The 144,179-nt window shown below is 39.3% G+C and overlaps 3 protein-coding genes and 1 pseudogene across 5 annotated transcripts; 2 read left to right on the top strand and 2 right to left on the bottom strand.

Moving 5' to 3' along the window:
* Window positions 1-42,218: 42,218 nt before the first annotated feature.
* On the bottom strand, window positions 42,219-45,615 carry LOC306855673 (lathosterol oxidase-like). Of its 2 annotated transcripts, none has more exons than XM_079394477.1 (5): window positions 45,512-45,615; window positions 45,016-45,233; window positions 44,786-44,918; window positions 44,449-44,549; window positions 42,219-43,483 (listed from the first exon to the last, which is right to left on the bottom strand). In XM_079394477.1, exons 2-5 carry the CDS (start codon window positions 45,223-45,225, stop codon window positions 43,028-43,030), a joined length of 900 nt encoding a protein of 299 aa, XP_079250603.1. In that variant the 5' UTR covers window positions 45,226-45,233; window positions 45,512-45,615; the 3' UTR covers window positions 42,219-43,027. The 2 variants fall into 2 exon arrangements, with proteins under 2 accessions (XP_079250603.1, XP_079250602.1); XM_079394476.1 differs by having other exon boundaries at window positions 42,495-43,483; window positions 45,016-45,264; window positions 45,512-45,609.
* An 804-nt stretch (window positions 45,616-46,419) lies between these two features.
* Window positions 46,420-46,902, top strand: LOC306855923 (anaphase-promoting complex subunit 13-like; annotated as a pseudogene). The gene is made up of 2 exons: window positions 46,420-46,501; window positions 46,783-46,902. The product of its transcript is annotated as an anaphase-promoting complex subunit 13-like (transcript).
* An 898-nt stretch (window positions 46,903-47,800) lies between these two features.
* Window positions 47,801-137,700, bottom strand: LOC306855828 (rho GTPase-activating protein 32-like; the record flags this gene model as incomplete). Its single annotated transcript, XM_079394723.1, has 24 exons — window positions 47,801-52,070; window positions 52,438-53,039; window positions 53,564-54,316; window positions 54,410-54,484; window positions 54,831-54,976; window positions 55,099-55,300; window positions 55,383-55,528; window positions 61,740-61,847; window positions 62,142-62,224; window positions 62,784-62,928; window positions 63,843-63,945; window positions 66,197-66,346; window positions 71,274-71,348; window positions 72,713-72,763; window positions 74,293-74,374; window positions 78,757-78,834; window positions 78,953-79,075; window positions 79,209-79,301; window positions 85,800-85,937; window positions 88,653-88,739; window positions 112,793-112,877; window positions 113,009-113,100; window positions 120,304-120,412; window positions 137,612-137,700. 24 exons carry the CDS (start codon window positions 137,698-137,700, stop codon window positions 49,851-49,853), a joined length of 5,835 nt encoding a protein of 1,944 aa, XP_079250849.1. The 3' UTR covers window positions 47,801-49,850.
* Window positions 125,469-127,878, top strand: LOC306855515 (uncharacterized protein; the record flags this gene model as incomplete). The annotated part of the gene is made up of 5 exons (XM_079394273.1): window positions 125,469-126,569; window positions 126,675-126,830; window positions 126,943-127,035; window positions 127,183-127,428; window positions 127,798-127,878. The coding sequence occupies 5 exons, from the start codon at window positions 125,469-125,471 to the stop codon at window positions 127,876-127,878; spliced, it is 1,677 nt and encodes a 558-aa protein (XP_079250399.1).
* Window positions 137,701-144,179: the final 6,479 nt, after the last annotated feature.

Genomic DNA, 144,179 nt, shown 5'->3' with positions numbered 1-144,179 from the left:
GTATGCATTACTGTAAATTGAATAGTCAGATCTGTAACTAGTTTACTTCAAACCATTTGTCCAGCTCAAAGATGTTTGGATCATTAGCTTTCAGACGGTTCGGCTACAGTAAACATGCAGTTATTACTTTTGGCCCATGGTTTTGGTGGCGTCTCTCTGTTGACAGTCAGCCCAACTTGGACCTTGATAGATCTCGCAATTAAGCACGTCCTCAGGAGTGAAATTAATTTGATTTGACTGGCTTCTCTCTTGTGCTTCAGCCCGCATGAGGCTGCTGACATTCTTTTTGTGCTTTGATTAATGTCGAGCCCGGCACCCAGCACAACAACGCTGGACTAAGAAAAATAGTCCCATGGATAAAGAAGGGCATGATCCATCCATCCCAATTTAGCTCCTTCGCTTTAAAGCCCCACAAACAGACAGTGGTGCAATTAGCATGTGGTATTTCTCATTTCTTTATTGAACATGCTGTCCGTGTCCCTTCACAAAGCAGAGGAGGATGATGGGATTTACCAGCCTTTTTCTGACCTTTCACTGTTCTGGTTTGGAGACCGAGAAGTACTGATGGTTTAGAGGTAAAAGAGGCTCTGCTGGGCTCGGGGGGGGGGGGGGGGGGGGTGTCTGCATTGCAAAGAGAGGTGTGGGTTCTTGGTGAGACCGCTCCACTTCATCTATCACCTCCCGGTCCCTATGGCTCCTGCAGCGTTCACATTCTCACAGGGGACCAGAGCGTCCCCGCTAAGCGAGATGAGCTCTATTTTTCAATTATTCCAGCAGCCGTTGGCAAGCTCCACAAAGGCATCAGGCAAAAGCCGGCATGTTGTTGGACATCTGGTTAAGTGGCTGGCACTGAGATGAAAAAGAGGAACTGTTGAATCGCATCCAGGTTCTGACTTAACTCTCCAAATTCTCTGCATCTTTTGCATTTAAAATGACTTGCATGGGTAATTTGCGCCCTCCTTTGTTTTGACAATGACCCCCACCGCCTAGACCGTGGCAGGCCGGTTAACTCCAGACTCCTTGATCTGCACTGCCTTCATGTCTGCCCAGACAGCTCTGGCATCTGAAGGGCATCTGAGAGCTGTTATTCATGTGGAATTCCAGCGTGATAATATGGTAATAATATGACGATGGTGTAACCTTGAACTCTATAAACCACATCTTGACATTTTCTGGGCATAAGAGAAGATGCTGAGTTCTGATGGCCAGTGCACTGAAACGCTAAATCTGCACTTAACATTTCCAACTTAAATTAATAGAGTCCTTGTCTGGGCTCCTGCAGACTGTTGAAATCTGAGCGATCTTTTCAATCAATTCTTATAGTGCATCATTTTTATCTTGTTTTATGTTAGGCCTTAGTTGTTTGCAACCAATTTAATTGGCTCCACGATCCTTGTTCATAGCTGTTCTTTCTCTGTTTTTGTTTTCAGACTTTGTAATTGTAAACAATAAAAAGTATTTTAAACACAATATTTTCTGTTTGTTTGTCTGTTTTTCCTCTGCCAATAAAATAGTTACAAACAATGTTATTTTAGTATTATTTAGACACTACTGCAGTTTTGGTTTCACTTTATTTTTCAGTGTTCTTTTTACAGTATAATTATACATTTAAGTATTATTTTTAGTAAAATTAATTAACTACTTGTACTTACTATATGGTTAGGGCTAAGATAAGGGTTTGGTTTAAGGCTAGTTGCATGTAATTATGCATAATATATGGTTACTATCGTAGGTACATGCAATTTGTAACAAGGACACCATAAAATAAAGTGTTACCATACTTTTAATTAATATTATGAATTTGCATTTATTTGTATATTTTCAGTTTTCATTTAAATTTTTATTTTAGTTAGTAATGTTGTTGTTGTTTGTCATTTTTAGTATTTTTTATTAACTATGTTTTTAGTTCAGTTTAAGCTTTTATTTTTTATAATTTAGTCAATTAAAACTTATTCCAGCTAGTTGCAAATGAAACATCTCAATTTCCGTTTAGTTTAAGTTTTTTGTCTAATATTTATAGTTTATATTAGCTTTATTTCAACAACAACAACAAAAAAATAGTTTTAGTTTTAATTTTAGCTAACGCCAGCCATCCATTGCCCGTCCCGGGCAACATGTACCCAGTAGTGGTGTTTCAGTCCTGAATGAATCTGTGATTTGAACGAATAAGCTGGATGAATTACCGACTCATAAGGACAGTCACTGGTCACTGCCTACAATACCATGTCCATGTCCATCCATTCTAAAAAAAAAAAAACACACAAAAAAATCTCCCCCATTAATCCACACACTGACAGTCTGTCTGGAAAGCACAAACAGAGACAAGCGGAGTTATATAAACAGCGAAAGGTCCCAGAGCTGCTGGACTGTTACATCAGCCCTCGTTTGTTTCAGAACTAGATCGTATGAGGACTGGAACGGTTGATGATGATGCTTTTGCCAACGTGTAATTATGAAGCAGTTGTGCTCTACGGTCAAGAGATATATCTGAGTATTGATAATTAAACAGAGTTCTTCAGATGCTCAGACTTTGAGAGGATGAATAACAGCATTTACTTGCTTCCCTGTGCATTTAATGCTCCGAAATGACCAAGCAGGGGATGTTTTAATAAACTACAAGAGATATTTACTCTTGAAATGTACTTAGGGTAATTAGAAGAACCATTTTGTAAATCTGTCTAGTGAGAGTTGACAGTTTTTCGGGAAGGATTCCAAAAATTAACTTTTTTTTGTGAGAGGAGGGAGTCATATTTTTGCGTTTCTGTCAATTTAAGCTTCGCAAAGGTTTGGTCCAAGACCATGTCAGATTAAAGCCTTGACAAGCGACAGAGCCACAGGCCTGCCAGCCAAGGAGGTGGATAGAGAGAAAGAAAGAGAGAAGGTGGGGCTTCAGCAGAAAAGATGCACTAAACACATCTGTTGTTTGAAACCACTTCATATGCTGTATCAAAGCATATTAAATGCAAAGTTGACTGGAAGGAAGAAATTGGGTAGGAAAATGTGCACAAGCAACAAGGATGACCGCAAGCTTGAGAATATTGTCAAGCAAAGCTGATTCAAACACTTGGGAGAGCTTCACAAGGAGTGGACTGAAGCTGGAGTCAGTGCATCAAGAGGTCACCACGCTCAGACATCTTCAGGAAAAGGGCTACCAAGTCACTTCTGAAAAAGAAACATAGTCAGAAGCGTCTTACCTGAGCTATGGAGAAAAATAACTGCACTGTTCAAAAGTCCTCTTTTCAAATAAAAGTAAATTTTGCTTTTCATTTAGAAATCAAGGTCTGAAGTCTGGAGGAAGACTGGAGAAGCACAGAATCCAAGCTGCTTGAAGTCCAGTGTGAAGTTTCTGAAGTCTGTGATGATTTGGGGTGCCGTGACGTCTGCTGCTGTTGGTCTGTTGTGTTTTATCAAGTCCAAAGTCAATGCAGCCGTCTACCAGGAGATTTTAGAGCACTTTATGCTTCCATCTGCTGACAAGCTTTATGGAGATGCTGATTTCCTTTTCCAGCAGGACTTTAGCACCTGCCCACAGTGCCAAAACCACTTCCAAGTGTTTTGTGCTTGATTGGCCAGCTAACATGTCTGACCTAGATTCTATATGGAATCTGTGGGATATTTTAAAGAGAAAGATGAGAAAGTCAATCCAACAATCCAGACGAGCTGAAGGCTCAATAGTGCCTCAGCAGAGCCACAGGCTGATCGCTTCCATGCCACACCTCACTGATGCTGGAGTTTGTGCTAAAGGAGCCCTGACCAAGTATTGAGTGCATAAATGAACATATTTTAAAGAACTTGAACTTTTCTGTTTTGCAAATCCTTTTTTTGATTGATCTTAGGAAATATTCTAATATTTTGAGATACTGATTTTTGACTTTCATTAGCTGTAAGCTGTAATCATCAAAATTAAAACAAACAAAAAAAACTTTTGAAGTGTTTTACTTTACATGTAATGAATCTAAAATATATGAAAGTTTCACTTTTTGAAATAAGTTACAAGAAAAAAATAACTTTTTCACCATATTCTAATTTTCTGAGATGCACCTGTAAATTGCCTGTTCAATTAAAAATTGAAATGCAAAATTAATGGGCAATCAGTATATGGGCATAATAATCATGCTGCTAGCTTAGCAAAATGTTAAATGCAAAGATTATTAATTGATTAAAAATGTTGTTAGCATAGCAAATTGCTAACAAACTGCATACATAAGTATTGATTAAGAATTGGTGAAATATGAGCTATTTCACCTAGTATTTGTGTACTTTGTGTAATTTATGTGTTTTAATATATAATAAAAATATTAGTGGGGAATAGTGAAAATCTGATTAATAAGCAATGTGAAAATGTTTGCTTGTCATGTTTGCAGCCACTCTGCAAACAGGCCTGAATGAGTTAGACTGGTGGGAATGGAAGGGCTAATTACAAACAACTCGCTCGCACAGACATTATCACTTTCTGTCATCTCTGAATCAAAATGAATTTGAAATGATAATCTGTGGGTGAGAATATTTATAGCAAAACTCTAGTTAGTTGCTTACATTAGGCTACTATTGATCCAAAAAGGAGACTATTAATAATAACAATAATAATATTAAAATGTACCAAAGTATGTGCCTGGGACAGATTTTTCCTACATTGTGTAGCAAAACAAATATGCATATGTAAAAGGATTTTAGGTAAGCGTATCATAGAGACATTCCTCTGGTGTTCCTCTTCAGCCTTAAAGAACAGAAGCAAGGTCTGTGCCCAATTTCTACCCAGCATCAGTGCAGTGTGTGTGTGTGTGTGTGTGTGTTTGTGCTCACATTTCACTGGCTTCACAATCCGCCGAGGCAAGATAGTGAGCATTAAAAGATCTCCAAACTTCTGTATCAAAAGCAGTAGGAGTTTGTAAAGCAAATTACACTTTTCTTTTTCGAATGGTGGAACAGTATGCAGCTTTGTGGGCGATCACTTATCAAAAGTTTGAACTGACGTTAAGTGAGATAAATTTGACATTTTATATTTGCTTCAAAGTTAAACAAAGCACTTTAAACAGGCTGCATTAATTTTAATTGGATGTGATCATGCTGACTATGGTCCAATTATGTTTAATATTTGTGCATGTAGGCCTACTCTTTAGCTCCCCGGGCGCCGTAGCATAGCTGCCCACTGCTCCGGGTATGTGTTCACGGTGTGTGTGTGTTCATGGTGTGTGTGTGTTCACTGCTGTGTGTGTGCACTTTGGATGGGATAAATGTAGAGAACAAATCCTGAGTATGGATTACCATACTTGGCCGCATGTCACGTCAATTTCACTTTAAAAGTGACAGCTTAATTATAGATTTTTACCAGAACCAGAACCAAAAGTGAAAGATACGGTATATATGGATACAAAAGAGTTTATTAGATATACATGCCTAGTTATACAAAAATAAGGGTTCATGTTGGGAACATGTTGACACCAAAACTCTGAAATCATAAGCCGCACAAATTTTCCAGCTTAGGGCAATATGATTAAACACAATTAGCTCAGGCAGAACAAAAACTTTCTGATAAGAAGCCTCCAGTGCTGTTTTTTTTTTTTGGGGGGGGGGTTCTGTTGTTGTTGTAAATCTTCATTGACTGAGCATCTAGGGTGCATAGAGATTAAACTCACTACGCCACAGTGAGTATTAGCAGCCGAAGCTTAAGCAACCGGTTGGTAGTGAAGTGTTTATCACTCGCCAGATTTAATTAAATAAAGATAGCACGGCTCTCACGACCTGCGCGACATAATTGGATGAGCGCTTTCCATGCTCTGAGGTTACCAACTTGTGACTATCTCACAAATAAGATGACACGATGCAGAGCTAGTTTAGGCCATTTCCCTCTCCGAGCATCAGGGGTCCCTTCTTACCTCTTGTTTCATCAGCCAGCTCTGCTGCAGTAGACCTGGGCAGCCCTCAGTGGCTCCATCTGTGACATGCCTGTCAGTCTAACCTCGAATCAATGCAAGTCACCAGCCAACCAGAGGCAGCCGCTGATAATTTAAAACCGCGATGTGCTGTCACCAAGACAACCATGCAAAAAAAAAAAAAGGCCTAAATATGATATGGGACGGCAAACTCTGGCACTGTCTGTCACTGTCGAGGTGTATAGAATGGTGAAAATTGGCATCTTTGAAACACGATTGAATGAATGCACAACAGGGAACCATTAGAGAAAGTCGTGCCCTGTTAAAATTCTAAAATATTAGACACTCTCTGCTCGGCGGAGCAAAGAAAAACAGTCTTATATGGTTATGGAAATTTTGTGAAATTGGAGGGAAACAAGCCTGCCTCACCATAAGCTGAGGATTGATTCGGCTTTGTGCTCTTCATCTCGAGCAGTCCTGAGTCTCATGCAAAGTTGAAGCCAAATAGCGGTAAGAAATGAAGGTAATAACCACTGCGCTTCAAAAAGCACTTTCCATTTTAGTGAGTTTTGAGGAGCTTATGGTGAAATTCGTAATCAGCCTCAAATCTACCTTGAAGAGAAAAAGAAATCTAATTTGATAAGGAGGTAATGAAGCCTCACGGTAATTATCCAAGATAACCTATTTGTGGCACTGGTTGAGCAGTGATGAAAATTCTATTTAACATAGTTGGCTGATTTCTCTATTTTGATCAGTGCGAATCAAGTGACGGTGTGCTTTATAACCCTTGCCAATTTACTTTGAACTCCCCAAGATGCCAGGGATCATTACTTTAAGGATCCTCAAACACCCTCCTGTTACTAGGTAATTCAAAGCAAGAGGTTTGAAGTCTTGGCTGATAACTTGGGCATTGTAGCCAAGGTGCTGAAGCATTGTTGTTGAGCATGCATATGAAATAGGCACTTCAGAGTGGACAGTGGCGCAAAAGGCTGTTATTTTCCTCTGATTTCACCTTGCTTGCTTCAAAAAAAAGCTGTTGAATCACAAGAAAAGAAGTATATTTTCTGTCTGTAAAGCCAAAATTGAAATACATCAGCATTTCTGCTTTTGCTTGACTTCTGTGAATGAAAATAATAACAAGCATCTACTTTAATTTGATAACGCACACATTAAGGGCTCAAGTTCAATGAACGTTTAGTGATTGTGGAAGTGTTGCCATAGAGGTACACTACCACCTTCGCCACCAATAAACCTGCACAATCTCTGTTGTTAAATGAACAGAGCTGGTTATTAGAAGTGACATGATTAATTAAACAGACATAAATTAAAACATTACGAATCCATCAGATGAAAGCGATGGCATGTAATTAACTGTAGAAGTTAGTCAAGTCAAGTCAAGTCAAGTTTATTTATATAGCACATTTCATACACAGTGGTAATTCAAAGTGCTTTACATAAAAGAAAGTGAAATAGACATTAAAATCAATAAAAACATGGAAATAAAAATAATAAAAACAAAGAATTTTAAATGATATAGAAAATGATTTAAAATAAATTTAAAGAAAATGATTATACATAAAATGTATTGCAGTCAGTTCGGACATATAGCACAGTGCTCATTCAACAAATGCACAGTTAAACAGATGAGTTTTGAGTCTTGATTTAAATGTGGCTAATGTTTTAGCACATCTGATCTCTTCTGGAAGCTGGTTCCAACTGCGGGCCGCATAATAGCTAAAAGCAGACTCCCCTTGTTTTGTGTGAACCCTTGGTATTTCTAACTGACTCGATCCTAATGATCTGAGTGGTCTGTTTGGTTTATATTCAGTGAGCATATCAGCAGTATATTTAGGTCCTAGGCCATTGAGTGACTTATAAACGAGTAAAAGTACTTTAAAATCAATCCTAAATGTAACTGGAAGCCAGTGTAAGGACTTGAGGACTGGTGTGATATGCTCAGATTTTCTGGTTCTAGTCAGAATCCTGGCAGCAGCGTTCTGGATGAGCTGCAGTTGTCTAATGGTCTTCTTGGGAAGGCCGGTGAGGAGACCATTACAGTAATCCACCCTGCTGGTGATAAAGGCATGAACAAGTTTCTCCAAGTCTTGATTGGAAACAAAACATCTAATTTGTGCAATATTTTTGAGATGATAGTATGCTGATTTAGTTATTGCTTTGACATGACTACTGAAACTAAGGTCTGTCTCCAGAATCACCCCAAGATTTCTGACTTGATTTTTAGTTGTTTGACCCCTAGAGTCAAGGTATGCATTCACCTTGAGAACTTCATCTTTGTTTCCAAATGCAATGATTTCAGTTTTCTCCTTGTTTAACTGAAGAAAGTTCTGGCACATCCAACTGTTAATTTCATCAATGCATTGGCAGAGGGAGTCAATGGGGCTGTAGTCATTTGGAGATAAGGCTAGGTAAATCTGGGTATCATCAGCATAGCTGTGATAGGCAATTTGGTTCTTCCTCATTATCTGACTTAGTGGGAGCATATACAGGTTAAACAAGAGCGGTGCAAGAATTGAGCCTTGTGGGACTCCACATGTCATGGCCGTCCACTTAGACTTATGCTCTCCTATACTCACATAATAACCTCTCCCTTCTAAGTATGATCTGAACCATTTGAGTGCCATCCCAGAAAGCCCGACCCAGTTTTCCAGTCTCTCTAAAAGTATGTTATGATCGACAGTGTCAAACGCAGCACTAAGATCTAGTAGTACCAGCACTGATATTTTGCCAGAATCAGAATTGACGCGAATATCATTTATTATCTTAACGAGTGCTGTCTCTGTGCTGTGATGTGCTCGGAAACCAGATTGAAAATTGTCCAGGTATCCATTTGACTTTAAGTAGTTGTTCAGCTGATTAGAAACTACCTTTTCAATTATCTTACCTATGAAAGGAAGATTTGATATGGGTCTATAGTTGCTCAACATGGTGTAATCAAGATTGCTCTTTTTCAGAAGGGGCTTAACAACTGCAGTTTTAAGGGAGTTTGGAAAAGTCCCAGAAAGAAGTGAGGCGTTCACCACTTCTAAGAGATCAGCTTCTAAACAGTTAAGCACATTTTTGAAAAAGGATGTGGGAAGTGTGTCAAGATAGCAGGTTGACGATTTAAGGTGCTGTACTATTTCTTCCAAAATTTTGTTATCAATTTCTTTAAAAACACACATAGTCACTTCTTTTTGAAATTGCGGTCGAATCTGTGTGACCTCTGCATAACTTGAGGATGTGCCAATCTCCTTCCTGATATTATTGATCTTCTCAGAAAAGAAGGAAGCAAACTCATTGCATTTGCTGTCGGAGAGCATTTCACTGGGAATCTGACTTGGGGGGTTTGTCAGTCTCTCAACAGTCGCAAAAAGAGTGCGGGTGTTGTTTAAGTTACTGTTTATAAGGTTTGAAAAGAAAGTCTGTCTAGCTGTGGCTAGTTCCACATTGAAAGCATGAAGGCTGTCTTTATAGATGCTATAGTGAATTTCGAGTTTCGTCTTCCGCCACATCCGCTCAGCTTTTCTGCATTGTCTTTTCATGCTCTGAACTGCTGTTGATTTTCTTCAAATTGATTTCTGTTTCCCCGTCTTCTTGCTGACCTTTATCGGGGCAATATCATCAATAACATTCTTAATTTTTGAGTTAAAAGACTCCAGGAGAAGATCAACAGAGTCTGCAGAAATGCTTGGTGTTAATGATATTGCCTTCATAAATAGCGCACTAGTGTTGTCGTTAATGCATCTCTTTCTGATAGAGACAGATCTAGATTCAGTGGTGACCGAGATCAATATATCAAAGAAAATACAGAAGTGATCAGATAGTGCTACATCCTTAATTACAATGGATGAGATGTTTAGACCTCTACTGATGAGTAAATCTAGAGTGTGTCCACGATTGTGTGTTGGTCCGTGCACATGCTGACTCAGGTCAAAAGTGTTTAAAACAGTTATAATTTCTTTTGTAGTTTTGATTTCTGCATTATCTATGTGAATATTAAAATCCCCTGCAATAGCAAAACAGTCAAACTCTGAGGAAATCATTGATAACAGTTCAGTGAAATCATCAACAAAGGCTGGAGAATATTTTGGAGGCCTGTAAATAATGATAAACAGGGTGTGTGGAGCACCTTTCAGCACAATACCTAGGTATTCAAAAGATGAATATTGACCAAATGACATTTGCTTGCACTGATAAACATCTTTAAACAGAGCAGCTACACCTCCACCTCTCCTAACAGTCCTGCAGACACTTATAAAATTAAAGTTAGGAGGGGCTGTTTCAGTGAGGACTGTTGAACTGCAGCTGTCTTCTAACCATGTTTCATTTAAAAACATAAAATCCAGGTTGTAGTTTTGTAGTTTTGATTTCTGCATTATCTATGTGAATATTAAAATCCCCTGCAATAGCAAAACAGTCAAACTCTGAGGAAATCATTGATAACAGTTCAGTGAAATCATCAACAAAGGCTGGAGAATATTTTGGAGGCCTGTAAATAATGATAAACAGGGTGTGTGGAGCACCTTTCAGCACAATACCTAGGTATTCAAAAGATGAATATTGACCAAATGACATTTGCTTGCACTGATAAACATCTTTAAACAGAGCAGCTACACCTCCACCTCTCCTAACAGTCCTGCAGACACTTATAAAATTAAAGTTAGGAGGGGCTGTTTCAGTGAGGACTGTTGAACTGCAGCTGTCTTCTAACCATGTTTCATTTAAAAACATAAAATCCAGGTTGTTTGTGGTTATTAAATCGTTGATCAGAAATGATTTATTTTTAAGTGAGCGAATGTTTAAAAATGCTAAATTGATGGAATTACATTTTGTCTCTACAGCAATCTTAGATTGATGCATTATAGGCCGCAGGTTAGATGGGTCAGCCGTACAGCTTGAGAAGGCCTTAGACTTTCTATTGCTTAATAAAACAGAAATAGAGGAGGCTACAGGCACACTGGGTTCCCGCTTGTTCTGTAAACATTTGTGAATGTTGCTGCTAATATAGCGGGGACCCGACACACATCACTGAGAGCTGTTATCAGTTGTTTTTGGTTCACCTACACCAGATGGAGAGGGGTTTGGGCCCTGACGTTGTGGCAGCGGCCGGAGAGCTCTCGCAGGAGGAGGAGGGTGAGCTGGGCCTGCAGTCTTTGGTGGTTGTGGGGCCCGCCGTTTTTTAGTTGATATCTGGGGACTTGAAGCGAAAGAGTGGGAGAGTTTGGTCCCAGCATACACCAGTTCCTCCATTTTCTGTGAGAAGCTTAGAAGTGGAGATTCTGGGGAGAGTGATAGTGTATCTGGTGAGCAGGGCTCTGGCTCTGGTGTTTCCGCTGGCTGTGAGATGTCGTTCTGGCTTCCCTGGCTGTTTTCCAGAAAGTCGTCCTTGGGTGCTGAGTCTTGGAGCTGTTGTAGTACGTCACAGTCTGCATGTGATGAGCTCTGTGGGCAGGGCTCAGCTGGGATGTCCATGAGCAGTGCTTGTTGTGGCTGCGTGGTGTTATCAGTGTCCTTGTGGGATGTGTCAACCACATGTTGACTCAGAAGCTGACATGAAGTCCTGTGGTCACTCATATACTGTCCAGGTGTGTGTGTGCCATTCAGGCCGAGTAGATTGGCACACACCGCTGAAGGATGACGGAGGGAGAAATAGATATTGTCCTTAAGCACTCTTGCACCGAGTCTGTTTGGGTGGAGGCCATCTAGTTTAAACAGTTGTCTGTGGCCCCAGAAAAGATTGAAGTTGTCGATGAAGTTGACTCCTTTTATACTGCAGGTTCTTTGTAGCCATGTATTCAGCCCAAGCAACCGTGAAAACATGTTAGTTCCCCTTGCTGGGAGTGGTCCACTGATGAACGACTGAACTTCAAGACTTTGAAGCGTTTCAAAGAGTTCACTGATATCCTTCTTAAGGAGTTCTGACTGCTCCTTCCGAATATCATTCTTCCCCACATGGATGATGACTCGATTTGCAGTCTTGTGCTTCATCAGAATGTTCCGAAGTTCTTTGTTCACATCAGAGACATTTGCTTGAGGACGGCAGTATGTAGTTGTAGTCCTGCAACTGATGTTTCTGATAATAGAGTCGCCCACTATCAGAGTCCTGGGCTCGGCTGCGCTCTGAGCTGAAAGCCGCTGTCTGCTCGACCTTGAGCGCCTGTTAGTAGCGATGTTAGCTGCTGGCTGATTCGATCCGTGTTTAGTCACATTTGCGGATTCCTCACCCACATTCATTAATGGTTCAAATCTGTTCTCAAGATGTATTGGGGGTGGTAGAATGCCAGTGTTTACAAGTCTTGTCATAGCCGTATCTGGGGTAGAGGATGCTTCGGCAGCAATACGAGATACTCGTGATAATCTGATGTCTCGATTGCCTTTGGGTCTCGCTCCCTGTTTGTGCCATCGATTTGTCTGTCGATCTGTTTCGGCTTTTTCCTCTACACTTTGTATAAACTTTTGAGATTCAGAGGACTCACCAGCTGTATGCTGAGGGGGTCCGTGATGACCGTCTGCTGTGTGTTCCGCCTGTTTTGGAAGTCCAGTAAGTAACTTTGTTTCAAGAACCGCAATCCTTTGTAGAAGTTTGTGGCAGTTCATGCAGCAAGTAGATTCCACGAGAGGCATTTTCTCTAGTCTGTTTGAATGTAGACAGCTGTATTTTTCCGTCTTTGGAATGTAAACTGCTGGGAGAAAGTCTTAAGTTTCCCCCCAAAAAAATGTGTTGTCTGAGCACTGTGCTGATCTGCTGAAGTTAAAATCTTGGAGAGATATGAGAAAAATGCAAAAATAGGGAGCAAAGCGGAGAGCAATAAGCAAGAGCGTCCGAACAGTAGCAAAGCCGGAAGAGGAAGTTAAGTTGCATACTGGGTGCCGTGTATTCGGTTGGCAGGGAAACTTGTATAATATTGTATTGGAAAGACACATACTGTGCTCTGGAACTGTCCAACACTCAGTGTTCTCTAAAGACTGAATTACCATCTCAAATATGAGCAGCAAAAAGAACCTTGACTGTTGTATTATCTCACTACATAAACCCTTAATCCTCATCATTGGAGAATTAATTTAGTTGTAAAATAAAGAGCATCTTTTCCACTAAGCAGGGATTTGATATTTGACAGTTTCGGAATGGCTCTTAGTTAAAAACCTTGCATTCGGTTACAACCGATTCCTCCTCATTTACCTGCCCCAGTTATTTTGCCCCAGAACAAATGTATTCACTACTGAGTCCATTTAAATACTATAAGGCTACCAAATATCCTCAGTATTCTCAGGCATGCCAGGCTGGGGAAGCTGTTTTGCCAAGCTACATGTACTCTTTTGAAAAAGTAGCTAATCTTTTGAAAAAGTAGCTAATGAATATATCTAAGGGGCTTTAACTTTTAAATGTATATCTGTCAGACTGCATACACACTTATACACTGGCGTTCAAAGGTTTGAGGTCAGAGAGTTGAATAAGAAAGGGAAGTGGTGTGTGGCCAAGTATGGTGACCCATACTTGGAATTTGTGCTCTGCATTTAACCCATCCAAGTGTACACACAGTAGTGAACATACACCCGGAGCAGTGGGCAGCCAATGCTGCGGTACCCGGGGAGCAGTTGGGGGTTCGGTGCCTTGCTCAAGGGTCTCACCTCAGTCGTGGTATTGAGGGTGGAGAGAGTGTTGGTTATTCACTCCCCCATCTACAATCCCTGCCAGACCTGAGACTCGAACCCACGACCTTCGGGTTACAAGTCCAACTCTCTATCCATTAGGCCACAACTGCCCCACACGAAATGAATACTGTTGCTCATCAAGGACGAATTAAATGAATCCAAAGTGACTTTTGCATTTTAAATACATGTTGTCCTTTTGAACTTTCTATTTGTAAAATAATACTGAAAAAGATTAAGTTTAATTTAAGTTTCAAATCAGCATTTTAGAATGATTTCTGAAGGCTCATGTGATAATGAAGACTGGAGTTATGGCAGCCTTGACATCACAGGAATAAATGGCATTTTAAAATATACCAAAAAATATATACACACACACACACACACACACACACAAGTATAATAGAATATAAAAATAGAAAAGTGTTATGTTATAATATTTCACACTATTTCAGTTTTTACCAAACAAATTCTGAACATAAAAAACATAAAAAAATCTTAATATAATAATATAATCTATAATATAAAATAAAATTGTTGCTGTAAAAACTGCACTATTTATAAAGCATCTGAGTTACTGTCACACTACTGACAACTTTGCATGGCTACTTTTAGATGAACACTGAAGACACCCTTAACTCGTTTCCACCCCGTGAAACATATCAGTCCTAGGAATTTAGCCCAAATATTACTTTCTAGGTGTTAAAATGTAAAAGCGTGTCCCGTTTCAACAGAGTATATTAGAGATCGTCGGTAAAAGAGGCAGCATTTCCCCCCTAAGGATTTTCTTTTTAATCCATTTCTCTTTTGTAAATGGCCTGATGAATTGGAGTCCCTCCACCTGTCAGTGTGTCATGACTGACTAGTCATGTGTCACAGTTAGAGCCAGCTCAAACACACTCACAAGCAGCATATCTCTAATAGCAACCAGCTGTCTGCTCTGTGCAAAGAGAAATATTGACAGAAGTGTCTGCTGGAAAAGTATGCCCGTCGTATTATCTGCCCGTTGGCAGGAGCCGAAGAGTCTTGTGGCTCGAGGAAAGCTTCATTGCCCATATTTGTTGAGCTAACAAATCTGGAAGCTCAGTTAGGGCAGGATTCAGTGGAGCCACTATTGTCTGTCATATTTCTGTGGCTAGCCCTGATAGCATACAGCTAGGCTGGCTAGGGAGCAGAGAGGAGATTGGATCACAACAGAAAGCCAAGTCCCTTCACAAACCTGGATCCCCCTGGCATAAAATGCTCAACGAATAGTCCAGTATGTGTTTATTTGTTTGCATTTAATCATTCAAATGAAAGCTCCACGGGCAACGTGACTGAAATACCAAGACTAGCTTTCAAAGTGGCCACACTTTAGCGTAGCCGTATGCCTCCTTACCTTTTGATTTGGGTTCGAGGCTGTTAGCGCTTGCCAAATTTAGCTCGGCCGGGTTGTTTGGTTGTTAAATGAATGCACGAACATGCGCCGTCTTCGTGCGTGATGTGGAGTGTGCCATTCTGACATGGAGCAGGAGTCTACCTGTTATTTTCACTATATTAATATTCAGCACAGCTTGTTGCTCTAGTGCAGGCAGCCAGTCAGAATGACAATGTAATTGGGGAAATATGGGGATTTTGGAAAGCGGCTAGAACAAAGTAATTCCGAACTGACAACTTTGAGGAAGATCAAGGTGTGTTTCCTTGTTTTGGCAAGGTTCAAAAAACAATTGCGCATTTAGAGTTTCCATTTTATATCAGTTTAGTGAGAATTATAGTGCTTGCCTGACTAAACATCTCAGACAAGGGGGTGTTTTGTCACAGCTGTTTGAGAAACTGATCTGAACCTCTTGACAAGACAAACAAATATCAAAACAGGGTTTTGTGCTGTGCGTGACAGACACGTTTGCGCGAGACAACAAATGACAGCGCGCTCGTTCTCGGCGTCTCGAAGCGAGACTGTGATTGTGCATGACAATGTGAGGAAAAGGAATCTTAATAAAGAGGTGAGTTAACGCTGGAGAAGATGAAAGAAAGAGACCGCTCGTTTAATGTCAACTGACGGAGAGGCAGACGTATGGATGATTGAATTCTGCCATTACTGCATCTTGTCATGCTTGATTTCAAATAATGACAGCAGGTGCTTGGATATCAGCAGGATATATCTGCTGTTTGCAGTGTCAGTAGACGAAGGAGGAAGACGGTGACGAGAGCCAAAGCTGGACGACAGGCTGCTGTCCACGGTCAATCCATTTACACATGACAGTCAGGGCAATGACATGTGGCAGAGTATGTTCAAACGGCCAATATACCGAGAAAAAAAATATAGCCCACTTTCTTTTCATACATGGAAACTTTGTAGGAATCTCTTGAATGATATCCATGCATATAATGTAAAATATAATAATTCCCACCTGTACAGTATATTCTATAAAAACCTTTAAAAAAAATGCTAACTGAGATCTGAGAAAGTCAACATACTTCCTAAATGCTAATGTGATTTTAATTTGATATTAATATTATATGCGTTTTCAAATATTAAAACATATACATAAAATATGATACAAAACATATTTACCTCTAATGAACTTGAGAAATGATGAAACTGATAATGCGATTAGCTTTTTAAAGCAGTACAAGTCTGTAAAAAGTGTGGCTTTTTAAAATTCTGTACTTCACTTTCATAAACTTGGCGATTACACAACCAAGAGGTTTATCTGACATATTTCCCATATGTCAAATGCAGCTGATTTTATAAATAATTTAATATAAAGACAGATCTAATGGGGCTTACTGGTAATACAAGCTGATAGTCAGGGATATTGGACTGCTTTCCCTCTCTGTGATTTGAGTCGCTCTGGGGACTGTTTTTCCGTGAAGCGTTTAAGACAGCTGACAGTGTCCTGTTTATAACACACTAATCACATTCCCTTCACAACTTCATAACTTCATTGTAAACAAATACCAAAGCAACCCAAACAACCACTCTCAGAAGTTAGACACTAGAAGTGCTAAAAGTACATTAAATACAAATGATTTAGAAAATTTCATGTGCATACCTACACTTTTATTACAAAAAAAAAAAATAATTCCACTCCAGCCGCCAAGGCGGCCAATAGATTGAGAAAAGCTCCGAACTCGCCTCGCTCGACACCACCGTCGTCTCCACGAGCATCGGGTCGCGCCTTCAACGAGCCTGGGCCGCACCCCAGTTCTGTCAGGGATCTGCAAGAAATGGGACCCAGATGCAAATGATCGGACAATGGTAGTTTATTGACAAGATGTTGACTAGAAACAGCAGGGAGTGTGAGAAGTGAATCAGTCCAAACTGAGAGGCAGGGCATATAACACAATAAAGGCAGGAGGGATGACCACTGAGCCTGTCCAAGGCAGCAGACTCAAGCACGGAGGCAGCAGCTCCAGAGGAAGGCAGGAAGACAGGGACCCCGTAGCTTGAAGTGAATCTCAGAAGTCATACCAGTCTAGCCGCCAGGTAGTGACTCACAGAACCAAAGACCTGACTCGTGAGAGTGGAGAGCTGCTTCCAGGTAGTAGGGGTCAGAGGCCAGGGAATCTGGGTAAAGGGCAGGACAGGGTAAAACACGATAACAAACAAGACAAGACTCAAGACAACACAACGACACAAGACAGACAAAAGAAAATCTAAATCAAAAGAGAAAACAAAACTAGATAAGAATGCACAATCTAATAAACAAGAACTAGACAGAACTAGAGAAAACAAAAAGGAACCGAGGATATAAAATAACAAGATCAAAGGATAACTTTAGGACCAAGAAACAGGTAAACACCAAAGTTATCCTTTGATCTTGCTCAAGTGATTTTTTGATCTACAGCAGCAGAAGCAAGCACGAGGCTGCATCCGCTTGCAACACAAGCCCACACATCTCAGTCTTTTTTTCTCCCGCTACTAATAACCCCCTTTTTTCTTTTTCAGTGGCCTCCAGCTCCCGGGCATGGTCCCCTCATCCAAGGCCATCACTAATGTGCAATTGGGTAACCGATGCATTGCAGGCCACAATAGGCCATAATAATCGTTTCGAATTAAGTATCAAAAGTAAATAACTTATGGGTCCGTTGAACAAACTTAATAAAATGTATCAAACAATATAACATTCATATGCATTACATCAAAGCCTACAGAGGACTCCAATGACCCGACAATCATCTACTTGTCACTTGTGCGATCTAATCCCCATTCGGCTAAACAACTCTTAATTCAAATGTCCACTTAATCTTTAATAATTGGCCATTTCTTTATGATAGAAATGCTGCAACAATCGTAAGTCATTGAACATGAACAAAAGTTGCCATTTTTCATTACGTTCAGCTGTTTCACCGTTATAATCTGTTCAGCTTTTCCCCTATAGGCGGCGCAATTAAACAAGGGTTCATGATCAGCCGTTTTTAAGGACAGCCTTCTCAGCATTAGTCCATTGGAGTGGCTGCTAGGAAAATTTCCGGGGTAAATAATGCATTCTAATCGATCTATCAGCTCTGCATAACTCCCCATTTCGAACATAAACGCCTCGATTTCCTCTCGACAAATTCTCTCACAATAGTAGGACATTGATCAGGCAATCCATTTGATAAAATCATGGGTCTCAGCACCTTGCTGTGAAAAGTCGACATCACCTCCTCTTCCAAAGCCATGCCTATCCATCCAGATTCATGGCATTTATTTGGGCTACGTTAGCGCAGGAAATCCTATTTTGTCGTATGCTTAACATTCAAACGCAAGCAGCACCAAGATTTTTGACGTGTTATCAGAAGCAGCTTATTAGATTTGTCTACATTTGCGCAAGTAATTCTCATAAAATTCTTTTAGCCGACTCAAACTATCCTGATATTGAGCTCGCCATCAGATGCTCCAAGAGCGCTCCCGGGGGAGCAAATAAATTTCTCTGTCGACTACCGGCGAGGCTCACCCATCCGATGCTTTGATTATTGAATTCCTATCGAATGCCGGCGAGAGCCTCCCGGCCGAGCAAACCTTGGCCTTTCCCGCCCGACTACCAGCTAAGCTTATCCGTCCGATGCTGCGTGTATTGAACTCTCATCGAACACGGCAAGAGCCTTCCGAATATGTTTTTCTTTCAACAACCGGTGATGCCTACCTGCTCGTGCCTTGAGTATTGAACTCCCATCAAACGTGGCAAGAACCTTCCGGTCAAGCAATCTTGGCCTTTCAGTCCGTCTACCGGCGAGGCCTACCAGTCCGACGCCGCGAGTATTGATCTCCCTTCGGATGCCGGCAAGAGCCTCCAGGCCGAGCAAACCTCGCCTTTGTCACCTGACTACCAGCTAAGCTTATCCGTCCGATGCCGCGAGTATTGAACTCCCGTCGAACGTGGCAAGAACCTTCCGAATATGTTTTTCTTTCAACAACCGGTGATGCCTACACGCTTGTGCCATGAGTATTGAACTCCCGTCAAACACTTCAACAGCCTCTAGGTCAAGCAACCTTGGCCCTTTAGTCGGACTACTGGCGAGGCTCAACCATCCGACGCAGTGAGTATTGATCTCCCGTCGGATGCCGCAAGAACCTCCCGGCCAGACAACCCCAACCTTTTCCATCCCACGGTCGGTGTGGCTTACCCGTCCGACGCCGTGACCTCCCGTCGAATGCCTCCCAGTCAAGCAACCTTGCTTCTCCGGCCGACTACCAGCTAACCTTATTCATCCATTGCCGCGAGTATTGAACTCCTGTCGAAAGCGTCAAGAACCTTCCGAAGATGGTTTTCTTTCAACGACCGGCAAGGCTTACCTGTCCGACGCCGTGAGTATTGACCTCCCGTCGGATGCTGGCGAGAGCCTCCCGGTCGAGCAAACCTGTCCGGCGCCACGAGTATCGAACCCCCGTCGAACGCTTCAACAGCCATCCGGTCAAGCAATCTTGGCTTTACAGTCTGCCTACCGGCGAGGCTTAACCATCCGATGCAGCGAGTATTGATCACCCGTCGAATGCGACAAGAGCCTTCAGAATACGTTTGTCTTTCAACTACTGGTGATTCCTACCCGCTCGCGCTGCGAGTATCGAACCACCGTTGAACGCTACATCAGCCATCCGGTTAAGCAATCTTGGCTTTCAGTCTGCTACCAGCGAGACTTAACCATCCGATGCAGCGAGCATTGATCTCCCATCGGATGCCGCGAAAGCCTCCCGGCCAGACAACCTTACCTTTTCCATCCTACAGCTGGCGAGGCTTACACATCCAACGCTGTGAGCATCGATCTCCAGTCAGATGTCGGCGAGAGCCTCCCAGCCAGACAACCTTATCTTTTCAAGTCCCACACTTGGCGAGGCTTACCCGTCCGACACGGCGAGTCTTGATCTCCCGTCGGATGTCGGCGAGAGCCTCCCAGCCAGACTAAACTACCCTATCCATTTTACGCTCGGCGAGACTTACCCGTCCGACACAGCGAGTCTTGATCTCCCATTGGACGTCGGCGAGAGTCTCCCGGCCAACCAACCTTACCTTCCATCCGATGGTCAGCGAGGCCCAGCCGTTTGACGCCATGGGTCTCGTCCCCCCCGCCGAACGCTGTCTGAAACCTCTCAGCCAAACCTCACATCTTTTTTTCCCCCGCCTGGCGAGGCTTACGCATCTGATGCAAGTTCAAGTTGAGCTTTATTTGTCATTCCACTACATGTGGGGACATAGAGTGGAACGAAATGTCATGCCTCACAGGACCACGGTGCTACATAAATACAGACGTACAACAATGAAATAAAAAAAACACTTTAAACCTATAAACCTATAAAAATCACTATAAACCTATACACTATAAACCTATACACAACTAACCTATTGACAGATTTTAACTATAAGTATACTATACATAAATATTTACCCTATACAAACCCCAAAAAATTTAAAGATAAAAACTACAAACTATATGAATACTTCACATAAATACTGTACATGTGCAAAGAGAAACATTTTGAGTCAGGCAGCTAGTTGGGGAACAGTGCAGGATGATTTGTAGTGCATGAGCATGTAAACATATATATATTTCTGAGTCTTTTGTGGGATTGTGTACACGCAGCAGTGTGTGTAAAGTGTCTAGTGCACATAGAGGAGAGTGTGTTACTACAGGTGGTTTGTACAGGCCCATTCACCTGTGTGTAGCACACTTCAAATTGCACAAAAAAGTTCCATACAGTTTTTTCTTTGGTGTGGTAAGGTTTGGGGTGGGGGGTGGTCCATGTTTCAGGAGGTAGGGGTTTGCATGAGGTTTCAGAGGGGGGCGTGGTGGTTTGAGTTCAGGGCTCTCACAGCCTGGGGGAAAAAGCTGTTGAGCAGTCTGGCGGAGCGGGCTCTGATGCTCCGGTACCGTCTTCCTGATGGTAGGAGCTGGAAGAGACTGTGGGAGGGATGGGTGGAGTCCTTCAGGATGCTGTTGGTTTTGCTGGAGCATCGTGTAAGGAAAATATCCAGGATAGAGGGGAGAGGGGCACCGATGATCTTTCCAGCTGTGTTCACTGTCCGCTGGAGTGTCTTGCGGTCAGCAGAACTGCAGTTCACGTACCAGACAGTGATGCAGCTGGTCAGCACACTCTCGATGGTGCCCCTGTAGAATGTGGTGAGGATGGGTGGAGGGAGACTTGCTCTTTTCAGCCGGCGGAGAAAGTGTAGGCGCTGTTGTGCCTTTTGGGAGAGTGACATGGTGTTGGTGGTCCAGGTGAGATCCTCTGTGATGTGCACCCCCCAGGAATTTAGTGCTGCTGACTCTCTCCACAGTCGAGCTATCGATGGTCAGTGGGGAGTGGTCAACGGAGTTTCTCCTGACGTCCATCACAACCTCCTTTGTCTTTCCCACATTGAGGGACAGATTGTTAGTGCCACACCATTCAGCCAGCTGTGCCACTTCCTCTCTGTAGTGCGTTTCATCGTTGTTGCTGATGAGACCTACCACTGTTGTGTCATCAGCAAACTTGATGATGTGGTTGGAGCTGAACTTGGCAGTGCAGTCATGGTTCAGCAGTGTGAAGAGCAGCGGGCTGAGCACACAGCCTTGTGGGGCACCTGTGCTCAGTGTGGTAGTGCTCGAGGTGTTGTGGCCGACATGGACTGACTGAGGTCTTCCGGTTAGAAAGTCCAGAATCCAGTTACATAGGGAATTGTTAAGGCCCAGCAGGTTTAGTTTATTTATGAGCTGTTGTGGGATTATTTTGTTGAATGCCGAGCTGAAGTCAATGAACAGCATTCTAACATAGGAGTCTTTATTTTCTAGGTGGGTAAGAGCCAGGTGGAGGGTGGAGGAAATTGTATCGTCCGTAGAGCGGTTTGGACGGTATGCAAACTGGAGCGGGCCGAGTGTGTTGGGGAGGCTGGTTTTGTTGTTGTGCATGACTAACCTCTCAAAGCACTTCATCATGATTGGAGTCAGTGCTATGGAACGGTAGTCATTTAGACAGGACACAGGTGATTTCTTTGGTACCGGTATGATTGTTGTGGATTTGAGACATGTGGGGACGACTGCCTGGCTCAGCGAGGTGTTGAAGATATCTATAAGCACATCTGTCAGCTGTGCAGCACAGTCTCTCAGAACATGGCCAGGTATGTTGTCAGGACCCGCAGCCTTGCGTGGGTTAATCCTAGATAGGGTCTTCCTTACGTCGACTGGAGACAGACAGAGCGCCCGGTCGTTAGGAGGTGTGGACAGTTTTTGTGCAGGTGTCATTCTGCATTTCAAACCGTGAATAAAAGTGGTTGAGTGCATCGGGGAGGGATGTGTCATCATCACAGGCCTGTGGCGGGGGCTTGTAGTCAGTGATGGTCTGAATGGCTTGCCACAGGCTCCGTGTGTCTCTGCTGTCTGTGAGGTGATTGTTGATTTTTTGAGCAAATAACCGGTTTGCATTTTTAATGCCACAGGACAGATTGGCTCTTGCCATTTTGAGGGCTGCTTTATCTCCTGATCTGTATGCTTCATCTCTGGTTCCAACGCAGTGAGCACACTGTTGAGCATTGGTTCGAGCCCTCCCGGCCGGGCGCCCAACCACGCATTCCACCAGTGGCCGGTCGGGCCTACCCATCCTATGCCAAGCCGCTCCCACGGAGCATGCAAGCTTCGGCCTACCATACAAGCAACTTACCAAAACCAGCTCCCGCCAGATCTCTGTGCGCATTAGGGGGGTTCTTAGTCTGGCGGCTGACCAACTCGATTGCCTTTTGGGGGTACTCTGGGTTCGGGCTATTTCTGAGCCCGGAGCCCTTCCCCAGGACAGCACGCCAACTACGCATTACTATACTCGCCAAATACGCATTACCTTACCCGTGCTAAATATATGTAGGTGTGAACTTGTGAATATATGATTAAATTTACTGGCATTCTAAGTGTGTTTATTTATTCCAACAAGTGCACTATTTAGTTCTCAGAGATGCCTACTGTTGGTTCTGTTTTGGCTTTAGTTGAAACTACTTTTGTTTAGCAAAAATACACAAGGTAACAGGCAATACTGTGTCTAAAAAAGTTATGAAATAGTCACCCAAAAATGTAAAGTTTGCTGAAAATTTACTCACCCTCAGGATGTCCAAGGCAAATGAGTTCGTTGGATGAGTAGATGAGTTTGTTTCTTCAGAACAGATTTGGAGAAATGTATCCTTACATCGCTTGCTCACTAATGGATTCTCTTCAGTGAATGGGTGCCGTCAGAATAAGAGTTCAAACAGCTGATAAAAAATTTCACAATAATTCACAAGTAATCCACACAACTCCAGTCAATTAATTAACATCTTGTGAAGTGAAAAGCTATGTTTGTAAGAAGCAAATTCATCAGGGAATTTAAATTTTAAACAAAATATGAGTCCATAATCAACATTGAAGCTTCTAGTGGAAAAAGTCAGTTCCCGGTTGACTTCTAACAGCAAAACCCACCGACATATTTTTAAAACCGTTTTGGGCTTGTAAACTGTGCTTGAGCTGTACATATTTTTTTATATTTTTTTGGATGGCCTGAGGGTGAGTACATTTTCAGCAAATTTTCATTTTTGGGTAAACTATTTCTTTAACTTCTTGTTTTAAAGCAATATCAATAGTCAGCTTGCTTGAATGGTATTGCCTTAAATACGTCGTACAAACCTTTTAATTTAGTACATTTTTGAGCTATTCACATATTCCTCAACCTTGACGATATTTTAAGAATTCTGTCTCAATCCAGGTCCTCTTAGGTTATCATTTTTGAGCACTTCACTGACAGCACTCAGGTATATAACCACTGACACCCTGGTCAGTTTAGATAAACCAAAATGAAGTCCATTGAGGAATATTATCAAACTTCAGCAGCTGCGCTCTCTAAAAGAGATACCCACACATATCACTCCATTTAATTGCTGGTGTAAGAGACCTTTTCCATGCCACCTTCTGTAATTTCCAATGTAGCAGTGCCAGTGTAATCTGATGACCCCCAAAGCAGATATTGCGTAATGTATAGTAATCTGTAGAGTGGGCAGGATGTGATTTCTTGAGGTGTGCGATTGACAGCTCTGGCATTCATTCAGAACAGCTCTGACTCTGCACTGGCACTCAATGCAACTCTGACTGCTAATGATTTACAGAAGACAGCATGTATTCATCCGGCTATGAAAGAGGCATCAGGATATATGACATGACAGAGACTTGAGTATTCTCGCTTAATGAACACACTCCTTCTTCTTTTTCGTCGCGGTTTATCTTTTCACGAATGGTTCCATGTGAAGTCATAAAAATAACAGGGTATCTATCCCCCCCCCATTGCATCATCCAAAAATATCTGGGAAAATTTCCATTTGAAAGATATTTTTCTCAGGGATTGGTGCCACTGAGTGTTTTTCAAGTGACAAATAGATGAGACCTAGATGAAACATGTAGACTATCTCATCCCATCACACATCTCTGTCAGGGTCGAGAGAGGAAAATTCCATTATGAAGAAAACTCGACTTAAACTACAATAAAGTAAAGCTGCGCTATAATGACAAAAATAATTGTTGGTTATTTTCCTTAAATGCCACTTTTTCATTTCAATTATTCATTTCAATTAAATACATTTTATTTTATAATATTTATACTTGCAGTGCCCTCCATAAGTATTGGAACAGTAAAGACAAAATTGCTCTGTTGGCCGTGGAGTCAAGACATTTGCAAATATGATTAAAAGATGAATATGAGACAAAACTACAGAATGTCACATTTTATTATTAGCCATTTCAACACATATGTTTTACCAAATAAAAAGAACGGCACTTTTAGAGTTCATCCCACTCATTGATGTGAGCATAAGTATTGGGACAGTTGAACATAAGGCAGATATAAAAGATTAAAAGCTATTATTTACTTGCACACAATCACAGCAGTGAGTTTGTGACCCATAGACATCACCAGACTCTTGGTCTCATCTTTTGAAATGCTTTTCCCAGCCTTGTTTTGGGGAGTTTCTGCCTTTCCTCTCCTCTACAGCTGGTGAAATTAATGTTCAATCGAATTTAAATCTGGAGATTGACTTGGGTAATCTAAGACTTTCCATTTCTTTGCCCTTATAAATTCCTTGACTGAACTGGCAGGGTGTTTTGGGTCATTGTCCTGATGCAATATGAAGCCCTTCCCAATGAATCTGGTGGCATTTTCTTGAATATCGGTAGGCAAGATGGTTTTGTACCCTTCCAAATTCATTCTGCTACTGTCATCATACATTAAGACATCAGTAAATTTGAGAGGGCATGTTCCAGAGGCAGCCATGACACCACCTCCACCATGCTTTACCGATGAGGCTGTATGCTTGGGATCATTGCGGTTCCCTTTTTTCTCCACATTTTTGCTTTCCCATCACTTAGATAAAGGTTCATCTTTGTCTCATAACACAATTCCAAAACTCTTCTCACCTTTGTGCTTTTTTGCAAACTCTAATCTTGCCTTTCTATTTTTGGTGCTGGTCAGAGGTTTGCATCTTGCTGTGTAGCATCTGTAATTCTGTGTCAAAGTCTCCTGAGGACAGTAAATTGTCAGAGCATCACCCCAGCTTTCTGGAAGTGGTTGGTGATTTTACAGACTCCGTCTTTTAGGGTTCATTTTCACAGCTTTTATGATTTGTCGGTCATCAACTACTGTTGTTTTCTCAGCCGATCAGGTCGTTGTTGGTTGCTGGTGTCACTGGTGGTTTCCAAACTCTTTATTTCTCCATGCCCTTTGTTTTTGCTAGAGCTCTAACTGACTTCCTCTTTTCTTTTAGCATCCAAATTGCTTGCTTTTCTCTCAAAGTCAGCTCCCTCGTCTTCATCCTGGTTTGTGTGTCATCATCAAATGCAAGATTCAGAATACAGAAGTAATGGATATAACTGATACGACACATTCCCTGCTTTTAATATCTGAAGAATTAAGGCAACAGGACACAGCTGATCATTTAGAAAGACCTGTGAGCCAACTGTTCCAATACTTATGCTCACATCAGATAGAGGGATGAAACTCTAAAAGTGCTGAACTTCTTAGCTGGTAAAACATCTATGTGTTGAATCACTCAATAATAAAATGTGACATTCTGTAGTTTTGTCTCATATTCATCTTTTAATCATATTTGTAAATGTCTTGACTCCACAGCCAACAGAGCAATTAAAAATAAAACTATTCATGGAACTAGTTCTTTTAGGTTTTGAATGTTGAGTGATGTTTCTTCAGCATTTATTTTTATGTGTCACTGTGAACAGAAGTAAAACATACAGTAAAACTAATCTGTGAATTGCTTTAAACTCATTGCAACAGCTGTAGATACTGAATAATTTGAAGTAGTAGTTTGAAGTACCAATGTAATGCTGTAATCAACCATTTGTACAATTACAAATCACAGCACCAATAATTTGATTAATTGTGCATCTCTTTACCATGTTTTTGACATGCTTTAATTTAAAGACGTCTACTACATCAATTAATTTCATAGAATGATCAATTCTTAACTGGTCAAGTCTGGCACTTAATTTTCATTTTATCTTCCATCTGAAGATATTTGAGAGTCACTCCAGACCTCACTTGTTTCCTTTTAAAATTAAATATCACTCCCACATAAAGCTATCCTGGCATGCTCACCCTTAAAAAAAAAAAAAAAAAAGTTTTTAGAGAATATTTTGTTGAATTGTTGGAGGCTGAGAACCAAAAAATGCAGCACTGCACTCGTCTCTCTGAAATTATCAGGGGTGCTGAAGACTTCTGCTCTTTGCTGTGCTCTTCCTCCTTTATATATCGTTAAACACAAGTCTTGTTGTGGGAAGTGTTTAGCACTGGCACAGAATTCAAGGCAACTGGATGTCCTGGAGCTAGACTTGCATCCACAGAGAAGCTGAATCATTTTCCATACAGAGCATGTGAGCTTTCAGATGTGCAGGATCTAATTAGAATCACCTCCTCTGCCTTGTCAAGATTGGTTTGTGTTTGGGTGTTCAAAAGAGGTCTTTTCACAGTTTGCCAGGTCTGAGAAGCCAGCAGTTCAGGAGCCATTGCATATTCAAAGATTTTCTCTTTACTGAAGCCAAGGAGGTCTATCCGATCATCTCAAAGGCAGTTGCTCAGCTGGCACAGGACTCCCAGAAGTATGTGGCTTGAAATCTGCCGTCTTTGCTCACGGATGTTTGGTTCTACTGTCAGGTTGTTTTGAGCCAATCAGCTGAGGCGAATGATGAAAAAAAGCGGGGTTATTATAGTTTTACATTTTTAATTTATTTCTATTTCTTGTTTTGCTTTTCAGTTGAGAGCTGTAGTTAAATTCAAATTTTAGTTTTAGTATTTAATGAATGGCAGTGTCAAACATGACCATGTTTAAGGCAGACAGGTTTTAAATGTTTTAAGTTTAAAAGATTGGCGTTAGTAAGATTTATTTATTTATTTTTTAAAGGAATTAAAGATTTATTTCAAATGAATGCACTTGTTTTGAGCTTTATATTAATCAAATAATCATGCGAAATGGTATCACAAACATATTAAGTTGAATATATTAACTGTTTTCCACATTTATAATAATAAGAAATGTTTCTTGAGCACCAAATCAGCATATTTATTTATTTATTTAAGACTGGAATAATGTATGCTGAAAATTTTGGTTTTGACATAACAGAAATACATTTTAAAATATATTGAAATAGAAAAGTCATTTTAAATTGGTATTATATTTCACAATATTACAATTTGTATTGCATTCTCAAATAAATCAATTAACAGTAAATTATCAAATAAATAATCAAATTATTAATTAATAAATAATCAAATACATACAGCCTTGATGAGTGTAAGAGACCAAAAAAAAAGTTGTCAAAAAATCTAACATTTGAATGGTAGTGTACCACATATCAGAAACTAGAACTTGAATTTATTCAGTTTTGGCATGATGAAAATGTATTTTTGTTTCAGTATTTTCCACATATGTAAGTTCTTATTTTATTATTGATAAAAATACTACATCAAAGGAGGGGGAAAACAATTGAATTCTTTTAAGAGCCCTCTAAAAGCGAACCAGATACAATTTCTACCATAACATAGGTAATGAAATATTTCTTATTTAAAAAAATAAAATAATGCATACCATTCAATGGTTGCAACTGGAGAAACAGGCTTATTGCAGCCAAATGGTGTCGTTGCAGTATCTACTAATAGTGCCATGATAATTAGCCAAACTTTGACCTCTTGGCTGTGAGTAACATGTCATGGATCTGCAGCCTAGCATCTATGAAGCAACATGTGCAAAAATAACAGAATTATACATTTGCTTATTCTCTGATTTATTGCTTAGGCAAACGTATGAGCTACGTATCAGCGGGGATTAGATTGCAAGACATGTCTGACATGTCTGTCTTTCTCATTCCTGATTATTGCATGTCCTTTATTCAGCCTTGAGCTCGCAGTCATGGTAGGACTTGTACATCACTCTTTTCTGATTTTTTAATGGAGGCACCGAAACACTAAAGAATCCGTTTGATACACCATGGACAGGGCACATATGAGTAGCAAAAGCGAAGAGAGACAGGGTGCATTTTAATGAGAACTGAGCAGTGTCTCAGCTAGAAATTCAGAGAGACGGGGCCTGTTTGGCTCACTCTCCTCAGCAGTGCATTGCTCTGACAAGCTCCCAGTTTTACTGAAGTGTGCACTTGTAATAACAAAGCCCCATTTCTATCCAGTCACTTGGTGGCATGAGATACAGACTTGATGTGTCGCTGCCTTCACCTTTTTTCCTTTCTTTTTCCTTTTTTCTTGTTGCTCTGTGTGCGCGATATGACGTCTGCCGGCATCTCTGGCTATGCTTCATGTTTCTCCTATGTCTGTGCTGTCAAGTCGACGCTGACAAACAGGATTTGACAAACAAGCGATACGTGAATACTAAAATCTGTGAAAACTACTTCATGTGCCAATGAGCGGCACTTCAACTCAAAGCGGTGGAGAAAAAAGATGTCATTTGCTGCACAAAGTGATTAGAAGCCCATATAAAGTAACAAAAAGGACAGCAATCGAGTGACAGATTGAATACCATAAGTCATAATTTCACAGAACATTACAGCACAGAGAGATGCGAAAATGTCTGTAATTTCTGATATTTATTCATTGGCGGGAGATGACTTCCTAAAGAGACCAGGAAATTGGAATTCTTCATGTCCTCACTTACATTAAATATGGATTGCGGAAGCGTATGATAGGGCCACTATTTAAGTGGCTGGGGTTAAAGTAGGCAGTGATTGACCACCTCCTGTTCCTGCCTGACAAAACTCCATTTACATGCCACATCTAAAGACACACTGATGACTTGACGGAGACACTAATTCTCCACTTTAACACCAGAAAATGAGAGTAACATAAGAGATAAATGTTGTGAGCGGCATCTTGTAGATGTTCCTTCATGGTATTTTGTGCACATGGATTAAGTCTTTCAGACTTTCTTAACCGTTTGTTAGAGCTTACTGGGTTGATAACACTCATGGGCAAAACTAAATATTGGAGAATCAACTAAGATGGAATTGTGTACTAACAGCAGGGAGTAAAAGCGATTGAACCGATGGCAGAGGAAGACAGACAGTGAGAGATCAAATGAGACATCTGAAGATCCAAGGCCAACAATCTCTGATTTCTACCCCCGAGCGACTGATGATTTGCCAAGTCAAAGCAAACCTTCTCATCTGTGAGCTTAGTTAGCTTCCAAACCAATCCCTCATTTGTACGTCCTCAAGCCTCCGAAAAGCCTATGTAGGCTGCCATTTACTGAAAAAAAAACAGAGAAGGATGCTGGTTGATACACGGTTTGAGACTTGTAGTTTTGCTCCTGCTTTTGGCCAAGTCAAAGAGACAAAAGCAAGAGAAATACCAGAGCATTTTCTTGAAGACTATATTGGTATAAATGAGGAAAAAAAGGTGCGTTCACATTCTTATAGAACATGAAATTACAACTTGTAAACTTGTACAGTAAAATGTAGTTAGGTAAGGATTTATTAATTCATACAATGTCTCAATACTACAAAAATAATCTGAAAATAAACATAATAAAGACACACAATACAGTTTAATGTAACTAGCACAGTCGAATAACTATTACCTATTACCTGTTGTATTGTGGTTCTGCCTATTGATTACTGAAATTATACAATCATTTTGGCTTTCTCATGTTGGTGACCAGATGTGTTTGGCAATTTGATAAACACAAATGTCTGACACCTTTATTTCAAACTGACATCTTGCCAACTTGTTACAGAGTGCACCGGTTCACCTCAAAGGGTAACACCATGCAGTTGTGCTCTAGAGCTGCTGGGGGCAGCAGAGAGAGTAATCCTGTTGTATTGGTTGCTTAGGAAGATGAATAAGAGCCATGAGACATAAGCATAAAAATGTATTTTAAATATGAAATCTCCAAATCTGCAGCTCTAAATATTAAACATTTCAAATGTATGTACTGAACATGAACAAATTTTTAAGACAACCAAAAAAAAGTACTGCAGATAACATTGTTGCACTTCAGCAGTCATTGTTTATCGATATAGTGAGGCAGATCATTGAAGCCGATGCATTCCTTGCACTGCTTTTTCTCATTTTGCATCATGCAGAGCAATCCTGGCCGAGCTTTCGGTCAGTCTGACAGTAATTTCCACAGTGGATGTGAATGATTGCACAATTGAGCACTATGGTGTCATTCTCTGATATGGTGTCATTCCTATTGTATGTCATAAACTTCAGGCTGCTCCAAAGATACAAAACAAATTCTTTGTATTTTAAAGCAGATTCTGTCTCGTGTTGGAGTGAGAGAAGGAGCTTTTCAAACAGACACGAACATTATCCTCATCACCACATTTCATTGTGTCAATCACAGTAAATGTGAGCTCGCAGACAAAGCTACAGAATATTTTAGTCATGGTGCAATGCTGAGAAACCATTTAAGGACACCTTTTGTGTGCTATTAAGTCTCATTGAAATCACACACAGTGGACTTCAGAAGTCAGTGTACAGAAGGAAATGTGTGACAGAATCTAATTTCAAACTGAAAAGAGCTTTTAGGATTTGAAAAGAAAGATATTATGGTATAAAATAAATCAGAAATATTTAAGATTCTGCTCTATGGTTATATGAATACTACCATTTGTTATAAAAAAAAATTTAATTTTAGTATAGGACCAATTCTCACTATTAACTAGTTGCTTATTAGCATGCATATTATTAACATATTGTCTGTTTATACTTATAAAGCACATATTCTGCATGACCATATTCTACATCCCTAATCCTACCCAATCCTAAACTTAAAAACTATGTTACTAACTATTATTCAGCAGCAAATTAGAAGTTTATTGAGTCATAGTTAATGGTTTGTTAAAATAAAGTGTGGCCATAAATTGCAGATGGACCCCTTTGTATGTTACACACCTGGTCATGTGATTGAGGAAACATACAATGTGACATTTATATCACAAGCAAACATTGTCTTCTTAGTGTCTGATCCATAAGGGATGTCCTTCACCACTATAAAAACAAATATTATCTGAAAATCTCTGGCATGCATAGGTCAGAGAGTCAGTCAAAGAAGCTTTAGCTGACATTTAGTTGCACTGATAAATACCATGACATTTTACAAGATGGCCTTGCCTTAAAAGAGGACCACCAATAAGGGAGTGTATCAGTCAATCCATCACACTATGCTCAGCATGTAACTGATTTAAGTGTGTTTACACTGTATCCTGTTATTTACAAGCTCAGCACAGTGTTCCCTCCAATTACGGACAAATCAGCCAATATGCATCGCCTTGAAAGTGACGTTTTACCCCTAACTCGCTTCCCTCGATCAGAGAACAGCTCAGCTTTTATCCACTTTGGATTCACAAACAATATGCAAACCGCAGTTGCACATAAAAGCAGCGCGGCATCTTTGTTCCGTCACTTCTTAATGTTTTCCATAAAGGCTTCTCTTATTCATTAAGCAGGTTATCTCCCCCGCAGCAGAATTCCCTCAGATTGAGACTGCCACCCCTGCTGCGAGGAAGCGCACAACTGGTGGTCTGGATAGATCATTTTAGAGTGGATATTAGAGAATGATGTGTGCCTCACAGGTTTCAGTGTTGACTGCAGGAAATACCCAGAATTCCCAGGCTGATCACGCACACCTCTAAGCTAATTTACTTCAGTTTTATCCTACGCTAACTCAAAATGCTGTCAGAAAATGCTCAGAATGATCACTGAATATGAATGTAGATATTGATTATTATTGGTTCAGTTCACCTGTTTGAATGGGTACAAATCAGTAATTTTTTATTGTTTTATTATGTTAATGTTATACATGAAACAGGTACAATTTCTGCACTCAAAAAATCATGAGTTTATTTTATAACTATTTGCAATTATTTGATTTTATTTAAATAATCGTTTTCAAAAATGCATTCAAACTGCTTTGAATCAACATAAATCTGTTAACTGTGAAAACAATTACATGTATTCAGTTAAAAAGCGATATTCAGTTAGTTAAAATGTATGCAATACATTTGAGCGATTGATAAAATATATAAACATTGCATTGCATATTTAAAACATTTTCAGCTTATTAGTACTATTACAGAAATCTTACCTGTTTGTGTGACTGATAAATATTGTAGTGAACAGCACATTTCATGGCCCAGTTTTATCACAGGTCAAACCTCTTTCCAGAGACCTTGGCATTGTTGTATATTATCAGTATGTAATTTATATATATATTTTATATAGCTGATGTCAGTTAATAACGAATAACTTCTCGTGATTAGTTTCAGAGAAGCAACCATTTATCTTTTCATAAGATAACTTAACTCTGCCATGGGAACACCCAACTTAATCACTTATTTATAGATTTTATGCATCTTGTGCACTTTTTCTCCTTTATTATTATTCATGGCATTCATTTAGTAGTTGTCAATTAATCTTTTATCTTTTTTTATCTTTTTCCTTTATCTTTTGTTAATAAAATTCATTTTATTACACTTGTGTTTTCCTTCCTTTCCTTGGCTCTACAACTTAACAATACACCACCAGTCCTTTTGGATAAATCATTTGACCAACTCTCTCGTTTACATTAATTTTAATTCTATTCTAATACTAAATTGATTCTAAATTATCGAACAGCCCCTGTTGGCAGTGTTCTCATGCCAGGGTAAAAGTCCTTGACTGGTGCCCCGAACTAAGAACGGGGGGGAGTGATCATCTGATATGCTGATAACCGCACCTTAAGTGATGTGTGATCCAAAAATCACAATGTCAACAGTCCAATCCCTACATAATTGGCATCCCTGTTCTTGGAATGCGCCTTCTGTTTTATCAACACAAGTCAATACACTGGAAGATAACAATGGAGGTAACTTTGGTATCAAAGGCCATAGACAAAATATCCCATGCCCATGACCAGGAAAACGATAGGGATTTAAAGTTTCAGGAACTCAAAAATGAGCTGGCTGATCTGCGAAGAGACAACTTAAAGTTAGGAACTAAAATATGTAGATTGTCTTCAGAGACTAAAAACTTGCAATCCTGTTGAAAAAGCTGAAAACTGATGTGGTCCACTCTGCAAAAATTGTTGCCCAATTCCCATAATGACATGTCAGTACAGATGGAGAGGTTAAGTGCGGTAAGTGCCAATCTGAATAAGACTAAAGCTGAGTTAGGGTCAGCTTTACTGGAAATTTCTCACGTAAACAATAACAGAACTAAAAAAGAAAATGGAACACAGACTTGTGAAATGCTCAAATGACAGCTCTCCAACTTAAATGTTACCTAAATCCAGCTTAGGGAACAGTTGGGTAGAGTACAAACTGAGGTTACAGCTAGAACTTCAGTGTTGGTAAATAAAGATGGTGTTGCTTTGGGGTGTTGATCGACTACATATACCTTTTGATTATCATTCTGAATTAAATTCATAATCTTTTCCAGCTTTTTGTTCAAAATGTTGTTTATTTCTTTATTTTTTATTTATGAAACTTACCCACATTCAAGTGTTTTAAAAAAGAATCCATGAAGCTAGAATAAAATGTTTTTGTTTACAAGCAAATACCCTGTTCTTTCTTTTGATGTTTTGTATGTTCAGATATTCATATAACAAAATATATACAAATTAATACCTAAATAGGGACATAGTAGTATACTTCAAGTATGATGAAAAGTTCACTTACAGAAAACGTACGAGTATACTTGCAGTATAAAACTACTAAACTAGTAGTTTATTGAGACTATAATTGAAAGTGTACTAAACATGCTACTACAAGTATTTAATTAGTAAATTATCAGTATACCTATAAGTTTACTTTTAGTATAGTTGCAGTACAAGCTAAAAACTTTGATGTAAACTAGTTGTGCACACAATGTTTACTACTGTTAAGGTATACTTAAGTATGCTTTTATATACTAGAAAATTCCCAAGAATTATTGAAATAGTACACTTGCAAGTATACTACTAGTACACAGATATTTGAATACTTACTAAATATACTTGAACTTTACTTAAGTATACTTAATAAAATAAACTTGAAGTATACTACTTTTTGGTAAGGGACAACCTGAACCACAGAGGATGCACACCTACTCCACTGGTTAGGTGTAAGGGATCCTCTGATGAATATCTTTCACACATGTGAAGGACATGTTACCAGCAAAATGGTAATGGTTCACTCACTCCTATAACACTGCTTCTTATTCTTCCATAGACTAGAAAACTAGCTGCTCCTTACCTGAGTCTCCAGGCACACAGCCATCTAGAGACCTGCACATCTAGAGAGTTGCCTGCATATTCTTAGAGAATAGGCATGTTACATGGATCTTTTTAAGCCTGAGACTTCTGGTAACAATATATAGTTGTATTTAAAGGATGTAAATGCAGCTTTGACATACTTTCTTAAGGCTAGTCTGAGAAAGAACAATGCACAGACCGTCTATGGTTTCATAGACAGAGCCAGGTTATCACTAACATTTATGACGAACTGTGTAATCCCCTCTATCAGAGAACACTTTGTATCAAAACCCATCTGCCTCTCGTCTCTCAGCTTTCCTAATTAAGGCCATTATGAATCTTCCAGAGAGCACTATGAGTGCTTATGGAATATGTATTTTGCTGGCAAAGATGACCCTATAGAGCAGAAGAGAATGTCATGTTTAAGAGTCTCTTTGTGATCAACCTATACCCCACTGTTAGGAAACCACTCATACTCCTGGTAGATGTTGACTGTATGTCCACAGTAGTTCTGAGGCAGCTTGCAGTGCAAAACCGGGACAGCGAGAGGGTAGGCACAAATAAGACAGAGTATGATATGCGTCTTTTCTTGAAACTGGGAATAACAGTAAGACACCCCATCAAATGGAAGGGTCAGAACTAGCCAGAAGTTTTGTCCATTGCAGCAATCTCCAGCAGAGCACCCACAGTCCTAGGTTCTGAGCATAGGTGGAGTTTAGGGGGGGGCTGGGTATGGGGGTGCGAGATGAGAGCCAATCATGATTTTGTCTGAGCTATGAATAAAATATCATATATAAAATCATTTATATTTTTTTATTTTATTTGTATTATCTTATTATTTTAGTGGATAGAATAAGTTTGTTTTGGGCTAAAATAATTTCTTTGCTATTTAAGCCCCATCATCGCGTATCGCGACTCATCATGATTCTTAACCTGTCGCTATAGGCTAACATGAAAGGACTCTCTTTTCATTATTTTCCTGCTTTAGCAAGTTAACTGAATAATGGAAATTAGTTGTATTTTTTAATAAACCCGCGAATAAAAATGTGGTGGACTGAGTCACTGCTGGCTGAATTGGACAGGCGATTTTCACATGAAGCAATGGCCTTGAGTGTGGGGTGTAGTCCAGCATTCAGTTGTGAGTAAAACGGCATCAGTCCTCTACTAAGCATGTACGCAAGCCTTACGATTCACCCTCAGCTTGTGACAGCTGAAATGGATCTTGTGAAATGTGTGATCGCATCACCGATCAATCTTGAGAAACTTAAAGATGAAGTACAGAAGGACAAATATCCAAACTTTTCAGACTAATGTTACTGCATCTTGCACCCACGCTGCTCATTGGTTCGGCTACATCAGAAATAAGTTTCTCAATTATGAGGAGAATATGAAACTGGCTTCGATCTAGCACACAGAGAACGATTTGACTAAATTTATCAGAAGAGATGAAAGAAAGATAGTGGCCATCTACGCAATTCTGAAAAAAAATTCTGCATTAGGTATGTTTTTTTATACTCTTTGTACAGCAGTCATTGTTAGTTTTAAATGTATTTTTAATGTAGAATATGTGTTACATAAATACATGAAATGTAGAACATATGAAAAAGTGCTCGTGGCTCGTCTGCCAGTGGGTGCCCCCCACGTATAAAAGTGAAACTCCGCCTATGGTTCTGGGGTTACAGTGGACACAACAATCACTGGCATGACCCCAGAAAGGAGAGCAGGAAGTGGAAGAACAGAGGTCAAAGACTGAGATAGCACTGAGAGAGAATAGCTGTAAACAGGATAGTCATAATAGAAGTAGGAAATCTAAAGGAACTGAAAGTAAGGATGCTGAAACTTTAGCAGAGACCACAAATAACATACATACTTCACATACTTCTTAAAGCCCTCAAAGATCTCAAGTCAGAGGAAAACACTTCCAATGATAGAGACTTGGTTTTCTTAGCATAACCAGGTCAGGGCCTCTCCACAGCATCTGAGTGTGGACATAAGTCAGGTTAAAGGGCGGTATCCCTTAACTGAATCCCTTAACTCCTTGTTCTGAGTCTTTGCCTCATGAGGAGGAGACATTAACAGATACAACCAGGTTCTGAGTCCCTGGCCTGTGAGTGAAGGGACATTAATAGATCGACAAGTTCTGAGTCTCTGGTCTGTGAGGCAATGAGACAGTAACATACGCACCACTGACCAGTCTCTGGTCCGTCCAGTGAGACATAACAGATACAACCAAGCTCTGAGTACCCAGCTTTTTAGGCAGAAACAGATACAACCACTTTCTGAGCTTCCGACCTGTGAGGAAAGAGACATTAACCCTACGTTCAGAGTCCAGCGAGACAACAACAAATGCAGCATATCCTAAATTTCCATCCTAGAGAAGCAAAATGGGATTGACTGTGTTCTGAGTCTCTGTCTCAGAAAGGCTGCAGACATATAGACATTTGTAACAAAGTTAAGCTCCAGCAGGCAAACATTCACTTCAAGGTATACGTTCTTCTGCTTGTTCCAGATTAAGGACCTTCTGCACCTACTTCAGGCCTCATTTACATGTTCCAAAGTTTAGGAAATTTTGGTGCTCCAGGAGATCAGCATTTCACAGCGCTTCGAGTTCAAGGCTGCTGAAGTGGATTCCTGCTTCATTATTTACTGCATTGTTACCCACATACAAGCAGTGGAAAAAGTCATCACTACCAGACTGCTTATTCGCAGTCAGCTAATAGAAACATCACTTAACCAAACATCTTTCCATAGACCTTGGCACTGTTGTATATTATTAGTGAATGATGTTCTAATTTACATGAGATGTTATATATAATCTTTTGTCTTGTTTGATGCATAATGAGTTTCTTCACCTTCTTAGTTTGAGAGAAGCAAAAGTTTATCTTTCCAAAAGATAACGTAACTATGCCACGGCAACACCCAATCTAATCACTTGCATTTTATGCATCTTGTGCACGTTATTCCTTTATCATTCATGGTATTAATTTAGTAATTGTTAATTACTCTTGTTTATCTTTAGTATAAGGCTGTAAATGTTAACAGTATCTCACCATCCTTTAGACAAATCAGTTGACCAGCCCCCTCCAGTTTGCATTAGTTCTAAATTATCGAACAGCCTCTGTTGGCAGTGTTCTCATTCCAAGGTAAAAGTCCTTGACTGGTGGCCAAACTAAGAAAGGGGGACGTGATCATCTGACATGCTCATAACTGCACCTAAGTGACATGTGATCTAAAAATCACACCAGTGTTGATGTGAGTACCAATCACTGAAATATCCATTACATTATGTTTAATATCTATTACATTATATTTAAAACTGTGTAATCCAAATGGATGGACATTTTATGTGCAATTAAAAAACATAAATTATAAATTAAGGATTAAACATGTAATTGAGTCTGTGCACAATATTCTATTCCAGTTTTATTCAATGAACATGCCTTATAATCTTCATAATTTTTTTGAAATTGGTCACTACTCTTTTATGTGAAAACAATCCCTTATCAGTCTAGCAGCACTGTTCTGTCTGGGTAGCACAGCACGGGCCACAGAATTGATTTTTATAGGGAGGGAAAGAATTAACTGAACTATTAACTGAATTATGGTTTAAACATTTTAGGAAAATGCAAATCTGCACTTTTAATTATGAATCCACAAGTAACATGCACCCTCAGGGATATCATGATAGTGAATGTTGCCCTCTTTATCAGTAGTTCAGCCCTGTGCTAGCAATAAACAAGCATGGCAGTTAATTTCTAGTATCATTAGCTGCTCACCGACTGAATCAGAAATAAAAGTATACTACTGCGCACGCAAACAAACAAACAAGCCCCCAAAAGAGGACATTCCGTTTCAGTTTGATGCTCATAATAAATTCAAAATGACATCTCCAATTTCTCCACATTATAAGAGTGGTGCTAAAAAAAAAGAAAGAGGAATTGTTCTTCATCTAAGTGGAACTGATAGACAACCTCAGGTGTTTGCGCTAGGCCTTTCATTTTTGATGAAGCAGGCAGAGCTAAAAGAGCTTTTTACACAATCCACTAGGGAAGGAGGCAGTCTTTTACATACAGTAACAACATGATCATAATCCTCAGGGATGAATGCCATCAGCACTTGTCACATTGTGACTACAGTAATCGTTATTTTAAAAGGCACCATTGTCTTTATATTGCCTTTGAAATGTTAAATTAATACTAGTTTGCTTTTAGCTTAGTATTTATAGAACTGTTTGCCGCAACAAAAATGTTTAACCTTTTTTTTTTTTTTTTTTTTTTTTTAAAGACAACATCTTGTTGACAAAAAACAAATCCTGAACAGACGCTATTATTTCCTCTGTATTGATGGCATTATGGAACCACACAGTGTAACAGATTAGTTTTATTATCAACAATAATAAGGACAAGATGAAAAAATGCACATGATGAAGATAAGTTAATTAAACATACTATTGACGAACACATGACAAGAATTTTTTTTTAAAGTAGTAAGATACTAATACTGCAATAACAATGTTTTCCAAAAAAAAAAAAAAAAAAAAATGCAGAATGAGCATACTTGTTTCAAATGGTATGATCATACTCAAAATTACGCCAATACACAGGTGAACTTGAACAAAGATATGTGTAAAATAATTAAAATAGTCCATGTGACATCTGTGGTTCAACCTTAATTTTATGATGCTATGAGAATACCTTTTGTGTGCGAAGAAAACAAAAATAACGACTTTATTCAACAATTTCTTCTCTTCCGTATCAGGCTTTGACGCATATTCACAAGAGTACCACAACGCATATGTGCATTCCTCTGCTTGCAAACAAGGTGCACGCATGCATTGTGATATGCTTGTGAACGTGTCATTATTTTGTTTTCTTTGTGCACAGAAAGTTTTCTTATAGCTTCATACAATTAAGGTTGAACCACTGTCCAATGTCACACAGACAATTTTAACAATGTACTTACTACCTTTCTGGGCCTTTGAACATTATAATTGTGTTGTTGTCTATGGAGGGTCAGAGAGCTCTCGGATTTCATCAAAAATATCTTAATTTGTGTTCCGAAGATGAATGAAGATGATGTCTTACGGGTTTGGAATGACATGATGGTGAATAATTAATGACAGAATTAAAATTTTTGGGTGAACTATCCCTTTAATATATAAAACGTTTGAATATTTATTTTAATTTCTCACCAATTACAATCAGGCCTATATATTTGTCAACTACAATTAATGAATAGGACATGCATTTTCACTAAAAATAATAATAAAAGCAAAGCACAAAACAATTTTCCCCCAAAACAAAAACAAATCAGCATCAACCACCGTACAAGGGGATTTCATACCTTTTAAATGAAAAGATTTCCTAAAGGTGTTACTTGGTCTTATTAATTTGTGTGGAAATACATTATGTAGAAGGGACATTTGTAAACAGCCTGCAGATATCATTAGAAGCCCATTGGTCTACGCTGTAATTGAAAGATAGTGGCCGCAGCTGCAGTACAGCAATCTCCATTCAGCACGCAATGATACCGATTCAAATAAAGGGTGGAGATTATTCTAGGTAGACAGAAATGTAATGATTAATTTCCTCTTTGGGTTTCTCGCGATCATAAAAATGGGTAAGAAAATGTGGCTTTGTTGTGCACAAAGCAATAGTGCTTCTGGTGGTACTCACAGTGTGAACTTTGAAATGATGTGTTCCTGTACCTCAGTTAGCTGCCAGGATACAAATGAGTCACCCAGCATCCCACGCCTGCATGCACATCCACCGTATAATAAAGCCATTTCACCCAGCATGAAATAAAAGACCATTTTCAAGTTCAGTGATTGGGTTCATAAACTCCCTCACTGCCTAAAACACACACACACACACACACACACACGATTGTGCGCAACAGTTTGCATATACACAAGAGCACGGCTGCAAACTTACATACTGTGACACCAAGCCATGTCGTTTTCTGACATAGTGAGTAGCTCAAATCATCAGGCATGCAAAATAAACAAGACTTGCTAAATAAAGGAAACAAAACAGATATAATTCAACATTGTTATTACAAAAGTGCACCCAAAAATGAACATTTGCTAAAAATGAATCCTCAGACCATCCAAGGTATAGATGAGTTTGTTTCTTCATCAATACAGATTTGGAGAAATTTTGCATCACTTGCTCAATGGATCCTCTGCAGTGAATGGGTGCCGTCAGAACGAGAGCCCAAACAGCTGATAAAAACCTCAAACTCCAACTCAAACTCCAGTCCATCAGTTAATGTCTTATGAAGTGTTTGTAATAAACAAATCCATCAAGATGATTTTAACTTCAAACCATTGCTTTTGGCTAAAATACGAATCTATAATATCCATAATATTGTTTTCACAAGTGAAACATTTCATGTGAATCAGGAGAGAAATATGCATAGATCAAGCAAGTGAAAAAATATGTCTGTGGATTTTGATGTGAGAGGACAACATGGGACAGACTTTTTCACTGCAGGAAGCATTATTATGGATTATGTATTTTGGCCAGAAGCAATGGTTTAAAGTTAAAATGCTTTAATGATGGATTTGTTTCTTACAAACTTTCAGCTTTTATTATCAGATATTAACGGACACACTGGAGTTGTGGTGTGGATTACTGTGGTTTTTATCAGCTGGTTGAACTCTCATTCTGACGGCACCCATTCACTGCAGAGGGATTCATTGGTGAGCAAGCGATTTAATGCAAAATTTTTCCAAATCTGTTCTGATGAAGAAACAAACTAATCTACATCTTTGTTATCCTGAGGGTGAGAAAACTTTTAGCAAATTAGATTTTTGGGTGAACTATTTCTTTAAAGAAATCATTAAAAAATGAGAAGTAAAAGCATAATGCCATTTGATTTTCACAGCATTCAGCCTGAATGAACCCTGCTAGCCCACCCACTTAAAAAACAATAAAGCTGCCAACTTCAACTATTATCCTGATTGTAAGATAATTTTTATTCCATAAAGCATTGAATGCAATGTCACATGTTTTTCATGTGTGGTCATTTGCATCAAATGATCTGTGCTATTGTTTAACACTGCACTGCACTAAAACTGTTTCCCCTTGAAAACACATATTTTAATCAAAGTTGCGTACATCTTTAACAAGTGATTCAATGGCCGTTACATCTTAGTTCCAATGTTAATCCCTTGTCATTTTCTTTGTGGCAATGCATTAGTCATACAAATCATAAACTGTTGCCATTGACACTAATTAGCTTGCCAGGATGATTTTAACAGGAGCATGAATTAAATTTGCCTAACAATGCATTGCCTAGAGGTTTCTCACCTCATTTAAATAATGAAGAACAAATATGGTTAATTTGAGTTTGTTTGTTTGTTTTACGGCAATAAAGTTGTATGATTATTCCTTCCCACACTTTATTAAGAAAAAAAAAAGTCTTTGTGTGATGTAATTGTGATGCAAACAAGAATTATTTTCTGTTCTTTTCACTGATTTGGTTTGTCAATAAAACTACTAGAATCTACATTTCTTCTGCACCTTTCCATCCTTTAATCACAAATACCTGAATAATGTGTGGTTCAACAGCACCCTCTAGTGTGTGCCATGGTGGTTCGATGATTGTTGCTATGCTGCAAAGGACAATGAAATGTCAGTGTATCAAAGCTACAATGTTTGCTATTAACAATCGTGTTACTTGAGCAATCTGGCTCTCTTCTCCACAATCAAGGTGTGTCAATCTGAAGAATAAGTGCAGAATTACATAACCTGTCTTGACCTCAGATTTCCATGCACAATATAACAACACCACTGAAATATACAGAGATTTATTATTATTATTAATGGGAAAGAATGTGTATTTCATATCAAAAGCAAACCACAGAATCTCTTTTAAAACAAGATGACCGTAGATCAGCAAAACGCTTCACCAGGTCTCCGAACCATTTATTAGTTCATAGATAGATAACCAAGGCTATGGAAGAAAGTCAGTCTTGTGTACTTTAACAACTGCTACTGGAAAGGTGAACTGAGGTGAAGTGAAGGGATAGTCTGTCAATCTTCATACATTCTTTCAATGTTTTTGACAGTGAAATTATAGACGTTTACTTGACAGAAGCCTGTTAATTAAAATTATTCATATTAAGTTACACAAAAGCAAGAAGCCAAAAGGGTAGCCATAGCGAAGGTTTCTATTTGGCAAATATATACACATTTTATCCTTGCTTCTTTTTGGCAATTTTATGCATAACTGATTATTTAGTGCTAAGAGTCTCTTGTGAATAAGACCTTATTTTAAGAGCAAACATCTTACCTTGAAACTCATTCATGATGCTTATTCTCCCTACTACTCTTTCTTGACATGAACACCTTTTTTATTATTATTAGTCTGGCCATTTACGCCGTTTGAGTTCAGCTTCCCTTCTGCCATGAGTTTTTTTATGTGGTCGTGCGGTCCCTTCCCCATCAAAGCTGAAGGATAGCGGTAGGAGCCTCCGATGCGGTCCCACAGGGTGAAGTACTGCCCGTAGTTGTAGTCGAAGAAGAGGTGGTGGTCTGTGTGGTGAGCTGAACCGTTGATGATGTGTTCCATCAGGTTGGGCACGCGGTAGTCTCCGTCGTGGATGGAGATGGTCCATATGTTGACGAACACGTACAGGACTAAGTAGAGAATCTTGTGTAAGGGGAAGAGGAAGGGGTAAATGTGGTATGGCAGGCCCTGAAGAAATCCGTCCACGGGGTGGAAAGCATGGCTGGCGAACGGAGAGGGGATCTTCCACACATGATGAGGTTTGTGAAAATACTGTATATGAGGGAAAAGATTTAAAAGAGCAAATTAAATGGAGCTGAGAGTACTACACTTTTATTGATAGCTGAAAGCATGTTTTGAACCATGTGTGTCATTATTACTATGTACCTATCATCATACAGATGTTAATATGGTGGATAAAATATTAAATTCAAATTTTTTATAAAGATGAAAACATATTAGTTAATTTTCACCTTTTTATTCAATATCACAAAGTGAATTAGGTGCACAGTGGTGAATTTAAAATCATTTCACTAATTGGGATTAAGCTTATATTGTCATTTTTAAAACAGTGTGGTTACTGTTAACTGAAACCAAAATTATTACTAAATAGTGATAGAATAAAATATATTATATGAAAAAAAAAACTTTAAAAATGTGACTGAATTGTTTAAGTTGAAGTTTTAAAACGACAAACTGAACCCAAAATAAAAGACATTAAAGGATTAGAAAATGACAATGGTGCATAAGATCACAAAAAAAAGAAAAAAGGAAAACTGAAAATAAAAGCTAATTCAAATGTTAATATCATCATAGTATATAAATAATTCTAAAATAATATTTAATTACATAGAACCAACATAAAATAACAAAATTAGATTTTCTCTTTATTATTAACTTTCTCATTTTCAAAGCATGTTTTTGGAAACTTGTTTCAATTGATTAAAATTTCTTGTGTCCTCAATAATATCACCCTATTAATATTTTGTAATTACTCTTTATTCCCATCTTATTCATTTTCTTGCTCATTGTTAATTAATAAACTATAAGTAACTGAGCTTGACCAGGGCATATTTACTGTCTCCAACATGCTTTAATAGAAAAACTACCTTAAATCACAACTCAAGCATATTCATTTTATAAAAATAAAAAAAGACACTACATAAGAGGAATTTACCCATCTTCGCTCATATTTACCTAAACGTCAATGCAAGGCAGTTCTTACATATCTTAAATACCTTATATGTCAACTTGTGATGAAGGAATCTGTGAACCCAGTAAATGCACATGTCAGTGAAAAGCAGGAAAGAGACCATGCTGAAAATCAGTCCTGACCATCCTGAAAATCAAGCAGAAATAGCATGAGATAGTTATGCCCATAGCAACACGATTATCTAAAGCACATCTGACAGGCAGCATCACTGGCGCTTTCTAAAATTAGGGCTGTCAGTTTGTTGAATCTAGATTGAATCATTTTTAATGTTTCTGGCCTAGCTTTCCTTAAAGTTTAAAAACTGGTGGTTTCCAACAAATCCAGCCCTTTATATACCCATTTGATAAAGCAAAGGATCTCACCAAGTGGCGATTCATCGACACTGTCGTATAGTTTGCTGTATCCTCTGACCTCGGTGAAAAACAATGCTACTGTTGGTACGCTGATCCAGGGCAAAGACCACAGAGCATACTTTATTTCACGTTGCACCTGGTTCTGTGGACAAAAATATAACAAAAAACATACACACATTATATACGTATATAAATACACTCCTTTTAAAGACTGTAGGTTGTTAGATGAATAAACAAACCTCCAAAAATTGAGGGTGTTGCATTAATTTGTGGTCAAAAATGAAGAAGTAGCTCAAAGCACCCAGGCCTAGATATAAGATTGCAGCACCCAGGTTGGTGACCACCATCAAGCCGATGATCTGCCGCAGAGGCTCGTCCTCCGGCCATGATGAGGGATACACATATGGAGTGAAGAAGTAATCATCTGCAACGTTGAGCACAAGGTCCATCTTTGACCCTAGGAGTTGGACAGAAGTGTTCTTAGCTGTCTAAAATGTGAATGAACAAGAAGGCCTTTAAATAAATCAGTTTATCATCATTGCCATATTCTAACAAACACTGAAAATGCTAAAATCACTCCAGTGCACTTTAATATTGTAAATGATCATTTTGTACTTTTCTTAGACAAAATGAATCAGAAAAAGAACAAACAGAATGAATGCTGAGTATTATTGTTGATAATACATGTTCATGTCGGAAACCAAATGCTGTAATTGTAGGAAACTATCAGCTCACCTGTAAAGGTGCTTTTGAAGACACACCAGAAGAGATAATACGTGTGGTTAAAAGCCTCATAGAAGCAGTCCTTCTGCTCTCACTGTAGAAACACAAACGGACGCAGCCAATAGCGGCACACTTCCTCAAAGCGCGAGCCAGTTTCTTGACATCTCATTGGACAGATGCGAGATATGGCCATGGCGTTGGTGAAAAGAAGTCCAACTCCTTTCTTCGACTCGGTTCTTTTGAACAGTTCGTTTAGAAGAATCGGTTGAAAACAGATTCAATGATTCTTTGACGTCGTTACGTAATTGTATCACCACGAAGCACACATCTTGCTCTTTGTGACTTTCTGGCTTTTATTATTAATTATTATTGTATTTAAATCTGCCCCAGTTCAGTTTGTTATAGACATGATTCAGTCATTTAGAAAATAAATATAATTTATATTTCTAGACTAAACAATTCTAAATCAATTTCCATCTGAAATGTTTTTGTTCGTTTTAGTAAAACCAGCTCTGCATAGAACTGTTACACACATATTTTATACGTGTTATACGTTAAACATAATTCCGTTACAATTTTAACAATTCGTGAACCGACTTCAATGAAAAGGTCCGTTCACAAACCGTGCACCGCTATATGGCGTTAGCTCACAGATGAATCATAGTCTATTAAAGAAACATTGTGATTACTCAGTTTCATTAATGTAATAGTTGGCACATATGTAGGCAGAAATGGTCATCAGAGAGCGGCAGCGCTGGGCAGAAGACTGCGGGTCTGTATTATTACTCTTACTAAGATAATTTAATAGCTTTCATAATAATAGTACTTTCATGAGATCCATGTACTGCATAACGTAAGATAGATACAGTGTTTCAACGTAGTTTGATCTTTTGATTGTGTAACGTTACCGAAGTCTGATCATGGTCAGTGAAGTGCAGAGAGATCTCACAGATGATGCCTGGAGAGAAGACAGACTGCCAAATGAGGATGTCAGTCCCACTGGTAAAACTTCACATCTACAGTGTTGATATGTGCATTTCGTTAAAATGTATACTCTGAAGTAGTCTTCGCAATGCTGGCGAGTACTGTTAATACTTCAGTCAGCAGTGGAATGTGCACAACACATGATTTTATTTACCTAAACTTTTCATTTTCATTAGAGAGACTGCAACATATTTTGCACGTGGAAATATTTGAGGATGAATACTTTACATTATATGATATCACGTTTGCCATAATTCCACTATAGGATTTAACTTTATATATATATTTTTTTCTGGCAGAGTGAACTTCCAGAAGCAGAGCAAGACAATGATGGATCGACAGTCAAAGAGCAAGAGATGAATTGGTCAGATCTCGCACTTCAGAGTTTGCATGAAAACACTCCAAACATTGGCACTTAGATGCTCTGTCCATGTATCTGTCTGCTATGTGGGTCACTGATACAAAATTTATGATGCAAAATACTTATTTCTTGATTATGAGCCACTGTGGTTTGCATTAAAAGTGTTTCATTGTTTTGATATTTAAAAAATAAAATGTTTAACATTGACAGTGCTGTATTCATTTAAATGGTGTTGTGCTAGTTGTTTAAATTCTTGATGGCACACAGTTAGCATTCTTACAATTCATACAATGGTCAAGATTTTAAACTGGTATCTAAAATGCACAATAATTCTTGTATAGGTCACACCAATGCTAACATTCAAAAGTTTGGGGTCAGTAAGGTGTTTTTTTTTAGGAAACACTTATTCAGAAAGGATGCATTCATTTGATCAAAGGTGACAGTAATATTTTACTATCACATAAGATTTATATTGTATAAAAGCTGTGTTCTTTGAACATTCTATTCATCAACGAATCTTGAAAAAATATATATCATGGGGTTCACAAAAATATGCACTATTTTAAGTAGTTTTTAACTTTGATAAATGTTTCTTGAGCACCAAATCATCGTATTATAACGAGTCTGGAAGGATCATATAACACTACAGTAGAATAATGGCTGCTGAATGTTCAGCTTTGACTCGAATAAATTACATTTTAGGATATATTAAAATTGTAAAAAAATTCTAGTTATTCAAAATTGTATCAAAGAAATGCAGTGCAAAAAGATGCAGTGATTGCTTTTTTTAAAAGTACTGTATTTGGATAAGAAACAAGAATTAGACTAAACAAAATCTTTATATTTTGTGATATTTTGATTGTACTAAAGTAAAAATACAACATAAGCAAGTGTAAAATAGCCGAATAAACGGAATTAAATGCACAAGCAGTAAAAAATGGAATCAATTAATCATTCCTTCTTTCAGGCTAAGCTGAATTTTATTTGGGTTCAAAGGTGACAACTGCTCCATTTGTTATCACAAATATATCTGAAACATGGCTAACTGAGCATATTATGTTTTAGTCATAGCTAACATGTACATACTTTCTTGGTATTACAGAAAGATGTTCAGCTAGGTGGCTCCTTCGGCAAATGTGTAGAGGTTTGGTGGAATGTGATCAAATAGCTATGGATTCATAGTATAATGGCTTGAGATTAACATATCAAATGCTATCTTAAAGGTCTTTATAACAACAATCCAGCCAAATTAAATCAAATAACAGCAGCTGTATTATATTACAGATTTAAGATGAAAAAGTATTTGTTTTAAGGAAATATACTGGTAATGTTCAGCCTATCATTTGTTTGCTATCCTAAAAAAAATGTTCCCCAAAAATGTGCATTAGAGTAAATGTTATTTGAGGCTAAATGAAATCAGACCGCAGGTTCATACAAGCTTGATTAAATTAGGCTCTGAGGCTTTAATGCTATAGTTTTCAGGGTCAAATCCTCATGAGAAGAATGCAAGTATGGAGATGCTGCATTAAAATTTCAGTTTGGTCCCATAAAATAGAGGTTACATATGAGTGCCTTTATTTTTTTTCCACGCTAGCCACCCAACCATTTTTTTTCACAGTCTAAAACAAATAAACAAAACCAAGAAAACAGCATATTAAATGTCAATCATAAAAAAGCTGGAAAATGAACTTCATAAGACTTGGCAAAACACAAAAACAGATGTTATTAGGGAATCAACCACAAACATATGGATTATGCCATTGTGGGCTCATTTGAATACTCTTAACACAAATTTTAAAGGCATCGTAATGCAATAATAATTACTGTCTGACAGAACGGTAACATGCAACGACTTTGCAAAACAACAAAAAACGGGTCCCCTAATCATAAACTGTCCTTTTAAATAACTAAAATATTGCTTCATCTCCCCTGACAGATTCATTTTGAGGGCAATGTACATTGTACTCATTGTAAATGCACAAATTGTTCAGCATTATGAAATTAATGGTCTTTTCAGGTAAGTGGTTCCCCTTTTATAAAGTTTATGGATCTATGTGAAATTTAGTAATGCAGCTCGGTACAAAAATGTAAGTAAGGTGATGGTCTAAAATCAGTCAGAAACATATTTTAATCACTAAATGTATCAAAAACTCGGTCAATAACACAATTCCCTGAAAGTGGGACGAGAAATGTGTCACTTCACACTGGCACTCGCACCTTCAGGCATTCTCCAATATCTTAATGAATATTTCTACCATCACAATCTGCATTCATTGTTTGGTCCCTCCAACAACAAACAGCAGCCAGTCTAGTTCAGTCAAATCATGTTAAGTTTTCGAATTGAAGAAAGAAATCCAGTTGCTTGTGATGAAACCCTATCATACATAATGATGGCACAGTTTGGACAAAATGGAAAAAAATTCATATTTTGGGCCCCCAACCTGAAGGCAGAATATTAAGAATTTCATGAACCACCTAGTTGTGTAAAATGAAGGTAGGATGACTTAAAAAGGGCTTCCCTTCCACTGTTACTGTAACATCCAGAAAGTACACAATACATATATACTGTATATCAAGGTACACAGAACTGTTCTGTAAAATGTAGATTACATGCATTTCTAAAATGCAAACCTTTACACTTCATTTATACCCAGTCCCAGACCTTTTCAAAGTAATAAAACAGAACAAAAAGAATACCTTATGTCCAGTAGTACTTCTCAGATACCCATAACTCATCTGGTTATGATTCATGTATCATTTGTCAATATCACAGAATATCTACAGCATATAACAAGTTATATTTCTGTCACAATGTTTAAACAACTGATGAAACTATGGTACATTCAGTTCAGTAAAAAGTCTTTTTTTTTTTTTTTAAATGTACAAAGAAATGTAAAAGGAAACAATGCAAACAGTCAGAAGGCAGTCCACTGTCCCGCAGAGGCTGCTAAACTACAACTGAATTATTGACACCTACAATAATCTTATTTGTCATTAAATGCCTGTTTACTCAGCATTAATCTCAGTCTCTGGCCTCTGCACTGAAAGCTCAGCCTGTATGAAGGCGCCCTGTCCCAAGGCAGTGGAGTATGTGTGATTACTCTGTGGAGTTGAGAAACCAGGGCTGTGAAAGGAGCTGGAATCACCCCGATTTGATAGTGAGGTTTGGGACTGAGGTACCGGATGGTAGTCATCCAGGTTGTCATAGTGTGACTGTAAAGTAATGGCACTTTGCCCCTGTGACTGATGAGGGTAGGATCCACTATGGTCTGAATTGTCTGGTAGATGTGCGGGAAGACTGGATTGGTTGTAATGCTGTCGCTCTCTAACGCTATGGGATCTCTCTGGCTTGGGTGGAGGAGCTGGCTTCGCTGGAACTGCTTGTTCATCTTCACTGGCGCTGCTCGTGGCTTTAACCCTGCATATGTGGCGATCCAAATCTGACCTTTCATAACGAGGTTGGGTGGTCCTGCTCTCCGAGTGTTCGTGCCAATGTTTACTGCTCGGTTGCTTTTCCCCAGGTTCAAACTTCGGGTCATTATGGCCACCCTCTGGTAAGTGCTGCAGGCTTCGTGGTGGAAGTTGCGATTGATGTGAATGGATGGACGAGTAGGTCCTGGAGCTGCCTTGTTTGGTGGTCTTATCCCCCATCCCATTTCCTTGGCAGTGTTTCTCTGTTTCCATATACATCAGGACATCTGGATCGGAGATCAAGTGCCTGGGAGCATGCTGTGATCCAGGAACGATATTATATCTAGCCTCTTTGCTCTCGGCAGCCATCAGTACAGTTTTGCTGGGATCTGATTTGCTGCGCAAGTGTAACATGTCTATATCCATTGGCATGTAGGGTCCTATGTTGTCATACTGAGACATAACAGAACCCTTCACCTTTTGTCTCGCTCTGCTTTCCCTGCGGATAGAGTGTATGCGAAGCCTCTCTGCTTCATCTGGATCCCATGCAAAGTAAACACTCCCTTTTGAACCACCGTAAGGTGGCATGTCTCTGCTTACGAAGCTATGCTCCTTTAAAGGAATGAAATGCCTTGAAAGGTAGTGGTAGCCTCCAGATTTAGCTCCAGGCCGAAGGAGAGGGGCACTGTCCCGACCACTGAAGGAATGGACGTGCCGTAAGCGTATCGTACTGTAATGGTCCACATCGTAGAAAGGGGCATCCAGAACGTGAGAGCCAGAGTAGGGGCTGTAGCGGTACTGAACTCTTCCGTTCTCAAAATAAGGCTGCAGTTGTGTGACGTGGTAGTCAGTTTGAGAGGCCGGTTGGTGAGACTTGCAGTGGTAGACTGGGCGCTGGTAGTAAAATAACTCATCATCTGGTGGCACCTCGGTTCTGTTGACCGGCATTGAGCGGATAGCGGTGGGGGGCACATGTAGGGAGTGGACCCTGCGGATTGTTGGGTACACGGTAGGTCCATCTACTTGGCTGTAGCCATGGGAGTGGTGCAGTGAGCCTGGAGAAATATATTCACTTCTCAATGAGCCACGAGATTTGATGGACTGGTGGTAGGACCTAGGTCCAATTGTATTGTATCGGCCATCACCGTGGCCTCTATAGGAAATCTGTGGCTCTGATTTCGACACATAAGAAATATGTGGTGGAACACACTCTGGTCTGTAATGGTATGCCATCGTAGCCTGACCTGAAGGAGATACCCGCTGATGGTAATACGCCTCTGTGGTGGGCTCCAGTTGGGCAGAATCCCCTTTTGAGTGGTAAATGTAACCTGACTGATGAGTGGAAGCCCTACGGTGAGATGGATGAGATTGCGGGGGAGTCTCCTCCACTGAGCCTCTCATGGATGTTTCTAAGATGGCATGAAAGTTGGTGGGGTTTGCAGCCTCAGTGTTGCAGAGAGCAGCCATCGCTAGTTTACTTTCAATAGAACGAACTGGGAGCATTGGCGGCATCACTCCCTGAGTATGGTGTTGAGGAGCACTATCTGCTTTTGGATGGACTGGCTTTATTGCTTCCCATGGTTTTTCCACAGGATCAAGAGGTGCTGCGGGGGTTGGTGCAACTCTAGCATTGGGCTGCGATTTGGGCTGAAACTGCGGCTGTGCTTGTGACTGAGAATGAAGCTGAACTTGAGGTTGAGACCGAATCGCTGCATGAGGGTGAGTCTGTATTTGTGGCTGAGGCTGGAGAATTGCGACTGGCTGATCTGGCATCTTTGTGGGTTTTGGTGGCATAACCATTTCAGTCAAATGGATCTAGGGATTAAGCCCAAACAATCACTATTAGGTGTCTTGCATATTTCCCTTTTTGTATTTACATGTGCTGTAATTTTAGTTATATCAATACCAGATTAATGACTGAATAATTTAAAGGTGAAATAGTTACACAACATGCAAAAACATGTACACTAAAGGTTCACATAAACACTAACAAATTAAATAAAAACAATGGCAGGCAGCTTTTGATCTAACAACTAGCAGCACTAATGCTTAACATGCTTTTCTAATTTTGAATTTACAATGGTGAAGGTCTGAATCATGAATATTTATAACATTACATAATGTTCAGCCTTGGCACTGAAGTACTAGTGCTAATGACATTCCTGCATGTGCCACTGCTTACCTCAGAGCTGGGTTGTTGAATGACAGTCTCCTTGCTGCTGATAGCTGGTGTGGTGATTGTAGAAGTGGTTTTGTCTGTGCTCACAGGTGTCTGGCCCACAGCTGGCTGCTGCCTTTCTGGGCTTTTTTGTGTTTGGGAAACTTGAAAAGGTTGACTAGAAGGCATAGCACTCTGGCTTGAGGTCTCTGGTGAGATAACATCCTGGCTATTGCAAGAAATGCTGGATGGCTTCCTACTCTCAGCTGTGTTGAGGTGCAGACTGACAGAGCGAGTTAACTTTTCAGTTGGGATGGAGGGTGGTGAAGACATAGGAACGGATCTCTTTGATGCTTCGACTGCAGCTTCCTCCAGGGATGGCTGTGATGGCAAGGAAGGAGGAGGAGGCCAGTCCATGGTCTCCAGAAACTCTTGTGGCTTAACGGGTGACACTGGTGTAGGGGGTCCAGAGGATTGCCTCTGAGAGAGAATAGTGGCCTGCTGGGCAGATTCAGCTAGAGCTAGCGCAAGCATGCGGGCAGCGTTCTTTGGTGGGGGAGGGGGAGGTATGAGGGACACAGAGCTGACAGGGACATTGCCCTTTGGAGAGTCCAGAGCTACGGCTCCTACGGATGGACAAAACAGAGGGAACTCAAAAAAGGAGAAGGCAGGCTAATAATCATGAGAAGGTAAGATAGGGAAATATTAAATTTCTACAGATTGTGGACAGATTTCTCTACATTGAGGGTGTTCGTGCAAAGCGCTACTGGTAAAAGCCTGGTGAACTAAACGTGAAAAAGCAAATAATTCTCTTATGAAACCCAGCATACCTTGGAGGTTCATATCACAGTGGCATCAGGGTTAATTATGGTGTTTACAATAAAATAAAATAAAATAAAAACAACTTTCAAAAATCTATTGTCCAAGTTCTTAATGTAATCTCTATATTAGTGTTCGTTTAAAATAATTTTGAAAATCTTTTATAAAATGATATCATGACAGCTGTTTCATCCTGACAATTTGAAAATTAATTTTAATACAGCAATTAAAAACATTCAACTAATTTATGATAAAAATGTCAATGACTCCTCAACAAACATTATGGATTTAAGCAGCCATATCCTTATATTTCAGTTCAGCTTAAGCTTACCTGGCTGCTCTTGAGAGCAGGTGACCTGTGGTGGCTGTGAACATTCAATGCTTGATATGTCTTTACTCTCAAAGGTAGCAGCTTTAGAAAGAAGCTCTTGTTGAATGGCTTCACTCAGGGGCAGATCGGTGGTTCTTGACAGAGAGCTCAATTTTGCAGGAGAGTCGAGTGGAGATGGAGGGGAAGAGGGCTGAAACACAGTGCTCTCTGGTGCTTTCCTTATCATGGAGGCAGCCGATTCAGAGACGCTTAGAGGAGTCACAACAGCTGACTTCTCACTACTCTCAAGGGATTGAACTGGAGTTTTCTCTGAGAAAGATGCAGGCGGCAGTTTATTTCTGTCTTTTAAGGCTGGACTGTGGCCTGGAGACACAGAATGACTCGTAACTTTAGCTTTGACTGGCTCTGAGCCACTGGCACTGCCCGGGCTCCTCTTCAGACTGCTTTCATCTGTGTCAAGTGAGAAAATGGAAGTCTCTGCCAGAGGAAGGCTACACTGGAAAGACATGGGGTCAAAGTCTAAAGAGGCCATGCCAATATCAGGGGGGCTCAGGTCCACATCGTCAGTGGAACGTGGCGGGGAGATGAGAGCAGGCACACGGATTGGTCCATCATCCCCATCACTGTCCCCTTGGCCCAGGTTGTCATATGAGTTACAGTGTTGTCTGCTATCCAGCAGGTCACCATTGAAGGAAGCAGAGAGAGCATCGCTGCTGGAGCGAGGTCTGCGTGGCCTGTACACTTTAGATTCTCCTGTGTTAAAGGAAAAGCAGAAAAGTCAGAATTTCACAATGGCTGGCTTATAAATTGAGGCTGAGCGTTTTTAGAGCTTTAAGAGTCTGTTACCTTCAACGTTATGTAAAGAGGTGAGAGACTCCTCACTTTTGGCAGACCGAAGAGTACCGGTGTCTCCTCTTCCTCCTGAGCAAATAAAGTGGGAACAGAGATGTTATAATAAATTGCTTATACATAACTAAACAGAGTTCTAGAATACTTGACTCTGATTGGTCAATCTGTGGTCAGATGATGTTGTTGTCTCTCGTAAATACTCTGCAGTCTCTCTGCTCTCACATAATAAAATCCTTTACACTAAAAATCAATATTTCATGTAAATAGCCGAGTAATTAGCAGGGTAATATACAATCAGCCGGTCATTACTGCAAAATAAACCACTTCCACATGATACAAGACCTGATTAACCTCTGGGTTTATTTTGTGTTAATGACTAATCTATCATTTAGAGATGACAAAATCGCTCAACACTAACCAGCCAATGCCATGGCCTTGAGTTCGTTTGGTTCACTGGGATTGCGGTGTAGTTTTCGTTTAGACATCGAGGAAGACTTGCCCAAGTTGAAAAAAGACCGCCAACTGCCAACTGGAGACTTTTTAGACTTTATGGGCTGTCTTTTCCTAGGAGGAAAAAAAAAGATAAAATGTACAAAAAAGTATCACTTTGAGAATAACAGGCACATAATTGGCTTCTTTATGACAGCATAAAAAAAAATTACAATATTTTAAAGCTCGCTTTATACCTCTCAGTAGGGAATTCAATGACCGTGTGGAATTTTCCCTGTAAGGCTGCAGGACCCTCTCCCACCTCTATGTACTTGCTGTCTGCAGTGATGGGTGAGTTGATCTGGGCCTGGGTACGTGCCTGTGCCTCTTCTAGTGTTAGGAGCTTTGTGGACGGAGAGGGTACCAGCAAAGATTTAGGCCGAGACAAAGAGTTGTGTCCTACAAAGACAAAAAATGTATGATGAATATAATAGCAGTGCAACATTTTTTAAATATGTTGAAATCTGTACATATTGCATACCTGTTCCCTCTCGTATGAGTGAGCTCAGTTTGGGGCTGAAGAGAACATCCACATGGTTGAGGATGAACTCCACCACAACCGACTGTATTCGCACCTCCATGAAAGCTGCTGTGCCGCTGAAGCAAGCTGATTCTATTTGCTTTGACCTTTTAAGTTGGGAATAAAAATCAAAGATTAGTTATGAATCCTAGGTTTATATATTCAGTAACAAAATAACAGAACTGGGTAGTAACTGATTACATGTAATCTGGATTACACAATCAGATTCCAAACATTGAGTACTTCTTGTAATTAGATAAAATTATATTTTTAAATACTCGGAATGAGGCTACAGTTACTTTTTTATTAATTACATGATTGCATATTGTTCACTCAATGGCAATACATTATTCATAATTTACTGAATAATGTAAGCTAATTCTTTTTCATCTTTTAAATGTTCTTTTCTAAAATAGCCTACATCTTATATACATTCAGAAAGTCAAGTTCCAGTTTAGCTGACATTTTTCAGTCAGGTGGATACAGTTACACAGAAATTTGAGAGACCACATAGCATTTGGCCACTGGATTTACAACAATCATTTCAGTTTTAAGAAGTGTTTTCTTAGCATTTCAACATCAACTATTGATGAACGCATTCATCTTTATCTGAATTATCACTCAGAGGGTTATTTAATCATGTATTACTTTGTCTTTAGAAGGCTTTTGTCTTTTAAAGGGGTCATCGGATGCAAAATTCACTTTTCAAGTTGTTTGAACATAAATGTGTGTTGGAAGTGTGTACATATCCATCCTATAATGATAAAAATCCACCCAGTGTTTTTTTATTATTTTTTTTATCCGTTTTAAAATCCCCTTTCTCAAATCAGGCTGTTCTGAGAGCCCTGTCAGAATGACGTAGTTCTGTACAGGCCCCCTCCCACGAGAGTTGATTGGTCACTTTGTGAAAATCTAAATCTAAATGGTTAATTATAGATCTAGTAAGACAGAAACTCACCTGTTCCCCTCTCATATTGGTCTGAAAAGGTAAAGAGGTGTTTCAGGTCTCGGGAGACTAGCGTAAATTGACCAACAGCGCCATCTGCTGTTTTGGAAAAGAAAGTTGCTCAATTGCACATGTGAGAAAATCTGCCCGCACTCGTGTGAGAAAATCAGCCTGTCGCATTTGTGAGAAAATCAAGCCAAGTTTCCCCATAAAAAGGCAAATGAGTCTCACAGTTGTAACACACAATACATATATTTGTCCATACCTCTGCATTTTCTCTCAAAGAGTTTTGTATTTGAAAATCACTTTGCGTTTATTTGAAAGTCGAGTTTTTCTATGCAAAGCAGATTGTGTTTATTTGCAAAACACTGGATTTGTTTGATAAATATTGGCACAAAAATCGCTTCATACACCATACACTCTTACCTTAGACCCGCCCTGAGTGAGCTGGAACTGTCTGCAATTGTGTCAGCTCCAGTGAAGGGGCAATTCAGATTAAGCAATTGAAGTGTTTAGTTGTTGGATGTAATAATGAATATAGCAGTTGTCATTTGCTCCTGACATCTGAGCCGCTGAAGACGTAGAGGATTAACGTTAATGTACTTTCGCTTTGAAGTGAATGCGCCGATCACTGATCTGCATAAATGCGTCTATGTTCTAGGCTTGCTGCAATAGACTGTGTTGGCGGTGATACCGATGTTAAGCAATGCAGCATACCGAACTAACGACAGTCGTGCATCACAGATCAGATTTCATTGAACATGTGAGGAGACTGACTGACAAGAAGAGTGAGGTGAGACAGACAAGACGATGGCAGAAGAGTTTCAAAACGAAATGTAAAAGCACCCGTTTTAAAAATATCTTGGATTTTGAAAAGCCTGTTGACCTGCCATTTATCTAAGGTGATATTGGAAGGTTTTTTTTTTTTACATTTGTTTCTCATTTATTTGGTTCCACAAAATTTGACTATTTTTATTTTATTTAAACTGTGTGATTTTTTCCCCCCATTATTTTACATCAAGGTGTATGCAGTCCGTGCCTCCAAACTTTCTTAATCGTTTTGCTAATGTTCTATGTTTTATAATTATTTGTTCCTCAGTCTTTACCGATATTCAGCTTTGTATATCTATCTAAAATTTGTAAGTTATTTGTTATTTTATATTAGGCATATAACATGGTGTATTTTTTTTTTTTTTTATAAAAGTTGTATGTTGTATTTTGTTGTTGCTTGAATTGAATTCAAGCAAAATGTACACGGTGCTTTTACAAGCTATTTAAAAGTGGAGGAAAGTGAGGCTAAGAGTGAAAACTCAAGCGACCAAAAAACAAACTGCTTGACACTAATTTGAAAGTGAAAGTAAAACGCGCACGGAGCTTTTACAAGCTATTTAAAACCGAAGCGAGGAATAGAGGGAAAACTCAAACAACCCCCCACCACAGTGATACAGGTATTAATAATGTGCTAGTTAGCCAGTTTCACAGCTGAAGTATTCATGGGCATTTAAAAGGAACATGGACTAAAAAACGGCTTGATGAAAATGAAAACAGAGCTGATTTTGACAGGGTAAAGGAGGTGTTTTTTACATTACCATTGAGAAATTTTAACCAAAGTATGTTATAGACTTTTTATTAAGATCCTAAAGAATCATATAAACTTATATATATGTTTTTTTATATGGGGAAAGCCGATTTGTCACCAGAAGAGACGGACTACATCTGCGTAAGTGTTTTTGAATAACTTGGTTGCAGTTCTGCTGTTTAAATAGTTTACTTGCTACTAGGAAGGAATAGTTCGTTTCCTACCTATTTCTACTCTGCCTTTTCGCTGTTTTTTCTGTTAATTGCACTTACTGGAAATTAGAATAATTTGCGCCTCAGGTGAGAACGAGCCTTTGTGTTTGTGCAAAGTGTTAGTTTCGTCTTGAGCTATTTAGCAGTCCTTTAACCTCATTGGCTGGGCTGATCAGAAGATCCTATAAGACTTCAGATTGTGGTAATCTATCGTCCGCCGGGCCAAATACCACCAACCTTCCTAGACGAGCTGGACGGACTGCTGTCGTCTTTCATGGAGGATGGCACTCCACTCTTAGTCTTCGGCGATTTCAACATTCACCTAGACAGGCCTTATGCTACAGACTTCAAGTCACTCCTAGCTTCATTTGATCTCAAACGCCTCACCACTACTAGCACGCACAAATCTGGTAACCAACTCGACTTAATTTATACACGCAATTGTTCTACAGATAACATTCTGGTACAACCACTCCATATATCTGACCATTTCTTCATTACATTTATGTTACATTTTGCAACTCAGGTGCCACCATCTCCCTTACCGGTTACTTTCAGACGCAACCTACGCTCCCTTTCCCCCTCCCTTCTTTCCTCTGTAGTATCCTCCTCTCTTCCCTCGCCTACCCATTTCTCTTCTCTGGATGTAAATGCAGCCACTGACACTTTATGCTCTACCTTAACCTCTTGTCTAGACGACATCTGTCCTCTCTCCTCTAGGCCAGCACGGGCTGCTCCTTCTAACCCCTGGTTATCCGATGTTCTTCGTGAGAATCGGACCAAACTCAGAGCGGCAGAGAGAAAATGGCGCAAATCAAACAATCCGTCGGACCTGAGTAGGTATCAGTCTTTGCTTTCATCTTTCTCTACTGAAGTCCACACTGCCAAATCCTCACATTTCCACAACAAGATCACCAGCGCTCCAGCCATGCGTAATCTCTTCAGAACATTTAATTCTCTCCTCTGTCCCCCTCCTCCACCTCCCACCACTTTGATAACCGCTGATGACTTTGCCTCTTTTTTCACAGACAAAACTAGAACAATCAACAACCAGTTCTCAACTCCGCAGGACCTCCGATCAACCACATCCACATCCACCGCTCCAGCTCCCATCTTCTCCTTCTGTCCCCTCACCGAGGCAGAAGTATCCAAACTTCTCCTCTCCAGCCATCCTACAACATGTCCTCTCGACCCGATCCCCTCACATCTTCTTCAAACAATCTCTCCCACACTCTTACCGGCACTCACACACATTATCAACACATCTCTCCTCACAGGCGTCTTCCCCACAGCATTCAAGCAGGCTCGGGTAACCCCACTGATCAAAAAACCTACATTAAATGCTTCTCTTTTAGATAACTACAGACCTGTCTCTCTCCTTCCATTCATAGGGAAAACACTCGAACGAGCTGTCTTCAACCAGCTCTCGCGGTTTCTTTCACAGTACAACAAGCTGGATGCTAAACAGTCAGGTTTCAGGAGTGGCCATTCAACAGAGACTGCGCTACTCTCAGTCACTGAAGCCCTGCGAACTGCAAAGGCTGATTCCAAATCGTCAGTCCTCATTCTGCTGGATCTCTCTGCTGCTTTTGACACTGTCAATCATCAGATTCTCCTGTCTACACTCTCTTCACTGGGCATCACTGGAATTCCACTTCGCTGGTTTGAATCCTATCTCACCGGTAGATCCTTCAGGGTGACCTGGGGAGGGGAGGTATCCAAACCACATCATCTGATCACTGGAGTTCCTCAGGGATCGGTTCTTGGACCCCTCCTCTTCTCCACGTACACTACATCGCTGGGTCCCATCATACATGCACATGGCTTCTCCTATCACTGCTATGCCGATGACACGCAGCTCTATCTCTCTTTTCAACCAGATGACCCAACGGTAGCTGCACGGATCTCAGGCTGCCTGGCGGACATCTCGGCATGGATGAAAGAACATCACCTACAGCTCAACCTGGCAAAGACGGAACTTCTGGTCTTCCCTGCCACTCCGACTCTATGGCATGACTTCACGATTCAGTTCGGCTCATCAATGATTACCCCATCAACTTCGGTCAGAAATCTTGGTGTAATCTTTGATGACCAGCTGACCTTCAAAGAGCACATTGCAAAGACTGCTCGTTCCTGCAGGTTTGCACTACACAACATCAGAAAGATCAGGCCCTTTCTGACAGAGCATGCTGCGCAACTTCTTGTCCAGGCCCTGGTTGTTTCTAGACTGGACTACTGCAATGCTCTTCTGGCTGGTCTGCCATCAAACGCAATCAAACCTCTACAAATGATTCAGAATGCAGCGGCACGACTGATCTTCAACGAGCCCAAAAGAGCGCATGTTACACCTCTCTTCATCTCTTTGCACTGGCTACCAGTGGCAGCTCGCATCCAGTTCAAGTCACTGATGCTTGCGTACAGATCTACCACAGGCTCTGCACCCTCCTACTTCCACTCACTATTACGAACCTACATCCCCTCCAGAAGTTTGAGATCTGCTAGTGAGCGACGCCTTGTGGTACCATCACAGAGAGGCTCAAAATCACTCTCCAGAACATTCTCGTTCACCATTCCTGGCTGGTGGAATAATCTTCCCACTCCTATTCGGAACGCCGGATCTCTGGCAACCTTCAAGCAACAACTGAAAACTCATCTCTTTCGGCAGTACTTGACTTCATCCTAAACTCAAAAAAAAAAAAAAAAAAAAAAAAACTTTCCCTCTATCTTTCTCTCCACCTACTAGTTTGTACTTATTTGAACAATGACTGAGACTTGGTGTTACGAGCACTTCCTCTGTCTGACTGCCTCTTCAAGATGAATCGCTTTTTGTATTCCCCAATTGTAAGTCGCTTTGGATAAAAGCGTCTGCCAAATGACTAAATGTTATATCAAATGGGCATCCAATGACCCCTTTAAACATATTAAAAATGCACAAATTCACATTATTTCTCATTTACATGTAATGCAGGAATTAAACTCTTTCATCTAATATATTTACTTAAAATACGGTTATTGGTCACATGACATGCAGGCCACAAGGTCACAAACAAACAAAACATTAAAATTTTTAGTTAGGGTTTTATTTTGATTGATGTTATTTTAAAATGATTTGTTTCACTTTTACATCTTTTATGATTTAGTTAATTATTTGCAATTCCTTAAACTCACAAGCCCCCTGCAGTTCCTTGACAAACTTCAGTTTAGGAAACCTTACATTAATGTGCATTAAATAATTAATGTAATGTAATGTTTAATGCACTTAATTTTGTCAATAACAATGAATGGAATATATTTTCTTTATCTTTGCATTTTTATTTCATTATGGTACAAGATTGTCCTATTTAAATCAATGTGATAAACGAGTTAGGTCAAAAGTAATCTAAAAGTAATCAAAAAGTAGTCTGATTATTTTACCTAAAATGTGTAATGTAATCGATTACGTTACTAACTACCGTTTTTACCATGAAATTTGGAATTGGTAACGGATTACAATTTGTAAGTAATCTACCCAGCTCTGTAAAATTGTATCCATGAGTATGTGTTTTCACATACATTACAGCTGCATCATGCAGAGATCTTACCTCAGTAAGTTGGGGGCCCAAACGATGGCCAAATTCTTCGTATGCATGTTTGTTACATAGCTGAAGGTTGCTAAGTGTGAAAGATGTCTCATAAGAAACTCAAGGGTTCTACAAGAAAAAGCATGAATATTGAACGTTAAAACTACAGATGCATTAAAATTCAATGCCAAGTAAAATTAGCATAATGGATTAGAATCACACTCATTTAAGTGAACAATGTTGTAATAACAGCCTCTATTTTCCTCAGTCATAACATACTTGGACTGCATTAGTAATGTGAATAGTATGCTTAATGCAGTAGATTAATAAAAAGGCTGTTACGTATGAAAAATATGGCTGTGTTGAAAAGAGAACTGCAAGTCCTCTAGAAACCAGCAGAGGGCACTGTAGTCATTTACAAACCTATAATGTGGAGGCGGCAGCTGCTGAATGACATCATGTATTTTGATCAGCCTCTCCTCATCCGTGGCTGCTGACACAGCCTCCTAAAAAAGAGAAGAGAAGAGCGGGTGTAAATCAGGGTCACTGCATCTAGAGCAGCTCTAACCAACAAAAATACTCTCAAACCCATGTTCACACTACACCACTGAGTGGACAAAAGCACATGGTCAATCGCATTTCCTGTGCATTATACTGCTTCCATAGCAACCTGAAAACATAGATGCACTCTTTACTCTAGCCGTTTTCATTTGCAGCGACTTATCTCCAGATGCTGTAAATGTCACTACTTTGTTTGGCATGCAGATGAACTCCTTGTGAAGCAGGGCTCTTAAGAGACAAGCAATTCATTTTGTGTACTCATTAAAAGCAATCAATAGAACGAATAGCCTCAAGCCTTCAATGACTCCTGCACTGTTTTACCATTCTCAGATAAGAGACCCACGCATATTATCACACCAAGAACTAAAAAGGTTTTGATATCATAAGTATGGGCTGCTTGTTCTAATATAATAGGTGCCCTCAGCTGGAGCTATTTGTATGACAGAGTGTTTGAGTTTGAAAATAGCCTCTTTAAAGGCTTGTCATTCTGGGATAAATGCTTACCGAGAATTTCTCATATAACTGGTAGGTGAGAAGTGGGTTGGGAAGCTCTCGAAAGTAAAGCTTGCACAGGGAACCCACGCAGTGTATGTCTTGAATGTAAACATCTTTTGTCAGATCTGGGATCTGTTCAGAGTCAAATTCATGCCTAAAGTGAGAGAGAAAGAAAGTGTTAGACAATTTGGTGTGCTTAAAACCTAAATTTAAGTGAATTCTGATTAAATAACATTAGCTTTTAATATCAACATTTGAAGGAATTGACAACAAGTATCGGTTTCCAATGGTCGATGCTGGAGAAGAAGTTAATTCTTTTATTTAGCAAGGATGCATTAAACTGATCAAAGTCACAGTAAATACATTTATAATGTTACAAATAAAAGCTATTCTTTTGAACTTCCTATTCATCAAATAATCCTGAAAAAAAATTAAGCAGAGCATGCTTTTAACAATAAAATAGGAAATGTTTTTTGAGTGCCAAATCAGCATATTAGAATGATTTCTAAAGGATCAAGTGACAATGAATCAATTGCTGCTGAAAATTCAGATCTTCCATAATAGCAATACATTATATTTTAACATAAAAATGGAAAATAATATTTCGCAATATTACGGTTTCTACTGTATTTTTGATCAAATGAATGCAGCCTTGGAGAGTATTAGAAAATTCTTTCAAAAACTTAAAAATAAAAAACAGACTGGAATGATAGTGTAATATTTAACAATTTACACAAGTAAAAAATTAAATTGCAAAAAATATATTATTATAGCTTTATAGTTTTAAACTCATCCACTGACAAAACTACATGTAGGAATTCAAAAGGGAGAGAAAACTTGTTAATCGGCCAAGCAGACAAGTCTATTTGTCCTGGACCTGGTAATAAACCCCCATCTAATCACTCTGGTGTACTCATTTCCTCCTGTATTCAAGAATACAAACATTCCCATTATGAAATGTAATTAGCAGCAGCTTAATATTCAGCCACTGCATTCAGAGTTTCTCAAGCAGTATGATAAATCCCTATCTCTGCTACTTGCAATTAGGGGAGTGTGTTTATGTCCTACCGCAGCTTCTGAATGTTGGAGGCAATCCCAGATAGACGGTACATTCCATCAACCACTCCATGCTTCTCAATGAACTCAGTGCAGCTCTTGAGTACCTGGGGGACTATAGGTTTAGACAAAATGTTACTGGAGCATCCTTTTTGGTACGTAAAGTGTGAGATTTGTCAAAATGCCAATGGAAAAGAATGCCAGATTCTTTGTGCAGTAAATTTCATATTTTGTAAGCTATAAATAACTTCAACTGCGGGAGACAGGCCTGATCGTCAGATAACAAGTCCATGCTCTCCTGTATAAGCAGAGTTTATAGCTTCACATTTTCTCCAGTGGCATTAGAAAAACTCCAGACCTCCAACGAGACCTTGCAATGTTTCACCCAGAGGAATCATAGTCACAGACAACCCTGACTGGCCTCTAGTCTTGACAAACTTTATCCAGCAGATGAGTGAGTCCAAGTCTCTCAAAGGCAGCTGTTCATCTACATTCCTGACATAGCTGTCTGAAGCACAAAATCCTCAAAAATGCAAGAAAGTTTTGTCTCTAAGCAATCTCAAAAATCATCCAATCAGCGCTTCACAATGAGTTGTCACTTTGCTCTATAAAGCCAGTAATACATTCTTTATGTCTTCAAGCTAAAGCTGTTTAGCTGGGAAACATAGATAAATTGTCAAAACTGAGAATGATTCGTGACATTCTTGGAAGCATGGTTTGAAAATGACAAACAAATCACAATATTTGTTTCCTGCAAAAGTGTTTATAAATTTACAGCTATCATTGGGGTAAAATATAGCTGAATAATTTCCAGCTGTTTATGCAAAACCTAATAATTAGCAGAAAAGACAAGAAAAATAAAACAAATACAGTCCCATTCAAATGTTTGGGGTCAGTAAGCTTTTTAAAGTTAAAAAAAAAAAAAAAAGTATCTTGGGCCCACCAAAGTTGCAATTATTTCATAAAAAAAAAAATACAGCAGGAATAGTAATATTGTAAAACATTATTACAATTTCAACAGTTTCCTATTTTAATATATTTTAAAATTCAACATTCTCCTGTGATGGCAAAGCTGAATTTTTAGTAGCCATTACTCCAGTCTTCAGTGTCACATTTGTTTTTGTTGAAGTTTAAATTAGTTGTGCTGCTTAACATTTTTTTCCAGGATTAATAGTTAATATAAAGTTCAAAAGCACAGAATTTAAAATATTGAAATATTATTATTCAATAACTGTTTACATCATAAATGTCTTTACTGTCACTTCTGATCCAATTTAATACATCCTAGCTGACTAAAAGGATTATTTTCTTAAAATCTTAATGACCCCCTACTTTTGAATGGAAAGATTTTTTTGCCAACCCCCCCCAAAAAAAACAAAAAGGCAGTGGAGCCAGTGGAAACATCAACAGGGCAACAATAAAACTACTGGCTCAATTTGGTCAGAATTTTTTGGAGCCCTTTCAATACTTTGAAAAATACAGAAAATTACTTCAGAGGTCAACATCCTTATGGCACCAACTGAGAAAGAGAAAAATTGGATTAATGCCTTTTGCTCCCAAGCGAAATACTGTCCAAGAGTGTAATAAGTGCATTGCAGGGAGGTCTGCAGAGCTTTATGTTAATACGACTGAGCCATACTAATGACTCTCTACTTGAAAAAAGTGTTTAGCCATGTCGTCTCACGTTCATCTGAGATCAGAGTGTCTGAGACGGAGAGTACACATACTGTCATTACCCGTTTTACAAACACATTAAAGCTGAGTGGGCTCATGGGTGGGAGAGGACAGTGAAGAGAGAGAAAGGTTCAGATCTAGGTAGTAAACCTAAACTTTATCATCTAACCAACTACAATGGATGACCTTTTGTAGGAAGACATTTTTAAAGAATACCAGAAATTTCTGCTTTGAGGATACTTGCTCCTGAGGGAAAGAATGTCCATTCTGAAACATTTAATAAAAGAAATGTTTTTTTTTTCCCCCTCCTTCTAAATGTAATGGTCGAGCAGTCATATCAAGTTGCGTGGATCCCCTTTGAAAAGGACAAGGCTTAGATTTTAAGGGCATGCAATGGCTCAGGGAGGATTTGAAATCAAACAAATGGAGCAAATGCTGAAGGCTGCCAGGGAGCTTTGAATTAATGGCCAAGAAATCTCCAGACATGGGCCCCTAACCATTCCTCCTGACCTTTAGACCGCTTTAAGCCAATCAGATGCCATGACAACCTATGCAGTTAGATCCAAGGGTGATTCTAGAGGAGGGGGGTTAGCTATGCTTTCCAGCCCACCCACACTGTCTCACATTAATGTCAAGCACTGTCTGGAGCATGTGTGAGAGTTTGAGTAGGACCAGAAGGGGGCAAATCTCACCATCATGTCCGGAGTTGAGGAGATGTTCTCCTAGGTCACAGCCAAACACCCTCTCTCTGAGGATACCTCTTTGCTTCAGCTTCTGCTTGGTTGGTCTGGACTTCATGAATGTGCGCAGAAAAGTGATCAGTTTCCCGTGTTTTTTGGACACTGGAAGATAAAAATATAGACATGCAAATTTAAATAATATTTTCACATCAGGGAAAACTGCACTGTGAATGACAAGCAGCGCAACAGTAAATGACCCCAAGAAAATCCAGTTTTACAACAGGACAGTGCCAGCCACATCATGTCAGTGAGCCAAGATCTTATGAAATAAAAAAGCAAAGGGACTAGGTTGTGTAAGAATAATGGGTTCAGACATTAACCCTGTTCCTTTACTGAAGGAATTTCCCAAAATCCTCCATTGGAAGTGTTGCTTGAATAACCTAAATCACAAAGGGCTGTTTCGTCAACGGAGCAGAATTATTAATTAACCCAAATTCCTCTGAGTGAAGTACATCCTGCATCTTTGGGTGTTTGTTCTACTTTTGGTAGAGCAAAATCAAACCACTTTATTCTCTGCAGATCAATGCAAGATGCACAAGTACAGTAAACTTTACAAGTTTAATCTAATCTCAGCATTGGAAGAAAAAAGCCTGAAGATGAGTTGCTGACACAACATCTGTGAAAGTCTTCTCATGAAAGTAATAAATGTTTCCTTTCATTTCATTTTTGAAGGAGGCAAAGCAGGAAGGACATCTCAAGCTGTTCGGTCTCTGGAGCAGCTTGTGTTGTTATTATACCCTGACACTAACCACCATGCCCCCCCCCAAAAAATGAAATAAAAACAAAAACACACAATCAGCAGCCTGACCTAGAATTTGCATGAGAAACTCTTGGACGATTCAGGGGAAAAGTATCAAGAGAGAAATTCCAAGGATTTGACAGGAATACACAAATGAACCAAAATAATTCCACTGGATTTGCTAGAAAACCCTGAGTCCTGTAATTGCTCATTTAACTTCTGATGTTCCTCATAAAATATTAGCAAGCTTAAATATTACAAACCAAATAACTGTTTGCATAATGAAGCTGTATGAATCAGCAAACAATCTGTTGGCGGAAACAATTTCAGAGCTATTATAAATGCAGCTGGGATTCCTGAAAACCACAAACTCGTCCATCTGTGTTTATGTTTGTGGGCACATGTGGTGGATTTAGCAGGAGACGGAGTAAAAATGATTAGCAAAATAATTGCAAATATTACACTGTTGTTTAACAGTTTAACTCCCTGGTGATTTTAAGGATGTGTGATTCTTTGCACGCTGAAACCACAGTGGACGTGGCAAGGGGACATCTGCCAGCTGTGATCTCATCTGTTCCTTTGTATCTCTTTACCTTTTAAAAAGGCACATTATTCACAATTTTTCATCATAAAAGTTATACATTTTTCCAACAAGCAGTTGCAGCTGGTCTCGATGCAATTAATCCTCTCATATCCAGTCGAGGTTAATAATAAAAAGAGCCGTTGCAGGAATTTCCTGTTCTACTTTTCAAGAGCCAATAAAGTAACTAGCACACATTTCACAGATCCTCTTATTCTGAACTCCACAACAAACCAAACACAGGGCATGTGCTGAACTTCACAGAAGCTGCAAGAAGACTTACTGAAGAATGAGTGTTTCCTCCAGGCTGCACTTTACCTCGGCTGAGGAGACACTGATGACGTTACAGCACAACGTGACTGACACATTATACGTTTTTCTTTTATTCCCTCCAAATCAACACTCAGAACGTGACTTCCGATGACTTGCTAAAAATGTATTTTTAAGAAAACACAAATGATTTTGCTACACACATCAGCATACACAAAATCTACCGAGAAAGGTAGAACAGTGGTCTTAATGAGTTTAACAAAGTCAATAAAACGCATTTATTGCAAATTAACACCAGTGCACACATTTAAAATGCTATCGTTTTCAGCACTACAAATGAATAAACCACACACAAACCTGGCTATAGAAAGCACTTCAGTCGCATCTACAAGTCTGAGATAGTTTAGCAATCTTATTAGCACTAAAACTGCAGCTTCATAACTTACCTCAATGTGAAATATCCATGAAACAAAGGACAGATAAACAGTACTTGAGTATTCTTAAGTTTGCCAGGCTGCAGCTGCGGTAGAGAGCTTGAGACACAACGGTGAAGGATCATCACAGACCACACTCTCTCTCTCACTCTCCCTGCCAGCCGGTAAAAGCTAATAGTCAGCATGCATTCTTTCCTCTTTGCTTTTTCCCTCCTCTCTTTCCTCTCGGAGTTTACCCAGCCCCTAATATCAACTTTCAACAGCGCTGGCTTCTAACTGCATAGATCGGGGCGTGAGCAGCCAGGCAGCCCAAAGAGCGACAGTTTCAGCCTGCAGGCTGTTGTATTTATCAGATATCCACTATCGAGTGATGAATGTGCTCTTAAAGACAATGGCAATACAACACCGCTGTCTCCTGTGATGTTCTATTTAGGCTACAGCTTAAATACGACTTGGTAAAACTACAACAAGAAGCCAGACGAACATTAATATAACTCATTTGACTACACAACCAGGGCAACAACAATGCACTCTTTCTAAAGAAACACATTTATAGCCAAGCCCATGTTCCATTCAGCTTTTACAACCCAGACTGACATGGTACAGCAATAAGGAACTGACAAAGACAAGCTTGTCTGCACTCTAAAGCAACAGGTTTGTGGCCAAACGGTCAAACACACAGATACATGTTTTGCAAGGTAACGCTGGTGTTAAATGGACAATAAGTGTCAAAACATTATTAATTAAAAATTTGTAACTTTATAAATGTCTTTACTGTCACTTTTAAACATTAACAAATTGTTGCTAAATTACAGCATTAATCATACTGACACCAAACCTTTTAAAGGTAGTGTCTATACATAATGATAATACTACTAATAATGATAAAACAAAAACACTAAAACCATTATGAGAGTTAACAGGAATGTGCACGAGTACAACAAACACCAATAAACTGGTCTCCCAACCCAACAGCTAACAGAAGTTCGCATAAAAGTGTCTGTTTTCAGAAAAGACCAGTAAGGAAGTACACAATCCCCTGTAGGACAAACGGACACATATTGCCATGTAAACCTAATACAGTTTGTCTCTCATTCTCACACAGATCCTTCCAGCTGTCTTGGCTTGTTCACAGAGGCAGCTGCCCTTTACTCCTCTGAGAGGAAGACATTGTTTCCCCACAAGGAAGTTAGGAAGTGAGAGGGAGCTAAGGGAGCTACATCTGGAGCAGCACCTGCTACAGCTGAGAATAAGGGAATGAAACAAATGCAATTTAGTCTGCGAATGTGACCGTGTCTGCACAAGAAATTATTATACTTCAGGCATTTTCATAAGATTCAATATGCCCCATTCATGCATGAAAACCTTGGTAAATAAAATATTATAGCAACCTTTATCACCGTTACACCACCTGCATGATAGGACATTATGTGGTTAACCATTTACATGGGGCATTTGCTTAATGAGGTGAATGATTCATAAGGTATTTTGTAGTCTTGATAGGTGCTTGCTGCTCGGCTAAAGCTCTGCAGGGGAGCAGAGAGGTATGTTGTATTTGAGCTTGTACAAAGGCAGTACACAAGAATGTGTTTGAGTCACCATGGAGAGACTGTAGTTCATATTGTCAGTGGACAAAGATGGGATTATTTTATAGCCTTTCTTAACCAGGGTCATGTAAATCAGCCCAGGAGTGTGTTTCAAAATAACATGACAATAAGGCTTTCTGATGCACCTGAAAGAGCGGTGGAACGGTGCCATAAACTGACGTCACAAGCTTAATTTCAAATACAGACACATTAAGTGTTGGCACAGTCAAATAAGTATAGATGCAATGATATTAAAACAATTATCAGTATCGACTAGAATTTTCATGTTACGGATGACAAGGAATAAATAAAAGACATTCAATTCTATTTTGTCTACATAAATTAAAAATTAAACACTAAAAACTAAAATCAATCAATTTAATTGATTAATTTAAGTGCCTGTTTATTGATGGCAAAGATCATCTAAATGTAACAATAGGGATATAACAAGTATGCACAATGAAATATACAACAATGGCCAATATTTCCATATTATGGCTGATAACTGATAAATGGCATTACAATTATATACTATTTAAATATAAAATATTCTCATAAATTAATTAAATTAGCATTTTTAAAGATGAACTTTAAGTGAACATTTAATGATGGCAAAGGTAATCTAAACATAATAGGGGAAATAAGTATGTAGAACTTATGACTGCGTCTTACGTCTGCTAAATGACAAAAGTAAAAAAGTAAAGAGTGTAAAGACCATCGACTCTACCGTGCGACTCCACCGGGCAGAGACACCGGCAAGGGATAGTAGTAGCTTTTGATTTAATTTTTTCATTGATATGTTTATTATTGAAATGTTGTTGTTATATGCATGTGTTAATTTTATTTAATTTCTTTATTTTCTTAAATATGTGGGTAGATAGTATTTATAGAGTTGTAACTTTTTAGTTTTAGTTACTTTTTCTTATTTGTAAGTTGCTTTGGACAAAAGCGTCTGCTAAATGACAAAAGTAAAGTAAGTAAGTAAGAACTAAATATTGTTTGTCAGCCAAAATAGTCTCTACACATCATGCATCTCTTCAAAAAGAGACAATCCGGCAGTATTACAGTAAAATAAAATGCAAAAACATTGTTAAACAGTAACATGCATTCAAATGCAGGTCAAAAGAGAAAGTGCTATCAGGGTGCTATCTAGAAGACAAGGGTCAAAGTCACACACTACTAGAGACACCAGAAGAGTGTTAAGTGAAAAACAAGACTCTATATTTGTAGTGCTTGCATCAAATCTTCATATAGTTAACAAGTGGTATTAGGAAAGACCAGTGAAACTACATTCTAAAGATACAGAGTGCCAGTAGTGTTCAGAGCACCCGTGAGTGGCAGGCGACTGTGCGGAGATGCACAGGAGGGTTCAGGGTTAGTCCGTGTTAGACGTAGTACATGGATAAACGGTTTGGTCTACCTGAGCTCAGCCTGTAGGGGTTTAATGGGTCGGGTGCCCATGCACTGTCCTGCTTTACACTCTCCATCTCCAAATCTGTATGCCGGGAGGAGAGAAGGGGAGAGGGAGGGAGGGACCTAGTTAAAGAACATGAGAACAACAGCTGCACATGCAGCTCTATTAGCTTAGCAGTCCTTCAGGAGAGTTTCCCCCCTCACTCCACATTTCCTGGCCATTGGGAACGTTTCACAACAGTTCTGAAGCTGCTATAAATGATAATAAACAAGGCGGTGCAGTAAAATGCACATGAAGAAAAACACTAGACTAACATGGATAAGAGTGCTCTTAGCTGCAATGCAAGAGTAACACAGTTTTATGATACTGCCATAAAACAACTTATGCATGCAGGGAGAAAGTGTGATAAAAGAATGACAAAATGTGTGTGTGTGTGTGTGTGTGTGCGTGAGAAAAAGAGAGCAGGAGATGGAGGGTGTGCGACTATATGTTTGTGTTTAAAGGGATAGCTGACAATACCAAAATGAAATGGTCAGCATTTACTTGGCCGTATGTCATTCCACACCGGTACGCTACACTCTTTAAAAAAAAAATAAAAAAATAAAAATGGTGCTATATAGCACTAAAAGTGGTTATTTGGTTCGTATTCATAGGGGAAACACTTTTGGTGCTGTATAGCACCAAATCTTGGTGCTTCAGTGGTTCTTCACTGGTTCTTTGGCATGACTGCTGGGCTATATAGCACCGCTACCATATATAGAACCCGTTAAGCTCCTGTGCGGTTCTTCAGTGGTTCTTTGGGGTGATTAAGGTGCTATATAGCACCACTGCTGTACAAAGAACCTGTTAAGCCCCTTTAAAGGTTCTTTAAGAGCCAAAGAACCACTGTTGGTGCTGTTTAGCACAATTTTTGTTTAACACAATATGGCACCTCTTATGGTTCTACATAGCACCATTTGATAAAGGTGCTGTATTGCACCTTTAAAGATATGGTGCTACATAGCACCAAAAGTGGTTCCCCTATGATTACGAGCCAAGAACCACTTTTAGTGCTATATAGCACCATTTATTTTTTATTTTTTTTAGAGTGTAAGCAGTCTCTTTCCAGCTCACACAAAACAAAAACAAATAAATAAATAAAACACGGTCCAAAAAACAAACAAAAATAAAATAATATATAAACAAGACACTAACGAAAAAGAAAACAAACAAACAATAAAATAAACAAGATAACCACAAATAAAATGAAGGAAAAAATAAAAAATACAACAAAACAAAATAATACAATAATAATAATAATAAAAAAGGCCATGCTCCATGGAGAAAAAAGTAATGAGTTTGGAACAACATAAAGGTGAGCACATGTTGATAGATTATTTATTTCTGAGTGAACTAGCCCTTTAAGGCAAAAAGAGAGGTGTTGGGAAGGGTATACCAGCACGCACAGGGTGGGAACAGACTCCAGGAGGCCGGCCGCAGACCAGAGCAGGGGGACGCTGGGGGAGCAGTGGAGGAAGCATGGTCAAATAACACATCACACATGCATGCAATAAGTGCAAAGCAATGCAACATACATTCCAAATACAGCGTCAGAGTCAGTACATGTACAAGCAATGAAAAATAGAGTAAACCCCAGCAAAAAGCTTCTGTATAGTCAAATATATTAATGTACCTCATTTGTTTCTTGCATTGGCCTTAATAATGAAACTGTAAAAAGCATTGCTGTAATTACGCCCAAGAGCCCCGTGGCTCTTTTTTTCGGGCTGATTACACTGTGCTGTGCCACATCATTGCATCTATGCGATGATATTACTCCTACAAGAAGATGTGTACCACAGAGCCCTACCACCCACCCACTGCAAGCCAGCATTCTGATTGGTGAGTCATGATGATGATGATTCACCCCTCTGCGGATGCCAATAAGCATTGTTTTGATACACACAAAATGGCTAAAACCAAACAGAAACGGCTGCAGGTGATGAATAAGTCTCTGGACGGCTTGGCAGGCCAGTTAGTCCAAGTTATGATGTAAGCTGACCTCTCTTAAAGCAATCCGCATGGTCCACAGCCACTCCAAATATGACTAAATGTATTGCTCTTGTTAGGATTGTGAAAGCTAGCAACAGTCCATTTGAGATTCTATTAATCAAGTTGTTTCTTTTGACGTTTCAGTGCTTGGCCAGTGAGATATTCTGTAAATAGAGGGAATAAATTGTACCATTCTGTGCCACAGTGTGTGATGTACATTAAAGGCACATACACACTCTCCAACAAACCATTAGGAGTGAAATGAGGGAAAGCAAACAATTGTGCAACACAGATTCAACTATGAATGTAATAAATGAAAAGGGTCAAAGGTTTCTTTCGTGAGGAGGGAGGGAAAAAAAAGAAAAAGAACGTAGACTGGGTGTGAACTACATATTTCCAATGCAGTGTTGACAACATGCTCTGAAATCTGAAGACATTGCATGTCTCACACTCAATTTGTTGAAATCTGAAGTGCTTTCTTAAAAAAGCAGCTGAGCCCTTTCCAAGGACGACAGGCTCTAAAACATCAAATAGCAGCTTGCAGTCTTTCTCTTCATGGAGGTTTGAAGATCTGTGATTCAAGCAACAGGACTTAGAGGCTCCAGTCAGCACCTGTCCCAGTTCACTCAAATACACACACATCACACAGACTCGATCCATGGCTGATTCAACACGTCACTTCTTATACACTTTGCTCCAATCCACTCTCTCTCCAATATGATTAATATCTCACTGCAACACATGAGTAACAAGCTAGCCTTCCAAAACCTGCATCTTTTCAAAGGCCCAGCAGCCTCAGGAGGAATCTGAATGCGTATGAACAGCAAGTGTGACCCTGCGTTCGCTTTCCTGATGATGTTTGCTGGGTCGCTGTGGTTTATAATGCCCTGCAGTAGAAGTAAGCTGTTATGGGATGGTTAATACAGACGTGAGAAGAGGAACTAATGAGTTGTCCCAGCAGGATTTGAGGTATGTGTGTGTGTGTGTTTTGTGGTACCTGGTTTTGGCACTGAGTTGGTAACAGACTGTGGGACCTTGTCGTTTATCAGCTCCACACACTCGCTGGGAAAGAAGCCAACCTGTGAAGAGCAGAGAAGGTTTGAAAAGCTTCTTCTCTCTCTGGAGACATACCAATGCTCATCATATCACTCTACATTCTGCACTTAGTTACATTCAGAAAATAACATGTTACTGTGTCATAACAAAATATAACTATGTTAATATATAATAATTCTTAAAGAGACAAACTAATAAGCTAAAATAATGAAAATAGTGAATTCTGAACATTTTTATGCACAGTCGTGTGATAATATCTGCCAGATTATATTAATACTGTTTTATTTTTTTATCACAACTAGAGGTTTCTAAAAATGCAGCCCTATCTCATTTAATTAATGATCATATTTTGAGCCCCTGGAGTGATGCAGTGTACAGCACAGTAAAAAAAATGCTGTCATGCTGCATCAGCAAATCTAGAATGATTTGTAACTCATTTAGAAGAGCTGGGAAAATAATAATTAACAGAACAGTATAAAATTTTGGGGTCTTTTTGGGGCATTTTTAAAGAGTTTCTTAATCTCATCAGGGGTACATTTATTTGATCAATACAGTAAAATGCGGTAAAATAGCAGTAATTTCAATTAAGATTTAAATTTCCACTTTTCAATTTTAATTCTATTTAAAAAAAAAAAATGTAATTTATTTTTTGCAACAACAAAGCTACATTTTCAGCAGCTGTTACAGAAGTTGGAGTCAGTGCTATATTTGCTATATTGCCACTGAAAATATTACGTTAACATCTATTTGCATGATTGCAAATGCTTGCAATTTTCTGTTATACATTCCACACTGTTCTTGTTAATTATTATGATTTAATGCCAGGATGATGAGGGATGCCAGGACAAAGTTTAAGTAATTTTGTATTGTGTGGAGGGGGGGAATACTTCATTGTGACATTCCAGTTTCATATCAAAGAAAAAAAATCTCTGAAAACAATAACATAAGGCTTATATATATTGGGGAAGTCGTGGCCTAATGGTTAGAGAGTCGGACTCGTAATCGAAAGGTTGCGGGTTTGAGTCCCCGGCCGGCAGGGATTGTAGGTGGGGGGAGTGAATGTACAGCGCTCTCTCCACCCTCAATACCACGACTGAGGTGCCCTTGAGCAAGGCACCGAACCCCCAATTGCTCCCCGGGCGCCGCAGCATGGCTGCCCACTGCTCCGTGTGTGTGTGTGTGTGCATTTGTTCACTACTCACTGCTGTGTGTGTGCACTTGGATGGGTTAAACGCAGAGCACCAATTTCGAGTATGGGTCACCATACTTGACAATACGTCACGACGACGACGACTATATTTCAAGGCCGCCTAACTTATAAACCTTAAAGGACCTGAAAGAAGATTCAAAGTTCATCAGTGTCTCATGCACCAACATGAACTAACTAAATGGGCACTTGTAGCCAATTGTACACGCTTGCCATATTTTACAACCTAAAGTTTGATTTTATCATTCTATCACCTACTAATCAACTGCAGATTTATGAATCTGAGTCTAGGGCTGCACGATTCTTCCTAAAATGTGAATCACGATTTTTCTCCATGGGAATTGAGATCACGATTCTTACACGATTCTCATTTTTTCAACCAAAATGTATTGCACTCAAGTACAAAAAAAAACAAAAAAAAAAACACAGGACATTCAGTATAATAAAGTGCTGGAGTAACAAAAAATTGTCTCTTTTCTTTATTTTAGACCCCTTAAATTTAATAATTTTAAAGCTTTAAGTTGTTGAACATAAGAGAACATTAACAATAATAAATAAAAATATTCACATTCACACAGGCGTCGGCGTCAACGCCTCTCGTTTACTTTGAATGGAGTGACGTCAAGCGTTGCCGAACTGAATTGTGGGTCCCTCGTGTCGCTTCACTGGCGTTGCACGCGGCAGAAGTTGAAAACTTTTCAACTTTTCAAGCGCCAACGCAGGCGTCAGCCAATCAGATCGCCTTATGCAAATAGCCAATCCCGTTCATGCAGCACCAGAAAAGTATGTGATTGGCTGTTATCACTATGACGGCGCGTCAACACCATGGTCAGCACCAGAGCTATTGAGAAACAGAGTTGCGACACTCCCATAGGCTTCCATAGGAACTTAGGAATGCGGAAGTAAAGCGTGTCATGGAGCAGCCAATAGTTCCAAACAACCGATAGTTTCAGCATTAAAGCCCATTCATTTCAGTGCTTCTCAAACACAGTCGTCAGAAATTTGAGGAAATTACAGCATTTTTAGCCATTATAACGCATTAGTTTACCTCTCGGAAATCTGACCAGTAGTTGTATTTTATGAAACACGTTATAGTTAATGTTTATTTTTAGATAATAGGCAGTATATGCTATATTTGCAGTTAGATAACGTGGATATATTATATAATAAAATATTTTGATGAATACAGTCGGTTGCCTTTTTTATTTTGAAGTATTTGCAAAACTTAAATTTACATTTTTTTCATTTACATTTAGTCATTTAGCACACGCTTTTATCCAAAGCGACTTACAATGTAGAAGCAAACAGACCAACGAAAGAGCAACAAAATACAAGTCTCAGTTAGTATAGCACAGTTCACATAGCATGATTTTTTTTAAATAAATATAAATAAATAGAATAGGCAAGTGCTAGTATTAATTGGTCAGACTGTGGCGAAAAATATGTCTTTAGATGTTGTTTTTTTTTAAATGGCTAAAACCATTTCTAGCATTTTTCTAGCATTTATTGATATTCACTTGTGTATGCATATTGTATCTTAATATATTGTATTAAAATGTGAATAATAGATGACCATAGATGAAGAAATATATATAAATACAATAACACATTTTACATACTAATTAGATTTCTTATACTCTTTAAATAAGCATTATTTATTTCATCATTAGTCTGCACATCCACAGGAATAAGTGTAACACAAAAACACACAAAGTCATGCCTCAAGTCTCCAATCTTTATTAAGCAGTTTACACTATTAATACTTTGCATACAAAAAAATGTCACCGCCTTATCCTGTGTGTTGCATTGCACTATGTTTTTACTCCATAGTCATCTCATTAAAAAAGAAAAACCCATTAATATTATTTCCATTAAACGCCACAGAGAAAATGCTACTATCAGTGTATTAAACTAATTAATCAATGGACATTTTGTGTTAATATTTTCCGGAAAATGCTGCAAGTATACCCGCTGTTGTTGTCTGACCCGATGGACAGCGCGGAGTTGTTTGGAACTATTGAGAGCTCCAAGAACCACGTGACCGCGTGGCGGCGAGATCAAAGCGTGTCGCAACTCTGTTTCTCAATGGCTCTGGTCAGCACCAAGCTTCAGACACGCCCTCTGTCAAGCGTTGATGCTGACGCCCCGTTGAAGCAGCGCTGCACAGAATGATCACCGTATGACATCAAAGTACCGCAAGAGCAATTTGAATGCATAGGATGCGACTGCTTTCTTATCGCTCTCGTGGTACTTTGATGTCATACGGTGATCATTCTGCGAACGCGCCTATTGACTCCGTTTAGGTCTGCCAATGAGCCAAGTTCATCTATTAAACTGGATTGGATTCTTTTACACAGACTGTTTTACACTGACAACTGAGTCATTTTGTTAGTCATATTTGGTAATATGAGAAATGACACATCTTGTTTTTGACACTTTACTAGGTGGTGACAAAGCATTTAGAAAAGCATTTACCATATGGATTAAGATAAACAATGTTTTTTTTTCTTATAGAAAATGTAACTTAATTTAAAATGTTACTGTTACAATTAACTACAGTTTTATACAATTTAAATGATGTCTATTTGATGATATGAAAAGTGATGTATTCAAGTATAACATTTAACTGTCATTTTAATGAATCAATTTAATATTTGTCTGTTTGTTCATTTGAAAAGAGTTTTATTAATGCATTATTTTATACTGATACATTTTTAGATGTAAATAATTTTAAAGGTAAATTAAACAACAATTTACAGTAAGTCTGTTTTTTGCAAATTCAAAGTAAACATTTAAACAATCTCTTGTCTATTGTCACTTTGAAAAATGACTTGATTATGCATTATTTTAAATGAATCATTAGTTTAATTTTAAACATTTCATTTTAAACATGAATTCATGAACAAACTATTTATTTGTCAATATAAAATTGAGATATTTGTCTATTCACGTAATTTTTTTCATTATTAAATTGGTTCTTCATTTTATTTTTAAAATAGCACTTCTAGTTCCTCCATAGAAGCCAAGTGGCATGCTGTCAAACCCATAGTTTGCAGGTTCAAGCCTTATTGAAGACTAGAGAGTTACTGTAATCACAGTGAAAGCACTTAATCGTCAGTTGCTCCAGGGGGACTCTAACTGCAATTTCTAAACTGTCATGTACACTTGAAATAGAGGGCTAAATCACGCGGAACAAACCTGGAAACCATGTTTTCCTCTCCACCAGGTGGTGTCCTCTTTCGGTGGCATGTCTATTACAGAAACAATATCCCCCACCTGAGAAAAAAAGAGAGAGAGAAATTAATCAAGACTCTTCACAAAATACTCATTATTAGTATGACAATCACATATCTTCAATACTGTATTAATCTGTCTTCATTTTTATCCTAGTCACCTCAAATGACAACTCATCAGCTGCCTGGGCAATGTAGCGCTTGATCACGTGGGCCGCTGCGATAGCTGGAACATTTATGGATGACTCCTCATGCACCAGCAAGTGATTCCCTTTGTTGTCAACCTGGAGAAAGAGATCAATATGACACCCCAGCTAATGGCAACATTGAATATATGTTCAGTGAACATCCCTCATCCTCACTGATTATTCAAGTGAACAATCAACTATTTCTGTTCAAATGGTATCAAATCAGTACCTCCATCCATGTGAGGGCCGGCCCACAGTTGATCTTATTATCAGCAATCGCTGAGAGACGGGAGAGGTAAGCCATCAGCATCTGGGAAACTGCCTGTTGGGAGAAAGAGAAAGAGCAAGAGAGGGAGGTTAAAGCTAGTGTGACAACTTCCAAGGGGGTAATTCTATAAATACAGAGTACTTTTACAGGGAGGTTAAAAGCTCACATAAACCTAAGAACGAATGGTTTGAGTTTGCATACTTTTTCATTAGAAAATGATAGGGTAGGTGTAGGGAACACAGCTTCCTGTGTAGAAACTGTAGAGTTTCGACAAATCTACGCAGTTTTGAGTACGCAAGCTGCATTTGCATTTATACACACTCAAAAACAATACTAGCCTCTACAGTGAAATATGCCGTAAAAGGCTTGGTATACAATTATTTGCTGCTAAACAGTTATTGTTTTTTGGAGTGTATGTTTGGTGACTGTGGCTACTTTAAAAGGGTTCCAGTTGCACGTTGAGATATAAAATGATTTGGATTATACTTCCACATGGCTTGCATAAAAACTAATATAGCAGAAGGAGGTGAGGTGGAGCTGTCTTATATTTATACAGCTCAAAAGATCAGTCTAATAAAAGAGCTCAACCACACATCTGTTTCTAAAACAACTTCTATTTAAACCCCATTACATACAGATCAGTCTAAAAATACAGTAGTTATAATAAAAAAAATTCCTAGTGGAAAATAGAGACAGGAGGGTGTCAGCACATCAACAAAGAGCTTAACGTTAAAACCTGCGACTTTACAAAAAAGCCTACAGAAGCTCTGAAGAAAGTGTGTTTTTGTGTGTGCGTGCTTTAAACAGGATTTTTTAGGCAGGGAAAATTAAAGAGAGCATTTCTTAAATCTTAAATAGGTTTTCTCTCTGATTGTGACTCTCCACATACATCCGAGTTTGGTCTGCAGCATTTGTTTTAAATGTCATAATGCATCTCTGTGTGTATTAATCTGTAGTACTGTAAATACAGACAAGGAAGGTCAAAACAAAAGAACTCATTACTTAATCAAGGTTTCTGTCTCTCTTTCAGAAAAGCAAAAATGACCTGAAAACAACATTCAATATGTTAATGCACTTTGCTACAGAATTGTAAAAATGATAAAGGGGTCATCGTATGGCCATTTTCCACAAGTTGATATGATTCTTAAGGGTCTTAAAGAAAAGTCTATAACATACTTTGGTTAAAATTTGTCAATGGTAGTGTAAAACAACACTCTTTTTACCTTGTCAAAATCAGCTCTGCACACAGCAAGCCGTTTTAGTGCATGTTTCTTTAACTGTTAATGAACTCTGCTCACCCCGCCCCTCTCTTATGTGGGGTGACGAGCAGTTCTCATGAGACCGTTTACTTTAGCCGCGGAACTTGCTAACCTGCACGTTATTAGGAAAGGCGATTTGCAATGACTCATGAAAGAACCTTGTACTCAAACTAAACTTCGCGCGAACAAACACTTAAGTAGATTGGGGGCACATTCCGTTCAAAAACAAAAGTAATCCACTGCGTCTTCACTGCGGTGTCGGAAGTAAATGAAGACTGCTATGTTCAATATTACATCCAACAACAGAACACCTCAATCGCTTAGGAGACATTGTTGTCTACTCCTGCGTCGAAACAATGGCGGACTGATGACAGCTCACTCAGGACGGGTCTAAGGTAAAACACCAGTGTCAATTAACAATCGTGGGAGAGGCCTGGGTCTGTGTGACGTAACACAGCCAAGAAGCTGAGAATGCCTTGATTTGAGAAAGGGGATATTATTTATAGGGATTAAAAAAAAAAACACTGGGTGGATTTTCATTATTATATGGTGGATGTGTACAAACACTGCCAACACACATTTATGTTCAAACAGCATGTAAAAGTGAATTTTGCATCCGATGACCCCTTTAATGTTTATTCAAATAATTCTCTTCAGTCACAGCATATTTACATGAGACAAATATTGGAGGGCAATTGGCCAAGTATAAACAATTACAATGTACACATTATGGCTAAATGTTTCATACCAGTGTGTATATACACACTGAACAAAATTATAAATGCAACACTTTTTTTTTTTGCCCCCATTTTCCATAAGCTGAACTCAAAGATCTAAGACTTTTTCTATGTACACAAAAGGCCTATTTCTCTCAAATATTGTTCACAAATCTGTCTAAATCTGTGTTAGTGAGCACTTCTCCTTTGCCGAGATAATCCATCCACCTCACAGGTGTGGCATATCAAGATGCTGATTAGACAGCATGATTATTGCACAGGTGTGCCTTAGGCTGGCCACAATAAAAGGCCACTATAAAATGTGCAGTTTTACTGTATTGGGGGGGGTCCGAAAACCAGTCAGTATCTGGTGTGACCACCATTTTCCTCACGCAGTGCAACACATCTCCTTCGCATAGAGTTGATCAGGTTGTCCACTCCACTTCAATGGCTGTGCAAAGTTGCTGGATATTGGCAGGAACTGGAACACGCTGTCATATACGCCGATCCAGAGCATCCCAAACATGCTCAATGGGTGACATGTCCGGTGAGAATGCTGGCCATGCAAGAACTGGGATGTTTTTAGCTCCCAGGAATTCTGTACAGATCCTTGCAACATGGGGCCGTGCATTATCATGCTGCAACATGAGGTGATGGTCGTGGATGAATGGCACAGCAATTGGCCTCAGGATCTCGTCACGGTATCTCTGTGCATTCAAAATGCCATCAATAAAATGCACTTGTGTTCGTTGTCCATAACGTATGCCTGATCATACCCCACCACCACGGGCCACTCGATCCACAACGTTGACATCAGCAAACCGCTCACCCACACGACGCCATACACGCTGTATGCCATCTGTCCTGTACAGTGAAAACCGGGATTCATCCGTGAAGAGAACACCTCTCCAAAGTGCCAGACGCCATCGAATGTGAGCATTTGCCCACTCAAGTCGGTTACGATGACGAACTGCAGTCAGGTCGAGACCCCGATGAGGACGACGAGCATGCAGATGTTTATGCAGAAATTTATGCAGACAGTTTATGCAGAAATTCTTTTGTTATGCAAACCGATTGTTGCAGCAGCTGTCCGGGTGGCTGGTCTCAGACGATCTTGGAGGTGAAGATGCCGGATGTGGAGGTCATGGGCTGGTGTGGTTACACGTGGTGTGTGGTTGGATGTACTGCCAAATTCTCTGAAACGCCTTTGGAGATGTCTTATGGTAGAGAAATGAACATTCAATTCACGGGCAACAGCTCTGGTGGACATTCCTGCAGTCAGCATGCCAATTGCACGCTCCCTCAAAACTTGCGACATCTGTGGCATTGTGCTGTGAGATAAAACTGCACATTTTAGAGTGGCCTTTTATTGTGGCCAGCACAACACCTGTGCAATAATCATGCTGTCTAATCAGCATTTTGATATGCCACACCTGTGAGGTGGATGGATTATCTCGGCAAAGGAGAAGTGCTCACTAACACAGATTTAGACAGATTTGTGAACAATATTTGAGAGAAATAGGCCTTTTGTGTACATAGAAAAAGTCTTAGATCTTTGAGTTCAGATCATTAAAAATGGGGGCAAAAACAAAAGTGTTGCATTTATAATTGTGTTCAGTGTGTATATATATACACACACAGGTGCTGGTCATAAAATTAGAATATCATGAAAAAGTTGATTTCAGTAATACCATTCAAAAAGTGAAACTTGTATATTAGATTAATTCATTACACACAGACTGATATATTTCAAATGTTTATTTCCTTTAATTTTGATGATTATAACTGACAACTAATGAAAGTCCCAAATTCAGTATCTCAGAAAATTAGAATATCAATTAAGACCAATGAAAAAACAAAGATTTTTAGAAATGTTGGCCAACTGAAAACTATGAACATGAAAAGTATGAGCATGTACAGCACTCAATATTTAGTTGGGGCTCCTTTGGCCTGGATTACTGCAGCAATGCGGCGTAGCATGGAGTCGATCAGTCTGTGGCACTGCTCAGGTGTTATGAGAGCCCATGTTACTCTGATAGTGGCCTTCAGCTCTTCTGAATTGTTGGGTCTGGCGTATTGCATCTTCCTCTTCACAATACCCCATAGGTTTTCTATGGGGTTAAGGTCAGGTGAGTTTGCTGGCCAATCAAGAACAGGGAGACCATGGTCCTTAAACCAGGTATTGGTAGCTTTGGCAGTGTGTGCAGGTGCCAAGTCCTGTTGGAAAATGAAATCTGCATCTCCATAAAGTTGGTCAGCAGCAGGAAGCATGAAGTGCTCTAAAACTTCCTGGTAGACGGCTGCGTTGGACCTCAGAAAACACAATGGACCAACACCAGGAGATGACATGGCACCCCAAACCATCAATGACTGTGGAAACTTTACACTGGACCTCAAGCAACGTGGATTATGTGCCTCTCCTCTCTTCCTCCAGACTCTGGGACCTTGATTTCCAAAGGAAATGCAAAATTTACTTTCATCAGAGAACATAACTTTGGACCACTCAGCAGCAGTCCAGTCAAGACGCTTCTGACGCTGTCTCTTGTTCAAGAGTGGCTTGACAAGGAATGCGACAGCTGAAACCCATGTCTTGCATACGTCTGTGCGTGGTGGTTCTTGAAGCACTGACTCCAGCTGCAGTCCACTCTTTGTGAATCTCCCCCACATTTTAGAATGTTTTTTTTTTTTCACAATCCTCTCCAGGGTGCGGTTATCCTTATTGCTTGTACACTTTTTTTCTACCACATCTTGTCCTTCCCTTCGCCTCTCTATTAATGTGCTTGGACACAGAGCTCTGTGAACAGCCAGCCTCTTTAGCAATGACCTTTTGTGTGTTGCCCTCCTTGTGCAAGGTGTCAATGGTCGTCTTTTGGACAACTGTCAAGTCAGCAGTCTTCCCCATGATTGTGTAGCCTACAGAACTAGACTGAGAGACAATTTAAAGGCTTTTGCAGGTGTTTTGAGTTAATTAGCTGATTAGAGTGTGGCACCAGGTGTCTTCAATATTGAACATTTTCACAATATTCTAATTTTCTGAGATACTGAATTTGGGACTTTCATTAGTTGTCAGTTATAATCGTCAAAATTAAAGGAAATAAACATTTGAAATATATCAGTCTGTGTGTAATGAATGAATCTAATATACAAGTTTCACTTTTTGAATGGTATTACTGAAATAAATCAACTTTTTCATCATATTCTAATTTTATGACCAGCACCTGTATGTGATATATATATATATATATATATATATATATATATATATATATATATATATATATGTGTATGTGTGTGTGTGTCTATATATATATATATATATATATATATATATATATATATATATATATATATATATATATATATATATATATATATATATATATAGACACACACACACACACACACACACATATATATTAGTGTAAATGTAATATCATATGAAAAGACAAGTGTTTTGGTGATTGTTTGACAACCAGTCAACGAGAGATAAGAGAAAAGAGAACTATATATTAAAATGTGCCAATGAAAGCCCATAAGAGTTTATTCATGATCCACAGAGCATTGATGGAATCGTTCCAGCTGAACCTATCCCAAGTTCCACCCTCCTGTCAATTCCTTTCCCAGACTGGCAGACTCACCAAAATGCAAAACTAAGGCCAAAAGGGGCTGCAAAGGAAGCATAATTAGGTCAAAGAAGACTGAACAGACAGCTGTGAGAACTCTCATACTTGATATGGCTTCATGTACCTCTAAAATCCAAGGGAACTCTCCTTGTGTTGACTATACTAGAAAATAACATGAGTAATGTAGGTAAACCGAAATTGAACAGCGTTTTTTAATGATACGGTCGCTTGCTTCAGTTATTTGCTATGTTTTGTTTGTGTGCTAATGAGGCTCATTTGTGTGAGACGTCACATATTTAATGCATAGGCAAGCCTCATAATTAGTGTGTCCTTTGAGGTGTTTATTCCTATAAATCAGAGCCAGTTAACCTTTTAAAATCATCTCAGAGCTTGTAATACCGAGCTCCTCTTTCAAGATTCAGATGCATCTTTACCAAGATCTCTCTACAAATAAAACCGCACAATCCAATATGTGAAATATGACCTTGGAGCAGTTTTCTTGTATTGGGAAGCTCAAAGCGCCTGATTACACACAAAAGCATCGTGGGAGCTTCCACTTAGCAGCTCAGAGAGACTTCCATTACTGCAAAACATTATCAGCCACTCAAACTTCAAATCAGATCAACTTAGCTGTGAAAATATGCCACAGTTCAAGTATACTACTCTGTGAAACAAATGCTACATATGTGCCCAACACAGCAGGGAGAAGAGGGTTTTTTTTTTTTTTAACACTACAGGGATATCCATCTGACGGTCTCTCAAGGGACGCCATTAGGTACTGTTGACCAGCCTCACTGACCACTCACTCATCACAGATGTCTAAAGCTGCTCTGAGAAGGGCATCTTGCAGGACTGTGTATGGAAGGTCTGACCATTCTATGTTTACAGGCAAGAGCCTGAAATGTCTCATTGGCCGCAGGGGAGTGCTAAAAGAGGAGTGTTTTGGGGTCTTACCTCTGCTCTCTCCCTCAGGCTGTCGAAACGGGGCAGCTCAGGGAGCTGGGAAAAGCGGCGGTCATAGATGCAGAGATGGAGATGCTTATCCAGGACTCGGAAATCTTCATAGCTCCGCCTCACAATCCAGCTTCGTCCCTGCAGGGTGGCAAAAGAGAGTCGCAACTTAAAAAAGGTAAACAAGCAAGCAAGTGTTAGAGAGTGTTGACTTTTGGTCTGCAGGGTAAATATGAGGGCTTGGTTCTTGGATAAACCTCATCTGGCCAGTGCAACAACATGACGACCACACACAACAGCCACTTCAGAGTAGCCACATTACAGCTGTGCACGTTTAATCCTGAACAAAGCAGCATTCATTGAGGAGCAGGACAGTGACCACACACAGCACACAAATGTATTTGTTTTGTTACAGTTACAGCTAGATTTGCATTACCTGAAGGAAATGCTAATGCTTTTAAATAGAAAATTGAGTCTAATGTTTGGGGAAAATAATATATGTACCCATGGAACCCAGACGTTTGATAAAGGCAAATCCCAGTTCACCATGCTTTCTTTGGGAGATTTCAAAACTGTATTATAAAACTTCCAGATTATTATGAAGAAAAAAACATTGCATCAGAACAAAGATATGTTTAGTGTTCAGAAAACAACACAGGCTGAGCTTAAGCAGGCGAGCTCTGGATTTTATCAGCTAATATGAAACAAATTGTAAAGAAATGTTGCATAAAAAGGAAGCAGTTACATCACAGAAGTTTGAGGTCAGTAAGATTGTTTTTTGTTTGTTTGTTTGTTTTTCGAAATAAATTAATACTTAATTTATGTTGCAAGGATGCATTAAATTGATAAAAAGTTACATTAAAGTAATTTATAATGTTATAAAAGGTATCTATTAAAAATAATTGTTCAAAAATGCATCGCGGTTTCCACATAAATATTAAGCAGCCAAACATTGATGATAGTAAGAAATGTTTCTAGAGCACCAAATAAGCCTATTAGAATGATTTCTGAAGGATCATGTGACACCGAAGACTGGAGACCCAAATGATGATGAAAATTCAGATTTGCCATCACAGGAATAAATTACATTTTAAAAAATAGCTATATTAATAGAAAACATTTTAAACTGCAATATTTTACAATAGTACTGTTTTACTGTATTTTTCAAATAAATGCAGACTTGAGCATAAGATACTACTTTTGAATACATTTAGAAATCATACCGGCCTCAAACTTTACATGACATACACTACCATTCAAAAAAACATGAACTCAATCTGTACAAGAGTGTGTCTGAAAAGGGCTCAATCTACATAACTACACTACAGTCTGACAGCAGGACGCATCAGCAGCTGTATAAAGCACCTGAGAATTCCCAATTTGACGATGCTAGCGAAGGTGAAACAGAACGTGCTGATGGGATCCTATGGAGAAGAGTGTGAACAGCCTGAGTGTGTTAACTTTCTCATCTCTGCCTGTCATGGTGGATTCCCTTTGCCCCGATGCTTTTGTAGCTGCCCTGTGTAAAGCATCAATCATCCTGACATTCCTGTGCAGCTTGATTAGTGCACATTGTGCACTGCTACAGACCCACTGTTGACCAATCAGATCTCTTAATTAAACAACATACTGCAGCATATGTATGTTCCAAAAAAGGGTTTATATTTTATATACAGCAGAGACTAACATGATACTCATTGCATGCATTGCAAATCAGTTTTGAATAAAAATTTACCTGCCGCTGGTGTGAAGATTAGACAAAAATTAATTTTGGACCTTTGTATATGTGATAAGACCGTAATGAATTAGCCCATATTCTTGCTAAATTTACATCGTATAGACCTATTATCTGCTCCAATGAACCCCAAATCAATTTATGATACCACCCCTTTTAAAAAACCTATCCATTTCTTCCTCTCTCTTCTGGAATATCTGCATTTTCCCCTTCATTTCTTCAGTCTCCAAGCCACAGAGCCCATAGTCACAGTAAATGGAAAACCTCAATGTCTTTGATTTGACCTAAAAACATCTCTCTGAATCAGGGCCAGGGAAAAAAAGACCAAAAAATGCTGGTGTACTAGCGCACACATAGGGAAAACAAACACAGTTGTTCAGCCTTCCTGCTGCCAGTGCATTTCATATGGGACTGAGTAGTGCATTTGTTAGGAAAAACTGCAATGAGAGTGGAACTAAAGTGCTTTTCCTGTGCGTCTGATCCCTATCCATTCAGACGGCTCCTGGCCAAATCTGCACCCTCAGTCGTTAAAGTTTTTTTTCTCCTTTATAAACACGCTGGAGCAGTGCTGTGGATTTGGACATCATCTCACACACCAGGATGGAATGAGGTTTCCACACACAAACCAAGACTTTAGATATTTTTCCACTGACTTTTCATCCAGAGCTGCCAGCGCTCAAATCAAGTGCACAAGCAGCAAGCTCCTTAAATTCTGCACTAAATTTAAAGGGACAGTTAATTTAATGAAAACAGTCCAGTTTCATTTTTAAGTGGATTATTGCTTATTTTTCTTGCTTTTGTAAAACAAGGACGGCTGAAAGTTTGTAGCAACCGACCACCAAAAGCCAAAACGTAGGAGGGCCTACATAAAAATTTACAGCTTTACTGGGGCGTCCTCAAGTAGATGATTTCATCTCTCCCTTTACTGTGAGAACCACACTCTTGCATTTGCAGATTGGTACTAGATTATGCTAAACTTGTTTTCAGAAGAATTTACAGTTTTAAACTTTGCAATCCAATGGGCGAGACACTGAAAAAACAGCAAGATGCAATGAAACATACATAGACACCAATGTGTTTGCGCACAGACAAAAAATATTATATAATATATTCTGTCTTACCTGACAGTAGATCTGAACCAAATACACAGGCTCTTTTGACTCCAGGCCATTCCGTGTCACTTCAATCTGTTCATCCGCGAGGGTTAACTGTAGAGAAAGAGAAGAAAAAAGGGATGAACAGAAAGAACAGTGCACTTTCTAGTTTTAGTGAAAGCTGCAGGCTGCTGATGCTGAAAACACATAAGACATCTATCACATCCTGTTGCTAATTATGAGAAGCTTTGGTGCGATCAGTGAATAAATGACTAGCAGTGACGTGTCTCTCTGTAGTCAGGTGCAGAGACGATTCCTCGGGTTAGAAGAGGTGTTAAATGATTTGTCACCAGCTGAGCATATTGCCTGCATATTATAAATAATAAATGCAGAAGCACTGAAAAAGTGAAGTCAAGTCAAGTCAAGTCACCTTTATTTATATAGCGCCTTTAACAACGTAAATTGTGTCAAAGCAACTGCACAATATCAAAAAAAGAAAATACCCCATGACAGACGGAGCACAGACTGAGCCATGCATGAAAAGCAGTCACTGATATTCTGATTACATTTCTTCAGTCCATTCTATCTTTTAGTGGCATGAATAAAGTATATCAGTCTTATGTATAAACCTTTCTAAGGCTTCATATTAATTGCATGGAATATTTATAAATATTTAATATTATAGTATTATATAGCATTACATATACAAATAATAATAACTTTTAATTATCATCATCAACAACAATAATGTACGTACTATGCCTAACTTATATCATTCATATAAAACATACTCTTATCAAACTCAGCATATACTAACTCAGATATTACCCACTACATCAGCTGTTCACACACTGACTCTGTGTGTGTGTGTGTGTATGTGTGTGTGTGTGTGTGTGTGTGTGTGTGTGTGTGTGTGTGTGTGTGTGTGAATGCCTCCACTGTTAGTGACAATATTCTGCTGTGACTCATTTGAGTTTGTCCATACTGTGAGATAGGTGATGACCTCAGTGAGAGACACAAACAAACAAAAAAATCTTTGTCTTGCCAACAACAAAGGGTGACTACATCTCTGTCAAGTGCAGCTAGTCACACTCCCACATAAAACAAACATTGTGCAGAAAGCCTCTATGCTTGTCTAACATCGTAAACTGCATTTAAAGAGGAATGGAACAGCAAATATATCTGCTTTTTTCCAATAAGAGCTTTGACAGCAGCTACTTGGACTTGAGGAAAAGCATTGAGCTGTAAATCTTGATAGAGCATATAAAAGGTTGCATCCAGGTGGATCCACTGATAAATAATTTAATTATTTACACAAAATTTCCCTCAAGATCAATAAAGCATTTCTCCATCTCCATCCATCTAGTTAAATAGCTTGCGGGAATGAGGTTTACACAGGCAGCAATAAATGAGAATGAAAGAAAATAAAATCACAACTCTCTCTAACCACTTTGTGCTTGTTTACAACTGATATTAACATTCATTTCAGGTGATCTAATCACAAGTTTTCAGGAAAGGCAGCGTCAGTCTGTTTGCACTGAGTGTAAATGGACACTGGTGAGATTTTAAACCATTGGTTTGGTGGAATAATTGCATACTAGGTTCTGTGCTGTTGCCTAGGATGCATTAGCATTCACACTACAAATGTGGTCACATGCGATTCTGATTAGATTACAAAATGTTTTGCACTCATCTTACACCTACATACTGGCAGTATTGTTAGCGTCATCCACTCACTTAATTTTCATTGGTTGAATGCAACACTATACAGTCATTAGTGCCAGAAAAGTTTGTCAAAGAACAGATAGTCTCCATTTTGTACCTGAATGACCCAATCCATGTAAATAGTACAATATGTACCTTTAAATAAGAAAATAAGATAATGTGAAGCCTGAAATCTGCAGTCAAATCTCACTTACACAACTGTATGGCAGTGTTAATTACACTTGAGTTCAGAAAGCAGGTTGTATTCCTGTCATGATGAGTGAAAGCTCAGTGCCACTGCACTCTTAAGAGCCAGAGGATTATGCCCTTAAATAAGGCAGGGTTACAGAGAGCTGTGAAGTATTAAATATCCGTCTCACTGAGTGTGCAAGTGAAACTTTAGACGTCTCAACAATACCACATGAAGGCTCGGCTGAGCCATGGTCTAAGACTTCTGTTCATTCCACATCCTTACAAGCGAAAAGTGAAATCTAACGCTGCCACTCTGACGCGAGCGAAGAAACAGACCTCTTACCGGCAAGGTCTATTTGAGAAGAGTGGGAAGAGATTAGAGAGAAACACAACTAGGTGTGAGTGAAGTTTGAAAGACGTGGACGTCAGTAAGGTCCAGTGAGCCAGTGCAGCTCCTCGGAAAACCCTGGGTAACATGAGAAGTATTGACCCAGTTAAAACCAACTTTTCAACAGCTTGCCAGTGCTGAGAGAAAGAGAGGTATCCCCATCACCAGTGCCAGGAAAATCAACTCAGATGGGCTTCCAGACCTAAACAGTTAAGGAAACATACTTTAGCAATGACCACAAAGGGTTTTAAATATGAAGTCCCATGGGACGCGCACACAAAAATCACTCGCAGAAATGGTCAGCGATCCTTGGCGGGACAGAGCGTTCAACTCTATTGTTTGGTGGAGTCCTTATGGAAAGCATCTAGGCTTTATGGGGATTCTTCAGCTAATCATTTACAAGCACTGACAGGCATGAAAGATATTAAAGCACTCTGGGTGCTCAGGAGGCACGGAGCTCCTCGCAAGAGCGATTACAGAAATCCATTTAGTGGTGTAAATCTCCATAGGGCATGGTTACGCAGCACTGATCTGAAGTACAAAGCATGAAGTCAATGGCCCTAGTGAGACTTGAAGACATTAGGTGTCTCCTAACAGCATGTCTGCAGCCTTTAAGTGTAAACAAAGAGAGATTAAAGTGAAGGTATGACCAAGAGCAAAAGAAAAGGGTGGGAAAATAAGCAGTCAGCAAGAGGGGCAAAGACGACTTACAGAGGTACAACATCCCGTCTGAACTGATTAAGGCAGCATCTTTTGTTCACCCCGAGATTCTGGCTGCACACTGGAAGCTCAATTCAGAAGCTGTAATCCTAAATATTCAAGGATTCCCGCCTTCGACGTTCATCAGTCAAGCATGTGTGAGAGAAACACCCGTTGTTTTTTTGTCCGGCACAAATCCACTCGGCAGAACACAGATGTCAGTTGAGTTTCCCACCCCCTACGGTGCGCAGTCCCATCTGAGTTGTTGTGAAGCACGAGGACTGAGGTTCCTTTGGTGCACTCCTGTAAACTCTCACACAGAGTGGAGCGCTGTCTGGATGGCTTTTTGCAAAATTGCAGTTTTCCAGGACTTCATTGTAGTTTGTTTTTCCAAATTTTTGATGAGATGTTTCGGTCCTTCTCACTCCATGTTATTTGCAATTCCTCAACATCCGAGCACACTTACTGCATGCTTAGTTTACTGGCCAAGAGTGGTTTGGAAAACACATAGAAGGAAAAAAGGATGATGAAAAAAGCAGTTCTCCCTTTGCATCTGTTGTGGTGTCTTTTCACTACACGTTCTCGTTTCTCCAGACTCTGTCCGTCTCCCCCCGTTCCCAACCCCCAGCGCCTCCCCCCTTCACTAACTTTCAATGGTACAGTCCCTGGGACAAAGCGCAGGGCTGGTGAGCCAAAAGAAACAGTGGGGAGAGCTGTGAAGAGGGGGTTGCCCTTGTAGGAACACAGAGCGGTTCTCCAGCGTGTGCCCTTCACTCTCCATCCAGATCCTCAGGGACCAGCGCAGTCTAGAGCGATAGGAACAGAAGTGACAGAGAAAAATGTTTGTGCTGCAGTGAGAAGGTCTGGAGAATCCTTCATGAACGACAAAGGCTGCTCGAGGCAGCACGGCTGCATTGTCTAATAATCACACTATTGTAGTGGCACAAAAGACAAAGAGCGGAAACAAAGAGCCTCCGTATATGTCTCGTAATTTGGCAGGGGGTGATTTCTGTTCAGAGCCATTTTTAATGACCCAATTATCAAGACAATAAGGACAGGTCAGGATGGTCATCTAGTTCAACAACAGACTATGCAGTAAGTGAGGCTGATCAGTTTAATGTAGCTTTATTAGATGGACAGAATCAGAATGAATCAGAATGAGCTTTATTGGCCAAGTATGTTTACACATACAAGGAATTTGTTGTAGTGACAGAAGCTCCACAGTGCAACAGAAAGACAGTAACAGGACAGGACACAGGTAATAAAAACAAAATAACAAGAAATAGCCAATAACCAATGTACAAAGCAGCAAAAAAAAAAAAAAAACAGTACATTAAAAAAACAAAATTCTGTTATTTACTCACACTTGTGTCGTTCTAAACCTGTGACTTCTGCGCAATACAAAAGAAAATAATGAATGTTTCAAGCATTTTTGTACTGGTGAGGTCCAAAACATTGGAATCACCTAACTTTCATTGCATGAGGGAAAAAAGAAAGAAAGAAATGCCTGGAGGTTTAGACAAGTAGGAGTTAAAAACTTTCATTATCGGGTGAACTATCCCTTTAATATTTTAATGGTGGTTAAAGAGAATTAACCTAGAGATGCAACTTCTTGGAGATTTCAGTATGCTAGAATTTGTATTTCTAAAAGGAATCCCATTTTAATTCTTGCCACTACAGCCATCAAAACATAGCTTTTGCACAAGATTTACCACATCACCAATACATTAAACAATTACTGTCAGTCAACTGTAAGCAATGTTCCTGTTATTATGCATAATTTAAATGTTTGTTTGTGAGAATGATGGTTATTTTGTGTAATGAAAAGTTACAGATATTTAGCCTATAAGCTGAATATCTGTCAGCTGACTGATTGTAGTGCACTCCACATCCAGATCCCTAACAAACATGTCTCTTTTGTTTCTGTTGGTCATGATCCTCAACCAGAGTTATTACACAGCGTTTCCTTTCCACCAACTAATCAACTAGTCCTTCAGACAAATGACTAAATGTGTCTAAATGTTCATTTTTCATGTTCATAATAAAGCTAGAGTGGGCCAATTGTTTTACAAATACCATGTATACATGCTGGATGAAGCCAACCTACAATAAAGCAAGCGTTTACATAATTTACTAATTAGTCAATTCGAAGGTTTAAACTGACTTCTAGTTCAAGGTCTAATAGTGACTCCAGAGAAACACAGATGGGGCATTCTCATGGGTACTGAAGATAAGACATGGCCTAAGGCAGTGACTGTGACAGAAGTACAAAAAAAGCACACAAATACAAACATTTCTAGCTGTAAATCAGTGCAGGGGACAGAGAAAAGCACTGGGTCACTCCAAATGACATCACTTAATCTGAGTGCGATTAAAAATATTTTCCTGGAGGAGTGCGGTGAAACGCAGCAGCCAACCACACGGAACGCAAGAGGGATCCAAAAGTCCTGCTATTCGACCTGCAGAAATTAGAAATCCTTCCCTTGAGTCCCATTCGCTCAGAAACACATGGATGCTTCAGTGTGTACGTGTGAGTTTTGGGAGGGAAGCTGGCTGGTATCAGTTGTGTTTGGATGATTTCATGGAGGTGGAAGAGGTCACGCAGACCAAAACAAATATGAGAGCTTAGGGACTTCAGCTGAAATGTGAGGATGAGTTTAAAACTGCCTTGGCTTAAATCTATGACACATGACGTGCCATTTGCCAAGATAAAGTGTGTTCCAGCAAGATTAGAAACACATATGATGTAAGTCAACAAACCAATCATTCTCCTGAGGAAAATCGGCAAAGTTACACAACAATGATCTTTTTAAAAGACCAGGATTGTGATCCCACTGAATAAAGAAATGCCAAGTCGTATGATTATTCAGTTCCTCACTAATGTGTCTGGATTAGCTGCAAAAGAGCATTCTTAAGGGTGGACACATTCCAGTGGAAGATTTAACACTCTCAAGCATCCAGTTCCATAACAAATCCAGAGTGTGGAAAATACACATTCCTAAAACCAAAAGGAATGCACTATGGATGGGACAGAATTAGTCAATTAGTGAGGTTGAACTAGGCGTGGCCGATATATCGGTAAACAAAATTAACAGGTAGAAATTTGTCAACCGGTAGAGATTTTGGACTATAGTCTCTATCATGGTTACATGCTCACTTGACATTTTTGCACATGTTTGTAAGCAATGCAGTTTAAAAACGAGCCATTTTAAGCCATTGAAATGCAATCAACAGCAAAAGAGAACTAATTTCGCTACTTTCTGAGCACTGTCAAGGAGGCGCGCTCACGTGAAGATGGTGCTCAAAGAGCATGGGAGTATTGAACAGAGTTATTTTTGCCACTTTACAGACCTTAAACGGTTAAATACACACAATTGGATGTGTCAAAATGCCCATCTTTGCAAGTATCCTAGTAAACACAGTAATTTAAGTCTTAAGTGAAATCAAACAGCTGAGAAACAAAACGTGTGTAACAGTATATTGGATCTGGGCAGCTCCTGCTGTCTGTTATTCATGTTAATCAAACAACAAAAGAGAAAATCTGTCACTGCTCTTGACTAAATCACTTTTGTAACTTTAATATGAAGAAATATTATCTATTTAATTTACACAGTGAAGAATATGCAGTATTTCTATACATTTGATTACTTCATACAATGTATTCATTTATTTGTTCTGTAGTTTTTTTGTCCTATTGCTTGTAATTAGTTTCTTATTCTTATTTAATTGCTGCCTGTTTACTTTCTTCAGTGAGATTTCTATGGTATCAAACATTTTGAAAATTAAAAAAAAAAAAAAAAAATTTTTTTTATATATATATACATATATACACACACACACACACACACACACACATATATATATATACACGTACACACACACACACACACACATATATATATATATATACGTACATGAAATTCAGAGTTGCAGAACCTGCTTTTGTGGCTCTTGCAGAGAGGCTTTTACTGTGAAGTAACAAAAGTCTTGATTATATGAGCTTTCCTGTAGCTCAAATGGTAGAGCATGGCGCTAGCAACGCCAAGATCATGGGTTCGATTCCCAGGGAAAGCAAGAGCTGATAAAATGTAAAAACTGTAACTTGAATGCAATGTAAGTCGCTTTGGATAAAAGCATCTGCTAAATGCATAAATGTAAATGTAAATTATACTATTAGATTAATAATAATGGTAATATTATTCATAAAAAACAGTTTTAACTACCCACATTTAAACACTTACGTATATGCTGTTCTAAATGTTATTGTTAGAAACCAAATGTTGCGACCAAAATCTTATATGACGATATGTTATTTTATTCCACGGTAATGATATAGTTACTGCACAGGGCTGTACGTTAACATTTTTTGCACATAGCACTGGTGCTACCAGAGGTGTAAAGTATTGGAGTAAATGTAACTAATTACTGTACTTGAGTATCTTTTCGGATACTTTGTAGTTTCATTCAGTATCAAAGATATTAGCAACTTTTACTTTCTACTTCAATACATTTTTGAATGAGTACCTGTACTCTTTACTCCACAAAATTTGAAATGAGTGTTGCAGTTACACATTTTGCATGGCACCTAGCTTTTCTGCAGCAGTTTATTTCTGCTACAAAAGATGTGATATCACCAACTACAGGGCACTGAAAGTACTATCTCTTGTGCGTTTTGCCCTTACTCTCACAAACTTGTCAACAAGGCTACTGTACATGAATGCAAGCTCCTTAGCAAGTAGTTGTGAATCACAGGTGTTTTATATATAAGGACATGTCTGCAGCTGGCAAGGAGGCTGAAACCAGCACATCCAGTGCAAGAAGACTGACTTAAACGTGATTGCTCTCCTCACAAATCAGTTTTTTATTGTTTGTGTTACATGTTCTCTGTGCCTTTTCTTGGACTTTTATATCACTTCTTGTCTCCCGTGGTGTTTTTAGTCAGTTTGTATCTTATCTTGTTCAGCTTGTTAGCCTCCTGTGTATATACAGCCCTGGTGTTTCTGTAGTTCTTTGTGAGTTGTTGAGAGTAATGGTTGTCTGTTTGCACATCATTCTGTTCTTTGTTCCCTTTGGTTTTTGGCTTATTGTTTGTTCTAGTTTTTCCATGAAATGCCTGCACATAGATCCTTGCCTCTGTCTGTTTTCCCCAGCTTCTCCGCAACGTCACAGTTTTTGACTGGCATGTCTCTTTGACTAGTGCATCTTTGAGCCTATATTCAGTATAAGTAAAATACTTAAGTACTGTTAAATTCAGATACTCCAAGACTTTTACTCAAGTTGTTTTAGAATTGGTGACTTGTCTTTTAGTGGAGTAATTTTCACTGTAAAGTATCTGTCCTTTTACTCTAGTATGGTTTTCAGTTACTCTTGCAGCACCCAGAGGTGTAAAAGGTTGAAAGTTTTGTAGCACAGGCCAAACAGTTGTAGCACAAGTTAGGAAGAATATCATATCACCATTTTATTCAGGAATATCACGATTCACAATTTTATCACGGTTCCTTGTCATGTTGGTTTTACTATATCTTTGTCATTATTTTATCTTTGTTATTAGAAAATAAGAACAAAAGATATACATTACAAAAATATAATATGCAAAAAAAAATAATAATAAAAAAAATAATATATGCTTTATTTTTCAGGTACAGTTTTTAGCAGTAACATTATTATATATTAAAATAAAACACTATTAGATATTTTTTTAAGCAACTGTACTAAAGTTCATCAGTCATGAGCAGTGAGTGATTTTTCTCAGTTTTTTGTTTTATTTTATTTTTATTTTTTTTATTAATATTAAATATATAAAAAAAATCTGTCATCTGTCTGCCAATTCTGTCATAGTGTTTTATTTTTATACCATAATTTTCTCACTCTCAAGCTGTTTTAAACCTGAATTTGTTTCTTTCTTTTGTTGAACATAGAAAATATTTTGAAGAATGTGGGTAACCAAACAGTTGCTGGTCCACAGCGATTTCCATAGTACGTTTTTCCTACTATCAAAGTCAATGTGGACCAGCTACAGTTTGGTTACCCACATTCTTCAAAATATCTTCTTTTGTGTTCAGCACAAGAAAGAAATTAACACAGGTTAACATGTGAGTGAGCAAATAACAACAAATTAAATGTTTGGGTGAACTATAGCTTTAATGCCTAGTTCTGTCCCTTTAAAGAGCTGCACGCATCCGTTTCTCTCTCAACAGTTTACTTTCTTGTTAGACATAACTAACTGTGTTTATCTGTAAACCTTGTGTGCTTTTGACAGTATAAGACGCAAAATCAATCAGACGCGAAAGACAACTTATAAATTGAGTTAAGTCTTAAACTTAAGTCCAGTGATCAGGCGCTGTTTGAACTTATATGTGCTCAGAAGCACGTCAGAACAGCACATGAATTAAATGTTTAACCGGTAAGGCTTTAAAGCAGATGTAAATAATGTACTTTTGTGATTGCGCATAAGTGGTGTCCCATAAGTGTAACTCTACTGCATTGTACAGTATATTGATATATGGTGCGCTGTTAATCGTCCACCATCAAAAATAGTCATATCGCACACCCCTAACCAAGTATAAATCAATCTCACACACACAAACAAGCACAACGAAATCCCTTCACACCATGAAGCGGCTGTGTTATGAACGTGCAAAACTATCGCACGTGTGCTTCAGCGATAAATTTATCACACAAACTATTTTTTTCATAGCACGTGCGACGTCGCACTGTACAGCCCTGCTGCATGACCATATTCTACATCCCTAATCCTACCCCATACCTAAATTTAACAACAACCTAATTTGCTAAACAGCAAATCAGGAGTTTATCAAGTCATAGTTAATGGTGAGATTTGGACCTTAAAAGAAAGTGTGACCAATATTTTCAGGATTACAAAGATGACATTTAAATTTATCCCCTTTAAATTGTCATCAGTCAACATCAAAGACCACTTTTGTAACAAATTGACCACCAAATTTCAAGACAATTCATATTTTACCTCAAAATCGACTGCGGTTATTATGCATAACATTATGTTGTAGTAATTCTGCCAATGTATTTGTTGAATTGGAATATATGGGCAACATGAACTATGGAGCAGGACACTGCATCATCCACTAAATACATTAAAATAAGGCTCTCTTTGAACATCTTTATAACAACATTATAAAATTATAATCCAATAGTGACCTAGTTAATCCAGATTTGCCTGAACAGAAGCTGGGCATCATGCCAGCTTTGCCAGGGCAAATCCTTTACATGATTTCACAAATCACACATTGAACAGGTATCGTGAGAATGGTCAGGGAACCGAACCATATTCAGTAGCCAGACAAGTACATTTCACATTATAGGGTGATGATGCAAATGAAACATTACCATGTTGGAAAAATCTCTTTGCTGAGCACAGGTAGGGACTGTGGAGGTAAATAGGGCCCCATGAAATCTGTTTTATTTTTTCCCAAATTCCATTTTATTTTTTTGTAAATTCATTTTTTTGCATTTTCCATTTTTTTTCAATCCTGGATTCCGTTTTATTTATTTATTTATTTTTTTTCTGGACTCCTTTTTAAATGGTCAAATTAAATTGTATTCATCAAAAAGCATGTCTAATTAATTAAAATCATGAAACTTATACAATTTAACAAATTATTAAAAGTGTAACAAATGACAAATATTTAGGGCCGTATGAAATGTTTTGTTTTTTTCTCACCATATGTTTTATTGTTATCAAATTCTGTGTTTTAGCATGTCTAATTATTTGAATGCATACAAACAATTTTTATTTATTTTTACAGTAAATTCTGTGTTGTGTATTTAAATTTTACTGGTTATCAGATTAAAACATAAAACATTGATTTAATTTATATTTTAAATTAATGAAAATTAAACATTTACATTTTTGGCAAATAAAGGGAATTTACTATTAAATTATAATATTTTGTGATTATTTCTTAAAAAAAATAAAGTTTTATTATTTTTCAACAGTAGTAGTAGTAGTAGTAGTAGTATTTAGTAGAACATTCTACTAAATAGTAATATAGCCCATTTCTGGTACAATGTCTTTAATAAGTAAAACCAAACTTTTATTTTGACGGGTTGCCGTGAATACCTTTTAAAGTCCTGTGTGTATATGATATGACGCTAGTTTTACTCAAATGAAATGGTAAAATGCTCGTGAAGTGACTCTCAGATCAGTTTTGGAGATATTGTTCATGTATTTATGTCCTCATTGAGACGGCAGACGCTGAAATCACCGCGAGCGCCATGCTCGCTGTGTATGTAGTAAACAAAACAATAGGTTACTTGCGTAACCCCGGTTCTCTGATAGCATTAAGTGAGGTGTCTCACTATGGGATACGCCCCTTCCGCGTATTCCTCAGAAGCCCTATTACATTACGCCAGCCCCAATTGGCTGGCAGACGTGACGCTGTGTCTGGGAGTGGCCTCCCCACCCCTCAGTATAAAGGAGCGACACAACGTCACTACGACATTCAAAACAAGCACACCTCTTCCTCGCTTCGCACAGCAAGGAGGGTGATCTGGTGAGACACCTCACTTAATGCTATCAGAGAACCGGGGTTACGCAAGTAACCTATTGTTCTCTTTCAAGCATACGTTTCGGTGTCTCACTATGGGATATCCTAACTCCCGTATTGCCAGATAGCCTGCCTCGAAGTCTCCTGCCAACCACAATACTGCGTGCGGGGCTGAACGAGTCATGACTCGTGATTCACATTCCAACGCTCAATACTGCATGCGCTAGAGTCTGAGCTGTAACGTCCAGCTTATAGAACCTTGCAAATGTATGCGGTGAGGACCAGCTCGCCGCTTCGCAAATATCCTGTAACGAGACTCCTTTAAACAGGGCCCAGGACGTTGACATTCCCCTTGTTGAGTGTGCACGTAAACCAGATGGGGACACAAGACCCTTACTGGAATATGCCAGCGAGATCGCCTCCACTATCCAGTGCGACAACCGCTGCTTAGTAATCGGCTTCCCCGTACGAGGTTTCGCCCAAGATACGAACAGCTGATCACTTTCCCTGAACCCTCTAGTTCTTTCTGTATAAATGCGTAAAGCACGCACTGGACACAATGCATTTAACTTTTGCTGTTCTGATGAAGCAAAAGGTGGTGGACAGAAGGCTCTTAACTCAAGAGGAATGATAGCCTTAACTATTTTGGGCATGAATGCAGGATTAGGTTTCAGAACTACCCCTGCATCCCCAGACATGAACTGCAAACACGCTGAGTGCACTGAAAACGCGTGAATCTCGCTTACGCGTTTTGCCGAGGATAAAGCTAACAGCAGTGCCGTCTTAAATTACAATATTTTTAAATCAACCTTATCCAGCGGCTCAAATGGGGACATGGAAAGAGCATCTAGCACCAATCCCAAGTCCCATGAGGGGGAAATCGGTCTCGAAACTGGCAAGGCGCGGCGCGCACCTTTCATAAACCTGCCTACCAAAGGATGCTGCCCCACAGTTTTATTATCAAAACCAATGTGACAAGCAGATATAGCAGCCAGAAACACTTTTATGGTTGAAAACGCTTTCCCTTGGTCTATCAAATCCTGAAGAAATGATAGAACCACTGCCACTGAACACTGAAAGGGTATCTCATGTTTAGTTGCGCACCAGCGCTCGAACACGCCCCATTTGCATTCATAAAGAGACCTAGTCGATGAAGCTCTAGCATTTTGTATGGTTCTAATAACGCTGTCAGGCAGACCGGTTATATTTAAATTGACCCACTCACAGGCCATGCCCATAGTGCCAGGCGTTCTGGATGAGGATGAAAAATCTCCCCCTCTGCTTGTGACAGAAGATCTCTGCGCAGCGGGAGAGACCACGGGTCTTTGTACAGCATATGTATGATCTCCGCTAGCCAATACTTCCCTGGCCACCTCGGAGCTATTAATATCAGTTTTAGTCCCTCCTCCCTCACTCTGTAAAGTGTTGGGGATATCAATGCTATCGGTGGGAAAGCGTAAAGGAGAGTGCGAGGCCATTCGTGCGCCAGCGCATCTATCCCCAGAGGCGCGCTCTGATCTTTCAGGGAGAAAAACAGAGGACACTGAGCATTGTCGTGTGACGCGAACAGATCTACTGTCGCTCTGCCGTATATGCTCCAAATCTGTTCGACCACCTCCCTGTTCAACTTCCACTCCCCGTAGAGAGGATTGCCCCTGGAAAGCAAATCCGCACCCTGGTTCATAACACCCTGTACGTGCGTCACTCTCAGGGATAAAAGATTGGTATTGCTCCATAAAATCAGTTTGCGTGCTAACATGTGCAAGGGAAGTGATCTGAGACCTCCCTGCCGGTTTATGTAAGCCACAACCGTAGTGTTGTCCGTTCTCACGAGAACATGATGCCCTTTGAGAAAAGGAAGAAAATGCTTCAACGTCAGAAAAACGGCTAGCATTTCCAAATAGTTTATGTGAAGACTGGTCAGATGTTGATCCCATCTTCCATTCACTATCCTGCCCTCGTGAATGCCCCCCCAACCGGACAACGACGCGTCCGTTGTTATCACTTTTCTGGCTCGTACCACGCCCATGAGTACCCCCTGAACCAGAAAGGTCGGGTGTCTCCACTGGCGCAGTGCTAAGACTGCCTCTGACGTCACTCTTACTCTCCTGCGGGAGTGACGTATTGGGTCCAGTCCCTGAGACGCTACCCAGCGTTGAAATTCTCTCATGAACAGTCTGCCTAAGGGAATAACTATCAGGGCTGAAGCCATCAGTCCTAATAGCCTGAGGCATGTGCGAAAGGAAACACTGTTTCCCCTCTGAAAATCGGTCATGCACCGAGTGAATTTTCTCACCCTGTCTTCTGACAGTCGTGCTCTGAATGTCACCGAGTTCAGTGACAGCCCCAGATATGTTATAGACTGTGTGGGAATTAAAACACTCTTTTCGATGTTTAATTTGAAACCCAGTTTCTGTATGTGTTCCAGAAGCATAACTGTGTGTTCTCTCGTTTCTCGCTCTGACTGAGCTGTCACCAGCCAGTCGTCTATGTAAGTAGCGAGACGAATGCCCTTCTCCCTGAGCGGAGTGAGTGCCGCTTCTGTACATTTTACAAACACTCGGGGGCTGAGAGACAACCCGAATGGTAGAACCAGATACTCGTATGCCACGCCGAGGAAAGCAAACCTCAGGAATTTCCTGTGGGGTGGATATATCTTTATGTGAAAATATGCGTCCTTCAGGTCGATTGACGTAAACCAATCGCCATGGCGCACTAATTTTAGGAGTGTAGAATGAGTGAGCATTCTGAACTTGTACTTTCTGAAGTACTTGTTCAGTGCCCGCAGATCTAATATGGGACGAAGAGCTTGAGTCCCTTTCTTTGGGACGAGGAAGTACCTCGAGTAAAACCCGCTGTGGCTCTGCTCGGGTGGGACCACTCTTATAGCCCTTTTGTTCAACAGAGAGGAAATTTCTTCCTGAAGAACATGCTTTAATTTTTCCCGCACCTGAGAATGAATTATCCCTTTGAAATGCGGGGGGGAAGCGGCGAACTGCAGTCGGTACCCGAATTGTACTGTCCTTAGTACCCAGCGGGACCGTGGGCATTCTCGCCAACTGTTTATTTGCAGCGTTCTGGCGCCCTCGTGTGGCTGAGCCGTGAGCGAGTTTGTTGTCTGTATTGCGCATGCGTGGGCATTCAGCGCTCGGACAGAGTTTAAGCGTCTCATCACCCCTAAGGGAGCTAAAGCTCCCCGAGGTGATGTTATGCTGTGGTCTGTCAACGTGTTTTGCAACGTTTTTTGGGGAATTATGTTTTGCAACATGTTTTGGGAATACAATGAAAACTTTATTGAGTTTTGGACATGAAAAATGCTTGTGACTAGTGGGTGGGTGTACACCACTGCACCATCCCTTGTCCTTTTCACTGCTCTGGTTCCCCTGGCCCAACCGGGCTCTATCTTTCCACAGAACATCCGGGAACTTTGGAACTCGTCCACTGTCGAACGCTGAACATCTGGGGGACGGGAGCTCGCGAACGGGGGGGCTTTTGTGCTCCTTTCCCCGGGGAAGACCCCATCAAACTGCCTTCTTCTTCCTCCTCGCTCCCTGAGGATGGGAGTGAGGATGAGATTGAGGAGCTGGCTGGACCGCCTGAGCTGTTGCAGGCGGGTAGTTCTTCCTAGGCCAGGCAGTTCTCTGTTCCGGGACTCCGCTGTGACCCGCTGCATTCATGTTCGGTCTCTGCCGCCGAGGAATGCGATAGCTGGGGGGTGGGCGGGCCGTAACTTGTGCGAAAGTCTGCCGAGGTGGCGGGGGGGGGGGGGGGGGGGGGGGGTGCAGTCTGTGCCTTCCGAGGCATACAGAGCTGCAAAGCCTCATCATCCCTCTTCTTTTCTTCGCATCTCTTTTGCATCAGTGTCAACGCCGAGCCAAAAATGCCTTCTGTGACCACCGGTGCATCCAGGATAGCTTCTTTCTCCCTGTCAGAGAGATTAGCCAGGTTAAGCCAACGTCCTCTCTCTTGGATGACCATTGTGGCCATGGCTTTGCCCGCGGCTTGAACCGCGCACCTCTGAAGACGCAGAGAGAGATCTGTCACTACACATATCTCTTCCCAGTGCGTCTGACCTGGTATGGTCGACGCTTCGTCCTGCAATTCCGCTTGGTACGCGGTCAGCATAGAGGTAGCGTTCAGCGCCCTGACAGAGAGAGCAATCGCTTTATAAGCGCGTTCCGACATGCTTGACTGGAAACGGTCCGCTTTGGATGGCAACGTCGGATTTGCAGCTGCCGTGTGCTTTGGATGCAAGTGCGCGGCAACTAATGGCTCCATGGGAGGCATTCGGAGAAGTCCTGCTTTCTCCATTCCCTCCACATCGAGAGCGGATCCTCCCTGCACGGGTAACTTGCTGGTGAACGGTTTGTCCTTCCAGGTCACCGCAAGCTCCTCCAGGAGCTCTGGAAACACAGGAAGGAGCTGCCGTGCTGCCCGTTTCGCCCTCGGCAGCCTCTTACCCTCATAGCGAGACTTTGCAGTCTCTGCTACCACGGTCGGCCACGGAATATTTAGTTTCTCTGCAGCGCGTTTGCACACATCTTGCAGATCCACACTGAGCAGCGGGGATGGTGCCCCATCCGCATCTTCCGTGGTCCCCGCCGCGGCGAAGGGTTGTGCCGTGTGCGCAGGGGGAATGAAAGGGGAGTCCTCGAAATCTTCCTCTTCTTCAGAGAGAAGAAAGTCTGATTGTCCCTCTTCCTCGAAATCGAGCGCGTCTTCTTCCTCGTCCGTGCTAAACACACTGGTCAGAGGGACGCAAACGTCAAGCTGTTCACCCCATGATAAAGCTGCCGTGGTGGGCAGCTCTACAGGGATGGATACCTGCGGAGTGGCAGCTGGAACGGGGCTAGGCGACATGAGGGGATCGTGGCCTGACAGGCTAGCTTGGCGTGCTAGCCTGCGACGAAGGCTCTTCGTAGTGAAGCGTGCGCAGTGTTCGCAGGAACCGGGGTTCTCGATCGCCATTTGGGCATGTTTCAGCCCAAGACATGCAGAGCAGACCTGGTGTGTGTCTTTGCATGAAATTTTGTTCCCGCATGAACAAAGTCGCACAGCATCTCCCTCGCTAGCCGGGACAGTCTGCATTGCAGCAGCCATCGTAGTATCGAACACTCCTTGCAATCGGCTGGAATGCAAAATTGAAGGAGTCAGGCGAAAAAACGGCGTGGTGGCCAGTCGTTCGTCCGAGAGTTCGTTAAGGCTTCTGGTGTGAAGCGAGAAGAGGTTTTTGAATGTCGTAGTGACGTTGTGTCGCTCCTTTATACTGAGGGGTGGGGAGGCCACTCCCAGACACAGCGTCACGTCTGCCAGCCAATTGGGGCTGGCGTAATGTAATAGGGCTTCTGAGGAATACGCGGAAGGGGCGTATCCCATAGTGAGACACCGAAACGTATGCTTGAAAGAGAACCGCGCATCTGCTCCATTCACACAGAGACGCGCAGAACATGCAGGATTCATATTTAAATCGGCTTTTGCGGCTTAAAATTTACAGATACTAGTCCATATCGTGATTTGATTTAAGTGTAATGACCTACTTTTGATTAATTCATCCAAACTTTGACAAATTCCGTGACATTCTGCGTTAAACTGTAAAATCCGTTTTTATGACTGGATTCCGCGATTCCGTCCGTATTTTCTGCATCGCACAAATCATAGGGCCCTAGGTAAGAGCAGGTCCGCGAGTATAAAGTGGTCTTCCCACACGCTCTCCAACCCAGAGTTGTATTTTTAACGGGCTACAGAGTGGTTGTGTTTCTGAGTGCATGTGCCCACAGGGCAATAGTGGAGTGCTCCATTGTTTCATTGCAGAGGAGGAGCCCAGATACAGCAGAGGATGACATAACTGCGTAAGGTAGCTTTGACAGGATTTAAAGTGGACAGGAACTTGAAATGGATAAGATTCAAGCACATGGAAGAGGGTAAAAAAAATAAAATAAAATAGAACTATAAATCTCCTCATACAATTACTATTAAACATGAATTCTCATAAAAAATCCAGTCAAACCTCATCAAGTCAGTTGTTGGGTGACCTGTCATGGTAAAGCTGTTTTTTCAGCAGTCATTACTTCAGTCTTCAGTGTCATTCTAATATGCTGATGTGTCTTAAAGAATCTGTTTTTTCTTTTTGCTTAATATTTTTTTAATGGAAGCCATGAAACAAATTTATTTAAAAAAAAATAAATCTTTCTGACAGTAAACTTTTGAATTGTAGTAGTATTCAGGTTTTGATAGTTTTAACATTGGAGCTTTAATTAATGTGCTGCGCTTTTGCCGTTAAACATTTTCCCTCTCTTTCTCTTAGATTTATTTTTGGCATTTTCACCTTTATTACGAAACGCTGCTAAACATTTTTAACAATAAAACTTTCAGAGTCTTTAAATTCATCCCATTTAAGGTATTGGTTCAGTGAACCATTATTTGTGTTTTGCACATTCCTAAATTGAACAACATCCTACCAAGGGAAGTATCAAATACAAGCAATTTTTTTAAAGAACACTGGGAATGACAAAACAATGCATTGCATACTAAAAAGCTTCAGAGTCCTTCTAGAACAGTCCTGCACCATTACTGATTTAGGCTAGTTTGTCAGCTCAGCCTTCAGACATAAAAAGGTGCCTGCACACCAAAAATGCATTGTACTGTACAGATCGATAACAAAGCCAATTCAGCAGCTAGTAAACATCTCAAAGAAGTCGTACAGCATGGTTTCTGTAAACAAGGTCCACAGCGATACAAGAGCAGAAGCTGTAAGATCAGCACATCGCAGGACACGGGTACAGCAGCGAGAATGACAGTCAACTGACTGACATGATTAATGTGGCCACACATGCACACACCGATGGATATATATGCACACTGTGGTCTTGAGATGCGGGCAGACCACATGGAACATCATGCCTCAGGGTTTATGCATCCAAAATGCTGACTTGGCGACTGTTCTGCAAAAGAGGCAAAAATATGAAAAAAAGCACAGCTTACATTAATAGTAGTATTTTTTTTAATGGAAGATCTCATAACCAAGAGTTTGCCAAATATTAAATGTCACAAGCTGCTTTTAGCTTCACAGGTCTTTATTCAGTGATTATGGCTCCCTACACACCAAGCAAGGAAAATCTGTTCACTTCACTTCAAACTGTTTAACTCTCTCCTTAAGTTCACTTCACTTTAAATAAAAATTGTTAATTTGAGCTTCATTTGAGCTCACCAAAGAACCCTGGAAAAAATGGGGTTATTTGTATGCACTCCCAATGTGGCAACCGATCAATTTACCATTAAATAGGATATGCTATAATGTGCCAACATGCTTAAATGTCTGTTGAAAGAAGTCAGTCATCTAGGAGGCAGAATTAAACAAAAATATTTCCTCTGCCTTATAAATCTGGATAGCAATGTTAACAAAGCAGACGCTATTTCCTATAACTTGCCCATTAGCACCAGATGGTGCTGAACAACACATCAATATTGCCCTAAAAATAAACAGCTGACCGGTCCAAAGCAGGAAGAGAATCCAAGTTTCATGATCTGTGGTGGGAATGAAAAACAAGCAGAGAGACTGAGAGAAAGAGAAATGAACAAAGGGGCGAGGAAGGGAAGGAGAAAGTGGCTTTGTTTTAGTATTCTGTTCATTCAAAAGCCCTTAGTTGCAAACACAACTGCCACCCACTCTTTATTAAACTAGCTGATATGATAAAGAGTGTCGTGCTCTGGACTTGCTGTAACAAGACGTGACTCCACTTCAGATTTACATCGAGGGCACGAGCAAGCGTTCATGTCAATGTGATGGCTGAACAGTGACAGCAGTCATACTGGCCTGTCTGACCTGTGAGTTAGAGGCTGCATCTCTGCTCCAGGCTGCCTAATAGCTCAGGAATGGGTGTCATGTGCTGAGGGGTAAGAGCATTTGACTTTTTCCACAGGCAATATAAATGACTAAGAGATGTGAAGATAGATTGCTAGAGAGACACAGAGGGTACTATACTATAATAACAGTCAGGCTGTAGAAGGTAATTCAAACAGCCTGAGACAGAGCTGAGAATAGTATAGGACTGAGAAGCACACAAGATTGATGTGTCATATCTCAGTAATAAAATTTAAGAGGATGAAATGGGAAAAAACTAAAAAAAAAAAGTGTGTCCCCGCTGAAAAATCCAGCTTCTAGCTAGTCAAAAACTGGTCTTCTTCAGGTCCTAGCAGGTTTTGGTTGTTGATCAGCTGGGCTACCAACCAAGGTGAATTTCTTAAACCATCTTGGTCTCAGATTATGTAATCCGTACGAAACATGCATACAGTCGCATCCACTACTGATGACTTTTGACGGGTTGTGGAATCTGAGCAGTGTGAAATGATTTTCCAACAAACGACAACAAACTCTGATGCAACAATGTGGCCACGTTGCCATGACGATGCACATATTTCACTTAAAGCAAGCTTCAACCACGGCCTCTTTCGTTTTATTCGTCATCTTTTCATGCGAAGAATGACACACAAAGACATTAATAAAAGCAAAATTTAGATAGGGAAAGGGGAAAGGAAAAGGGAAGTGGTGTGTGGCACCAACATGGAATTTGTGCTCTGCATTTAACCCATTCAAGTGTACACACAGTAGTGAACATACACCCAGAGCAGTGGGCAGCCAATGCTGCGGTGCCCAGGGAGCAGTTGGGGGTTCGGTGCCTTGCTCAAGGGTCTCACCTCAGTCGTGGTATTGAGGGTGGAGAGAGTGTTGGTTATTCACTCCCCCACCTACAATCCCTGCCGGACCTGAGACTCGAACCCACGACCTTCAGGTTACAAGTCCAACTCTCTATCCATTAGGCCATGACTGCCCTAAATGAATGGTTACAGGATCATTCATTTCTTCTTATAAAGAGAGGTACGATGGATCACGGCAAATGCTGGGCATTGAGCACATTCTCTGGCACAGGACCGACCCAATGAAAGCTCTGCGTCGAGGGGTCATATATCCAGAGAGTATACGAGTAGCTATATGAGCCTGGAGCAGAAAATGGGGGAAGGGACAGTGGCACACTAAAAAACACAGCCGCTGCCTTTACTCATTCACCAGCAGGGAAACCATTTCCTCTGGTACCAGTCTCAGAACACTGGTACAACATACACGTGTCGTCCCGAGCGGTATTCTTGTGCATTTTCAGCGGCTAGTGAACTTAAGTCATATCTGTAATTGAATCCAAGTAGTGCTTTTGCCTTCAACTGGTTGTGGTTTAGCGGACGGTGCCAGTTACCACACACTGTGGTACAGGGCTGAGCAAAGAAAGGAACCAGAAGACAGGCTCTCCATTGTCTGTGAGCACAAAACAACAGACAATTGGCCACCGTATCCAACAACACAATTAAGATGTTAAATACAAAGTCACCTCCTGTGTTTTAAATCACAACTGTTCAATATCAAGCAACATAAGCAGTGCAAGGCAAAAAAAAAAAATAAAGCATTCAGGAAAATCTAAACCTTTTTTTGCTAAAAGCAATGTCGTCTGACCATGTACAGCAGTGCAACAGTAATAAAATCAATGAGTGATGCTACACACAAAAGGGTCAATGCCACGTGAGCAATGTAGCGATTATTGCTAAACGTTTAGCAGTGGGGGACATAAAGCCCTCCCTTAGTGGCGCACATTAATATAGGCAACAGCTTCAACAGGGATACAAATTATTAAGAAAATGCACTGAGAAAACAATTCTATTCACCATTTCTATATAAATGCAAGTGAACGGACGCTTCACAAGATTATAATGTACAATATGAAAATGATTATTCATTTTGAGATTAGCTAAAGATTACATTTAAAAGTGTCTTCAAAGATCAATTTAAAGACAATGTAATCGGTATATCACTTAGATGAGGGCAAATTCAAATGCAAAAATTGTGGAAATGAGCATGTACAATTATATTTGGATATAAATGTTATCAATCAAAAATAAATAAATGATACAGATACACTACTGTTTGCAAGTTTGGGGTTAGTATTATTTTTTTTAAATACCTTTTATTTAACAAGGATCAAAAGTGACAGTAAAGTAAAATTCTGTTCTTTTTAACTACAGAAATATTAAGCAGCACAACTGTTCTCAACATTAATTAAAAAAAGAAAAAAAAAAAAAAATATATATATATATATATAATTTCCCAAATTTTGAAATGACGAGCATGCACAAAGGTCTAATATAAAAAAATACACATCAACAAATATCAACCTACGTACCTACCTACATACATTTACATATATACACATAAAATCCCTGATAACCAATGTGGTACTGATCAGTTCATGGCAACATTCAACAAAAGGCTCGTGGACAACAGCATTTCTCTGGAGGCGTTTCTGAATGCAGAGAAACCCAGTCATTCTGCTGCTCTTTTGGGAGTATTAGTCAGTGATCTGCCTGTAATTACAAACCATTCATAAATCACCAGCAGAAGGATGACATGCAGGGTTCTGGTAGGAACACGGCAAACACGGCTGATGTATCCGTGCCAGCTGTTGTCGTACAACCACAAACTCATTCATTCAGGGCTGCAGGACTTCTCCGGATTTAGTTGTGTTTTGTGCATAAACCATGATTATGCAGCAGCAGAGTAAAGAGAATTATTGATGTTCTTCATCGTCACCATGGTATCCTGCTACACAGGCTGCAAACTGGTAAAAGAAAGAAGCTGCCGCCCTCTACTGGACGCCAACACAGGCTACAACCTGCTGTATCTATATGATGGTTTACAGTGTTATAACAACAATAATCCAAAAACAGTAATACAGAAATGTTGATGCTGCAGCATCTGAATGAGAAATAGCTGTCTCATATTTCGGCATTCCCAGGGCAATTCCTCCAAAGCATTATTACTATTCAGTAATAATATCCAAAGGATTACTATTCAGTGTGAAGGCCCCTGAAGAAACCACAGCTTCACTCCCTCCCAATTGTCTGGCCCTCGACACCATGCCAATCTATTTTCTCATTCTGTGAGCGCTCCATTATACCCTTAATCCCAAACACAGAGGCACAGAGATCTCCAACACTGTCGCACCACCCCACCTCCTGTCCCTACACAACAAGGCGCTATTCAGCATTCCCACCAATCCTTTTAGGCTTTCACTGAGCCTTGATACAGTTTATAATGAGAAATGTAAAATATGTGAAAGGGAACAGCAATTCTGAAAATACACTGAAGAAGCTGAATCTATTCACCTAGTCTGAAATACAGATAAGTAAAGTTTTCTTTCCCACTTCAAAAGAATGAATGTCGAAAATAGGATCCAGGATCAGGTCTAGCACTGTCATGATTTTAGATGTAGTCAAGTTAAAAATACTTATTCTGGTTCCATCTGTGCCCTGTCTACCTGTTTTTGAAAGAGAGAGCATGTCCTGTAAATGCCCTCTAATCCTTTCCAGAGTGTTGAGCTCTGTTACTGTCTCAGACCGAAAGTCACCATGTATAGCGCTGACCTAAGCTGTCACACTCCTCTAACCTAGTGGTTCCCACCCTTTTTCTCAGGGGACACAAGTCATATGCTTCACGAGTCATGTGTTTCACAACAAGTCATATGCGTCACAACCCCACCCCCCTTTAAAGCAAACTTATGTAGATAGGCTTTTAAAAACTGATAAACAGAAATATTTGCAGAAAATTTGCTTATCGTATTAAATAACTTGCAAGTTCATTTTTAACCTGTGCATTCTTTCAGTGTTAAATAATCATTTGTTTTCATCACAATTTAATGCTAAGAATTTTTATATTTAGTCATGGTTTTTGCAGCTAGATGGAGCTCAACATAATGGAATAGAACGCAGTTTAAATTACTTTAATTGAAAAATCGTACAAAAATAAATAAATATGGGGCAGTCATGCTAGACGCATTGAGAGAATAATAAAAAAAAAAAGCAAGACCCGACCAGAAAAAAATCAACCTTTTCCTTGTCAATGAAAGACATCTATTTATTAGCATAGATTATTCAGATAAGTTTTACGAGTAAAATCGTTAGTTTCTCTAAAATCCAATACATTTTTGACCCCATAAGAGCCCCATTGTGGGTGACGAAGCCCAGGTCAGAAAAACTCTTCTCTAACCAACTAGACCACAAATTATCTTGCAAAATAAACAAAAATAAATCACAAAATTAAAAATGAGGCCAAATTTTTGGTGTAATTGCATTTAGTTGTTGAAACTGATACCGCATATTCACACTCTCTTGCCATCACACTGAGATTTTGTGTCATGCTTTTGGCGTAGTTTCAATTGAGATCCAATTATGATATAGTGATGCATCACGATTGAATCATGACATATGTATTGCGAGATGTGTATTGTATTGTGAAGTAGTTGGCAATACCCAGCTCCAGCAGAGGAAATAGTCATCTGCAAGAGTGGTACTGCTGCTGTAGCTATATTAAGTCACGTTGATCCTCACTTTTCAATCCCCTGGAGCCTTGCATTAGAGAGACGCGCTGCGGTCCCTCTCCCAGCTGTGGCACTTTGGTGTTATCTGCACACCCCTGACATTTAATTTTACAAACACGCATGCATATCAGAATTTAATCTCACATGTGCCTTATTTTCAACACAGCCCTTTTCAAGTTCGGTCACTGAGATCCACTCTGTAATTGAAGCAAGTTCACTGTTATTAAGGGCTTAGGATCTTACCTGTATAGTCCCAAAGTCAACGTTTTCATAGTGGAAGTGGGCACATTCGGCTAACTTTGGAAAATGGCCCTTGGTGAATGAGAGCCTGAAAAGATCACATGGCACTGAGTTCAATATTCAGCTATTATAAACATGAGGTCTAGTCAGTGAGTGATGGACAAACAGCATTCTGCAGAAACCGCAGTGACTTTGGCTGTGTGAACGTTTGACACTTACTTTTTGACGTTCTTCACCTTCATGCTGGCGGTGCTGCTGCAAGAGCGCATGAGAGGCTCAGAGCTCAACTCCGGAATTTCTGCACTCCGAGCCTGAAAGAAAGATACACATGCTTCTTTTCAATGCATGATTGGGACATGACAGTTCATGCCCCTAGACACAATCCAATAGCCCGTTCATAGTCAAACGGCATAGTTATGGCCTGTTCATACCAGAGCCAATGTGACAAAACAACACAAAAGTAGTGTATAAAAGATAAAGAAGGTATTTGTTTTTACCTTACTTGCATAAATGGCTGCCCACTGCTCTGGGTGTGTGTTCACTGCTGTGTGTGTTCACTGCTGTGTGTGTGCGCATGTTGGATGGGTTACATGCAGAGCACGAATTCCGAGTATGGGTCACCATACTTGGCAGTATGTCACTTCACTTCAGTTCACTCACTTAATATATATATATATATATATATATATATATATTTTTTTTTTTTTTTTTTTTTTTTTTTTCTCTGCTAAATGACAAAAGTAAAGAGTGTAAAGACCATCAAATCTACCGTGCGACTCCACCGGGCAGGGACACCGGCAAGGGACACCGGCAAGGGATAGAAGTATCGCTTTTTATTTTAGTTTTTCATTTATGTTTATTTGGACAAAAGCGTCTGCTAAATGACAAAAGTAAAAGTAAGTAAAGTAAAGTATAAGAAAAAATGTTTCTGAAGACAATCACATTGCACCTTTAATTGTTTATATTGCTCTGTTACTGGTCAAATTAACCTTAAGCAAACAAACAAAAATATCTGCACAAAACTAAAACATCAGACAAGCTGAATAAATATTTTATTACTCTTTATTATCAGCGTTTTATTATCTTAATTATATGTTTGCACTATGTCTGTACTTTCTGTACTGAAGCTCCTGACACCAAGACGGATTCCTTGTGTGTGTGTGTGTGTGTGTAAACACTTGACAATAAAGCTTTCTGATTCTGATGAAAAGACATTCACTTTATGACAGCAGGTGGCGCTTATAGAACAGCAATAGCAATATAGCGTTTCCACTGCTGTACACAGCTCCGCACTTATAAACTCATTTAATACTGTATGTATTTTACAGAGGTAAGAGGAAAAGAAAATGCCATCAAAACTTTTCTGAAGACAGTTCTCCTCAGAAATACATTCATAATAACCCCCATCCCAATTCAATATTTATGTTTTTCTTGCATTTCGAGCATCTCAAACAATGAATTTGTTCTCTGGTACAGTATTTTATCTGCTTGCACGACTATTCTCTCCTCTTCGTGTCTGTCTTCGGTGCATCTTTGTAATATCATGATGATCACTACGTTTGTGTTACCGAATGGTGTCCTGTCAGGAATAACCTTCCCGCGCTGTATATGGACCATTTTTGATTTGTCACACGGTGTCTACACCGGACGCGCCACGCTGCAACAGTCTAGTAGTCTGCACTGGACACGACAAAGCGACTATTGCAAATCATTTGTACTTTGTGTCAGTACGTCATGAATAGAATGATGCACCAGTTTTACTGTCGGGGATGTATCATGTTGTGCCGCATCCCGTGTAGACAGCATCATTATAATAGGTTCTATATTGTATCATGCCGGGCCGCTTGCGTCCGGAGTAGTAGACACGTGTCAGTTTAAATGCCAGAGATGCAGTGTTGCCAAATATTGCTACGAAAATCAAACAAAACTAATCTAAAAAGAAATAAACCGCAATGAGTCCAAATTTTGAGTAATGGAAATAATATAAAAATATCGCTGACCCTAACCTGATTCTGCCACCTCCCACTTTATTCACTTCCTAAATTGTGTGAAAGGAGAATGTATGTGTGTGAGAGCACCAGAATTAATTATGGCTTGTACGGTGTGTGTGTGTGTGTGTGTGTGTGTGTGTGTGTGTGTGTGTGTGTGTGTATGTATGTATGTATGTATGTATGTATGTATGTATGTATGTATGTATGTATATATTGTGGCGGGAGGAGCAAACGACAGACACAGTGGGTGTGGCGTCAAGCCTCGGAGAGGTTTTTATTAAACAATAAAAGGTCAAATAAAGTGTCCAAAGGGGGAAAAGTGTCCAAATAAACGGGGAATCTGGTGTCCTCGTGGGTCCAGGAAGGGTGCCAGCGTGCATGCACGGGGAAGAGACCGGTCTCTCGAGGAGAGGCGCGCTCTGCATTTAAACAGCGGCGGTGATGAGGCTCCATTCACATCAGGTGCGCATCATCACACGCCACCAGCCGTGGCTATCCAGCGCCCCTCCTCTCTCGCACACCCACTCCCGTCGGGAGCCTGGTGAAGGGCAGCGAATACGGGACGGGGTGGTGATGATAGAAAGAGGGGAGGCAGCCGACTCGTCACATTAGCTCCGCCTGCCCGCATTCTCCACCACTGTGGCGGAGGAGCAAACGACAGACACAGTGGGTGTGGTGTCAAGCCTCGGAGAGGGTTTTATTAAACAATAAAAGGTAAAATAAAGTGTCCAAAGGGGGAAAGTGTCCAAATAAACGGGGAATCTGGTGTCCTCGTTGTGCTGCGGGGCTTGTGCAGGAGGGTAGTGTTCAGAAGGGAAGGGTCCAGGGAAGGGGCGGAGTCCGGTGGCCGCACGCGCTCCCCTCTCGGGGCCGGGAGCGAGTGGCGGCGGCGTCTCTCGATGCTTCTTCCAACTCCTGGGTTCCCGGCGCTTCTGGGGGATTCGACGGCCCGGCATCCTGGCCCGTCAGCCGTCTCACGGGTGCGGCAGTCCTCCTTCTCGGCGCACCCTTCCTGGACCCACGAGGACACCAGCGTGCATGCACGGGGAAGAGACCGGTCTCTCGAGGAGAGGCGCACTCGGCATTTAAGCAGCGGCGGTGATTAGGCTCCATTCACATCAGGTGCGCCACATCACACGCCGCCAGCTGTGGCTATTCAGCGCCCCTCCTCTCTCGCACATTATCGCTAAAATACTGACATATAATTTTTGTCAATAATATTGCACACCCCCAATTGTGAAACTAAATCACAATAAATAAAATAAGAAAAAGACTAAACGAAAAAAAAAAATAGAAAAACTATGCATTCATAGATAATAAATAATGTTTTGTTTGAAATATTTTGTGAATAATTAATGATTTTCATGTCAAATATACTGTTCAACCACTTTTTTTTTTTCAGACTTTTACAATACCGTAAATAACACTTATGCATTACATTAAAATTATAAATCTTTCTGTGGAAATAAGAGCTAAAGAGAAATCTCTCTCCCATACACAAAACCATTTTTAAAGTTAACAGCACAGTATAACGAGAATATCATTTAACATCAGCAGCTACCTGTAGGCACCATAAAACAAAATCTACTGAGTAATGGAAGGAGAGAGAAAGCTACAACTGGGTCAAAGACAAGTCAAACGAATATGCCAAAAAACTGAGCCCCTGAACTGTGGTTTCACAAAAGCTAAGCCTGTGCCCTGCCTCTAAATCATTTGACAGCTGGTATGCTTTATAAAACTCTGTTGCCAGTCTCTTTAATGCCTATCCAAACGAGAGACGCGCAGTCATCTGGCAAGGCCAAACAAAACATGCCAGTGATTCGAAACATCCATGAAATATGAATAATGCTTTGAAAGTGTGGCTCTTAGCTGCCAGACATGGGCTTATTAAAAATATCTTGACCATGCAGCCTTCAAATGAGCGTGCGGCCGAACAGACCTGTTTCTGCTGGTGTAAAACATGGTGTGAAAACTCGACTGGGCCCGATCCAAATTTGGTTCTGTTTCGTTCTTTGCAACAGACAGTCTGTTGATCATCACATTCTCACTTCACTATAAGTGACAGTGAATCTAGGTCATGACAGTGAAGAGACGACAGCCACTGGAGCTTGATGACCTTGACTGTACAATTAACGAGTTCAATTAATACCCTGGTACACAATAGTATAAAACCGAGCCAAAGAGCATTAAATTAATTTGTCATACGAGTGAGCTGATACATGGTGATTCCCTTGATATGTCCTTGCTAATCTGTTTGTTCTCAAAACAACATCAACCAACAGTCAGGTTGCCATGGAGACAAGCTTTTCTTTTTCTTTTTTTATCAGCACCACTGAATGCAAGTATGTGCTGGTGAAATAATCATAAATTGAAACTAATTTAGTATTGAACAAAAGCTGGGGAAAGAATGTTATAGATGCAGTAGATCTTCAGAGCAGCTACGGTCACGGCTCTCTGGAACACTCCATTCTTCTGCTAGGTCAATCAGAGGACTTATACAATCAAATGCGTCACTGCTCATTATTGCAAAGTAAAGTAAAGTCAGATGATGTGTCAGCTGCTTCATGTCGGGGTGTATTTTCAGTAATGAATAACTGAGTACATTATATCTTACATTTTTGATAGGAAATGCCATGGCTGACTTTTATGTGGTTAATATGACTACCTAGCAAATAAGTATACGGGAATGAAATTCTGACTCAATGCTATAATCTTACTGGTACACAATGTTTAAAAGTTTGGGGGTCAGCAAATATATATTTTTTTAATTTATTTATTTAGCATTTAATTTTATTAATGCATAAAACTGATTGTTTCATAAGTGAATAGTGTTCTTCAAAGTGAAAAGTATCATAATTTCCATAAAAATATTAACCAACACAACTGTTTGCAACATTAATAATGTAAACTGTTTCTAGAGCATCAAATAAGCATATTAGAATGATTTCTGAAGAATCATGTGACAAGGCTGGAGTAATGACCGTTGACAAATTCAGCTTTGCCATCACAGGAATAAATTACATTTTAAAATAGAAAGTTATTTAAATTGTAGTAGGGCTGTCAAATTAATTAAATCGCATCCAAAATAAAAGTTTGTGTTGAAACAATGTGTGTGTGTGTGTGTGTGTCCAATATATACTGAACAAAATTATAAATTCTACACTTTTGTTTTTGCCCCCATTTTTAATGATCTGAACTCAAAGATCTAAGACTTTTTCTATGTACACAAAAGGCCTATTTCTCTCAAATATTGTTCACAAATGTGTCTAAATCTGTGATAGTGAGCACTTCTCCTTTGCCGAGATAATCCATCCACCTCACAGGTGTGGCATATCAAGATGCTGATTAGACAGCATGATTATTGCACAGGTGTGCCTTAGGCTGGCCACAATAAAAGGCCACTCTAAAATGTGCAGTTTTATCTCACAACACAATGCCACAAATGTCGCAAGTTTTGAGGGAGCGTGCAATTGACATGCTGACTGCAGGAATGTCCACCAGAGCTGTTGCCCGTGAATTAAATGTTCATTTCTCTACCATAAGACATCTCCAAAGGCGTTTCAGAGAATTTGGCAGTACATCAAACCGTCCTCACAACCGCAGACCACGTGTAACCACACCAGCCCATGACCTCCACATCCAGCATCTTCACCTCCAAGATCGTCTGAGACCAGCCACCCGGACAGCTGCTGCAACAATCGGTTTGCATAACCAAAGAATTTCTGAACAAACTGTCAGAAACCGTCTCAGGGAAGCTCATCTGCATGCTCGTCGTCCTCATCGGGGTCTCGACCTGACTGCAGTTCATCATCGTAACCGACTTGAGTGGGCAAATGCTCACATTTGATGGCGTCTGACACTTTGGAGAGGTGTTCTCTTCACGGATGAATCCCGGTTTTCACTGTACAGGGCAGATGGCATACAGCGTGTATGGCGTCGTGTGGGTGAGCGGTTTGCTGATGTCAACGTTGTGGATCGAGTGGCCCATGGTGGCGGTGGGGTTATGGTATGAGTAGGCATATGTTATGGACAACATTTTATTGATGGCATTTTGAATGCACAGAGATACCATGACGAGATCCTGAAGCCCACTGTTGTGCCATTTATCCACAACCATCACCTCATGTTGCAGCATGATAATGCACGGCCACATGTTGCAAGGATCTGTACACAATTCCTGGAAGCTGAAAACATCCCAGTTCTTGCATGGTCAGCATACTCACCGGACATGTCACCCATTGAGCATGTTTGGGATGCTCTGGATCGGCGTATACGACAGCGTGTTCCAGTTCCTGCCAATATCCAGCAACTTCGCACAGCCATTGAAGAGGAGTGGACCAACATTCCACAAGCCACAATCAACAACCTGATCAGATGTGTTGCACTGCGTGAGGCAAATGGTGGTCACACCAGATACTGACTGGATTTCGGACCCCCCCCCCCAATACAGTAAAACTGCACATTTTTAAAGTGGTCTTTTATTGTGGCCAGCCTAAGACACACCTGTGCAATAATCATGCTATCTAATCAGCATCTTGATATGCCACACCTGTGAGGTGGATGGATAATTTTGGCAAAGAAGAAGTACACGCCTTTTGTGTACATAGAAAAAATCTTTGAGTTCAGCTCATGAAAAATGGGGGCAAAAACAAAAGTGTTGCGTTTATAATTTTGTTCAGTATATATTTATATGTATATATAAATACACATACATACCTGTATATATTTAGGAAATATTTATATATAATATTAATTTATGATTTATATTACATATAAATACAAATATATATTACATACATTTCTCAATTCTATATAATGTATAATGTGTACTTACATATACACAGTACACATATATTATGCAAACATATTTGGATGCGATCAATCTAAATGAATCGATTTGACAGCCATACATTGTAGAAATATTTCACAATATTACTGTATTTTTGTGTCAAATAAATGCAGCCTTTGGTGAGCATAAGATATTTCTAAAATATTCTTAAAAATCCAATCCCATGCTTTTGAAAGGTAGTGTATATTATTTCTGCATAATAGTTTTGATTTATTGCTTTAACTGGAGACACCCGAGCTTCCAGTCCTCCATAATAAGTTTAATGTTTACCATAAATATAAATCTCAAGTCCCTCAAGGTAATTGTTACTAGTCACTGAATGAATCGTATCCTTCGCAAGATAATGACCACTGACCAGATCTACATTTTTCCTCTGACAAGAGCATGTTCCCACATACAGGTAATAATGGCTGACAGTCTACAGCAGCAATATGGGTCTTACGTAAAAGAATCAAGCACCCACAAAAAAAAACAAGACAAACAAATAAATAAAGAGAATTATCCTTCAGAAATAACAGTTGTGATATTGTGCCTATCGGACAGCATGCAGGAGATCTTTAATTTCCACAGCTTGAGGGTGTGCTATTTGCTCTCTTTACTACTGGCTTTGTAAACGTAGGGTGTGGGAGGGAGTTTCTGAGTTTGTGCGAGACTGAGAGCAGTTGGCTCCTCACCATTGCGCTGATGGTTTCCTCCCAGTCAGGTCGCTCTCGGGGGTGGATGCTCCTGGCAAGCTCTGGCACGATATAGTCTTCTTCCGGGTGCCGTCCAGGCCTCAGGTCCCTGAGGGGAGAGGGGAGGGAGAGAAAAGAGGCAGGGTCAGTCTGATAGCCTGTGAAATAAACGGATATAGCCTGCTTTGCAGCTGCCTTTGAGAATTACGACAGCGGAGCTGAGTGGAATATCAGACAGGCAGTGTGACAGCAAAAATGACAAGTCCTCAATGTAAGGCGGTGAATTAGAACATCCCATCCTTCACAGAGTTGTTAATGGCAGCATCATTTCAATTAGGCAAGATGTCGAAACTAATCACAGTGGCACGAAAGGGAAAAATTATTATCCAGAATGCACAGCAGGGAATCAAAATGAGATCCCTACAACAGCATGTAAGGATATCTGCCAATTTATGGGGGGAATCTGAGGTTTTCTTAGGAAAAGCCTGCTATCTAAAAAAGTTGATCATAATTATGTGGCCTTTAATGGGTGATATAAAAAAAAGTGAAGATATAATGTCTTTCCAACCCTGCTGAATGAGAGGGTGGGACAGACAAAGGGGCAGTCTGGCTCATCTCACATGGGCAAAATGACAAACCACCACTTATCAGAGATGAAAAGCGCAGCGCGGTCAGTGGTACCGTTACACTTTCCAAAGTGGGGGATGCTCTGACAGAACAGAAAATTGTTTCCATAAAAAAGGCATGGAATGAATTACATAAAAGTTACACTATATGGATTAAACCAATCTGGATGACCTGGAAAATGGCTTTGAATGTTTATTTATCAGCATTGAACAGAGACTCTCACATTGGAGTATAATATGTGACCATGCATCTTACAACACACACATCCAGCAAATGTCATTAACTGTGAGAGAGAGCGTGCCTGTATTTTATTTGAACTATATGTTGCCATTTTGCAATAAACAAGAACTTGACACCACCACACAAATCTGAGCTAAATTAATGACACGGTTTGCATCCTTGTAAGACCTTTAATGGTAAAAATGGTTCTCGTCATAAGGAATGTGCAGGGAAGGCACTCTTAAGATGATATAATGAGCAGGAGTGCTATTTAATATTATTCTTGTTCATCTGAAATTGATCGAACTTCTGATGAAATTATCTTGAAGATGGCAAGAAATAAACAAAGAAGAACAGTCCTAGCACAAGGACATTAGACTACGATGCAAAAAAAGGCTTGTTTTCAAAGAAAAGTATATCTAAACAACCTTAAGACAAGTTCAACTCACTTGGGAAGAAAAACTGACAAGACTTGTATTGTAGAATATATATTAAATTAATGTAACTTTTTTTATGCCATTTGTAAATAGCTTTTCAAACCAAACTAAATTCTGGCAGATACCTGTTTAAATCAAGAAAAAGAATTGCCTGTGGGGTACGAAAAATAAAATAATTAAAAACTTTTCCCCTGAAAGCAAGTCTTAATACTGTACAATTTTACTGTGCAAATTGATCCAGCTTGAAGGCTGTTTAGATACAGGATTGTTACAGAAAATAAATATTAAGTAATTTTGTGCAGTGTATGCTTCAAAACAGGTCTCTGTAGTACACCTCCCCCCTTGCTGTCAGTTTCAGGTTCACTTGAACACAGATCCAACATTTCAAAGTGGAATAGAAGAGGCTGGGTTATCCATACGTTGCCGACCTCAAACTGTCATCTGCTCCATGCAGTTCTGACACAGCAGAGTTTGCATCCATAATTACCAGGATGGAGGATGTCCAGAAAGCAACAGCGTGCTGCATTATGACATTGTGCCAGGACTCTTCCCTGATCCAGGTGCAACCAACTGCAGTGCTTAATCAATAACACGATTAATCACATTTACTTGAACTACAACACGCAGCAGCCACGGGCCTGTGTGTATTTTGGTTAGTGAATCATTCATGGAACAAGAGCGCTCAATAAGGCATGGTGTGATGGAGTGGGAGATTCCATCACGTACATGTGAAGATAAGCAAGGTTTTCTGGGGTGAGGTTAGCGAGATACGCTATAATGTTAATGTCAATCCCACACGGAATCTGCACCCGCAGAACTTCGTAGTAAAAGTAAAAGATTTCTGCAGAATTGGACCTCCTGCCATTCAGAAATTACTACAAATCCACCACCCCCCTGCGTACTTAATATATTGTATAATATTTTTGCTAATCTGATTATGCTTTTAGCTGCAGATATGAGCTTTGTACTATCAGGTACTGGCAATTTGATACATTACACCAACTCCAGACAAAAAATAACTAAATAAAATAAATGACTAGGAAGCCACTGGCTCCTAAAATGAACAATTAGAAGCCAAATAACTAATTACAGATATGCTCTATAAAGAGGGTAGTTCAAAACCAATTAAGTTCAATTAGTAATAATAGCTAACTATTGGATCTCACATGCTTAACCAATAATAATTTTTGTTTGTTTAATATTAGATTTTTTTTAAGCAAAATTCTATTTTTTAACAGCATTAGTATGAACAAAATAAGTCTGCAAACTCCGTAATGGTTCTGAAACATTCACTGATTGAGTCTGATTCAAACAACAAACATAATGTAATAATGTCTTTTTCCACAAAAAAACCTTGCTGAAACCAGATGACTACATTACTTTAAACGAGTCTACCCCCCAAGATTACAGTTACAAACATGAACTGCGTCCAAAATGTAAAGGGGGAGGTGTTGCCACAGTTTATAGTAGTGTTGTCAAAAATATCGATATTTCGATAAATATCGATACTGAAATATCTGAACGGTACCAATATTAATTTCCCGAAGTATCGATACACCGATACTAGCCGAGCTGTCACTTTCACTTCTCTCCAAAGGCGCGTGGACAAGCACCACACGTGACCGCACTCGTCTCCTTCTCTCTGGTTAAATAGCAAAAGTGAAAGATGACTGCTCTGGTTGTTAAAGAACACAACAGGAGCGCTATCTGTAGGATCTATGATCTCCGCGATGCAGAGAACGCGCTCGGAATCGCGGAATCCAGTCATAAAAACGGAATTTACAGTTTAACACGGAATGTCACGGAATTTGTCAAAGTTTGGATGAATTAATCAAAAGTAGGTCATTACACTTAAATCAAATCGCGATATGGACTAGTATCTGTAAATATTAAGCTGCAAAAGTCGATTTAAATATGAATCCTGCATGTTCTGCGCGTCTCTGTGTGAATGTGCTGCACCTGCGGTTGTGTTTACTAATGTGGAGCTCGCGGTGATTTCACCGTCTGCCGTCTCAATGAGGACATAAATACATGAACAATATCTCCAGAACTGATCTGAAAGGCACTTTACGAGCATTTTACCATTTAATTGGAGTAAAACTAGCGTCATATCACACACACACACAGAACTTTAGAAGTATTCACGGCAACCCGTCAAAATAAAAGTTCGGTTGAACTTAGCCTATTAAAGACCGTGTGCCAGAAATAGGCTATATTACTATTATTTAGTAGAATGTACATAATACTACTACTTACTACAAAATTATTTTTGCCAGTAATTGAAATGAAGCAAACAATTTAAATAAAATATATTTAAAAAAGTATAAAATAACTATTATGATACCGAATTACGCTTTCTTAACATGAACATAATGAATCCGAAACCAACCTGATCAAATTACATAAACTATACCTAATTTGTTGCAGTAAATCGCGGATGCAGATGTTGCGCATGCGCAGATTTAAAAAAACAAAAAAAAAACACTGAAGGCGGCAAATTGACGTTGACTCAACGGTAGCAAGGAAGATTAATGAAGAACAGACGAGGAGATTATACAAGGTAAGATATTTTCTTCATTTATTATTGATGTAGACTTAAACATAAACTAGTTTATGATGTGATCGATCCTGGTTTACTGCCCTAACTGCACTTTTTTTGGCGAATGAACTAACTTTAGATATTTTCGGCCATCCTGGTAACTTAACGTTATCTTGATCATTTTAAAATGTATTATCGTTTGAGTAATTTATGTGCATAATTTTTGCATATAAGCAGATTACGCATGTATGTTTTTTTAAACAGTGTCATGCCGATTTATATTCACTTTGCAAACATGTAACGTCAACGCTAAACGTTAGGATTTCATGTAAAAACAAATCTGTTATCAAATATATGCAACCGGATCATTATAAGATATATATGGTCGACTATGTGCATCTTTTTAGGCAGATTAGGCCTGTATTACTTTTATTTTAATGCTGAAGTGTTGTACAAACACGCTCGACAGTATATTAAAGTTGCATATAAAAGCTTGTAGGATGTAACTTACTGTTAAAACAAATCGTGTTCATGGAAGTGGAACATGTATTCTTTTGAGTTGTAATGTCATTACAAAAATCAAATCATATGTCATTTTTAATATTCCAGGAGACATCGTTGTGACATCATTCCACACTGAATCTGAGTAAGGTCAATCACTCACTTAAGGTATGTATAGTTTATATAGGGCAAACTAAACTTTACTCATTTCATTTTTTTTGTAAAGTGTTGATCTTTTCTCTGTTTTGTGACATTTATTTATGTGAGTATATGAAAGGTACATGGAAAAGTTTATAGGATTTCAATTTAAAACAAATTGTGTACATTAAGTTGAACATGCATTCTTTTATTGCATAGTTGTAATTTCATAACAAAACTCAAATTATGTGTCATCTTTAGTTTTTCAGAGACCTCAGCATTGTGACATCATTCCACATTGTCTCCAGTTTGGGGCAATCACTCAAGTAAATGTTGTTGTTGTTTTATAAATATATAACTAAACTTTACATGTTTAATTACTTTGTAAAAATTCTCACACTCATTTTTGATTTTTAGATATGTGAGTCTTGGGGATGTGGCAATGTAAAGTGTGTGGCACAGAAGTATCCACTAGGTATGAGTTATTGAAACATTCTAAGCTCAAACATGGACATTTTGTGGCAAGATTCAGGCATCCCTGTGTATACAGTAATTGTCCTTGCACCTTTAAATCATGGAATAACCTCCTAAGTCATATATACCGTGCCCACTGTGATCAGTCATCTTCAAAACAAGATCAAAAATTGTATTACTGATTTATGTCATTTTCTGCTTCATTCTCTCTTTTAGAAAAGAAAAGAAAAATGTCGGGTCCGGTCATTCTGAGGATTGTTTTTGGTGGGGAAGACGATGCAAGAAAGCTTACACTTAAGACAGGAATCCCAAAGTCTATGGATGACCTTTTCCTTGAAATAATGACAGTTTTTGGAGTGAACCAAAAGTTCAGGCTCCAGTACAAAGATAAGGACTTTGGAAATGAATACATGAATCTCATGTCAACCAGTCAAATTGAAGACAGGGATACCCTGAAAGTGATTTTTCTATCAACTGATGACTGTAACCCCTGCATGCAAGAGACTGCACCTGATGCACCTTCCTGCTCCAGCATTCTTGTGGCTTCACCCAGCTCAACTTGTAGCTCTGACACTTTTGACACAAGAGATGTTAGCCCTTGTGCCATTGACTCGGTCCAGGAAGTCAACTTGTCTGATGAATCGTTTTCCAGCAGCGCTGAGACTGTCTTATTTACGTCTCCGGAGTCTAGGACGAGTTCTTGGCCTCAGGTTTTTGGAGTTCCTCGTTTTTCATGTTCTGCTGAAATTCAGCTTCAGAGAGCTGACACAGAGTTCAACAAAAGTGGAATGCTACTTATTCCACCACCCAAACTAAGATCTGACATTCTTGAAGGCATGGCTGAGGAGATATTTAGGTATGCAGCATACCCCACTGATAGTCAGCTTGATCAGGCAGCTGAAGCCTTGATAAATGCCCACTCTTGCTTGAGGGAAAAAGGAACTCGCACTGGCCATGAAGGATGGAAACACTACCTAAAGATTAAGATGGCTAATTTTCGCACTAAACTCAGCAAGATTGGACACCCCGAAATCGCTGTGAACTCTCTTCGGAACAAGCGCAAAGGTCAGGGCAAAGCAGCATCAAACATCAAAAAGCCAAAAAAAGCTGAGGTGAATTTCCTTCCTTGCCTTCCAAAAGGAGAAACAGCAGAAAGCATGGAGAAGGAAAGAATAGCTCTCTTAACTGAAGTGAAAAAGAAAAATAATGAGGCAGTCATTAAGGAAAAAATGCACTTGACCTTCTCCTATAGGCGGCAAGAGTTGGTTGAAGACTTGCCAATGGTTTCTGATTTACAAAGCAGGTGGCCTGCGCTGTTCTCAGTAAATGAAGTAAGTGTTATTTATATGTACACAATAAATATTTTGTAAATTTCAATGAATTCCTCCACAATACGCCTTTATTTCATTATCTTCATTTCACTTTTTTTCTCTCAGATAAACGCAGAATTCATGCGGATAACAACTGTGCCACTTCTGTCAAAGTTCTTGGCGCAGCTGGACAAATACACTGCTGCTCTACAGAAGGTCTTCAACAGCAAAGGAGGTGCTTCTGGACAGAAGATATCACGCATTATGGCAGTTGCAGACAAGGTGTGGTAAATTGCATTTCATTTCTTTAGACGTAATAACAAATATCAAACTATAATCAGTTTTTATTATTGTGCCATTTCTGATATTGTTTAATTTTGTGTCAAATTTTCAGTGTGGCGACATACACATTAAACGAGACTGTGTCATACAGAGTCTGTGTGTGTACCTCAATGAGGACATGACAACAGTCATCAAAGAATTCCAGGTTTGTATACGTATGCCCTTTTTAAAGGACCTAATATAAAATTCCAGCCTGTATGTTGCCAATATTTCAGTGAAACTGAAAATGCATTATTTATTTGTTTATTTATTATTCAATTATTTAATATGTATTTTCTTATTTTGGCCTTAGGACTGCAACCCTGAAGAAGCAGAAATAGGAATATCAGAGACCACTCTGGGGCTTTTTGTGATTCGCAAAGAAGGTGCTTGTGCTGAGGATGAGCCGGTTGATGTTGGAGTTGTGATAGAGGGTGTAAAGCTGCTACAACACTTAAAGAGTATTTCCTTTGGATTAGTAATGCTCTTCGGACTGATCTACGCTCTCAACTTAAGCTACCCTCAAAGTCTCAAGTTCACATTTGAATTCTTCCAGAAGGTACTGATGAATTTAGATGGCAGAAAGCTTTCCCCAAAGGTTCAAGCGCTTAAAATTAAAATGTTTCAGTGAATATGACATTCACTGTTTGCCTACATGTTTCCAACAACTGGAGGGACATTGAAAACGTTTAAACAAGAATGCCCTGAAAGATATATTTTTACAAACTGATGACACTAACTCCAGCATGCAAGAGACTGCACTTTCATGCTTCCTGTAACTCTGAAACTTTTGATACAGATTGAGTCCAGGAAGTCAACTTATCTGATCACTCATTTTCCAGTAGCATTAAGACTGTTTTGGGTTACTTCTCCAGTTCTTTGCCTTGTTATAGTAGTTCCTCTTTTTTCATGTTCTGCTGAAATTCAGCTTCAGAGAGCTGACACAGAGTTCAACAAAAGTGTATTGCTACTTATTCCACCACCCAAACTAAGATCTGACAAAGGCTGAGGAGTTCTTTAGGTATACAACATACCCCCTCTGCAGTGAGTAGGACATGTTTTGCTGGCCTAAATGCTGAAATGTGAAAAACTGTTATGTATTAAAAAAGTGTTGAAAACTTGATACATGTGAAGTAAAATAATTGCTTTTAATTTTTCACCTTTATTTTTATTTTATTGTATTTTTCTCTAAGGGTCCTGGTAATTTAATTGTTTTAACAAATATTTAGGAAGAGAATGGACTATTTACATTTGTGTTTTGTGTTATAGATCAGGAGAAGGCACATTGTTTACTACAGTATTGTAATATTGTACAATTATATGACAGTGTTACCATGAAAATGTTAAATTCATGGTTGATGTTGAAGTATGGTTCCTTGTTGATCCCTGTTACTTGTAGGCGCACAAAGTAAAAAGTCAAACATGAGTCATAACCACTGGAAGGTTCAGTTTAGAAGGATTCATGAAACTGCAGAAAACAGTTGCCTTTATTTTGTTAAGTACTGCATTACAGTATGTCTTGATTTCATGCTGGGTTTTTTTTCTTTTTGGTAAGATTGGATGTTACTTTTGACTCATGGGGCAATTACAACACAATAAATGTTTGAAAATGTAACATGTTTTGACCATTTATTTAATAGGATTAAGAAAATTTAAGGTGGTTATATAAAGCAAGTAACAATAAATTATTGGAAATGAGTAAAGTTTATGTATTATACAAGCATAAATGACAGTTCATTAGTTATCATAAAATGTATTTAATTCATTCATGTTAACTGAACATGAAGGGGTGAAGCTTAAATAAATGTTAACTTTTGCATTGGATTTATGTGGTTAAATTGGATGGAAAATTGACATCTAATTGAATTACATAAGTTTTAACTTTTGGGGTTAAATATTTTTTTGAGTGTACTGTTAATTTTTTTAAAGAAATAATCACAAAATATTTTTATTTTAATAGTAAATCCCCTTCATTTGCCAAAAAATGTAAATGTTTAATTTTCATTAATTCAAATATAAATGAATTAAAATTGTTTTATGCCTTCATCTGATATCCAGTAAAATTTAAATACACAACACAGAATTTCTGAGGGGGAAAACACATTTCATAAGGCTACTGTAAGAATAAATAAAAATTGTTTGTATGCATTCAAATAATAGACATGCTAAAACACAGAATTTGGTAACAAAACATAAGGTGAGAAAAAAATAAACATTTCATACGGCCCTAAACGTGTCATTTTTGTTACACTTTTAATAAATTAAATGTTAAATTGTAGAATTTATGATTTTAATGAATTAGACATGTTTTTAGATTAATAGCATTTAATTTGACCATTAAAAAAAAAGAGTCCAGAAAAATTCAAACGGAAAAAAACGGAATCCAGAAAAATTTAAATGGAAAAAATTGAATGTAGAAAAAAATAAAATGGAATTTGGGGAAAAATAAAACGGATTTCATAGGGCCCTATATCTGGAAATATTTTGGTTATGAAGCAAATGAGAATATCAACAAATAGAACTTTGGATTTTAATTAGTACATGTATTAGTAAACGTTTCAATTAACATTTAACTAAGATTAATAAAAGATTAATAAATAAATCAACAAATGCAGTACCTCAAGACATTTTTTTGTTCATGTAAAATATACCGCATGTTCTCGACTTGTTACATTTACCTTTAAATTAAAAAAATTACCCCCTTAATATTGTGGCAGTTTTTTTCTCCGTGGTATCGAAAATGGTATCGAGTATCGATATTTTTCAAGGTATCGTATCGAAGTTAGAAATTCCAGTATCGTGACAACACTAGTTTATAGCAATATTTTCAGTACTTCTCAGAGGTCGGGTTTCAAGTATAATTTGTTCGAAGTAATGGTGCTTCATATAACGTTATCCAAAGAAACAAGTGTTAATGATAAATCCCCTGCGATGTTTGTACTGGCTACTGTATACAGGCCACCAGGGCACCATACAGACTTTATTAAAGAATTTGCTGATTTTCTATCTGAGGTAGTACTGGCTGCAGATAAAGTCCTAATTGCTGGTGATTTTAGTATCCATGTTGATAATGAAAGAGATTCGTTGGGATCAGCATTTATAGACATTCTAAACTCCATTGGTGTTAAACAACACGTTTCAGGATCTACTCATTGTCGAAATCATACTCTAGATTTAATACTGTCAAATGGAATTGATGTCAGTGGTGTTGAAATATTGCAGCAGAGCGATGATATCTCAGATCATTATCTAGTTTCGTGTATATTTCATATAGCTAAAGCTGTAAAGCCAACTTGTTACAAATATGGTAGAACCATCACTTCTACCACAAAAGACTACTTTTTTTCCCTTCCTTTCTTGGGCAGTCGTGGCCTAATGGATAGAGCGTCGGACTTGTAACCCGAAGGTCGTGGGTTCGAGTCTCAGGTCCGGCAGGGATTGTAGGTGGGGGGAGTGAATAACCAACACTCTCTCCACCCTCAATACCATGACCGAGGTGAGACCCCTTAGCAAGACACCGTACCCCCAACTGCTCCCCGGGCACCATCATTGGCTGCCCACTGCTCCGGATGTATGTTTACTACTGTGTGTGTGTGTGCACTTGGATGGGTTAAACGCAGAGCACAAATTGGCCACACTTCCCTTTCCTTCCTTCTTTTCCCTTTATAAATAATCTTCCTGACTTATCTCAATTCCTCAGCATATCCAATAGCTCAGAACAACTTGACAATGTAACAAACTCTTGACTCCCACTTTTCTAGCACTTTAGATTATGTTGCTCCTTTATGCTTAAGGAAGATTAAGGAAAAGAGTCCAACATCGCGGTATAATGAGCACACTCGGGCCCTAAAGAGAGCAGCCCGGAAAATGAAGCACAGCTGAAGAAAAACTAAATTAGAGGTATTTCGTATTGCTTGGCGGGAAAGTACCCTATCCTACAAAAAAGCATTAAAAACTGCTAGATCTGCTTACTTTACGTCTCTTTTAGAAGAAAACAAACACAACCCCAATTATTTATTTAATACAGTGGCTAAATTAACAAAAAATATAACATCAGCAGGTGCAGACATTACCCAGCAGCACAGTAGTAATGACTTTATGAATTACGTTACTTCCAAGATCAAAACTATTAGAGATAAAATTGTAACCACGCAGCTGTCAGCCACAATATCGCATCAGATAGTGCACTATAGATCCCCTGAGGAACAATTCCACTCATTTTCTTCTATTGGAAATTAAGAATTGTATAAACTTGTTAAATCATCTAAAACAACAACCTGTATTTTAGACCCTGTTCCATCTAAGCTCCTAAAAGAGGTGCTTCCAGAAGTAATAGATCCTCTTATGAATAGTATTAACTCATCATTGTCATATGGATATGATTTTTCAATCTTAAAAATATATCTAAATTACGACCTATGCTCTCAATGTCAAATGCAGAAACATTCATTCATGCATTCATGACCTCGAGGCTAGATTATTGTAATGCTTTATTGGGTGGTTGCTCTGCACGTTTAATAAACAAACTCCAGCTGGTTCAAAATGCAGCAGCTAGAGTTCTTACTAGAACCAGGAAGTATGACCACATTAGCCCGGTTCTGTCAACACTGCACTGGCTCCCTATTAAACATTGTATACATTTTAAGATCTTGCTAATTACCTATAAAGCCCTGAATGGTTTGGCACCTCAGTATTTGAGGGAGCTCTTATCGCATTATAGACCTTCACGTCCGCTGTGATCTCAAAACTCTGGCCATTTGATAATACCTAGAATATCAAAATCAACTGCAGGCGGGAGATCGTTTTCCTATTTAGCGCCCAAACTTTGGAACAATCTACCTAACACTGTTCGGGAAGCAGACACACTCTGTCAGTTTAAATCTAGATTAAAGACCCATCTCTTTAACCTGTTTTACACATAATACACTATCGCATTTCTATAATTCAAATCCTTTAAAGGATTGTTAGGCTGCATTAATTAGGTCAACCGGAACTGGGAACACTTCCCAAAACACCTGATGTGCTTGTTACATTGTTAGAAGAATGGCATCTTCGCTAATATTAGTCTGTTTCTTTCTTATTCCGAGGTTACCGTAGCCACCCAGATCCAGACTGTATCCAGATCAGATGGTGGATCAGCACCTAGAGATGACCTCTACAGCCAGGACACCTAGATGAGCCCCAGAGACTGATCCCCAGTGAAGACCCTGTCTCCAAGACGGCCAACGGGACAAGACAACAGGAACCAGATGAGTCCTTTGAGCAATCTGATTCTGCTTTAGCCTAAATTTAAACTGCTGATTTTGTCTGGCCAAACGAGAATGACACTATTTCGACAAACTATTTCCCTGTCTAAATACTGTAAAGTGGATATAAAGCCACCCAAGCCGATGTAAAGCTGCTTTGACACAATTTGCATTGTTAAAAGCGCTATACAAATAATATTGACTTGACTATCTGAGAAAACTGCATTTGGACACAAATGTCTCCTGACTTCATTTGTTGAGCAATTTTATTTTTGTCACATTTCTAATTTAGTCACAGTTTGGAGACTTTCCATGAATACGTTTTCCTGTCTAGACTTTAATTACATATCAATTTAATTACAAAACTCAAATCCCCAGATTTTCCATCAAAATCAGCATTTAAAAAGACAGGCGATATCGGCAAGTTACGATCCAACTCTTAATCACATTACTTTCCTGTGTATCTCCACTCATTAATTAATTAAAAGTGGGAAAAACACCTATTTAAAAACTGAAGCCTAGTGGAGCTTGAGGACATAATAAAATCTGAGTATGGATGGTTGTGTTTCAGTCACTGCAGGACAACAGAGATAATTGGGATGTTTCTTAGGTCGAGATGGAGTGGTCGCCATTGTGTTATGTCACAATACCCTGGCCTCCTCACATCCCAATGGAAGTCATTAACTCCTAGAGGCCAGTGCAGGTCATGCTGGGCTTTCATAAATCATGAAAGCACCTCTATTCTGAGTCAGCATTTCATTAACACACAGATTATGTGTGGAAAAAAATTGTGTATCAGAGCTGATCCTGTTCTAAAGATCCTGTCTAAGCGAGCTCCAGAGACTTCAAAATGTTGAAGCAGGTCCACACAGTCTGCTGCACAGATTCCCCTAAGGCAACTTCCCCTAAAACAAATTACTGTAAAACATTTTCATTAGGTAGCTTGTTCTACCCTTGAGAGAAGCCATCAGGAGGATCCCACTAAAAAACAATTTGAAGTTATTTCAATCACACACACATTTGGACATTTTCGAATGGGAATGATCAAAACAACAGCCAGCCTTGGAGAGCTGGTCTAAACGAATGCTCACAGAAGACACCGGCCCTAAAGCTTGCTGTTCCCTGCAGGGAACTTTCTATCTGCAAACTCCAGTGGCAGAGTGTCAGAGAAGTAATGCCAGTCAAAGCAGCCCACACAGAGTAACACTTTCCTATTAAACTCACCAAAGATTAAATGTTTTTTTAACACGAGAAGCTGCTGGCACTGAAATCAACAGCACAGACCATATGCTTCTGCGACTCTGAAGAGAGATTTTGGAGAAATGAAATGATGGTCTGTTGGAGGACTGGCACATCACAATTAGACGACGCATTCATGTTTGCTTTCACATCTGGTTTTCAATCAATCTGTGGGTTCACCACACACAGACTAGGAGATTGCATTTAAAGGAATAGTTCCCCTCAAAATATTTTTTGATTATTTACACCACTATAAGACTTTTTTCATTTGTCATTCAATTACAAAAAAATGAGTACATTTTCATATGCTCACACAAAGCTATCATATAACTACTTTGCCATTGTTTTTGGTGATTTTGGTCTATGGAAAAGAGCTAAACATCACTGTCAAATATACCTTTGTTTCCTATGAATTAAAGCATAAAAGGCTTGTGTTGTGATGTCTAGGGCTGCAACTATTAGTCGACACTATCGACAACGTCGACAATAAAAAATTGTTGACAAATATTTTTGTTGTCGAGTAGACGTTTGATCTCATATGACCTAATGTTATATGAGAGCCTGCAATAATGCAGTTTGACCAGTGTGGCGCTGTACCGCAAGACTGTAATTCAGCCCTCCTGGATGCAATTCAAGAGACAACAAACAGTCTAAGCATCAGAACAAATGCAGCCGAACCTGAAGCCGCTGAGTGGCATGTGAATGAATATGTAAATGTATGTTTCGTGCTTTCCTCTCAATAACGAAATAAACACAACAAAAACTGATAGCGGTGTGAAAGCAGCAGTTAAAAACGCATCTGATTACAGCGCTGTGGACGTTTGCACGAGCTCTGCAGTAAAAGACCAGTCACGTCATGTTTATTTATTTAGTACTTTATGCAATTGATAGCCTTAAATCAAGCAGCTTTACAGTATTAAACATGAAAACCAGAGTCAGTGTCGATTTCAGTTAGAATTACAACTTCATTTTCTGTTATAAAGCAGCTCTCCAGTGTGGAGCTAGATGGTGAGAAAATCTTTATTCGTGGGGGGGGGGGGGGGGGGGGGGGGGATTATTTCATTAAAGTGATAGTTTGGTTTGCTAAGATCAAAGCTTGATCTAGCTCAGTACTGTTTTGATTATCATAACCCTATAAGTTATTTTAAGAGAGATTACTTTGTGAATAAAATAGTTTATCCAAAAATAAAATATCTTATCAATTCCCTTTATTTAGTTTCTTATCCATATTACTTACAAAAAGAGATGTTAGGCTGAATGATGTGTCATTCAGTTACTTTTTCATATAGCTAATCACATGGTGAATGAGACAGTTTCTCTGCCAATCATCTATTTTGTGTGCCAAATATATATATATATATATATATATATATACACATATATACACACACACACACATATACATATATATACACACACATACACATATATACATATATATACACATACATATATATATACATATATATACACATACATATATACACATACATATATATATATATATATGCGTGTATGTATGTATATACACTGTATATATATACACATACATACATATATACATATATATATATATATATGTATGTATGTATGATGTATGTATATACAGTGTGTATAATATATATATATATATATATATATATATATATATATATATATATATATATATATATATATATATATATATATATATATATATATATATATATATATATATATACATATATATATATATACACACACACACACACACACACACACACATTTTTTATTTGCATAAATTAATTGTATAATAATTGTTATTACATAATATGACTTTCAAAAGCTGAAGTGATTACCGTTATATATTTGTTAGAATATGCATAACTGAATATTTTAACTAATGGCAAAAGCTGAATAATCAATCAATGTCTACTGATTAATCAGTGAAATAATCGATGATTAGTCGATTAATCGTTCTAATAATCGTTCGATTAATCAATCATCAAAATCATTTGTTGCAGCCCTAGTGATGACATGAGACTAGTTAATAATGACTGAATGATGTAAATTTTTGAGAGAACTACAAAATGCTTCACACACAGCCCCTGTTTTCAAGCAGGGGAAAGTCCTGCAGGAATGCTTCGTCACTGTGAGGACGAACAAATTGCCAACCGACAGGAAAATTCTGATAGAAATGCACTCTGTCAGCATGCAATATTTCAGGAAGCAGAGAGCTCTCCACTGTTTGCTCAGTCTTACCCAATCACTGACACAAGATGATTCTGGTCTAACACAGATGTATAAAAACAAATCTGTGTGGTTTGTCTAATAGAGCACTCAATTAATAAATCAATCACTTCTTCTGCACCACTATGAATCTACAGTACCACAACAAAAATTGCCTTACAAATTGTCAATTTATTGTCCCTCTGTATGATTCCATTGTTCTATTCAATTCAATCAGAGGGACAATAAATTGACAATTTGTAAGGCAATTTGTAAACACATTGACTTCAATGGCTGCAAGCAAAGCGAACATGCAGCACTACCACAGCAGTTTGACTGGTGAACATACTAATCATTTAATGACCCACGGGCTTAAATGAGTCTGACAAATTACTCACTGATTAATTTGCAGTTACAAAACACAAATCTCAAAAGTATTTTGATGAAGAAAAAAAAACTCATATGAGTCTATTTCCACATAGCATTTGCTCTAGGAAAAGAAATATACTTCAAAAGTCCCAATTAACCTGCAATCACTTCAGCAGTCGGTGTTGAGCTGGGAGAATATGAGCCTTGCATGGAAACAGTGACCTAATGATTAAGGATCTAGACTGCTAACACAAAGGTAGTGGTTTAAAAATCCAAGTAGCCTGAGATCACAAACCCGTTTTATCACTTTAGTGCCCTTGAGTGAGGCAATAAACCCCCAAGTCGCTCTGAGCAAACTGGCCCTGCAATCAGCGCACAGTAAGCCGCTTTGGATAATAACCGGCTCGTAAATGGCCACGCGATCAACTGATCCACTTTACAGGTCTCGCACTCAAACCTAGACGCCGTCGATTAGGACGGTAACAAAGTTTAGTCTTCAAAAAAAAAAACTATTACGTTTTCTGTTCTGCACATTTTACAGCCAACTACTTGCTGGAGGCTATTCAATGTCAAGAGTCCTACTCTAGAGACCGCTTATTTAAGATATGCATGCAGTGCAGTGGCAGGACAGAATAGTGAAGGATTGCAGAGCTCCAGGTCATCGCAGTATCAGGGGCTGTGGAAGAAAAGCCTCAGCACAGCTAAAGCATTCCCCTAGTGACTATGAATCATAAGCATGGGTGTATATGAAAATGACGACCACATTTGGAAAGCTTTCCACAACAGCTGAGAGAGCACGCTGCCTCCCCTTGTCCTTTTCCTTGCCTTCCTTCACTGATGTTGTGCTAATATCTAATATATGTTAAGCTGTGGCTGCCATGGAAACCCCATACCAGATTTGGACTGTGTTCAAGTGAAGCCGAGGGCTAAAATGGCTGGACAATAATCCTCAAAACTCAGGACAATCACAGAAAAGCCCGAAACCGTCAGTGAGAAGGTGATAGTTGAGAAATTTAGGGCAGAATTTCAGAGTGGACGCCAAAGCATGCAGGCTCTCCTGAGCACTGCCGATCATGTGACTTGCGCTCAGAGCTAAGCCATGAGAGTAGGTGGGTGGGAGTGTACTGGCACTGTAATGCTTTTTATTGGCTGCCACGGCTTTACTACTGGGCATCGTGGATTGTCATACAGGCTGTGCACTCAGCACCATGTCATCTGACTGCAAAATTTGGGGTTTGATGATGGCAGGGATATATTTATGAGAGGAATGATGTTATTCCTAAGTGATTAATGACCTTAAGTTGGGCATTTACTCATGCTAGCAGCTTGGTGATGTTGGATATATGAATGCATCTCTCTAAGAACCTTTAGCCTACATTGTTTCCGCTGCATCTGCCTGTAACTCCTAGCGCTTGCACTTCTGACATTTCTTCTCGAGCCCCTGGAGAGGAATAGGATGTACGTGCCCAAGCCTTCGCTGCGTACACACACTGCACACTGAAATAACCTCTACACTTATGAATGAAACAGCAGGGAAGCAGAGGGCATGCTGAGGCAGGAACACACGCATTCACACAGGAGCAAGAACGCGACTCACATGTAGAAACAAACAGGTACCTTAAATGAGTAAAATATCCCAGGTGATTTAGGGGTCTGATGAGGAAGGACGGTGAGTCTTACCTGTCAGAGATGTCATGACTTCCTGTGGCTCCGAGCAGTCCGAGAGCTGCACTTCCCACCACTGCAGCAGCCCCACTGCCAGCCTCCATGATACTGAATCACTGCAGGAGCAGCCTGCCAGAGAGAGAAAGAGAGAGAGAGAGAGAGAGAGAGAGAGAGAGAGAGAGAGGCAGGGAGGGAGAGAATGAGAGCGAGGGAGAGAGAATCAAAAAAAGATGTAGTATCAGTACAGAGTTAGAAATGAGAGACAAAACAAGATGGACAGGGCAAATGTGAGGGTAAAACAAGCAGAAGACACAAAATGACACAGAGATTGTGCGTTTCTAGAGGATCGTGGAAACCTGGGCAAAACTCTGATCTTCATACTCTATTGAGCACTTTTAGGATGATGCTTAGACTTTAGGAAAAATTGTATTCATCTGCTTTCAAATGGTGACAGTGCATTCATGTACATTGATCTGATAATACAATTTTAAAAAATGCAAGCAGATTAACTAGGTTGTTATTTGGTGAGATTATCACATCAGCTGAAATCCGTACATGTATTCCGATTAACAGTGAGAGTTCTCCCTTGTGCTAGATAGTGTTGCTTTCGTCAACGAAAAGTATGACTAAATATCGTTGTCAACGAACCTTTATCACGTGACGAAAACGAGACGCGACGTAAATGCTGATCATGTGACGATGACTATAATTAAATGTATAATGAAATATTGTTGACAAATAAAAACGAGACTAAATGTGGTTTACAAAATAAAAACTATGCTAAAATGTCTCTTCATTTTCATTGACCAAAACGAGACGAAACAAAATGTTATAAAGTTATTTCGTCTCGTTTAGTCGCGTTATTATTATTTTGCAGTATTTCGGTTTCCTGTGTCTCACTTCAGGGGCTGCATCAGGTCGCACTGCGTAGATGCAGGCGACGTCACTTCCTCAAGCCCCACTCGCGGCATTATTTAGAAGACGACAACAAAGTTAAGTCTGACACTGAGAAAGGGGCCGATGGTCGGCCAGCCGGGGTTCGGCTTTGGGAGATGTGTGTGTACTTCTAACATGTTTGGTTGGTAAAATAAATATTGTACATTTAAATCAGAGCATCTTCCGTGTCTGGAATGGATGTATTCTTGAGTCTATAAGGTAACAATAATATAATAAAATAGCCTTGTTTGAAATGGGTTTGGCTAAAAGAAAATTTTGGTTTTGTCTATACTACTAGGTACTTATACTATATTGACTGGGTTAAATAGAATTGTATTAATAAAAAGAGACTAAAATACAATTTTCGTCGACTAAAACTAGACGAAAATAGTCACGGATAATTCTGACTAAAATAAGACTAAAATGGCTCAGACTTTTAGTTGACAAACTTGACTAGACTAAAAAGTGTATGAACGTGACTAAAACTAATAAAAACTAAAATGACAGCTTCACACAAAGAATAGACTAAAATTAAAATTAAAACAGGCCACCAAAAACAACACTAGTGCTAGATTAAAAATCAATGTTTAGCCTTGCCAAAGGACAACAGATACAGAGCCCTGTTATACATTATTTATTCATTTATTTTAGATTCAAAATTGAAATAAAACAAGTTGTACAAATAATACTAAAATAACATTGGTATGAGCCCAACAACATGACAAAAATTGCTGAAGTCCATGGAAGCGCATGGACAAAATTCAAATGTGATTGAATATTCCAGATCAGTCAGTATTCGCCTTTTCTAGTAGCCTCTATGCCCAGAAGTGTTCACTCTCTTGATAATTAGATCAGAGCATCTATAACTTGACAGTTTGGATTTATTTAATTATTTATTAATTAATTAATAAAAACAAAAACAAAATTTTTAGTAGGCCACCCTTGTCTCTCAATATCAGCATTAGCTATTGAAGAACCTATCAGTCGTTCAATAAAATCAAAAACATCTAGTGTAAGACGGTCTAATGTGCCCTCCCCTTGTGCAAAAGCAGCTACTTAGTGGAGGTTATTAAATCTTGGTAACCGCACCATTATAGCCGCCACCCAATCACAAAGCTAATGATTGCAATGCAGAAAAACTTCCACCCCAAAGCTCTGTGTGGATTTAATTGCAGAGACAGGAGATAAATGACAAGCTGAACAAGAGAACATCCCTCATCCATTTAAAACAACAAACCCCTAAACCCACACAGCCATCCTCCTTTAGTAGCCATCAATACCACCATGCAGCTCTCTTTGTGTCCTTTTAAGCAGACAGGGAGAACTTTATGAAAGACTGGCAAGCAGAAAAATTGTAGGAAGCGCCGTACACCCACGCACGCTCAAAAAGCAGCTTCATGTCAATGAGAGGGAAGGGCTGTTGTGGGAGTTTGGCACTGGCAGAGAGGAACTTATGGAAAGGTTCCTTTGTAAATGGTTCTGTCAGCGATGTCCATGAGTCGAGCAACTGGTTAATGCGACAGTTTAGACCAACTGCATCATAGCGAGTGAAAAATGTTAACCAAACCATTAAGGACGTCATATTCTATATAAAATCTATCAGTGCTATGACCAAACCAATCACACAATAGTTGTTTCGCAACCCAGTGATCTCCATGCTGCCTACATAGGCAGATTCCTTCAAAGGCAACATCCTAATATCATAGAATCTCATAAATGACAGAATTGGAACAGCGCTCCTTTGAGCCGCACAAAAGCTGCATGTTGCTAAGCTAACAAAGTGATACTTTAACCAAAGACTATAGAAATACAAAGACTGTTCACTCCTACACTTATGAATGGGAGAAAGTGCAATGCGCAATATGGCGGGATAGTCCCACCTTCTAAATGAAAGATCCAATCGTTGATTGGAAAAGTGATTTCATCAATGCAGCTGCCTTTAGAAGCTCCAGTTCCCATAGAAACCTGAGGCTGGACCAGCTGATGCACATGCACAGTCATAAGCGCGTTGGAACTATGCATGCGCATTGGCTGGTCTAGCCTGAAAATTATTTTTTTTAAATGCTATTTGAGCATACAGAACAACGTTCATGGGACAGTTTTTTTCAGATTTTGTTGCTGATTTGAAATATATAATTTAATCGCTAGTTCAGCGAGCAGTTTTTGAGATTTCAGGATTCCCCCATTCATTTAGATAGGACGTGGTCTTGTTTGAGCTGCACAGAGGCATTCACTCATGGCGGCTGAGTGAACGGACTTTCCTTAAAAGGGACTTAGCTTAAACACAAAAACACCATGGCATTTGCGTTAAATTATATTGCATTCAATGTATACATTTTATCAGCGTTTTTAGTGTAAACTAAAACTGTATTTGTTTATATATAAAAATATATACACGGTAGCTCTTGAAGAATCTTTGAATGCACAAAAATCATTTGTCCATCTCTGTTAACACAAAACACAAGTTCAGTGTGGCTCTCACATTATATGTGTTTTCCAATGCGGTTTCATCATTCAGCACGGGTGGTGGGTTTGACGAGAATGCGTGTCCTGAAAATGTGCATTTGTGCATGTGTTAGTTTGGTTATATAATACAGGTGTCACACTCCTAAAAACAAAACATCAAGAACAGCAGTACAAAACCATGCTTTAAACATTCTTGTAAATGTGTAAATGTCAAAAGCACATAAAATTACTTGGATGACTTAAACTAATATTAAAATAATCCAATTCAAAATATTAATATTAATAATAAAATATTAACTACATAATGGCAAATAAATAATATTAAAATAGCAGTTTATAATTGCATTGGTATTGCAAACTTACAGGAATACTTAAGTATTGAACAAAATATATATCTGCATTTCTCTTGCAATGCATTTTGGAATTGGCCAGTCTGTGAAGGAAACATGCAATGATGTCTTAGATTGTGGGCAAATTGAGGTATTTTCTATGTGCCTAGTATGTATTGATCCTATACTGGCAGCTCACTGGGTTTATGAACAGACCTGCTGTCTGTTGTACAGCAGCACTGTGTTGGGCAGGTTCCATTCAGTGTGTTTGTGAGCTCAGTGAAAGACCTTCTCTCTGCCTCCCGCCATTCAGCAAAGGGGAAAAACCCGTGACATTTAGATTGCATCATGAAAATTTAGTGTTTCATGAGATTCAAATTGCTTTACAGTAATCTAATATGTGAGAAACCTGGAAACATTTCAACACTTGGCTAAAGCTTGTCATTGACAAATGAACTGCTCTCTGATCATTTATCACAAAAATATTTAAATCAACCATTCATTCATATTTTGTTAAGATATTGTTCTTGGAATAGGTCAAGGCCATGAGAGGCTATAGTTTTTATTGTTTTGATTTCATGTTGAAAATTGTACTTACAAATTAATTAATCTGCACCACTTCATTTTCAGGCTAGCTGCCAGGGAAGATTTAAATCTTACCGGCTTTGCAACAGCAGAAGGAGAACAAATACATTTTAAACCCATGTTCCATACCCCCATAATGGAGCGTCAGCTTTGTGAAGATCTGGATGAAACATGATTTCATTGACAAGCAGACAATCTGTCTAGTGTAAGACGTGGTGGCCTGCACTAATTTGAAAAAGATGGGGATTTGTTTACATGGCATTACATCAGAGGGCAAGGTCCTGCCTCTGCAGAGCATTACCTCAACAATTGTAACACGAGGATGGTCAGAGAATCTATTAAAATATCCGAAGGGATGCACAGCCATTTAAAACTAGGAATAATGTTCCTCCTCCATTTCTCACAGCTGTCAGACAACATCTCAATAATAAAAGATTCATATCTTCGTATTGTCTGCCGCTGGCAACAGTATGCATTACTTCTGAGAGAAAGTAATGTATAAGCATTAAAAAAAAAAACATTAGACATGGGGAGATTGTGGGGATTTGATCATTAAACAACAGCCTGAGATAGTTAAGATGTGGCAAACAAATAAATCAACAATGCACACTCCAAGGTGAACATCTGTGAAATCTGTGAAATGTTTGATAAATCTTTGTAAGCACAGAGTGAGGTCTGGGTGCACTGCAAAAGTTATTTTACTTATTCAGTAATATATCGTTTTCCACAGAAATAAATACATTAATATTTAAAGGGGGTCCTATTATGCTCTTTTACAAAGTCTTGATTTTGTTTTGGGGGTGTACTAGAACATGTTCTCATGCTTGGTGGTTCCAAAAATCGCACTATTTTTCACATAATTGACATTATTACAATACCTTTCTCCCCAGCCTGACACAAACGGCTCTATTAGTTCTGGGTTTGATGAAGGCCCGCCTTCCGAAAAACTAAATGTGTTGTGATTGGTTAGCTGTCCCAGTGCGTTGTGATTGGTGAAAAGCTTAGACAGCGTTTCAGTATTGCCCCGCCCCTTGCCAGAACAGCAAGTTAGTCAATATTGCCATATCAATTAAGACCTCGAGAATATTGAACAAGAGGATCGCGCAGAACCTTTGCACGCACGGAAATTGAAAGACATATTAAAGTGGTAATGTAATGTTACTGCTTTATCAGACATTACATGCAAGATGAAATAAAATGATATCCAAAATTTTCTGAAAACAGTTGGTTTCCCTCAGAAATAGTGATATAAAAACACCCGCACTTGGTTTCGATTTTGAAACGTGCAGTGCTCAACCAAGCGTTCTCCCCACCCCCCAACCATTCAAATTTCCGTAGGCGGGATTTACAATTTGTGATGTCACAAATACAGGAAAACAACTTTGTAGTCCAAACGAGCTGTTCGCTGTAGTTCTTGAAAAGGGATTTTTTTTTAAACGAAATATCTCCCTTTGGAGTGGACTTTGAGATTTGTAAGTTTGTAGATACAAACATTCACACTACACACTGACTAAAATTAAAAAAGTGAAAAATCATAATAGGATCTTTAAAACAGTTTACTTAAGTTTTTTTTTCCAGAGAACTTATCTTGTTTTGTAGCATAAACCTCACTACATTTTATTAGATTAATACTTAAAATAATAATAAAATATATTGGGGAAAAATTAACAATTCCACACACTCTTTAAAAGCAAGTCTTAAAAAATAGAAAAAAATGCAGATAATTGTCTCTTTTAAGCATGTTTACATGTTGTCTCCAGAACACAGGACAAAAATAATCATTAAGAGAACTGTTTTTGCTTTTTTGCAATGCAGCCCTGCAGCATCTCTATATCTCAAGATATAAGCACTTGCTTTGACTTTTTACATAGACAAAAGAGACGTTAATGAGCAAACTTGTACTTAGCAAATAGGTAATTACCAGAGGTTGTCTCTAAGAGAAGAGCAGCTCTATAAAGCCAATGAAAAGACCAGATAAGAGTAAACAGCATCCAGACGATGAGTCCATGAGAAACACTGCCAGAGCTCTGATGAAGCCCTGCCTTACTGAATTATGTGCCAGGAATACTGCAGTTTTGAACGGATTTACACAGGATTTTCATAGTCAGATCTTACATCTGAGAATGAGACAATAAGAATCCATATTGCCTGGGCGTCTAAGTTATTTTGAGCATCGCTGACCCTGTGAAAAATGACTGAGCAATAGGTAAGATAAGAGTACAATTAAGATGAATACATCAGTTCAGACTTCCCATCTCCAACCACTG

The sequence above is a fragment of the Barbus barbus genome (genome assembly GCF_936440315.1).
Source record: "Barbus barbus genome assembly, chromosome: 36".
Classification (NCBI taxonomy): domain Eukaryota; kingdom Metazoa; phylum Chordata; class Actinopteri; order Cypriniformes; family Cyprinidae; genus Barbus; species Barbus barbus.
Note: the sequence above shows the minus strand (reverse complement) of the source record. Positions and strands in the feature narration are given on the sequence as shown.

Bases quoted from the DNA above. Each gene is read 5' to 3' on its own strand.
- LOC306855673 (XM_079394476.1), bottom strand. From the start codon at position 45,571: ATGAGGCTTTTAACCACACGTATTATCTCTTCTGGTGTGTCTTCAAAA. The intron at 45,265-45,511 runs GTGAGCTGATAG...TTCACATTTTAG, and splicing joins CTTCAAAAGCACCTTTACAG to ACAGCTAAGAACACTTCTGT. The intron at 43,484-44,448 runs GTATTTAAGATA...CCTCATATACAG, and splicing joins ATCACAAGTTGACATATAAG to TATTTTCACAAACCTCATCA.